This window comes from Cinclus cinclus, chromosome 6 (genome assembly GCF_963662255.1).
Source record: "Cinclus cinclus chromosome 6, bCinCin1.1, whole genome shotgun sequence".
In the NCBI taxonomy this organism is placed as follows: Eukaryota; Metazoa; Chordata; class Aves; order Passeriformes; family Cinclidae; genus Cinclus; species Cinclus cinclus.
This window is the reverse complement of record NC_085051.1, coordinates 33752332-33896510: the sequence shown is the minus strand read 5'-3', so window position 1 is coordinate 33896510 and position 144179 is coordinate 33752332. Positions and strand designations below refer to the sequence as shown.

Genomic DNA, 144179 nt, shown 5'->3' with positions numbered 1-144179 from the left:
TGATTAATTTTTTGGTGTTGTGTTCAATAATACTTTAATCACCATTCCTAATTATAGCCATGTTTGTTGAAATTTAAAAGTTAATTGATGTGACCTAAATTAAAAAGAAAACATTCTATTTGAGAAGCTCCTGAGTGAAAGTCAATAGATTATTAGTATCCTTTACAATTGCAGAATAGTCTAAAAGCTTCACTGCTGATAATAAATTGAGGATAATACACAGCAGTATGTGCATTATTAATAGTTACCTAGGTATGAATAGAAATTCAGCCAGACTTGTCTGTAAGTATACTTCAAGGGCTGGTCCTTAATGTTACATCTGAAGAATAGGTTTGTGAAAATGAACATGACATTTATTGTTAATTTAAGAATTGACAATAGGGAAAAATCTTATTCATTTGAAGTATATTTAACCTTGTGTAATGGTAGTATAGATCCTTCAAATTCTAAAAAACTGTCCTTGTGAACAAAATCACTCAGACAGAAAACTGCCCTAAAAATTTCAGTTATGTCAGCTGTGGAATTTACCTTTAAGTTCTTGTACTCTGAGGAATCACCTTGGGATTTCAAAGGAACGAGAACTTTTGCCTAGTTCAACATATTCACAATTATTTTGGGTAAAGTGGTAATTTTTGCTGCTGCCGTCAAATTATTCAGACTAACCCCTTTTAAGTTGAAAGTGAAAGGTTGCACTGATAACACTTAATGACTGACAAAATGACAGATGATATGGTGACAAGTACAAAGGAACACTGCTTCCCAGTGCTGCACTCATTCTGTGGTAGAATCGTTTGATCAAATGTACTTACCATTGAAGCTTCCACCTCTAATTTTATTTCCTATTTCCTGTCAAAGGTTCTGTCCATGTTATCCGAAAGCAGCTCTTGAAAAATCACATTTTCCTATGTTGAAAAAAACACAGAGCTTAGAATAAAACTCGGAACCCCAAGACTTGTTCAGAAAGCACCAAACTACATTGCTAAAATTTTATACTATCTTCTTGGGCCAGAGGTACTGGAGGTTACTGATGCTTATAGCTACACTGCAGTACAAACATATTACAATATAAACGCTTGTCCTTTCAATGTCTTTTCACCATCTAAAGCATTAAATAAGTTTACGTTGATTCAGGAATTGCTATAGATCAGTAAAGTGTTTATTTGGGAAACACACAACCAAAAAGTCTCAACATTCTTTTTGTGTTTTCCTTATGCTTCCAGAGTGCATTCAATACCTTTGTTAATGAAAACTGACTGTAGGTCTAACGGACCAATCATCATGGAAAGTTTTATGAATTCAGAGACTTTTCACAGGTCTTGAAACTCTGTAGGCACAGGTACCAGGCTGTTGTGTGTCTGTTTGTTCAAATTATGATCAAAATACAGGACAATACATTGCATTTGCTGACTCAATTGCCATTAACAGGACTCAGGACAAGTCTTTTGCCAGGTCTTACACAGCTGCCTGCCTATCAGCAAACCCCTATTCTCAAAAGCTGATAATATCTCTGATTGCAAAGAGGACATCTTTGCAGCTGTGACAAAAATCAGTAATGACTGGATGCGCAACAATTCTCCAGCGCCTACAGTTCTGACCCTTGTTATTTTGCTGGATTGATTTGATTTTTCCACTCTTCCAGATTAGAAGACGGATATTTAAACAATTATAAAGCACTATATATATGTTGATTATTGTTGATATTAAGCTGATAACAGCTAGCAGGGAAAAAAGGAGGTCTGGAGGAAAAAAGTAGTAAAAAATGTAAGCAGGTGTTACAGATGAGTGCTGAAAAGGACAAGGAAAAAATATATCTAAGTGTGACAAAGCAAGAATGAAAAGGAAAGAACAAATAAAGTCACTAACCTTACATACAAAAACAATGTAAGAACAGAAATGCACAAAAGTGTTAAAGAAGGTCAGAGATTAGAAAATTTTAATTTCTAATTCAGTTGTCACAAGCAATTGTAGATGCTAAAAGATTAAAAGAGTAAAAAAAAAACAAAGTTTGCATTCATGGAAGAAAAAATAATTTTAAAGACTACAAGATATAAAGGATTAAATCCTTTTGAATGTCTGAGCTGTAAAATGCTGGAGAAACTCAGAATTTTCTGGGGAGCTGCTAGTTGCAATTACTATATTCTTACCCTTTCTCCATGCTGTCCTGCCTTTGCACTAAGCAAGTAAGCAATGAATCCACTGAAATAATTCCAGACAATTAATTAATCCTAAAAATAACAGAAATGACTGAACATTGTTAATAGCACTGGAGTTCAGCTCCTAATCAGCAGCAAAAGTAGAAGATAATTTTAACACATTTTGGTCACTAAGATGCAGCAAATCTTATAGAGAATCAGCCTATAGATTTTGTTCTTTAAGGCAGCTGATTTAAATATTTCATATAAAGATTTTTCAATATTTCCCTTGAAACTGTTGATTTAACAATATCTAAATCTTTCAGGTAGAAATAGCTGATTTTGTGAACATTCCTACTACATTTATCCAAATTATTTGGTTTAGCAAGTTTGAAATCTATTTCAACTATATTGTTTGACTTTTACTGTGTAATTTTTACAAAAAATAGAAGCGTTTGGACTTCATAATAAGAAGTAGAATTAGTGTGAAGCAAAGGAGCTACAAGAACCCCCATATTAATAATTTGATCTGCATGCCTGTTCAATCTACAGTGAGGCTACATGCAAAAGAACAACTCTGGGTGAAAAAAAAAATGCAGAAAAAAACAGAGGGCTTATCAATACCCTAAATCAGGAAGCAACTGCAGCTCTGGAAATCTCAGAAGCTATTGCCTTATTCTGAAGTCAAGAACCAACCATGTATCCTTCTACAATTACCATGGACACAAGAAAATGTAAGTTTCAGTTCATATGCAAGCCTAAATTCATATCAGAGAGAGCTAAAGTCAGTATTATGCAGTATTTGAATATCCAATATGGAAATTTGAGCCTGTATTTTTTTATATTTATTGTTCAGCAACGCAGAGCTTCATAAATTGTCTTTTAAGAAGAAGACATCATTTTAGATCGTATTTAATTCCTTCATCTTGAAATTCATGTCCCACTGAAAAGGAACACTGTAATGCAACATATCTGCCTGAAATATGTTATGGACCATGTTTTATTAAATATTACCCCTGATGATAAGTAAGATGCTTACACAGCATTCTGCAAACAACTTGTACATTGGGAAAAAAAAAATCACTGGAAAATGGAAAAACAAATCCATTGAGATTCCCATAATTAAACAGAAGAGGGAAGTAGAGGGCCAGTGTCAGTGCAGTTCCAGCCATTGGACTACACTGGGGCTATTTTCAGATTACACTAATGAGACAAAATATCTGGAAATTAATGACAGTTTCTGTGTAGCAAAGGTTGCACCCAAATAATACTGAAATGAATTTGAATTAGCTAGGTGACAGAAAAGAATGGGATAAATGTTTTAAAATATCATAGCAGTTTCTGCTGCTTAGCCATCAGATCTGAGAGAACAATCAAGAATGATTTAATGTTTACAACTGGGTTGTGTTTGCCATCAAGAAGCTGAAGGCATTCAGCAAGTGTTAGTCTAGAACCTAGGAGAGATACTATCTAGAATATGATAAAAATCCTGAAACAGGAGCTCTAGGGGTTTTATAAAAACAAACATTTGAGAATTCATCACTTCATAAGGTGGAGGAGAAACAACTTAGTGTGAGCCATCTGTCACAAGTGTCCCAGTGTCCCACTGCATAACTACGTCATCAGTGCTGTTTCCTTTCTGATCATGTTTTCAATCTTGAGTATAAGTGGAAAATCAGAGCAGCAAGGGTGAGAAACACAATCACAATGTCAGCATGATGGACATTGCCTTAAACTGCCTAAGAGTTATCTGTTTTGAAAAATGTCTATGAACTATTTACAGACTACCAGTTCATGTGGTACTCTGTGTACTGTACACTTACTATGGAAACAACAATGAAAGAAAGTGCCTCTTTGAAAACAAGAATGGTAGTTGAAAGCTAATGGTAACACAGTTCTAAGGCTGATTCTTTCAGATATCACACTGCAGAAACTGCACAGACTAATGCACCTTTTTCTTTTGTTAGGGGTGTCCAAGTCACAGAATGTATTTTCAAAAAGGGAAGCAGACAACAGCTCATTAAAATGTTTTAAAGTATTTTTTTTAGTTCTTGCTAGAAGACTTGCTTTGTTATTAAAGCCTGCCAAATTGCAAATATTTTTTCCCAGATATTTTTAAACTTTGTAGTTGTTTTTCCACTTACTTGTCTTCAGTCATTTTTTTTTTTTTGGAGTGTGGAAATAAAGCTGGCATTCTATTTCATTCATGTTTTAGGATTAAATGATTATACATAATTTTTGACCCACAGCATGGGCAGCACAATTTTTTGCACCATTTTACTGAGCTTCACAGCATGAAAATATGTAGACTGTAGAAACAGAGCTGTCAGCCTAATTTGAGAAACAGCAACAGCAGCAGAAAAATAACAAAGGCAGCTAACCCTTTAGTTCAAGGAGTGAAACTACAGCAGCAGCATGAGCAATCCCTGCTGTGAGGGAACATCTCTTGTGTATTGCTCTCTTGGCTCTTCCCTGGAAGTGATTCTTTGTACAGGGGGCTTATTCCTTACTTGATTTACAAAGAAAATAAAGTCAATAGAACTGAATCACCACTCTGAAATACACTACTAAGTTTCCTTAAAAATTCTTATTTAATCACTTTTCCACATCCACACTGACTGTAATTCAACGTTTTGGAATTTCTGCCATGAGTTCTTCCTGCTTCTCATTAAGTTACCCTTCTGATTTTTGGATCACAGTTGCTCTTACTGAAGTTCCACTGCCAGTACAAAAGCAAGGAAGGGGATATTAAATGTCACTTTTCTGTGATTGCACAGACTAATTAATCTGCCATTCCTGAGCATGGAATGAAAGAGACTGACCATTTTGATCACTCACTGGGAATTTTGTGTAATACTGAATCAAATGTCTTGCTGCCCACTATTCTTTGTATATTGATATACTGTCTGTACAGCACCTATATGCATATACCTATATGCTTTTGAAACAGAAAGCATTTGAGCTGAAATGTAGGTTACCTGGGTCATAACTGTCATCTCCAGAGACTTCTTTGAGGCTCTTTATAGGATCCTCATATTACATCTTTGAAAATACTAATGTATTTTTCTAAATTTATTAAATGCATGATAACAGTACAGTTCTTGCTATTACTGGTGAAAATTATCCTTCTTTTCTTTCCCATACCTCTGTTTAAACTTTCTACAGCACCACAGAATTCTTTTTCCAGGAAGTGGCAAAAAAATCATCATGGTATCTCAATATTCTTAAATCTTTAAGACAAAAGGTGTGAGAGATCCCAACCAATCTTATCTCAGGGGAACCAAGTAAGCAGAAGTCCAGGTGCTCCAGTTCTTCTGCCACAGGACATCACAAAATCATGGAATAGCAGACTAGACTGGGTTAGCAGGAACCCTAAAGATCATCTAGTTCCAGTTCCACTACTGTGAGCAGGAACACCTCCCACTAAAATGGGTTGCTCAAAGCCTTACCCATCCTGTTCTTTAACACATCCAGGAATCATCCCCACAGTTTCTGTGGAGTGACTTGTGCCTGTGTCTCACTACCCTTGCAGTAAAGAATATCTCCTTACAGCATTTGTTTGATTTTAGTGTGTAACACAGGCCATCCCATCACAGCAGGCACAGTTCCTGCTCTGGAGAATGGAGCCCATCCACATTGGAACTCCTTCAAACTTTCTTTGCCATTTTGAGTTCAGTGACCTGCAGTGGATATAAGAAATATTATGTAACAAGTGTGATTTTTTTTTTCTTTTAACCTACTCTTAAATTCCTTGCAGGGTTGTTGTGCACCCATGCACCTGTGAAGTATGCCTCAGGGGAGAATTTTCTGGGTCTTTTAAAGTTGTAGGAAAGAACATGTGGTGTTGCTCAGGCTGAGCATGAAACAAGGTCTGCAGTAGACTGTTACAAGGTCCCTCACAAAAAGTAGTTGCATTTTTTGTTTTGTTTTCTGATGGGAGCTAAGTATTCTTATCTTTTATTTTTGTTAACCCATATTGCTCTTGTTTTGTATATTCTTCTCTTAAGCCTCTTGCATAATACACACAAATATGAATACATGTATCCACTACAAAATTTTTTAGTTGAGCTCCCCACCAACAAAAAAGCTGGGGCCAACAATGGTGAACTGTAATAATAATACTGCTGTCACAGTGAGTACAGAAGTCTGTATCATTTAAAGAGTCTGAACTTGTAAAGACAAGAATGTATATATATATGTATGTTATTAAACTAACTAAAAAACATGGAAAATAACAGACAGTTCTGAATGCATAAAACTTCTTTACAGAAGACCTGCTATTTTTCGTATTGTCCTTTCTCTCCTGTGGAGAATATTGATGCATTTTCTAGAAAAGCGTATTTTGCACCAAAGTTAGAGGTTTTTGTTGAGCCCCCTGAGGAAGACTTGGTCCCACATGCTCAGATCTTCTGTTCTGCAGCCAGCTTGACCTCTCTGATGCCAAACAGCTGGGTTATTTTCCCTTAAGGGAAAAAATGTCTTTTGTCTTTCAATACAAAAATGTCAGTTTTCCAAATGCTTCTGTGTCCTATATATTATCTCAGCAGAACTACAGTCAACATGATTAAACTCTGTAATGTCAGGCTACATTTTCCTCTTGTGGCCTGTGCTCTTCCTTTATCAGGAGAAAAAGTGTTGATGATAATTCTGTTTTCATTATCTTGGCTGTCTTGTATTAACCAGTTTCATGCTCTATTCTTTTATCAGCTGATAATACTGGTGCCTGTTCTGAGTGATACTCCAAATTTCAATCTTCTGAACGTTGGAGTAAATATAATTGATAAAAGCAAAAGTTTACAGGTGCTTTTAAACTTAATTGAAGATATTTAAGAAGAAAGAAAATGCAAAAGTAGGCGAGAATTTTCTTTTCTAAGCATATGTCATTCACTCTGTGAGCAGACCAGAGTATCCACAAAACACTTTTTATCAGGAGTTATTTTTTAGTAATTACTCCTGCCAGACAGAAAGAAATCAAAGTTTATTCATTAAAAGTATATGTTCTCTATAAGGAACATCACACATATTTGTCCACAGTTTGTAAGAGCGGGCTTCTAGAAATGGGTAGAATCTATTGTAGGACTGTAACCTTGCTTAGAATCAAATATCAAAAGATCCCTATCATTTACTTTTTAGGGTTCAACAGGTTGCAAGAATGAATTCAAAATAACAGTCCATCTCAACTTCATTTTTTTTTTTTTCACAAGCCAATAACTAATGGCACATAATGATTCTTAATTTTATTTTTTAGCTGAAATTCATGGAGGAAATAAAAATTGTGCTATTACTATCCACAGAGTATTGAATATATTCTATTTTTAAAGACTTAATTTTTCATATGTTTGTCTCTATGTGAAATGTCATGTTGATCTATGTGAAGCTTTTAGAACATCTATAGTAAAAACTGTAAGATCAAAATGGGAAAAAGAATTCATGGCCACACCCATACATCTTTAAATTCTCATAACTTCCTATTAGATGTTCTTGTTGTAACAAAACAAAACACAGGACAAAAGAGCAAGAACTGCTGCTTCTGGCTGTGATCTTTCCTCCTCAGTCTTAGGCTTGCCTGAACCTCAAGTAATAACAAGCTTCTAAACTTTGCCTCACTGTAAGGATTTTGAAGTAAATGTATTGCTGTGCTGTCTATGAACAGCACTGTTATTCAGCTACTGTGATTAAAAGAAGCCCTTCAAACTGGTGTGAAGATGCTGGAATCTGTTTATTCTTACCAGCTCTTAACTTGTTCTTACTTGTGGATTCCCAGTGCATTAAGGTAAGAAGAATAAGACAGGTCTCCTGAATTAGTCAGATGGCAGGAGGAAACTGTGGGAAGACACAGGGTGACTAACAAAAGTTAGGTTCTTGTATCTTCATTTGGAGAAGGATCTGTTGATGTGAGCGAACACAAACACTGAGGTCCAAAGCATCCACTTCCAGCCTTGACAGCTACTCTGGGCTCACAGTGCAGCCAGGCACAGGGAACCCTCCATGTGAACCTGAGTGAGGAGTGAGGCAATACTGGAACTAACAGCACCAAAAACAGACAGAACAAAATCCACAATCCCAACAGGACTAGTCCATCTCCAAGATAAAATGGTACTGTAGTAACGAGCTTTAAATTATTCTATTTTCTCAACTTTGTAAGAAAATTCCCATTAAATAGGTGACAGTGCTGGGACTGAAAACTGATGTGTTGATAGAAGGGTGCATCATAAAAAAAGACAAGGTCAAGAGAAGAATGTTTGAGTAAGCCTTTTTTCCATACCCTTCTATTTCTCCACATCTTCACATTTTCTTCTTACACTGTCTATTTTTTTACCCAGCAGCACAAAATAGCCATTGGCATTAAGAACCTATTCTCAGACTAAGTATTAGCTGATGTGCTAATAATTAGTTCTGTGAAGCAGTTCAGTGAAAATTAATTGTAATCTGTGGTGTGGGCTACCACAAAAGTATGCAAATTCTAATGATATTTTATTATTTTCTACTACTTTGTTTCCTTATGTTTTGGGGAACTTCAAACATCAAGCTGTATCTTAACTTGGTACTTGCTGGGAAAGTAATGCTGGGCTTTCACTTAATGGTGAGACTTGATCACTAATGACTGTACTGGCACTGTCTCCTTACATTTGCAAGTATTTAATTGCTTCTGAAAGTATTAATTCCTCTAACAGGTCAATAAATAATGCACAATGAAGTTGTCTCTCAACTTTAATTCTAATAATCAAAGAGAAGCAGTCTTGGACAAGATCTTTTTCTGACATCATACTTATCTTTTTATATGCAAAACCAGCATTCAAGCTACCGTTTTGTACCATTAGTAAGACTTTTCCACTCCAGTACAGTAGGTAATTTCCTTGAAAAATTGTCTATTGGGAAGAATTTGAATCATGAAGAATTTCAATCAGGAAAGTGATTGCCCAGGTATTAAGGCCTAATACTCAAACTGCTGTCTAAATACTAAATACGATTGCTTATTTTCACTGAAGTGAAAGAATCTGTTTTTTAACCTGTTAAAAAGAACAAAAGTTCAGGCTAAGAAAATATGAATTTGTCAAAAATATAATAATATTCTACTTCATTAGGTGCTTTATATTAATCAAAATATTTAGGGAAATCACTTGGGAAAAAGAAGCACAGAAATATAAACAACTTATGATAATTGCAGAGATATTCAATCCTAACTAGTTTATAAGTGCAATGCTTTTAATCTCCAATTGAGCAACTGTTTAAAGTGGCTAGTAGAAAGCTCTCTCAAAATTATTTCATTAATGTTCTTTCATCTCAATTAGTTCTCGTGGTTCATTTATATTAGACTAGACTAAGGCACTAAGGGTTTTTTTAAAGAGTATTCTTTTCTTGGCAAAGAGTCCCAGTGGTATAAGTAACATAATTCTTAAGTAAAAAAGTACCAGAAATATATAGAAGAAAAAAGTATAAAATAAGGAAAACAAATTACCACAAACTCCTTTATCTCTTTGTCTTTTTTCTTCTTTTATTTTCTAATTTAATTCGATGAATGTAACCAGTCAGCATCATTATTTTACAGGGGTGGTTTTTTTCTTTTTCTATTAAGGGCAATTTCTTTGTTCCTAAGAGCAATTCAAATTATATGTGGTGATCTTAGAAGAAATATGTGTTAATATGGTTGATGAATGTGTCCAAACCTCACTCTCCATAAAGCAAGTAAATCTAGTATCTTTTATAGCTGCCATTTGAAATGAAACTAGCACACATAACATACCCATTGTAATCCATCATTGAATAGATCAATTCTTTCCATCCTTGGAAAAATGCCAAAGCTGCTTGGACCTAGTCCTGGGCAGTCTGCAAGAGGTGAGAATGCTTGAGCAAGGTGGGATTAGGACCAAATGACACCCATACTTGACTTCCAGCCTCAGCCACTCTGTGACAGTATGAAATTAGGCTCAAATGCATTTACTTGTTTACTCAGTATGTAATCTAGTACCTCAAATCAATAATATGATCCATTTTCTGTGGAAGTTATGTGTTATATGTTTGGAGGGGGAGCATTTCTGACATTTATTTCAGGCTGAAAGTGGAGAAGACAGAAGTTTGTTACAAAGCCCAGACAGCTTGACTCCTGAAACAGAAAAGGGTCTGCACAAGCTTGAGTTTCTGAACTTTGGGGTAAAATGACAGGTTTAAGGGGGATATAAGAGGGGAATATGTGGTAGACGGTTCACGAAGGCTGTACCTTCCTAGTACAGCAATGTACTCAGCAATGGGGAAAAGAAGAGGGCAACATGTGGCCAGGAGTTTGGGATGAAAGGAAGCTGTGCCCTCTAAAATGTGGAGAGAGAAAACTCCGCAGGAGTGTGCTCCAGTGCACTCTCTCTCCTTATTCTAATGAAGTTGCAGGACTCCTCTGCCTCCTTTATGGACATTGGATTTTTATAGCGTGATTTTCATACAGGGGTATCTGGGTTTCCCCTTGTAAAGTCAGATTCTCAACTGCAGCCTCTCAGCTCCAGGTGATTTTACCAGTATCCCAGCAGCCCTTAAGTTTCCACATTTAAATCTCATCTAAAAGACTTGACAAGAGTCAAATTTCTCATCTATATTCCTTTAGGCAAAGGATGATCTATTACCATTAAGTATCAAAAGTATTTCAGCAGGATAGTGGCAATTCCAAGCTTTATGTTCCTAGGGATTTTTAAGACAAGAAAACAGCTTTAATAAACTTTTGGGGTTTGACAAAACTTTCTTGGTTGTGAATTTGTATAGGGGATTGTAGCTTGAATTATTTTTAGTAAAGTGGACTGAAATAAAGAAATGTAAAAACTTCTCAGAATTTCAGATAATAATTCAGAATATCACTTATGTCACATTTCATGCAAAAGACTGTCTCAGAAAATGTCAGAAACATGCCATATGGTTTCTGTTCCAATTAACAGAAAATACCTTACAATCCTGCAGTCACCAAAGTGAGATTTATTGTAATTCAAAAGCAGATATGATCCTTCATACCAGTTAATACTGTTGTGCTAATGTTATAGGGTAGAATATGGCTCTATCCTTCTAAATATAAAAGTATGTGAAAACACTTTTAAGACCTGAGGTGTACATTAATGCTCTTGTAGACCATTAATTTAATGTGGCACTCAGGGACACGGTTTAGTGGTGAACACAATCGTGCCAGGCTTATGGTTGGACTCAATGATCTTATAGGTCTTCTTCAACTTAAGTGATTATATTATTTTGTTACTATTTTTAAATGTGATTAAGAGAATGTATGTCCTTAAATAACTCGGAAACAAATTGTCCTGGTTCTGGACAGGGCAGGTTGATTTTTGCAGTACCTAGGAGATGGCATGGCCATGAGATGAAGGTTGTTTTGTACCACCTCACATCATTGACGGGGTGGGGGAAGAGAGTCTCTTCCAGGTAGAAGGGATTCCTTCTACTCAAGAAAACAGAGAGAGAGTTGTCGTGTTTATTGTAGGGGGATTTTTGTATTAATCGTTCCTTTCTGCACCCTCTCTCATTTGTACTGTTGCTGTTACTCTGTTGTCTTATCTCATTGTTGTTTTCAGCAAATTGTCCTTATGTCAACCTGTGATCTTTGCCTTTTGTGCCTCCAGCTCTCCTCTCCAGAGGAGGAAGGGGTGGGGGAGCAGGGAAGTGAGTGGTGCATGTGTTTTAGTGGGAGCATTAAGTTGGACAATACGATTCCTAAACCAACACACAAATCCTACTGAATTTTATCGGGCTTGGGCCGGCACTGCAGTATGCCTGTAAGTTGCAAACTCACTACATCTGACACTAAAAACACTTGTGATTTGAAAACAAGTTTTAACAAAATAGCAACATGTTTTCAAGCACACAGGAACGTGCAGAGAATCAAACATTATGAAAGCTTTTATCCTGCAAATGTTCTTAAACATCAGTTTCACTTTCAATTTTCAGACACGTGGACTCAGTGCCTGCTTCTTCTCCACAATTAATGTTTCTAGAAGTCAGGAATCCTACACTTTGTGAGACTTTCTGAATCTTACACTTTCCTCTCCTATGAGTACAAGACTAAAGGAAGATAAAAAGAACAGAAGAGGGTAACATTTATCAGCACCTGAATGTTTTCTTCAAGTGAGATGGCATATCATGTTTGTTCAAACACTTACATGATATCGGTACTTTCAAGAGAAATCTTGTCTGTGTTCCATTTTCAAAAGTCTCAGTCACTGAAATGTAAGGCAAGGTCAAAATCCAGTGATTCTTTGCTTCCAGAATGTCCGTATGGTGCAAATTCTATGTTCTGTGTTTCTATACTTGGGAAAGTATATTCTGACAATTATTAGCAGTTCTAAGGGTAAAAGAATAATTTGTGTTTCAAATACATTTGCAGTAGCAGGACCTGTAGCTTCACATAATTTTGTTATTTAAACATTTGTGAAGCATTTCTCCTTAAAGTCTACCTTGCATACTGCAAATGCTTAAACATCAAATTTATCTTCCTCGATGTGCCATTATTCCCCAGTAAAATTCCATAGTTAAAACTTTGAACTCATTAGACTTTTTGATAATTGCTTGATGTAATTTCAAATAATTAACAAAATAACTTTGTTAGCTTAAGTTTTACAGTTTAAATTGATTTTTTTTTGTTTTTGTTTTTTTGGTTTTTTTTTTCAAAGTTCAATACCACTCTCCCCAAACATCCTGTCAAGTAAAAAGTAAGGAAAAGCAAACCTACAGAGTGGGAGAGACAGAAAGGAAAATGTGAGGGACTTGGGATTTTGCTGGTGTCTGGAATTATATTTTGGAGTACGAAGAAGACAGAGGTTCTGGGAAACAGATGGATATAATAGGCATTAAGTTTTTTAACTTTCTCTCACTCTTTTTCAGCTCTGAGGTGAGGCAATATTCTCTTACACTCTGAAGTGTTTTGTAGTGAAAAACTAAAAAACTGGAAAATTAATCCTCAGGATCTGATGGCAGACTGAGTGTTTAAACAGCTGAACCTTTAAATGTCACTTTAGGCACCTTCTGAGCACTAGCTTTTTATTGTTTTTGCTGCCAGTGCATCAAAACCTGACAAAATGACAGGCTCTACAACAGAAAGCCACTGTCCTCAAAGTGGCCTGTGCTTCTCAAGTCTGCAGTCACACATTTTCCAGGACCAGATCCTTATCTGATCAAATCAACTTAATGCTTCCACAGTAAATGCATTTTTTTTTAAATTTATATCAGGAGAAAGCATTTCTGTGGTTAAAGAAAAGTAGAGAATAGGGTAAGAAAAGTATAGAATTTGAGGAATTGCAAATGTGGTTACAGATTTCCTTGAAGCAGAGTTTCTTAGGGATTTGCAAAGCAGCTTCGAATATCACATTTTGGAAAAATGAGAGAGGAAATCAGTTGGAGACACAAAACATAACTTAGGATTACTCTTGAAAAATACAGACCTGATGTCTTTCTGAAGATCTTACATTGAGAGCTGCGTTGTCAGCAGAAGCCCCAGGCTCAGCAGCAGTAGTTGTAAGTGGCAATTCGGACAATGGATTTTCTTTCCATTCTTTGTACATTTCCTTAAGTAGAGGTTTAGCTAAAAGCCAGTTTTGGACACTGTCCCAGAGCACAGGCTTCCTAATTTCTTTTTGAAAAACAGTATCAATAGCTTCACTACACATCTCATATATTAAATACATTCAGCATCCCCCAAATTTTAATGGCAATAAGTGAAACTAATGACCACAAATGGATTTGCTCGGCTTGATTGCAGAAGTTAATTTTAGAGGTTGGAAACATTAATGTCTTACTCCAATGAGCTTTTAAAAGCATGGAACATAATGACTTTCCTGTGCATTGCTTATAGTATGTTGCTGAATATTAAAAATAATTTTGCTGGATAACAATGTCTCTGCTATCAAGAAAAGTGACGCAGACTGGAAATGTTTCTATTTAACATAATAGATTTTCTACAATAATACTTTCCTCAAAAGTCATCACCAAAGGACTGGTACTTCTCACACTAGACTACTTCTAGTACATAACTGAGCCAAACTTGCAGGAAATAAAACATAATTTCTCTTATGAGTTAATAAACAGGATTAACTGGTGCAGATAAAATTGTTTCTTTTAGAGACCCACGGTGCAGAAAAAAATTAAATTACTTTTTAAATTACTCTTACTTCCTCAATCTGTTTCCTACTGACTTACCAGACCTACAGTCACACTTCACATCAGGGAACACCCAACTTGGCAGTAGCTGCTGATCTGCTTTTACAGACAAGAATGCACCATTCGATATTTTAGATATTAAAATTAAAGTGCTGCAGTTAGGCCACAAAGAAAGATGCTTTACTAACTGAAAGATGCTGTACTAACACAGTTCAAGCAGAATTCTGTATTCAGTGCCTCATTTTCATACTATGAACCAATAGTATCAGTTAAATCAGGATAGTTAGCTAAATTAGTTAAATGAACAGTGGAATTAATATTTTAGGAGAAATCACAGAATTCTCTTGAACTTTGATGAAACCTTTATCATCCTAATGCTTTCTATTATTCGAAGCTGCTACTGACCAGATGTCACACCAGGTTCTCACGCAGCAATTTCTTCATGCACATGAGAGTTTATGATTAGATTTTAGGTGTATTTATGTGTGTAAAAATGTGATCAACAGCTTCTAAGCCTCACATCCTGTCTGTGTCTGCTAATTCCCCCTGTCCATGTTCAGTGTGAAGCTGTGCCTGCAGAGGTGATGGGTGGAATGCATCTGTCCCTGGAGCCCCAGTCTGCCCTGCAGGACCCCACTGTAGCCTCTGTATTACACAGCCCAGTGCCTGGAGCTGCTCTTGCAAATTTCTAACTGTGGTTTTCCTTTGGTCTTTTACTCACAAGGTGTTTATTGGCTCACCACTAGACAGTTACTTCAGACAATTCAGTATTTCATTGCTAACTATGAGGCTTGGAGGAGAGTTGATCATGCAGCATACTTGCAACATGCTGCAGAAAAGGTTTCCTTGATTGCTTTTTGCAGGTATGTTCCTTGCCTTATTTAAACTATGCAAATAAACAGGAATGAACAACGTACATCTTGAATTTCATTATATGCTTTCAGATTTGTAGTCTATCTTTAGTTCAATTTTCACCCAAAAGAAGTTTTTAATAACAGCAATTAATTCATGTATGTTTTTTTGGAAATAAATGTCAAAATATTTTTTATCCCACTGTGTAGTAGAACACAGAAGTTACTTGGCCTGTGTCATACAGCAGGTAAGTCCACTACTATCTTTTGCAACATGCTTTCCTATGCCAAATATAAAAGAAAGAGAAATCTGCCTACTTTAATTTCTAAGCAAATGCATTTTCCCTAGAAATGGAAATATCATTTTTGTTCTTCACTTCTCATTCTGAAAAGCGAATCAATTCTTCCCTTATTGGTCACAGATATCTGTAGCTAATAAAATGATCTTTAAAATTGATGAACTCAGATTTTAATAATTCATTTCAAATATAATCTCATGCAAATTTGTTTGCATGCACCAACCACGGTTCCAAACTGTCTGATTAAGCAGCAAATAAACATTTTCCACTGATATCTCAGATCATAGGCTTTAGTATTCCATACCTACAGAAAACTTCTTTCTCAAGAATTGTCTATGTTCAGAAACCAAAACAGAATATGTTTTCTTTGACTCATCTTCCTCTTCAAGCAGTTTCAAACACTGAATTTAGTTCCCTAAACCAAAACATTTATTTATGGCTGGAGGACAAATGCATCAAAAGTATGTGCAATAGCACCATGAGTGAATTATCACCATAATATACATATGCATAAATCAAGCTTTCCATTGTACATGTCTACAAAATAAATTTTCCATGGAAATGTACAGTGATGCAAATTTCATTATAACAATCTTTGAATCTTTATTTTTAGTTCTAACTGAAGTTTATTAATCAACATATTGAATGTGTCAATAAATGCTCTAGGGAAATTTTAATGTAGTTTTGCAACAACCTGGAGCTTTATTTCTAATGCTCTGATGGATTTGTTCAAAGGTTTTGTAAGGAGCTGTGATGAGTCACATGGTCTCTACAAGAAGTGTTAGAAAAATTGAAAATTATGTTCAATTGGTTTTAACATGGTGAGTTAACTTTGGCTAAAGGCCAAACACCCACTTGGCTGCTCACTCCGTCCTCCTACTCAGCAGGTTGAAGGAGAAAATAGGATAAGAAAAACTGTGATAAATGAGATAAAGACAGAGGCATCACTTACCAGTGACTGACTTGGGGAAAATTAATTTAATTTATTTCCCATTAGAACAGGTACAAATAGTAAGAAACAAAGACAAGTATTAAAACATACTCTTTCTCCCCACTTTATGTCTATGTAACTTCACACCTCCATATATGAGTTCTGGAAAATTTAAAGCAACTCTGTTCAAAGAAATAATCCTTCTTCTGTAATGCCAATAATTTTTCTTGTTTCTTACACACGTCCTAGAAATTTAGTCTCTGTCACATGACCTTGATAGAATTACAGATTCATAGGATAAGATTATGTGGAAGGGACCTGCAAGGAACATCAAGTCCTACTCCTGGCCTTGCACAGAAGAAGCTGAAGAATTACACCATGTGCCTGAAAGCATTGTCCAAACACTTCTTGAACCTCATTTCTCTGTGGTAGGTTATGCTGTCAGATAATCAGCACTCTCATCTAAGGAATACATCCATTCTTTACTCCATTCCCAGGTGATGTTTTCCCAGATTTGATCAAACCTTCAAGAGTTTTGTAAATTAAAGTGAACTTAGAAATTCAAATGCATAACTGTAGCTGCAGTAAATGGACACCATTTGTAGCACTATAAACAGAGCTACCAAGAAAGCAGAACTATTGAGCCACAGGCAGATAGTATGTGAAATTCTGTACTCATTGTGCTGGTTACCATCAATTTTATAGTTTTTTATTCCTAGATATAATAACAGCTATATGTTAATAAAATGGCAGTTTTGTGATTTATGTTGAAATCCACATTACCTAGCAGATTTTGAATTTTTTAACTCTCTAGCAGTTAGCCTCTGTTATCTTGGAGCCTCAGGTTTCAAGGCATAAAAAATAAGGACTTCGTCCTCATTTAATTCAGGGAAAAACTTCAGAGTACAATCAATAAAAGGTAAATTTAAAAAAAAATAAACAAAGACAGTACCCCATCTGGAACCCAAACTGATTTGTAAGACAATTTAGCAGCTTTAGAAATCTTTGGGGACTGGCAATGCTAGATGCAAGCTTCCACAGTACAGCTGTTTTGTGTCTTTTTATTTTTTTTGGGGGGGGGGGGGGAGAAATTATGATTTATTCTGATTTAATACATATTACATAGAAAAGAGCACTTCTGAAACTTGGATAACTATTAAAGACTAAAGTAATAAATCGAAATAATGACTCTGACAGAGCAGAAATTGAGGAGGTTGAAGGCTTGAAAAGAGGAGTTACAAGATATATCTCTGGAACAGTTATTTTTTGAGGGGGGTTAGCAGGTAATGTCAGACAGAAAATATTTTTTTTTTTCCAAAGAAGACAGTAAAACCCCTAGAATGCCAAAGAATTTGGTTGTTATTGTAAAATAGGGCAAATTATGCATCACATATTTTCTCTGAGTCTTACTCTATATTAAAACACATGCTATATATGTAGTTGCAATATATTAATATTTTTTAATCAGTTTGGTCATTTTTATAATTCATAAGTTTTTTTACTAAAATATTACTGGATATGTATCTAAGAATAGAGTCAAAGCACTTGTTAAATTTTAGATCAAATTTACTGAAAAGTTGGCTAGGTTGTACATAAGCGCTTTCAGCAAACAGAAACTTGCACAGATACTGGAAAAAAGCAATCCTTACCACCACTAAAAACATGCTCCTATTCTCATTCTGCCCATCCTTATACCAGCACAAATGATTGGGTTTGCTTACACAGTGCACAGCAAAAGAGCTGCACAGATAAAAATGGAAAGAAGGTGAAGAGGCAAAGGAATCATTTTCTGTCAGATGTGATCCTGCATCCAATTCACAACTTTGACACACAAACAAATTTTGGACACAACTGAGCCTTGAGAGCAGGGAGCTTTCAGGTAAGGAGTGAGAAGGACTTCTCTGGTAGAAGTGGTGACCTGTAACTGCTGAAATGGCTGCTGAGAAATTCCCATGTGACAAGTGCCAGAATCAGATTATGGTATAAGATAACTGTGCTAGTTCAAATATTTTCTAAAATGACAGGTTACGATCTTTTTAGCAGCATTTATTTGTTGCAGGATTATATTGGCAAGTAAATCAAACAAATATGCAGTAAAGATCAGAACAAATAACCTACAATAATGTTACTTTTCCAGTTAGAGTTCTTTTCTGCTGTGTTACAGGTTTCCTTCTTATACTTTAGCCTGGATTCCATGATTTTCATCTATTCAAAGATGCTCCCATCTTAGGAGTCTACACCTGGTCATACAGAAAAAGGAGTAAGTGATTTACACTTATGAGATGTGGGTTAGACTCATTATAATTCATTCTGCTGTATGACGAATGCTCTTTGCTGTGGGGCTTCATGGAGGTGAAGTACTTCTTTAAGTCTATTTTTTACTCTTGGTAGAATGGCTGAGACTTTTTAGGAGAAATTAAAAGAGGATTTCAAATAAATAATTAGTTTCAGTTTCCCATTCTTAAGAGGTCACAGAGGACATACTATTCTGCTTTTTATAGAGGCTGTGTTTTAAGAGACATAAAGCCATTTCCAAAGTACTTGAAAATATACAACACTTCCACACTGTTGGAGCCTCCTTTCAATATATTTCAGGCTTAGGCTAAAAATAGAATTACCTTCTACCTGAAGCACAAGGCCTCCTCATAAAAAATAATGTCCATGCATATATTTAAAGTTGCACTGTAGCCCTTTAAGAAGAGTGGTGAACTTCTCCCTGTACAGCTTGTTCTCTGATAATGTATGAAGCTGGGAGAGACAATTCTATCTGCTCCTTTTGGCAGTAAAGCACCATGTTTAACACTGTCGTATTTCAAGTCTATCATGCTTACAGCTGTGTATGCACAGTATGCAAGTCTGCAAGTGAGTATGTGAGGAGTGGTTTTGGGTCCTTTGTAACATCCACACAAGGACAGCTGCAGCTTGGCCCCCCAGGAGTTCTGGAAATTAACAATCCACTGGTCTTAGAGACAGCTATATTAGCTGCAATATCCATTTTACTGGTTTGAAGCTAAAATATATCAAGAATAAAAGTGCTGGTACATAGATATGCTAAAGCAGAGTGGGAGTAGTTTTCAAGGTACTAAACAGAAAATTTGGTGCTTGCAATTTAAAAAAAAAAAAAAAAAGCAAGCAATGAAAAGGGTTTGCAAAGTAAATGTCCAAACTGTCACAGGAATTTTATTTCATATTGTGGAAAAATTAAAACCCTAATAATTTTTCATTAATCACATTTTAATAGAAAGAAATAATGATAGCTTCATGAAACTATGTCTGGTTCATGCATATTTTAGTTCTTCCAGGGTTGATAAATGCTTATATTTTTTATGAGCAATCGGTAGCTGCTGGAATGGGTGCTGACACTGATACCAGAACAACCAACCTGTTCATCCAAATGTTTGCTTTCCAGTGGAAGGAACCATCCACCTCATTCTTCTGACAACAGTCATTTGACCATTTCTCACCCCAAGTCAGCTGTTGGTTGAAAGGCACCTCCATTAGCATTTACCCCAACCCCCTTCTCAGAGCAGGTCTAATTTTACCAGGTTTCTCCAGGCTAGGTGCGGGCCTGAACGCCTTGCTGGCTGGGGAGTCTGCAACATCTGGGGCCAACCTGATCCTCTTGGTAAAAGATTTCTTTATAACTAAATGGAGTTTTTCATGGTCCAGCCTGTGCCTGTTGCCCGTCATCCCACTGCTGTGCTCCACCAAGAAGAGTCTGACTGATTCTTCTCTCTGTCATCCCATCGGGGATTTTCAGGCAGCAGTAGGGTCTTCCCAGAGGCTTTCTCTTCTCCAGGCTGGGTAAATCCAGGTGTTTCTGTTGCTCCCAGTAGTCCCTATTCTTCATCCACACAGCCACCATGCAGGAGCCAGCCCTGTGAGCACCAGCTTTGACAGCTGTGCCCATCCTGCCTGTGAGGATAAGATAAAAAAGCTGTTTGGCTGCATGGAGAGGAGAGGAGAGGAGAGGAGAGGAGAGGAGAGGAGAGGAGAGGAGAGGAGAGGAGAGGAGAGGAGAGGAGAGGAGAGGAGAGGAGAGGAGAGGAGAGGAGAGGAGAGGAGAGGAGAGGAGAGGAGAGGAGAGGAGAGGAGAGGAGAGGAGAGGAGAGGAGAGGAGAGGAGAGGAGAGGAGAGGAGAGGAGAGGAGAGGAGAGGAGAGGAGAGGAGAGGAGAGGAGAGGAGAGGAGATTGGATGTATGGCCCTTTGCTAGATCAGCCTTCTCTCACAAGAAAACTAAGTGCCTTGAAATTTTATATCAAGACCTGCATTTGTTTTTGTTGAGAATAATGGAAACTTGTTCCCCTGGCAATTAGACAACAGTAAGTGAAATTAGAGTATTCCTTGAACTGACAAATGTTTTCTGGTAAAAAAAGAAAAAGAAGAAAAAAAAAATAAGGAAAAAAAGTGAGGTCAAATGGAAGAATTGTGCATATTTGCAGAATTCTAGCCATTTGTCAAAGGCTTTTGCTAAACCCAGGTAACTTTGGCTGGTCTTGCAGTGATAGATAAGCTGTAACTTGAGAAAATAAGGCTTGACTTTTTTAATCAGCAAAAGTATGAGTTAAAAGAAAAATATTTCAAAATAAAGGTTTTTGAACGAGCTTTATATTACATTGGACGAAGGGCATTTTGTGTATATGAAAAAGGTAGATTAGTTATAAAACTATTTTTAAAATTGTGCTGACTACATTTAAATTTATAATATCTCTTGGAATTAAAGTATAAGTATTTAAGAATTATGTTATTAATTTCTGTAACAAGTCAGATTTTATTTGAATATTTCTGAAGTAAAACTACTTCCTTGGATAAAGGAATCCAAATTATTTTAAAAAATGATCATTTATAATAAATGTTAACATGAGACTTTGCAAATAGTTGTTTCCTTTGGTTTTTATCCTCTCTTAACACCTACCATAATAAGCTGTGAGCTGAAAAAGGTAATTTGTAGTATGACAAAGCTGTACAAGTGGTGAATTAGGCCCTTAAATTATATGGAAGATCAGAATAATTTTTTATCTGAACAAGTCAAGTTTAATCCCCCCAAGAGGGTTGACTTTCTAGACATTAAATAAAACCAAAGGAAGTATCTTTAGAACTTGAATGTCTTTTAATCTATTGTGCTGAAAGTAATGGCAAATAATTTCTTAAAATGTCCTTTTTATGAGCTATTTTTGTCTGTGTAATAGGCTAAATGCTGTGGAAGAAATCTGCAGAGAACTATTACCAAGCACTAGAAATTTACAATTGATTCATTACTAAATTACAACTTAATGGCTATTCGGAGTTAGGTAATACTATGTTAATCCTTATTCATAGAAGATATTGAATTACTTATAACTCAAAGCTGTTTATATCCACTGATACAGAGAGTTGATATGATACTAGAGGAAAAAATGCAACTAGTTCCAGAGTCTTTCTAGTTCACATACTTGTGATGCATACATTATATAATATTGACAAAGTTCAAAATACAAAGCAGCAGTTTTAGACAGTAGCCAAATTTTTCAAAATTTCTGTTTGAAGCCTCTTCTCTTCTGTATACAAAGTAGACCAAGAAAATAGGCTTTAAAATTACAATTTACAGACCACATTTTGAGGGCATGGGGGTGTTAAAAAGTAGCTAAATACACAAATGTACCTTTTACTCAGAACAAAAAAGAGGAAAATAAACAAAAATACATAATGAAAAATCATCTGGTGTTGGAAAACCAAAACATATTGGGGATTTTTTGATGTTTTATCTGGAGGGTTTTTTTGGTTTTTTTATGTATCCATTTTCCCATTTTCCTAGGAAAAAAACTTTTTTTCCCTATACGATGTAATTTTAATAGGAATATTTCTTAACTTGAAGTGAAAAAAGTTTCCATTTTATAGACAAATATTGGCAGATCATTAAAAATGCTACTTTTTTTTTTTTTTTTTTTACAGAACCATCCAATACATGTGGATCACCTCCTGGTGGTTCAGAAGGTGGCACCGTTCTCCCTGATGAGTTTAAATGCTCGCATGGAGTATTGGAACAGGGAACAGCTGTCATTTAATGAAGTTATATGAATTCCTTCCCCATCCATTAGCGCATATGTCAAGCAAATGGAAAAATAAAATGTATGTTAACACTTTTCTTATTACTCACTGATATGAGTCAAGTAATATCCTGTTACAATTCCTATTATGTCTTTTACCTGCCTCTCTGTGCTTATAGTATATAAATAATTCCTGTTCACACAATAGAATAACAGAATACAGAACTTCATTATGAATATCTTTTTTTAATTGTTTTGCTCATTGTCAGACATTTGTATATATTTGTTTTGGTTTATTATGTTCATTCTACACACAAATATATGCCAAACACAGTAAAGACAGTAAGCCCTGCGTATTTCTTAATTTACCCATGTAAATTATTTTGTTTTCTCTAATAAAGAAAAGAATATTTACAATTTTCAGAGAGGAAAAATAATCCACTTTCTAGCTGTAATGCATTAACTGAAAAACTGTAAAATAACAGATGTCAGTGCAGATTGGATTTATTTTTCCAATATGCTTCCAAATGAATGAATGTGAAACTGTTTAATACTTGTTGTATCTCAGAAAGTTGGTTATATTTACATTATTTTAATGTCTGGTTTTTTTAATGTTAGAACTGCAGTCACGAATGTGGGAGGCATCTGGAACTTTCCCAAAAAAGGCTAGCTGTTTGAGCTTGTCATTTAGGATTGTCTTTTCTTTCCTATTTACTTTGCAATTTCATCAATCAGATTTTTTGGTGGTTTTTTTTGTTTTGTTTTTTTTTTCACAGCTGGGTACTGAATTTGTATTTCTACTCACAGTAGAACTCAATAATCAGATTGAGTCTAACAATGCTTTATGGGCAATCAGGTTTAACAATGCTCTATGGACAATGAAAAAGGGTATCCTTTTCCAGGAAGAAAGACATTCTAGTCTCCTAAAGTGGTGTTTCTTGTATTGTTCTTGAAGCTGTACAGAGATGTTTTCTTCTTGATGCAAATAAAGAAATACATTCATTTATGGTTCATTACTTGTTGACATCTTGAGAATGTGATAAAATGGGATAAAAAAATAAACCAATCTGCAGATCTTATGGTTAGGAAAACCAACACTGTAATGTTATTTTCTGGTTAGTCTGATTCCACACCCCTGGATGCTGTGGAGTCACATGTACTTTCATTAATGACAAAGACTTTTTTTTTCACTTCTGTGTTATAGTATCAATATAGTTATGGAAGAATGAGCTGAGCTGGTCTACAGATTTCCTTCTACATCATCCATACTGGTAGCTTAGCTCTGTCTGCAGAATCCTCATTAAAAAGGGGAGTGGAAGGAATGAACAGATTGCTTTTTTCAGGTTCCAGATGGAGTTTGTAAATCTGACAGGTGAAGAAGAGAAATGAGTTGGAGAGAAAAATTTTCATACTTGTGAAATTAAAAAAAAATCTGTCTAGAAATTCTTGAGAAAATGAATATTAGACAAAATGGGGTTGTAAATTATACCCTTCCTGAGTATAACAGCATCTGAGGGGTTAATAATACAAAAATGCTTGAAACTGACACCCAGATAATCTGCAATTGGAAATATTGATGATGATGATGATGAATACCAGCTGATCCTTGTCCATGAACAGATTACCTTGCATAAAGGCTTGTGCTATTAGGTGTTCCTTAAAATTTTGCTCAATTTAATATGCTGGGCTCCTTTGTGACCTTGTCAGCACAAGGCTGTAATTTTCCAGACATATGTATTAAACTACACTGCACAGGTGTCTAACCAGGTAGCTCTCTACTCTCAGGTCACTACTTATTTGCTTGCTTGCTTCATATCTGACTGTGCTGCTTATTTGAAACGATCCAGACTTAAATAAATACAGCAGTTAGTTTATATGGAATCATACTTGCCATTTTGCACATTTGCAGATATTGCAGGCAATGGAAGAGAAGTCAGCTTGAAAGAATAAAATCTAAGGTTTGTATTACAGGCCACTAAATTTCTATATTTCCCCTATATACTTGAAAAGGTAAGTAAAAGGTAAGGAAAGAACATGGGGAAAAACAATTAATAAGTGATAAGGGAATATATAAGACTGAAATACTAATTTTCTTTATCAGTGTATATAAGTATGTGGATGTATCTCACTGGTCTCTGCAAACCCAAGATAAGCAGCTATGCAAAACTACTGCAGCAGCTCGAGATGAGATATAAACTATTAAATATAAATATATTATACACACAAATATACATACTTTCAGATCACAGTGCATGATGATAGAGCCTTTAGATGGCTTTTAAGCCCCTCCAGAGCACAGGGAGGTAAAATAATGCTAGGTAAAATAAATAGCTCTATGTCACTGTGTTTAAAGCATTCCAGTACTTTAGAGCATTTAAAGACTAACACTACAAGTAACTCACAGAAAGTCTTTCATATCAATTATGATCCAGACATGGATGATAATTTCATAGAAAGAAAATTAAATATGTTCAGAATATGATGATAACAGTTAAGCAATTTAATTCTGCACAATATATGCATTTATAGAATTACTTCAAGATATTAAGAAAGAAAACTTACTTTCTGTTAGCCTCTCACATTTGCATGACACCATAAATATTAATTTTTAAAAGAAATCTAATTTCCTTTTAAATTTTTTCATGATTTTTCCAGAGTTTGTATAGCATTATTCTTTAAATAATTTATTGGTTTGGCATTTTCTTATTGTGATTGTTCTTATTTTGTGTTTCATTTGACTTTTCATGCAAGAGCTGAAAACTGAAATAAAAGGAATATTCCATAGGGTCAGTGTACATGTTTATCTAATCCTTGCAGTAGCTGAGAGTCCGTTCAGAAGAGTACAATTACCAGGGTATTTATATGATCCTTTCTCTTTTTGATTCTGGACTTTGGAAGATCAGTAAAACTGGGGGTTTTAAAGAAAAAAATTATGTTTAATATTGGAACAGTTTATGAGTGGAACCACCTTCCAAAAGTTATCTCCTGCTATTGTAAAAGAATTGTGTTTATTTTTTACTTATAGTGCTTTACCCTCCCGCCTTTACAGTAGAAACTGAAACAAGATGACTGTACTTTCCCCTAAAAGAACAGCCCCAGAAGCTGTGAATCCATCAAATAATGCCAAAGCACCTAGAAAAAACTGATACGTAAAAAGCTATTTCTATAGTCTGACATGGGTTATTGTCAGGGCTTCAAAATCTGGATATAAATTTCTTCTGACCACAGAAGGCCTGCATCTGGGTCAGAGTAGAGCAAGTGCTCTCAAGGAATATGAGAGTCATGATTTTGCTCTCAGTGGAGTGTAAACTGCTCAAGGCTGCATGCCTGCAGCCTACATTCAGAAAGAACTCTGGCTCCTTTGTATTTGCTGAGGGGTATCAGACTCCTAGATATCTTCTGGGGAAAATATATATATATACACGCTGGGAAAATAAAGGCCTTGTCTCTGCCACAGGAAAGTATTACACTGATGCTTTTATAAACTGTGGAAGGATATTTGTGGCCTGCTATGCTGCCTTGCGCACCATAAATTCCTCAGGTTTTTGTTACAAGATGTTAATTTTGCTTTAGTTGGATTTAGAAAGAGAAACTACCTTTCAGGCTAGCATTTCACACCTCTCTGTCTGCAAAGTATGCAGGAAAAAGGATTTTTTACTCATTGAGTCAAAGAATTCTAATTTCTCTTCCCATTTTTTATCGTTATGCCTTAGTCTAAGCTCTTTAGGAAACAGCCATATTATCTATTCTCACAAAGGCTCTAAGGCAGAGATTTATTAGTAACATACTTCTGAATTCTTCAGATTAATATATGATCGAAATGCAAAGTGCCCTTACCAATTATAGAAAATGTAGCTTATATTGCCAGAATATGGTTTTTTTCATTGACTTAAGATAAAATCAAATTCTGCTGCATTTGTATCCAGAGTGTGTATTAGAGTTAGGTAAGAACTACCAGAGTTTCATTAATTTTGTTTCCAACCAAAAAAAACATGCATTCTAAAAATATACTTAAAATGTTACTTGGGCAGCATCTAACAGTGCTTGGCTTCAAATTAGTCACCAAGTATTGAGAGATAATTATAGCACTTAGAGTGAGTGTGAGGAATTGTGGTTCTTGTTGCTGAAGCAAAGATAATTGCTGTGAACAGACTCTCCACCCGTGCCATTCTATAAACACTCAGTTTGGGAGAGTGGTGAAGGGATTGCTTAGATTATTTCTGCAAAAGCATGTCCACGAGTTCACAGCCTGAAGCATTAAGAAAAAAATTGTTTCAGGGAAATCAGTGGTAATTTTTTTCTTCCATAGCTTTGGAAGAAAGCTCTCCCAAGCTATCCAAGGCTCAAATGTGCTTATCAGTCCATCTCCCCAGTGTTAGTAGCATGAATCTGAAAATATCTGCTTTCTGCAGAAGTATGCCCAAAAGTTCATGACCTCCTCATGACCCTCCCCTCTTTTTCCAGGTCAGTCCCAGATGTCCTTCCAAGCACCAGAAAGGCCACACAGGAGCTGAATTAAAAACAGTCCTCTCCTTTCTGAAGCAAACCCCGTGTTTCTGGTACCTAGAAACTCACTGGCATGCACAGACCTTTTCCCCCTCAGAATATAAATGCCTCCATCATATACCTACATGGGAATATTTGGCACGTAATAAGCTTTTAGGCAATCCCCACAGATGCCTTGATCACCACCATAGTTTTTTCTCCAACTTTCACCAAAACTGGAACTGTACACAGTAGCAATCTGCTCTATGTAGACTGTAGATAAAAATGCATCCAAGTATTCTAGTGTTTGACGAAGACATTGCCTAGGCTGGTGCCAGAACATATTCCAGAGAACTTGTTGTTGTTTCTCTGTCCCCTTGTCAAATCCACAAGCCTTTTGATGTTTTTCTCAAGATCTCTCTTTTCACTTTCTCACTTTCAGACTGGCCAAAGCACAACTCTGAATTTGGCAGCAATTCCCTAAGGAAATAATTCATCCATATTTTTCTCCAAATGCAGCACAGTGTGTGGGGATATTCTGAAAGGATATGGATTTCACATGGAAGGAAGTATGAAAAAATGTATAACAGCTGAAAAATTCCCAAGTAGTAAGTCACACATGTGATGACTCAGCTGGCCTAAGGAGCTGAAGCACTCAAAGCACCTGTTCAGGTACAGACACTCAGACACTGATGTCAGATGTCCATCCCAGTTTCCACGATGGCAAGAGAGCAAGGAGCTTGTGAAGAGTTCACTACCCATTGTCACTAGGACAAACGCAACAAGTTAGCAGATTTTCTTAGACCAAGAATAGAAAATGAAAGCTCTTTCCTCCTTCCCTATACTTACATTTCTCAGCCTTTCCTACCTACCTAATGGAATATCTAGCATAACTATGCCCTCTCCTTCAGAAACCTGAATCTCCAGAGTGGAGCTCAGCTACCTGAAAGACCAGCATCTAAACTTCCTTCTGGAAATAAATAATAATAAAAATCCCCATAGTCCCCTATCATCATCTAAGACAACATAAGAAACATTTTAAAAGTATGACCACAAGCTAAAATTACTTTTGTGTCAGACACAATAGCCTATGAAGATGTTTTAGAAAACATGCTTCTGATTCAAAGTGCTCTTCAATACCTGAGTATGGAATTTTAACTTTTTGTTTTGTGATTTTAGCATCACGTAAAAGATTCTATTGTTAGAGTGGTTTCACACTGAAAACTGAGTCTGAGTTCGTGTCCCGTCCTCCATTTGATCAGGAGAGTGTACAGTCTTTATTATAGACACAGTTTTCAAGCCAATTGCATCTTATTTGCATATTTCTACATTTCTGAAAAAAAAAAAAAAGCAAAACACAGGTTTAGTACTCTTGTATGCACATTAAGCAAACCATAGTTTATATGTCTGAGAAAGAGTTTTCATATATGATGTAATGTTAGGAAGTGTTTTTTTTCAGCCCAGTCAGCAAAATTAAGTTCTAATGGAATTAATTATCTCTCACATGAGAAGCAAATGCTGCCAATGTAGTATCTTCAGAAGCAGAAGCATAATTTTAAATATTATTATGATTTTTTTTAATTAAAATCACATTACATAATAGTATTCATTATCTATATACAATTTTTATTCTTAGACAAGTTGTTTTAACAGAAAATGTCAATTCCCAGCTGTTAAAAACATGAATTCTTCATTTGTATTTTAATTTGCTTCCCCTTGAAATGACATTGCTAAAAATGTATTTTTGGGAATAGTTTTCAGTGTCTTTCAATACTATGTGTTTCTTCTGCAGGGTTTTCACCTAAAAATAACTAGCTACCTTGATAGTTTCACACTCTTCAGTCTGTCTATTTTAAATATTTTGTGCACACTACAAAGTGACAGGATATTTTTAAGGAGATACACTTATGGTCCTTTGTTGCTATATCCTGTTACTGAATAGCTGTAAATAAAAATTACATAAAACTCAATAAGGTGGTTTGGGGATTTTCTTATTTCTTCTAGCGGTTATCCAAAAGCACTGACGGGAGTATCTGTACAATTTATGTAAAGTACTTCAATACTTTTAACTTAAGGGAACAAACTCATCCTAATATTTAATAGCTAAAAGGTCAATTCAAAACAGGCTCTTCGTTCAGCTTGCTTTGAATTTTCAACAATTAGTTGATCAGTTGTGGTTTTTGAAAAATCTAATTACGGTCTCAGAGCTGTAGGACATCTTGGATTTTTTAACCAATGCTTATGTATTGAAAATCTCTTTACTCATCCTGAAATCTGAATAAATATTAAATAAAAACTTTTATTTTATTATAGAGTCATAGAAAAAATTACTGAATCACCTTAACTAACATCTTGAAAATAAAAAGTGCAATAAATATTGACAGATTTTAATGTTGCTTTGCTTTGGACTGTCAGGATGACTAGCTCTTTAAAAGAATTCCTTCATGAGAGTTTTGGAGATCTATAAAAAACACCGGAACAACTGGGTTAGACCAGTTATAGTCTGAGTAAATTGTTAGGTTTTGAGTAAGTGGTTCCTCTTCTTCTGGGTGCTGATTGGTGAAGAATTGAGAACTAAAAAGAACAGACATGACAGGCAGCATCATGTACATAACCCAGATACAAGTGGGGTGAGAAAGCACAAAGACAATTGCTTCTATATCTGTCACTCACAAAGATGATGGGCAAGAGCTTTTGAACTGGTGAATGCCACCTCCTGAATTACTTTGTCAGATGATAGTCAACAGTAGGTTTTCTTCATGCCAGAAATGTCAGCTGTCTACCTCATCAGCTGAAGGGGGAGCTCAGCACAGATTTGCGTGCGTGGGCATGGACTCTCATCTGGAAGTGGCCCCTTCACTGATGGCCACTCTGCAGTGCTCAGTCAGTACTGTCCCCAGGCTCCAGACACTACTTGGTGTTGGTGTCTGGATGTTTATGACAGATACATCTGGCAGTCAGATGCATCAGCGGCACTGCCAGCTCTCTTCCCTGCCTACCACTCTGCAGATTTTGGAGAGTTGGAAACTGTTCCATGGCTGCACATCTCCATTCCCAAAGCCCAGCTGCTCTCAGGTTGCAGACCAGAAAGGCTTCTAAGGAGTACACTAAAAATTGCTGGGCCGAAAGGTAATGGTGTCCTGATAGAGTTGTGTTTCTTTATCAGGGGCTATTTTTGCAGGGCTGAGCTAAGAAACAGGAGAGCCTAGAAACCAGAAGCTAAAAGCCTCCTCAGTGTGCCATGTAGATAAGCTGAGGAAAAACACCAGGCAATCTGGAATGGCTCCTACATGCCCACAGAGCATGAAAGATGTAAGTGCCATATAGTATGAGCTTTTCTGCACTCTCACCTACTCCTATCCAAATCTGCACTGCTTAGTGATAGGAGGGATTCCTTTTAAATGACCATGAATGTATAGACCTAGGTACTAACAGCATCCTTTCTCTCCTAAAAGTTTTTCCCTAGTTTAATTTAGGGGTTTTTTGTGTCCTTAAAAACTCCTTCTAGCTAAAGTTCCCTGGCCCAGAGTTCTCAATATTAACACCTGAGAGCAAAATCACAGATCAGTATTTTGAAACCAAATGTGTTCTGAAAACTGTAAAGAGATCCATGACGTTTCCAATTTATTTAGTTTAAACTCTGTTAACCTCTTAAAGGATACAGTGTAGTTATCTGTATGCAGCATAGCATTCTAGGTATTACTGCAGTGTACTCTGTTACCTCGCGGAGAAGGCTTTACCATTTTAAGTATTTGTATCTGCACTGTTGCACAAAAGAATATTAAATACATGCAAATAAAAGATTGCAGATGGAAAGAAAAAAATGTCTTTTGTATTTGGTTTACTGACTGTAACAAGTAGAAGAGTGTTGGGGGTTTTAAAGTGATACATATATATATATATGCTAATGAAAAACAACAGCTGAAAAAAAATATTTTTCCAGTCATAGAAAGATGTTTTACAGGTACACAGGCAAAGTATTTGCTTTCATGAAAGGAAAATAGATAAAATAGTTTGAGAAGATTACAAGATGAAACAAGAAGTAATTCCATTGAAATTAGGCAGCTACAAGAACAAAGCAAAGCCTAAGTGCACATTTCAGAGTAGGGCCAGCACATCCTGATTATCAACATTGATATGCAATGGAAAAACACAATTTACCTGCAGTAACATTCTCATTCACAGAACACTAAAAAAACAGTGTTTGGATGTTAACAAGAGTGCATCATTTCATGGTTTTCTCTTCCTCAACTGCCTTTTATTCTAGGAATTTTTGGCCTGACTACTTTCTTCACTACCCTTTAAAAGGAATCAAGCCTCAAGAGGCAGAAGTTGCACAATGTGGATATTTCATTTCTCTTTCTTTCACCTTACAAAACAAAATTTTACCTTTAGACATAAAAGCAAAAAAGTACAACAAATATCCAACAGTTTTTTCACTTTTTTTCACTTAGATAGGATGGTGGCAATGAAAGCTTATTTTCGGGCTGCTGATTTAGACACTAAAGTGCCCATAAAAGAGAGAATTTATCCTAACTGTTCATCAGATATATGCAGGTTAAAAATAGTGTGGTAGTGAAGCAGAACACATGATGACACTGTGCCAGATGACAACAAAATGGCATGGCAATGGAAAATAAATTAATTCTATATACAGTAAATTTTTCTCAAGTGATTTTATTCTCTACACGGATTTTCTTTTCTCAGTTATCCTGTACTACAGTATGACTCAAAAGCAGAATAGGTAACAAAATGAAGCGTTAGCTACAAGTTAGAGATATGCTACTAGATCTTGGTGTTTGGGGAGGTGAGGGGGATTGTTTTGTAGAAAGCAAATTCTGGATTTTATCCATTAACTGTCTTCATCATTATTCCTGTTAAGTAACAACAGAATTGTTAACAAATTATCAAACAAAAGGCAATTTTTATATTTTGCATATCAGTAGTTTAAATAACTCACAGGAAATATTTCTAATAGCAGTACTCAATGTGCTTAGAGAACTGAATTTATTCAAGATTTTGTTTGGTTTTCATATTAAGTTATCTCTTTCTTTTATAGATAGAGAATGTTTTATTATTTTTTTCTTCTCTTAATTTGCAGAAAGTAAAAGTCAGGGGAGAAATACAATTTAGAATCTATTTTTTTAAAAATTAGGTCATTATTAGAAATGTTAAACTTAAAGCCTAATCAAGACAAAGTTGAAAGTGCAAAGAGGTTCTTCCTAACTTATGTTGAGAAATGTTTACAATGAACATCAATAATTAAATGAAATTAGTCTGACTATTGTTACTATTATACAGAGAATGAAAGCTTTTCAGAATAAATCACTTTGAAAAATTATCTGAATATCTAGAAGAGAAAATTTCAAGTATTTAGAGAATTTATGATCCTTCTTGGGAAGTTAACATTACTGGCCATATATAAGTGTGCACTGAAAATAATTTTCTAATACTAAGGAAAAGCATTATTTTTTAAATCCTCAAAACTATAATTTTTTTAGATACCTATCCATTACATATGGTCAATTCCCTCAAATGCAATATTGTCAATACTGTAACTTCTCCCTTCCCAAATTGATTATGTCTCTGTATATTGGCTACAAATATTAAATCAACATTTTTACTATTTAAAGAAACTTGATGGTGTTATCAATTGTATTATTTGTTAAGTGGTTTGGGGTCAAAACCACAGTATTGATCAGACTCCATCTTTGAAAAAAAAAAAAAAAACTAGACATCTATTTCTTTACCTTTCTGTACATGTATATGTGTGTCTGCACACACGCATAGCTGGGGTTTTTTTGACAAACATTTATCCCCAGAGGAAATGGTTCCATTAATCAGCTAATTATGAGTGCAAAACTATCCATTGGGCATTTAATTAATTGTCAGAGTCCATAAAGCCATTTCACCTAACTGATTTTTTTAATGGTTAAAGAGGCTGAGTGCTACGCTATGTATAGGCTGAAAATTGATTATCTTAAATTCAAAATGACCTGTGATTTGACTCTTTTTGCCTCTGAAGACTAGATATAATTTACTATCAATAATTGGGCAAGGTATCTTACAGCTTTCATATTCTAAGTGGGTTTCTACATAGTAATTCTTAATAATTCCACAAAACGTTCTTCAACATTCTCCTACTTTCATAAATCCCTATCCAAGTAAACTGTCCACACAAATTATGTCTAATGTAATTTCAGTCTAGCCTCTGTAATTAGTAAACAGTGAATGTATTCTACAGTTAAATGCCTTAACAGAACCTGTGGCTGATTTTACCACAGACAGACTCAAATCTAGCCCTGAATTTAACATTATTTTATCTATTAAGTCTGTGACAACTTTGAAATTATTTCGATTTGATATGTCCTCACAAAAGGCAGACAGAAGGTCAGTCATAGAAAACAAAGAGAAAACCCCACAGGAAATCTATTTCAATGTTATAAATCTGTATTAGAAAAAAATTGTCAGCACAATTCAAGAAACAACAATGCACAATTATTTCTGGAACAGGTTTTTGTCTCTGCCTTCTCGTGTCTTATTCAGACTGGTTGCAGTAAACAAACTCATTAGAACAACAAATGTGAGTTCCAGAGAATAAAGCCAGGCAAGATCTTGAAGCTCCTCAAAGATTTATGTTCTTCCACTTTTTGACCAATGCTGAATCAACTGCTCTGCAGATATGGATTTTCTGATTTTTTTATGGTTAAATTTGATGATTCTTAAAAAAAATTAAATATAAGGAGCAATATTGGTGAGTGAAAGCTTTTATAGCTCCATGTGTAATTCAAAAGCATGCCTTATCTTTGTGTTCTGCTTATGATGATATTTATAAGCAGAGGTTTCACTGGTTTTTTGCTATTAAGTGAACCCTTGCAATTTTTCTCATGCCTTACTCCTGCTTTTAAGATTCAGAAATACACAGTTTGGAAAGTTCCTTGAAGGATTTTATGTGGGATGCTGCAAGAAATATGAGAAACTTCCCTAGTGTCACCAGACATCAGACCACCATGATGACAGAGCACAGCTTTGTGGAATTTACCGCAGTCCAGGTTCATCTCCTCATGTCCCCCCAGTGCTGTGTCAGGAAAAATCCTCAGGCAGGTTTTGAATGTCCATGTTGCCCGCAGACAGATCCTACTCCCAGTTCTTCAGGTGGACACTTGAATCTAATTCAGCCATGAAAGGACAGGAAAATATTACTAGGTTGGGACCTTCAGAGGTAATTTTGCCCAAACTCAAAGCAGGGCTCACTTGAATGACAGACTTGCCCATTCTATTCATGACTATTCCACTGCTCCCTTGAGCAGCCTCTCCCTTGGTTATGAGAGTGTATCATCACTCTCGTGTCCAAGAATTTAGTTAGATGTGTCTATGTACAATACTGTAGTTGAGGCAAAATTATTATAGTTGCATCAGTAAATCTCATTAAGAAAACAAGCCCCACTTAACCCCAAAGTTGCAGAAAAAAATGTACTGTTTCAAACATACCAGCTGCCTTGAAATCATGGCCATACTTTAAACATATACTTATAACTTTGCATTTCTTATTCTTGTACATTATTTTCTGCATTTAAAATGGTTCTTCAAGTCTAAGATGCAGTCTTTTTGCATATCTGGCCTTTACTTCTTTACTTGAAAAGATAAAAGATACTTTATAGACCATTATGCATGTCATTTGTCAAAAATTGGAGTAACTTTGTTTATTGGTTTAGAATGGTGAATTTAACCTGTCATTACCTGTGGATTTCCACTAAAAGCACTCTTTTCACTACCAAAATATCTACAACTACTCTAGAGCATATGGTATCCACAGCTCTCATCCATAGCTCCACTTGTATCAGAAAGTCTGTTAATCTCACAACTGGGAAATCCAGGGTACTCTTCTGAGTTGTAATCAGACATGATTTATGAGATGCTTGGTTTTTAGCAAGGTTTTTAACAGTGTATTATTAAATACGGAATTCTTTGTATTGCCAATTTTCTGTAAATATTTGTGTTCATAGTTTTGACTGTCTCATGGAATTACATTTTAAACAGAATGTAAGACTCTGCCTAACACTTTTCTTTTAATTGGAATTCAGAGTGTTCGTGTATATATGTATGAATCCAGACAGTTGCACACACAAGCAAAAGCATTCAGACAGCTTTTAGAGCCAACTGAAAGGCAAGGTGGTTGACCTTAATTTTATCACTTGCATATGCAAAAATAAAAGTCAGACTGAGGAAGCTTTGAAAACTTTGCATCTTCATAAACAATTGGGAAACCAACAATATGATACTGATAAAAAGACTACAGTTACCCGAAATCTGTTTTCAATGCCTTCTCTAACACATATCTTCAGTTATCTACATATAAGGTCTTTAAAACTACCTGTCATTATCATCAAATTGATATGTTGATATATAAATTGATATATAATAAAAATATATTTTCAAATACAGTATTTAAAAAATAATACCTATTTGAGGAAAATATATTTCATGTCCATTTTATATTTCAAGTATAAAACCATGTGATGGTTTACACATTAAACAAAATTAGGGTTCATAATCACTGAAATAACAAAAAATAATGGTTTTTCCAAAGCAATCAGATTTTTCTCTTTTTTTTATTCACAGCTGCAAGTTGAATAGAAAAATAAACTTGTTTCTCTCATTTGTATTATCTAGTCTGGGACATAATTTAGGAAAGAATACTATGGAGCTGATAAAACATTACACAAGTGCTTTGTACAGGCATCACAGTAAATTATGCAGTGCTGTGTGCTTTTTCTCCCCTTTACTATGAAGAGCATTTTTTCAAATAATTGCTGTAAACTCTCTAAGAACTCAAAAGACATAGTAAAATGTAGAAAATTTTAAATTAACTGTCCTGAAAGCATATTTCTAACCTTTCTGAAGTCCTTGGATGTCATACTCAGACCCATGATATTTAACACCACTGTTCACATGACTATGACAGTAACCATTAAGTGATGATAAACACTAGGGCATTCTGTGCAAATGACAGATAATTTTATGTTGCATTCCCCATACCCTATTACAAATCACACTAGAATTTCTGGGGTCAGGTCATATACTGTGCTAGGCCAGGCAGCATGTGATGTCACTCCCATGATAATCATAAACATTATGCACAGATTTTATCTACTGGTCAAAAGAAACCTGTAATTAGTGACTAAGCCAACCAGATTTAATAAAATGACAGGGTCTTTCCAGTCCTATAAGCATGGACTAATCAAACTCTTTAAAAGCTCCCCCTGCTGCCTAACACACCATATGTGTTTTCAGAAAAGTGCACGTTCTAAAAAAAAATTGGAAAATATCACAAACATTTCCAAGATGTCTGAGGCTCACTTGTGCCCCTTTACTCCCCTGTGCCTTGCTGTGCCTGAAAATTTTCTGAGACATCACTGGTCACTGAAAGCAATTACTCATCTTATTTTCACATAGTTATTTTTAAACTGGTCCGTGGATGTTGATCAGCAAGATCCAGTACCTCCATTGCAGGAACCAGGACAATTTTAATGTAATTAGGGATTTGGATTTTCCACATACAGATACACGCGTATCTATCTATGTCTCTGCATACCTCGATGTTATCTTAATTAGATTTAAATTAAGGGCTATTTATTTTGGACAGCACTCCTACTTAATTAAACATTTTAATTTTCAATTGGCAGGCTTAGAGGGCATCTGAGTTAGCAGTTAGAGATATTGCTTTTAGCGTAAACAGGAAATGAATAAACATCAGAAGTTATCAGTGAATAAAAAGTGAACAGAAAAATGGTGAAATATTATTTTTTTCTTTCCTCATTTTGCCTGTCTTAAAGAAAGATAAAAAAAGTCTTTTGAATGTAGAACATCATTCTCCACATACTGTTCTTTTATAGACATACCGGAGTAGTGAAACTTCCTGCTCTTATTTTACGGTGCCATAAGATGAGGGGCCCACAATGAACCTCCTTTGCTTTACGTGTTCCATAGATCCTGCTGTGGAATATCCCATATCCTGACATGGTTTATTGCTCAGCCTGTCTTGCTTCCTATGCTCAATCCTTGCAGCTGTTCTTTCAGCTGCATAGAAGGAATACTTTCAGGAAGGCATTTGAAGGGAGATATAGTTTTATTATCTAGGAAAGGGGCAGTTCTGAAGATAAGAGAGAAGGAATGCCTCTTTTGCTACCTGCCAATGCATTCTGCTACTGAAAGAAGTGCAGAATTCCTGAATGCTCCCTCCATGAATGAGAAAGAACTAGAAGCAATCTGTTAAATGACCTTATTATCACCAAGAATTCTGTATCTATTAATATAAACATCAATTTTGCAGTGCATAGATAGATCACGCTTTTTTGTAAACAGTAGCAAATCATATTAATTCTATGGATTAGGTTGTACTAAATTTCTTCTTGGTAAGTAACACTTGCTTATACTAAGAACTTCTACAAGAAAATATGACTCAGCAAGGATCATGGGAGGTATACTTTTATGATAAAATTTTATTTGTACCTTTTACAAAAATACAAAAGCAAATCTGTCTACTTACTTTTGTACATATGAACACATTCTTTCACCATTTGAAGAAACAATACAACTTATTTCATTCTGAAGCAAAAAGTAAAACAGTGGTGGTCCTTCAGATGACACACTGGGGATATGCTGTAGTTCTGCAGTAGTATGCATTCGTCACAGATGAGTAGTTTCTACCTTTGTCTACGCTGGACAAGGTTTTCCCCCTCCTGCCATCAGCTCTTCAAAGAGCTCACCTCCTGACTCTTCACGACTGGCTGCTTTCCCACTAGGCAACAGGAACACTGGCTGCTCTAGAACTGCCCCTGCCACCACCCAGTCCCTGACTCTCTCTACTTTTAGCCACAGACTTGGTGGATTTGCCTTGAGGGTTTTTATTGTCTGAGGACTAGAACAATTAGCTATGGGGACAGTGTGTGCAGGTGACTCAGAGCCCAGTGCTGGCTCCCAGTTTCTGGCTCAGCACTGTAGCCTGAGAATCCGAAAGTCCACGACATAGCTCCCCTCTCTAGTTTATCAATGAATTGTATCACACATTTTCTTATGATTCATTTTCTGTCTTGCAACTGTATTGACTATATTGCAACTATCTTGAATTGCTTAATGACTTCAGCTATGCCCTAAGCATGAGGTCCAGCACTTGTCATTAGCAGCCTTGCACATTCAGTTTATGCTACAGATCTTTAAATAATATGTTTAAAAATTATTTCCTATATAAGACTTCAGGTGTCCTGCATTGTTAGTGCTGTGAGGAATTGTAGATATCCTGCTTGCTAATCCTTTATTAAGATGCTTATCAGTGACATTCTTGTGGTTCAACTGCATAACTATAAACGTCAGACTTCTGCTCTCCAGGCCAGCAAAACATTTCTTAGGTCTTAATTTTGAGGTCACATTTCTCAGAAAGTGCTTGTTATCTAAATGTAACTTTAAGTATCTTGCACACAAACTATTTCAATAGCCTCATCTGCTCCTGGAGCAAAGGCTAAGGTTTGCTTTTGAATACTCAGATGAGTCTTACACCCAGACAACCACCAATATCTCTATTTCATCTATATTCCAAAGCAACTGATGAAAAGTTAACCCTTCTGAATCTGGACCTCTCTCCTGATCCCACGGGATTACAGGACATACAGGCAAGCTCCGAGTTTGTTTCTCAGATCTCACTCCTGCAAACACTATGGTCCTCAGAGATGTGCTTTGGTACAATCATTTAAAATTATTTAAAACACTATCACTTCCTCAGTTTAAGCTCTGCCTCCTGCCCAGAGATTGCTGCAAGGAATGTTTAGGTTAGAGGTGAGGTTTGTTTGCACTGAGATAACAGACTATGAATTGGGTAGGAGAGACACAGACATGTCCTGTTCTATTATGAAGACGGTAAGCTCTGTGAAGAAGTTTGGCATACTGCAGTGGGCATTAATTTTTCAAATTTATTCACCTAACTGGACCCCTTGGGCACTCAAATAATTTTACATGGGTGATTGACACATTCTTTTTTTTTTGTGTTCTTTATGTGTACTTCCATGTGTAAACCCACTTGTTTTCAGAGATCTGTTTGGCATGAAGGCTGAAATCTGCTGGACAGTTTTTGTATGCTAAATCTGTCTAACTAATAAATTTATCCAGCCGTAGGAGGAGAACAATAGCTGAGCCCAAGCATGCCACTCAGCCTGACAAGCCCAAGGATACTGAAGAAGATGTTTTACAAGAACAGTACATGTCAGTGGAGATGACAAGCTATATGCTTAAATATAAACTCAAGACCACCAATACAATTTTGCATTTCTAGCAGCACCAATCCAGTAACCCAACTTAAATACTATCAGTTCAAAAGACGATGGAAGCAAAAATGAGAAAAATTTGAAAAGTCTGAGTGGCTGCAAAAATAAAAACTGGACTTCAATTTCTACTCTTACCTGAAACACATTGCGTGCAAGAACCTAGAGAAAAAATAATAATAATAATAATAATCAGAAAAAAAAGAAGAGGAAAAAACCAAAGACAAAACCAAAAAAACCCAAACAAAACAAAAAAATTCCCAAAACCCAAAGCTCGCCAAAATAAACTAAAAAGAGAAGGGAAAAGGGGTGAAAGGTTGAAGGGATGGAAAGTGCCATTATTAGTATTTGTGAATGCATATTCAGCTTTTATTGGTTTCTGTAATCAGGCAATTAAGTAACCATCACAACTTCAGCGTTACTAGTCTGTACGGCTGCAGAAAAATTAGAAAAGAACATTTTAAATGACTTGGTATTTAGATAGCAGATAAAAATGGATCATTTATCTGGATGTTCCCAATTTTATCTTTCTAAAAAAGGTCATGATGAACTCTTTGAAGGTTTCAATGCTTAGATTCTTCAGAAAAAGAAAAAAAATAACCTTGTTTCCAACCTTGCCTTTCCTAACTGTGGCCTGTTCTCCCTGTTTTCTGGTCATGGCTGTGCATCTGGCCAGAAGTCCATAGATGCTGAAGACACTGAATGCTGCTGGCAATCATACCCACAGAAAAAAATATTTTGAAAAATTTGTTTTAATATAGATGGATAGCTGAAGGCTACTGGGGGGTTGAACTTCTTACATATAAGATGGGAAGGCATTTGTAGGAGGCTGCTGCCTACAACAAAAGTAGATTGGCCCAAGTCCATGATATCCTTGCAAAATCTATTGGAATTAATATGAGTCACTGAATGGGTTTCACAGCTTTTCTGGGAGAGATCTAAAGGAACAGCAATACACCCGAGCGCAATGGTCTGAAAAACAGGCTGTAGCAAACTGCCACTATGTAACATCAACAACCATTAGATTAAACGACAGGATCAAAGGACACACCCCCTGAGCAAACAGTCAACTTACGTTTCTATTAACGGAAGTTGCACCAACTACAATTCATGCTGACAATCACACAAAAACTCAGTGTTATAAATTAAACATTGTAAAATAAAGTACAAAAATAATTTGCTATGTTGTGAATGTTTATTTTCTAACTAACCAACTTATTATTTTCAAGCATTACATTCCCAGCATTGCCACGGTGGACACACAGCAATGTGGCCCAGGATCTGGACACGTCACCGACACCCAATGTAGAAAACACAGTAAAAACAGAATTTGTTTCCAGCCTTATATTCTGAGTGTGGAGTAACAGCCTGTTATTCGTGTGACGCTTTAGCAGGGAACAATATCTTTCAGGAGCCCCGCTGGGGGCCGGAGCAGCCATCGCACACCTGACCGATCCCAGGCTCTCCGTGCTTTGGCTCGGCGCTACCGCGGGCCGCTGAGAAGAGCCAAACCCGACTCCCGCCCCGCGGGCTTTTCGTGACAAGGTGATAGCGTGTTTCTGTTCCCAGCGCGTTTGGCGCTGCAAAACTCGTCAGAGAGCTAAAAGGGCGCTTTATACATTAATTTTGGAGGTTTGCCTGTCTAAACTCCTAATCCCGGCGCCGGGCGCCTCCGCCCGCCCCGGCGGCTCCGGCGGGACTCCGGCCGCGGCGGAACCCGGCCCGGGGAGGCTCCCGGCCGCGGCGGGCGCACGACTCTCCCGCGGAGCTCTCTCGCGGAGCGGCGCTGCCGCCGGCGCGGCCCCACGGCGGCCCCGCAAGCGGCGCGCAGCCCCCGAGCGGCAGCGTTTGCGGTTCCCTCCCTTCAGAGATCCCAAACTCCGATCCAACGCGCCGATTTCCTCCTGCCTCCCAACCCAGCTTCCTGCCCGCGCCGCCGCCGCTTTCTCCCCAGCATCCATCCCGCCCGCCGCGCCGCGCCGCCGGTTCGCGGGCGGCCCGGGACGGTGGCGGCGGGGGCGGTGGGCGGCCCGCGGGCGGCCCCGATTGGCGCAGCCGGCGCACGTGGGGCCGCCCTCTCGCCTCGGCGCTGGCAGCGCGGCCGCCGCCGCGGGGCACGGCCGGGCAGGGCGGGGAGCGCACCGTGCTCCGCTCCGCGCGGGTCTCCGCGCACCGCGCGGCGCTGCGGCGAGCAGGGGAGAGAGCGGAGTCGAGCCGAGTCTGCGGAAAGGTGGGCGGGGGGGCGGCAGCCGCCGCGCTGCGGGTCGCGGTGGCCGCGGGGTGGGCAGGGGCGATGTGCCCATCGGCTCCCTCGGTGGCGCGACGCGCCCGCCCCGTTGAGGCTGCCGGCCGCGCGCCGCCCGCGGGCGGAGCTCTCGGAGGGAGCGGAGCGGCGAGTTAGTGATCAACTCCGCGGTGGCGTCCTCCGCCCCGGCACGGCGCCGGGACTTCCTGGGCGCCCCGGGGGCGCCGGGCAGAGGCAGCCGGGTCTGCAACCCGGGGGGAGGCGGCCGTTCCCGCGGGCGGCCAATGCCGGGGCCGCGGATCTCCGCCGGGCGCCGTCTGCGGCGCGGCTGGGGCGCGGCGGGCGGTGCGTCCGGCACCGCAGCCCTTCAGCCCTCGCCCTCGGAGGCTGTGCGAGCGGGGCGGCCCCGGCCCCGCGGCCACCCCCCCGGCGCAGGGGGCTTTGCTCTGACACCGGCCCCGAAGTCTGCGCTGGTGCAGCCCGGCGGTGGTCGGTCCCTGTCGACCACCGTCGGGAGGTTCTGCGGGTGGTGAAGAGCGGCACACAACCGGCTAGTGAGCGTTAAGCGGATGTATCGGTCCCCTTCCAACACGGTGTTTCAGGAGTAACCTTGAGCAGCGAAACGACCACCACCACCTTGCTCGCTTTCTGCTTGAGCCAGCTTTGCTAATGGAAAAGTAAAATCTACAGTAGCTGTTGTCATTATCCACTTATCTTGTGCTGATGCTGATGAAATCTGAAGTTAAGGAAATATTTACCATTTTTTAGAGAAGTGCATTACTGTTTTTTCATCGTATTTTACACCCTGTCAAACAGAGGAGCTTATGTTTTAGAAATTACATCACTTTGCAAGTCCCTCTATCTTTCTCTAAATATAAACTGTCTTTTAGGATGTCTTCAACTTGGCTGTTTTCCTTTTGTGAGTCAGAGCTGGTGTTACTGCTTTTCATTGCTTGAACAGGCTCCACAGACCCATGACACCTCTCTTAAAGAGTTTTAAGAGTTGTTGCTCATGTGATGGGGATCATCTGGCAACTCTGCTTAACGTTATTGAGACAGACAGGACATTTTCCAGCCTGAAATACTGGAAGATAACAATAATCTTGATTCTCTTTTGATTATGACATCTAATCAATGCTACTGTGACTAACTGTAGGGGAGGTCTATGAGCTGCTGTCTTTTGTATGGGAGGAGTAAGCAGAGAGCAGGGAAGTTGTATCTTGCTGGTGATGCATTAAGTTAGCAGCTCAGGAGTTTATTTTTCATATCTGTTGTCTGCAAGCACACTTTGCCCTTGATTTTTTTCTGTAATTCTAGCAAGTGATTTTAATGACCTCCTAAGTACTCAAAACGTAATGAACACAGAAGAATCCTTGTGGTAGTTTGAGTGCAAGGAATCATAATGGGGAGTTGGGCATTATTTTTTTCCCCCTGTACTCTGTGAATAGGACCTTACAACTTCTTGCCCCTAGGAAGAAGGTTCACTGTAGGTCTGACATTAATCTGCTTGGTAAATACTTGAAAAAGGTGCTTTCAGTGTAATGTTTAAGGCCTTTCTGCTTGAGGGAATGCAGTTGTAGTCATTCCACATTAATTTCCTTTCTATTACTCTTGATTTTTCTTCAGGACTATGCCTTAAAAGTTGCATGGCACTTTTAGCAATGAAAATAAAAAGTACTGTAACTTATTGAGTATAGAGTGAAAGCATCATTTGGAAGTTAGCCCAATCACCATTTTGTGGTAACTTCCTCAGGTGAAGGAATTTCCAGGTCGGAAAAAAAAGTCTATGAAGAACTGTGCAATGGAAAGTAAGGTATATATTACCCTCGAGTAAAAGTGTTTGCTGTGGTGACTGAGATTTCTGTTAAATTGCACATGTTCATTTCTCATGTCTGTTTCATTTATCTTCCAAGTTTCTGACATGGTCTGAATAGGAACGTGTAAAATCAGGGAAGTGTGATGATAACATGGTGTTGTGAGCTATAGAAGGGTCAAAGAGAAGTACTTTTTCTTCTTCCAGGTTTATGTTCAGATCATCCCAGTCCTGTGTGCATGTGGGATGTTTAAATAATGAAGATACTATAAGCCGTTTATAAAGTCCTCAGTATGAAGGGGGTTTTTTGCCTCCTAGTAGAATATTTTTTCATTGTACTACTTTAGGCTACTTATACTAGCAGTTCACTTCTTAAGTAAGATGAATTCTTCAATAGGTACTTCTTGTATTTGTAGTGGTGTTATTACATTAAAGCATACGTTTTAGAAAGCTTAAATATACCTTTTAAAAAATGAAGCTTATAAGACTATATGTGTTGTCTCCTGTTTAATTATGAATACAATTCTGTGAAATGCCAGCTCTGTAAAATAGTAGTTGTGAGTCTCCTTTGGGGAGAAGCATGCTGCCTAAATAACAGTGCATTTGTTCTTTCTTCTTTCCTTGTAACTTAATGTCTATTTCCAGTGTCCAGCTGGTAAGCTAACATTTCAAAGGTTTAACAAAAGTGTTTTAATCACAGTTGTTTGGATAATATGATGGTAAGACAAACTTGTCTTCTGTTTTTAACCAAGCAGAAATGCTATAGCTAACGTGTACAGAGAAAAATCAAGTCCTTCAAGGGAACGCTTAATTTGCCGAGCCCTGGATTGGTGGTCTCTAGTAATGTGGGGATTTGAAAAATGGATGAACTAAAAAGCCTTGACATTACTTTATATTGTATCCAGACATGCGAGTGAATTCATTAATATACTTTTTCATATGACTGCAGCAGTTAGTGCTGGTTTAACTGCTTAAAAGCATGTTTAAATTTAGGCTTTTTGTTTGCCTGTTTCTTGTTCTGAGTCAGGACATGCAACTAGCATGTATCTAGTATTTTATCAGGGCTAATAAACATTGTGTGATTGTTTACAGTTTCTTCTTGTGTAGCATTCCTTGGTTATACAGACCTTTAATTTTATCCCCAACAAATTTCTTATGCTTGGAGAAAAGGAGAAGAAAATAGTAATAATTCAAAACAAGAACTATGTTAATAAGAGATGGGACTATTGGTTTTCCTGCCTAAATGATGTCATAGAAGATTTAGGCTTTGCAGGGAGAAACTCTGGTAGAAAGAAGGACATTGACTATTTTACTACTTTTTTTTTTTTTCTCCTCTGGGTAATCTGCGATCACAGAAATGAATGATGATTTCTCAAAAGCAAATGCATTTCTATATATAGCAGAAATAAACTCACAAAATGTATTCAATGGGGCCAAAAAAACCCAGATCAAACAGAGGGCCAAAAAAGATCTGATCATTTTAAAAAATCATTGTATTCAAACTCTTTCAAAACTGCCAGTGTCCTCTTCCATACTGACACACCTTTTCCTCATAGTCAATTTTCTTTTTCCAGTATACATTTGTTGGAGGCTCAGTTGACTTTTGGTATGTGTTGTTCACTGTGATGCTCTAGAACTCATAGTTGAACATTAAGCTGCCTTTTTTCCATCTTAAGCTTAGGCAGACAACCTCTTCACCTGAGGTTTTTGTTCTGTGGGCTTCTTTGTCATTAGTATAAAAGCTGCCTTTGTAAATGGGATTGCATGACTGAGTTAGCTTGACATAATACATATTCCTACTTTCCCCTTCATAATTTTTCTTTGCAGATAGTTTTGGGAAGGGATTGCTGCTGTGCTGAAGGGCTACAAGTCTGTGAGCAGTTTGGACTGTAATGTTCCTGGAAGGATGGGCTGTGTTCTTTACAAGACAGCACTTGTTTTGGATTTCTGATGCTTGGAAGACCCAGGTTTCTATATCTCTATATCTGTGTGTTGTCAGTTTCAGACTTTTATATGTAGATAAGTGGTAATCTACAGTCAGCAGACTCAAGGGACAAAAATCCAGATATTTCTGTTCTGTAGCATTTTGATTTCCTTAATAAAACAGGAGCATTGTGGGAGTTCAAGATTGCACAGTGGTGCAGAATTCTTACCAGTGGCTAAAAATACAAGTTTTTAAAGGTTTTACTGTCATGAACTGCAGATGAAAGTCCAGCACTAAAAGCTGAACCTTTTTTTTCCCCCTTTAAACTTGGTTCTAGTCCTGCTGCAGGTATGAGAATGGTGCCAGCTCCAGGAATCTTTTTTTTTTTTGCCTTTACTATCTTGTGTAGTTTTAAGCTTCAGACTTCATTATCTCTTCCTGAGATGGCACATGTTTTTTTTATATATGTGAAGTTTCTAGGTAGTGTAAAACACATTGTGTAATTACAGACAGGTCCATTAATAGTAGCGGAAATCCCAAGATTATGTATATCTGTATGAAGCACTTAGGATGGGAGACACTTTGGAAAACAGGTTTCTGGGAGGTTGAGTTTTACTTGTCTGTGCATAAAACAGTACAATTAAACATATAAGTGTAATAAATAATAAACTTGGTTTGGATTAGCATTCAGTATAAGAAATTAAGCTACTCCTACTTGAGTTAAACTGAACCATGGTTAAATTATTAAGATTCTGCTGCTGTGGAAACAATTCCTTGTTCTTGATGCATCACCATGAGATAAAACTGGAAATACAACTTTTGTAAAATTTTGTGCTTGCCTGCAATTCAGCTGCAAAAAATCAATACTTAAAATTTCTTCTTGCTAGCTGTGCTGGCCAACAAGTTTGTTATTTATACATTTTGGTTTTGGGTCTCCTTTTCACAAGCCATTCTGTCCTATGCTTACAGGCTGGTTTAGAAAACACTCTTCTGTATCTTGCAAATACTTGCTTCGAGAACCAAAACAGTAATTCCTTTACTTTACTTACAGGTTTTTTTCAGAATTGTTGAGGTGCAAAATTTTGTTTCTATCTTTCCACTTGTTAGTGTATTTAGGAGGAGGGGAAGAACAAACAACTGGCCATATGCAGTATGCACTTTGGAAACTCCCTCTTGGTAATTAATAGAAATTCTAGGATGTTCCCAAGCTTCTTCTTGAACTGTGTGCTTTCATTGGGCCATTATCTGAACATATCAACTTTCTGTATTCATTTAGAGAGACACATCGGTCAGTTCAACATTGTTAATCATATATGTAAAGAAAGAATGAAAGAATAGCATCAGTTATTGACAGATTGGAATTACAGAGTGAGTTCCTGTTAGTTCATTTATTTCCTTGAGCTTGTATGGCAGGTTCCTGATAGTGTAATAAAATGTCCAAGTGCTCTCATGTGCCCAGTTAGCATTGTCTGTTAACACCTCTGTGACTTTATTATAAACGTGGCAAATAGTTTTTTGAAGTGGCAATTTGTTCAGTGTGGGTTAACAATCAACTCTACCCTCTAACAGCATTGTTATTCTGTAGGACTCCATGCTGGGACCTCAGGCTTTCAGGCAGCGTGGAGAAAGGATGGATGCTCAGAGATGTGCTCTGCTCATGCTCAATGCAGAGAGTTTCCTTCTGGCTTCCTGGTGGCCATCAGTTCCTTGCTGGTAGGCACCCAGTGCGGGTGGGCTCTGCACCTGGGCCCTTCCCACTTTTTTCCTTGAGTGAAAATTCCAATGTTCAGAGAGACACAAAAAAGTGTCTGGTGTCTTTCCACAGGAAAAGACTAACAAAAAACTTGTATTCATTTGCCCTTGGTGTCTTAAGGACAGATTTAAAGGTAGGTGTTAAAACTCTGAATTTGCAACTTAGTTTTTGTCATTTTAAAATCTAGATCTATGCTGAAGGGATTGCCTGAGGGAAGCAGCCTGCCTTTAAAATACAAAAGCCCCAGAAGAACACAGAACTGTAGAAGAGCTGAGCTGAGCTCTGGAAGTTCCTTTTTACAGTTCTGTTATATCATTCTCTTCAGGAGAAAAGCTGTGTTAAGCTTAGCTTTTTTTGGACTGTGCTCTCAGGACCATGGTGTGATTCTTAGGGTTGTCTGTGCAAGGCCAGTAGTTGCACTTTCATGATCTTTGAGGGTCCATTCCAACTCAGGATGTTCTGTGATTTGTTTTGGGGATGTGGAAAGAAAATTGCAACTTGTAAATATAGAGGCTCACTATAGTATGAGGGGATATCAAACAAAGAAGACTTTGTTTTGTAAGTAGACAGCTGGATGAAGGCACATTCACAGATGGAATGGAGTACTTGGTTACTGGAACTGAAATTTTCCTGGCTTATATTTTTTTAGCCTTAAATTGGAGCACTTTCAGAATCATTTCACATTGTGCCCAAGCTATTAATTTATCTCAATCAGTACAGAATTTCAGTTATAGTGTAAACACAGTTTCAGTGTGTTCCTTGAAGAAGCCTTATTCTTGACTGATTTTAGTAAAACTCACAACTTAAGAAAATTAATGTGCCAATTGTTTATTTAAAACATTAGTTTTACTGTAGCCTGTGTGCATTTGCAGTTGTTCAGAAGTGACTGTCAGAGGAGCAAAGAATGATTCAACAGCATATGAAGTGGTGGATGCTTCTTCCCACATTCTTGGTAACGTATGATCTGTATTTGAAAAATGTAACCAAGACTGAATATTTATGTTTTAAACTTTTTGTTTTTTTCTGGGTGACTGGCTAGTTTGACTATAATATCAGACTGAGTTTGCTTTAAGTTAGGGTATTTGGATCACTTTCAGTTTACCAGGGCCTGAAGTATACATCCAGAAATTCACAATGGAAGTGTTTGTTTTGAAGATTCTGATATACTTTAACTCCTGTGGAAACTAAAGGCTGTAGCTGACTTCACTGGGGCTTGAACAGAGCAGCTAGGCATGGTTTTGTCCCATGGAGTTGCTTTAATATTTCTGTCTCCTATGTATTTAGTAAGGCTTCAGATGTTCCTTTAGCATGTAACTATAGGACCAGGTAACGTGTTTCTTAGATGCTGAGACATAGTTACAGTATATAACCTATTGTTTAAATATCCAAATACAAGATTGAGGATTCACCATAGGTGATCAGTTGTACCTTGCAGAGTTATTAATTAACCCGCACTTAGACACAGATTGTGTTTGTGATTCAGTCTGAGCTTAAACCTTTATATGTCAGTTCTGCATTGACTCGTGAGTTAATGCTGTCTACTTAGGCACCTGATTATCTTCTGACCTGAGGTATCCACATTTCCTGTCTAGTCGGTGGAAGGAGCTGAAAGCCTTGGGGGCATGAATCACAGCATTGTAGTGTTTCACAAAATAGTAATGACATTACTTGAGTAAGCAGTGTTAAAAAGCATGAACAGAAATAGCTTTAATGAGTCGGGAATAAGGCAATACAATTTTGTGACTGGGTTAGCTGAAGGTAGTCCTGTCAGTTGCATTACACCTCATTTACACATCTTGACACACCACTGTCCCTGCATGCCCCACTTTGCCAAGGTCATACTGAGCTGTGGATGGTTCTTGTCCCCAGCCCAGGAAATCAGTTGTGGGGGTGTCTGTTGAGAAAGCTTTGGGAAGGTAAGCTAATCAATTATCTGTGTAATTTTTCAGGAGGAAGACGGGACCTAAGACCTCTAACTTACTTTAATGATTTGATGGGATCTGAAATATGACATTTAGTGTCTTAAAAGTAAACTAATGATGATATGGTATATTAACTCAGAGCCCTTATCTGGCCAAAGGCTAATGTGACAGCTTTTAAAGGATTAAGAAACAAGTGTGCCTATTCCTCAATTAAGGAATTTAGTAGATAGGAGCCATGTATAGGGCACCTTCAGATCCTCATAAGAATTACATTAAAAAATAGTTTCAGGTTCTGTTTGGTTGCTAGACAATGTTTCATTTTAGGGGACAAGAAGTATGCAATTAAAAATATTGGACTTCAGTAACTTTGAATTTTTTTTTTTTTTTTTTGGTAAGCATCATGCATTTTAACCTCCTAAAAAGAAAGGTTCAAAGATAAGCTCTGTCAGCCAGGACAGATTTTGTCCTCATGTAAAACAAGACTGCATTAAACTGCCCTTCTTTATCTTTTGGTAAAGATTGTGTTGTGAGAGATACAGCAGTGTTTTGGAATGGGAGTATAAAAGCTTATGATGGTTCCAGATGCCTTGTATGTCCAATTCTATTCCTAGTTACTTCTGTATAAAGCAGTCATTTCTACAAGAATAAATTAGGGGTTTAAACCTCTCATTTATTCTTGTAGAAATGACTGCTTTATTTGTGAAAGTGGGCAGGTCTGGGCTGAGGCAAGGCTTGATCCTGTTGTCCTTGGAGTTCAATGACAGTGCTTCTGCATTCCAGTTCAGTGGTGATAAGACCTTGTTTGCAACTCTGCTTTCTCTTCCTCTCCACTCGTTTCTTAGGGAACTGCTTTGGTTTTCTGGGTGTTTGGGTAAAGAAAACAGGGAATTCTCCAGTTGTATCAGACGCTTGTTTATTTCATGTTTGTCCCCTATGAAAACTTGTGAAGCAGGATACAGTGAAGAAGCTGATGTAGCTTGTGATTAGTTGCTTGTTTCTAACAGCAATAGCTGATGTCTTCAAAGCTCAACTTCAGAATACCAACTGGTTTTGTGTGTGAAAGTAGGCTTGTTATTAATTAAAAAGCTAAATTTGCAGTTTTGTTTTTTATATTCCATTTAGTTACAGTGGAAAGTGCAGGAATGGATTTTATCTGACAGTAACCCAGGTGCCACTCTGGGTGCTAAGTGAGGCTTCCTTACAGCCCTCTCTGAGCAGTGATCAAGCTGAAAAATGCATTTGTGCAGCCCTGTAACTCTGACTTGGTGGTCCCACAGGAGCTTAGCAGATGCTGAACTCTCCTTTACATTCATGAGCTGGGTGTAGTGACTCCTCATTTGCTGCAGAAGGAAATGATCTTAAGTGAGTTGTTCAGGGTGATATCTCTGGTGAAACTGTGATAATAATACATCTTTCTAGTTCTGTTTTTGTAGATTATCAGTGTATCAGACTTATCTTTTAAGCAATTCAGTAAGAAACTTGTAATCAACTCAGAATGCATTTGAAGTGCTCTTGGAATAAAAATTTGTGAATTTATCCCATGGAGAACCTTGCCCAGTGTATAACACAAACGTCTTTCCTTTCCAGTTTGCAACAAACCTGTTACTTTGGTTTCTAGAGTAAAAGAGACAGTGATGTATATGGACTGTTTTTCTGTGTCTTTCGTTGTGCATCTGTTGTGTCTTTCTCTGTGTCTGTCTAGTTTGTGCGTGTACCTTGCACATAGTCTGTGCATGTCTCTGCACAGAAGGAAATGAATTTTCACAGGTGGAGCAATAAAAGCTGCCCTTGTGAAGGTGCAGTGTCTGGGTGTTTTGTAGGGAGCTGGTTTGGTGGCCATGAGCATTTTCTCACTTCCTGCTGGTGACAAAGCAGTAAATCCGAGGTAATTTTTCTGTATGTTCCCCCCGCTGTGTGGATTTATTTCATGTTCTTACAGAACAGGCTTATCTGAACTTCAGGATGTTCCCAGCTTTGACATGAGTGCTCGTACTTATTTTTTATTTTTGCCTTTTCATTTAAACATTTCTCCTCCTTCCCTTTTCCAAAGGGTGGTATGAGGTGGGGTTGACAACTGATGTCTGTTATCACTACAGGGAACCTTGCTTGTCTGATAGAGGGGTAAATACATAATTTAGCTTGCAGTAAGAGGAAAATGCTTTTCATTTCATGTAGTGAGCTGTGCTGAGGAGGGCATAGTAGGGATCAGAAAAGTGGAATCCAGACTGTGATATAATGTATTTTAGTTTATTATGATGGATAAAATTTTCTGGAAATAGAGAAAAGATATTATAGGACTCCCAGGAAGTGCAGCAGTCCCCCTAGAAACATGTCAGATGGGAGGAAATGAGAGTTCAATACCACTGAAACACAGAGGGGTGCAATGAGTTGTCTTCTGAGGTGTGGAAGCTATGGGAGGTATTTATGTGGTTAATGAACCAGTAACACTGGTTCAGCTGTCTTCCCTGGACAAGGATTATTCCTGTAGCATGGTCTCATCTGTGTCTAATCTCACTCTTTGTTTTCTGCCTTCCTAATTTTGTCTGTTTCTTCCTCATTCCTCACTATTTCTTATCTTAGCAACCCTTGGATGTGATTTTAATTGTGAGACTATTCTCTTTGAAACCTCATTTAGCAGACCCCAGGGACTTCTTAAGGGACTTAATAAGTGTGTACTTCCCTGACATGCGTTTAAACATTAACTTTGGCATCTTTGGTCAAAAAATGTTGACTAGAGATTGATTTCCTGTATTGATAGGTGAGTTCTCACCTTCCTTCATGTTCTTATTTCCTCATTTAAATAATTATACTTTTCTAGCTTATCTTAGAAAAAAGGTAACTTTTAGGGAAAGTAAGATGTAACCCAGATGACTGGAAAAGGAGAAGCATTGTGCTCATCTTGAAGAAGGATAGAAAGCAGGATCCTGGAAGCCACCAACTTGTTAACCTCACCTCTGTGCCTGAGGAGGTCATGGAACAGATCCTCTTAGATGCCATGCTAGGTCACATGGAGGACAGGAAGGTGACTTGAGACAGCCTTGCCTGGTCCAAAGGCCTTCTGTGTTGGAGTGACTGCATCAGTGGAAAAGGGAAGCTACAGATGTCATTTATCTGGACCTTTGACGTGATCCTCCCCAACGTACTTCTCTTTAAATTGGAGAGAGAAGGATTTGCTGGGTGGACTGTTAAATGAATTAGAAATTGGTTGGGTCACATCCAGAGGGTAGTGGTCAATAACTCGGGGACATCCGTGACAAGTGGTATCCCTTAGGGATCTGTAAACCCTGTCATTTATTATCTTCATTATTGACATAGAGGGATTGAGTGCACCCTCAGCAAGTTTGCAGGTGACACCAAGCTGGGTGGTGAGGTTGACACACCTGAAGTACGGGATGCCATCCAGAGGGACCAGCACAAGCTCAAGAATTGTGCCCATGGGAATCTCATGGATTTTCAGAAGACCAAGTGCTGGTGCTGCACCTGGGTCGGGGCAATCCCCAGTATCATCAGCACAGGCTGGGGATGGACAGATGGAGAGCAGCCCTGCCCAGAAGGACCTGGGGGTGCTGCTGGCTGAGAGGCTGGACATGACCCAGCCATGTGTGCTGGAACCAGATAATCTTTAAGGTCCTTTCCAGCCCAAATCATTCAATAGTTCTGCATTTCTGTGACTTACTTTTTGTAGTTTCCATTTCCCTCTGCTTTCAATTCTCCCATTTCACAACGCTTCTTGTGAGTTGTATACTTTAAATGAAAAAACAATGATATTGATGATAAGGGATGAAAAGTAAGTGTTCTGTAAATGCCACTGTGGTATGTTCTGGATCTTTCCAGATATGTTGTTACACTCTGTTACAGGATGTGAAATATTCCACACACACAGAGTAAATAATAGCTGTTATGAATAAAAGCTTTTAAATTAGAAGAGCTGGATAACTTGTTTCTGAACATCTTAAAATAAAAAGCTGGAAGAAATGTAGATAGAATAAGGAAGGACCTGGAATTATGTTAGATATCTAATTAAATGGTTGCTTCTTATTCCGTAGTTGCACAAAAGAAGCCAATGCTTTGCCAGTACTAAGGGGTCGCTGAAAAGAATAAGAAATTTGAAGTGGTAAGTGGTTGTTTGCCTCAGTATGGTGCTGACAAGTCTAACATACTTGATTTTGTGTAGAGTATTCTGTATTTAATTGAGCTTAAAATTTGAGTAATGTACATTCAAAGGCAAGAGCAATGCATCTGTTCTCTATTAATCTTTAATTGAATGGAGCAGTTGATTTCAGTGTAGGATTATCTGTATTATAAGGTGCAGGACACTGCAGCGCTGCTTTCACTTCTGGCTGGCGTTTTTCATTGTTCTAAAATGTCTGAGCACTTTAAGTACGGGTCATATCTCTATTGTACTTTGAATTTTCGATTGTGTTTGTTGAATATTACTGGTTAAAAGTTATCTTTAGTATATGTAATTTGTAAATTAATTGCATATTTATGTATGCCTGAGATCTTTCCTTTTTAAGAGGTGAATTTGCATTTCTTTATAACCACAATGTTTTGGGGTTTTTTTTTGTTTTGGTCTTTGGCCTGAATTGACATCTGAGGTAAAAAGATTTTTGGAAGGTTTATTAGCAGTAGATTCTTGCTTGATTCCAGATGGAAATCTTTAAGTTCTCTTGGGAGTCCTATGAAATAGTTCTTTCCTACAGTAATAAAATAGTCTCTCAAGTATAAATGATGCTAGAATTGTCAAGCTGAGTGAGCAACTAAAACTAATGAGTTGCAAAGAATTCTAAGTCTGCATCTGGCTATTAGGGCTATACCACAGTTTTGTGATATCTTTATTTGGGAAAACATCTCCTGCTTTCTTTACTTGATGTGCAGATGGCCATACAAAAGATTGCTCTTGGAGGAAAGAAAGAAAGAAAGAAAGAAGCATCAGTAGGCATAGTAGCTAAAAGCACAGAATGCACTTAACTCTCTCTTTCTTAATTTCAGAGTTTTTCTCTCTCATGAGGATTTAGAAGCAGCTCTTAGAATGATGTAGCTTTTGAGAAATTAGTATCCTTGTAAAAGCTAGATGAAAGCCTTTTAAGAAGTTCTAAGAACGATATTTGAATATTCGTACCATGTGTTATGTGCCTGCACTCGTGGCTCCTTTATTATAGATGCTGGTTCTTACAGAGTTGCCTGTCCTTGCAAACCTTTCTGTATAAAATTTTCTTGGAGAGACAGACGGTTCTCAAGTACTAATAGATCTTGTAGTCCATAACACATGTGCTTTGCAAATGAAATGCTTCTTTCTTTTTTCAGCAAATGGAGTAATGCAAATCCTTTTCTGAAGAAAAAAACAAAACCCTAAGGTTCCCCTTTCATCCTTCTTCCCCTGCCCGAAGTATTTTGGGATATTAACTTTAAAAGTATAGTTTACTCCTCATTTCATCTTTGAAAATTTTCTAACATGTAGACAGGAATAGTAAAAATTTTTGATTACTGCAATCCTGGTAATATCCTACTTTTTAAAAAGTGATTAGTTCTGTTGGACTCTTGAAAGCATGTGAACTTGTGGAAGATCAAATTCAGCTACCTTAGCAATGAATGACCAGAAGAAAGCAGATGTAGATTGCGTTTAGGGTGCACTAAAACCCTAATAAGGATATTGTTTAGTGGGTTTCTTTTTTTTTTTTGAAACTTCCCTGCTTATCTGTACACACTGTGTTTCGTTGGTGGCCTTGCTGTACTTGGCAGCTGAATAAAGGCTGTTAGTTTATATTCTGATTCAGCATTACCCCTGAAATGCATACTGTACATCTGCATTGTATGTATGTAAACTCATTATTAAAAAAACCCAAACAACTTTTTCGTATTTCTTATATCTACCAGGGCTTGGATTCAGACCTTTGAGTTTCTGAGTGGGTTATTTTCTTTTCTTTAAAGACTGAAACTTACCATATTCAACCCTGAGAAGCTGTTGTGATGGTAACATGATGGCTGGTACTTACTGGGTGAGCATGAAAATGTTGTTTGCAAAGTGAATGTGTGCAAAATCAAATGGGTCTGTCTTAACTTTGTAGATTATGGGAAATTTTTTGTTTGGATTTTTTAACTTTTGTCTTTTATTTATACTGTGTTTCATGCATTTTATTAGTGGTAACATCTGTGATAAAATGTGTGGCTGATTCCTTGCATAATGGGAGAGCTGCTGAAAGAGCTGTTAAATATAAGTAATTATCTGTGAGGCTTTACCTGCCTGTCCTGAAGATCTCTCTGAGGGATTTCTCCAGTTGTTGAACATAATGAGCACAGACTATGATTAACTCTGAAGGTACTTGTGTACCTCACAGGATTCCAGGTCTCTGTTGAATGTGTGACACTTACTGATTTTCTTCCTCTTGGAGGAATACATTTCTCCTTTCTTTTAAGTCTGTCCTGTCACTGTTGCATATTTGTCTTCATATAAAAATTAGTGGGGATTCCCTTCCTTTTCTTGTTTTTTTCTTTCTTATGTTTCTTTCTCATTTTTCTGGTGTTACATATTTGGATTGTCTTTCTTTTATCTTCTGTTCTATCCCTTCACTAAATTTCACACAGGTATGAGTGGTTAAAAAGACTGTAGTTGCAGCAGGTTGCCTACTCAGGTTATAGCATGATTAGTATTAAAGCTTAATATTGAAAGGAGAAGATTTCAAAGAAAAGTGTTAAGCTACCAGCAAAAATGTACAACAACTTGATATTTAACAAGGTGTAGAATGCCATGCACATTGCAGTGAAGAGTACTTATCACAGAAGTGTATTAATAATCTGGATAGGAGTTTAACAATTCTAGAACAAAATCCTAGGTGATGCAAATTTGCTTTAAAATATTTTCCTTCTGACTTCAGTGTATGTTCTCACACTTCTCTAGCCTTGCCACTGTATTGTAATAGGGCTCACACCCCCTGAGTAAAGCCATTTTTTATTCCTTTCAGGAGTGAATAGAGGAGGGGGTTGTGTTCCTGGTGAAGACAGAACTGTGTACAAGGAAATACTAGATCTGAATTGTTCTTATTACAGTTGTGGAAAGGTATCAGAGCGGTAAATAGTTCTGTTGTATAACAGGAAAGACAAATAAAGGACAGTAAACATTTATATTTGATCTTGAATCTAATTTACATAGTTTATTTAGCAAGGCTGTTTGCTTTGATTGTAGAAGAGTAGGAACTTTTGGTGATAAGGTGAGCAGCAATTTGAGTTTCTGTTTATGCCTTCCTCTGGTGTTTTCACCTTGAGCTTTACTGAGTATCAGATGCCTTGAAGTAGTTAACATGTCTGCAAAAACTAGAAGGAGTACTGTGCACATTTGAATGCTCAGCAAACATTTGTACATTATTTTAGGAAACCTGACAGGTCTTAAAGTAAACTTAAAAGTCACCAAATGTACTAGTACATTGAAAACACATCTCCTCAGTGTGAATACAGCTGTACTAGACTCCTGACTGCTGGGAGATAAGATCCTGGGAAGGGTGAGTTCTCCTAACAGAAGGCAGAGAAAACCTGGTGAAGTTTGAAGGACCTAGTTCTTTCCGTGTGTGAACTCTAGTTAGCATCATCTTTGCAGCACAGGGGAGGAGAGAATGAGGTAACCTTCTTGTGAGAGCTCCAGAGAGCATTGTATGAAAAAGTCCTGTAGTTTTCTGTCCCAGCAATAGTATTAGCATGGGAATAAGGCTGAAGACCACCCTTCATATCTTTGGGGTGCTGACAAATTGCAAATGAAAAAAGATTGCATGGACTTGAAGGGAAGATTAAATTAATCTTCTTTCATTGTCAATTGCAGCAGAAATAGTCAGAATAACATGTTACTTTCAAGTCAACTGTTCAGTGTAGATGTAAAAGCCCTGAAATACATAGAACGACACTTGTTCATGAAACTTGGGTTATTTCAAACAAGTTGTGAATGTTCTCCCTTTCACCTACACCCCTCTATTCACATTTTGAAATTATATTGGGATTGTACCGCCAATTTCAATAATGTGTGATTGCAGTGTTGTAGGTTTCTGCCTCTGCTTAAATAAAGGTAAGAAAAATAAGATCATTTCTATTTTATTGAAAGTGTGTTGTTGAGTAATAACAATGAGGACATTTCATTAAAGTTGTAAAACTGTCCTAGATCTCTCTCTTTCATCAAAGCATTGTTCTTCAAAAACACCTGAAATACTCCCAGATGTAGTCTGCCAACATATGTGAACTAGAAGACACAGGCTCAAAGGTCGGGCACAATGCAGTATAAGCACTTACTGAAACCAAGTTTATATAAAAAAACTTGGTAGTAGGTAGTAGGTCATTTTGCATCTTCTTTGGGAAATAACACCCAAAAAGCCAATAAAAGCAGATCTGTGTGTGTCAGAACTGGTAATAATCTACAGTTATGGCATTCAGATCCAACACTTCGCTCGTAATTCCTTTTCTTCTGTATCGCCTGCATAGTACTGCTCACTCCTCCCCTCCCCCCTAAAAAAATACATACTGGAGAGCCATAAACTGGGAAATTATTTCATCTCCTGTAACCAGCTAAGTTCATTATCACTTCTGTTTATTCAGATTGTGGTATGAAATTTGCAGTTTTGAGTTGCTCAAGAGATTGCTCAAAACAGTAACCGCAGGACGGGAGTTACAGCTTGATGGAGTTGAAATAGAGGTGTTGAACAGAATGTAGCATTGTGGTGAAAAAGTATTTTGTGCCTGGATTATCATAATAATTTAAATGATATTTGAGCTGATTTAGCATAGAGTTGAACCTTTCTTTCTTAAACTGCATAATGAGAGGAAGCATTGCAGTAAGAGACGGACAGACGGTTCCTGCCAGACACTAGAATTATGAGTGTATTGATAAAGTTGGGATAATTTTTTTTCCTTTCTAAGATGGAGGTGGCAATGCCTCTCTTAGAATATGATTTCTGAGATCTTCTGTTAATGTGTGCAACAGTGAGACTGCCAGAAAATGCTTCTCTAAAAAATGTAATCTCTTAAGTCAACCAAATGCTTAATTGCAAGCATTTTCTTTTAATCCCCAAGTCAGTAGGCATCAATCCTGTTTAGTGGTTTGAGTTTTAAAAGAAGAACGTTGATGTCACACTGAAGCTTGCATGATGGCAGTGGTGGCTGCCTAATACATATTTTCTATGAGCTATTCTAAATTCTAGACTTCACTGGTAGTGCAGATACTGTACATAATTTTCTGGAAGGAGAAATGGATGCTCTTCTGGATACTCTTTTCTGCATAACTTTCCATGTTCAAGATTCAGAGTAACTGAAGTAACTGCCTACCATTTTCCACCAGTGGGCACAGCAATGTTCATAGATATTTCCAATTTAGCAAAACAAGTTTATGAAGATAATCAAAGAAAGGTAATTTTGAAATAGAACAAGAAGAGAAAGGGAATCTTCCCTATGGATACAGTCCCTGTACTCAGGTGAGAATGGTTTGGAAATCTGACCTTTGCATATGGGTTTGCTTCTTTCTTTTTTACTTTTTTTTTCCGTGTTAGTTTAATAGAGTGGGTATACTGGAGATAAACCCATGTTAACCCCTCTCTTATAGTATGTGGAGTGCTGTCTCAGAAGTAAAATGGGAAGAGGGAGCCTTATGTGTGACAGCATGATACAATTTATGAATGAGAGTTTTCAAATCTAGTGTTTTATTTCAGTATACTTCCAGTTTGCATTTGTTTATGTACTTGGTACAGAATTACCACTCATTACTTTAGGATTGACCATTCAGTTGTTTTTTTAAGTTTGTATTTGGGTGCATTTTGTATTATTAGACCACCTAAAATGTAACTGTTCATCAGTGAAGTTGATAGTATCTTCTGCTGCTTTGGCTTGAAGGAAGAGCTGTGCTCTCTGCTCATTGATAACATTTTTGTATGATTGTGCTAGAAGGTGGTAATAGGCACCTTGCTTTTTTGTGCTATTTAAGGATGCCTTGTAATTAATATAATTTGCTGTTTTTCAAGGTAACTAATTCACACATGCAGTAATTCAAAGGAAACAGAAAGGAAATTACATGGAATTTCTCTTTTGGCAGTGCCTAGTAAGCATGTTTCATCATCCCAGAAATTCTGTTCAGTCAAAGCCTAATTTTGGAAAAGAAGGAAGACTGTCTGTTTCTGTCTGCAACTTGCTTTATACAAAGCAAGCAATTAAACTTTCTGTCTAAAGATTTGTAATTTGTCTTTGAAAAAAAATTAATAACTGTAAGGGAAAATTCAATAGGAGTTGGAATCTTAGGTTTTTCATTGGATTTCAGCTGTCACTGGAGGCTTGACTGGTTTCATTTATAGCTTCACCTAACCTCTTTTTATGAATATGCTCTATGTTTCTGGTTTCCTTCTCCTTTGGGAATGCTTGATGGCTGTCATTGTAGATTTTTACTTGAGACACAACGACAACTTGAGTTTAAATAGATACAGTTTTTCCAAATTCCTTGTAGATTATGTCAATCCCCTTGCACTGCTTTTAATGGGTCTGTGGGATCTCTTTAGCAGCTGGCAAGGAGTCCATCTTAAAACATTATTCAGGATCACCATTTCTCCTTTACCCATTTTACTGTCTTTGGTTTGCTGCGAAAGTGCTGAGCAATCCCAGCATGGATATGTGTGCCTCATGAGTCTGTTGCATACCTCCATCCTGGGCATAAACCCTGCAGTTACCTCATGCTTATGTGTCACAAGCACAGGCATGAACCTGGTGTGTAATAAGGAATGCTCAAGTAAGAGAGGAATGCTTGGAGGAGCAATGTAATTAAGTATGGTGCAAACAGGACGTGTCTGTCACATATGAGCTGTATATTCTGCAACCAAAATGTACAGGTAAGTGCTTATCCTTTGGATGGACAGATAGTGTTTTTGGTCTGTCAGATTCTAAATGACAGTATTATCATGTGCTAAATAGAAAGCTCTTACTTTTTTCAGTTTTAAATTTTAATTTTTAATATTTGGATCTGTATTTCTTCTAGTGCTGTTTAAACTAATTTTATACATCAAGACAGAGACAGTAGTTTCTGATTTTGAAATGTCAGATTACTAGTTTCATTATTACTTTTTAAAGCATTTATGCCCTTCAGCAGCATTTGTGAGTTTGAAGTATTATGCAGACACAGCTGATGTATAAACTGTATAAATGACATTAGTAGCAAGTTAGACTAAAGGATATTAAAACAAGCCAAGCAATTGCTTGTTCCATTTATCTTTTATTTGTTTGTTTATTTATATATATCTTGTATGCTTAAAGTGGGTTTCCTTTGGTTGAGACAGATGTAGCAATGACATTTCCTGATTTCATGTCCTGGGGCAAAAAAATACCTTTAGAAGGAGGTTACCTTGAGTTGGTATTAACTGCTTAGAGAAATATCAGTTGTAAATAATGTATGTTTGAGCTCCCCCCCATAGGGACTGGATCTTTTGAAATGCTTTCAAAATCTATATTTGGAGTTTCAGTAGAGTCAAACTTCTTTCTGAACAAAAACTTCCTCATTCTCCTGTCACCAAAAATAAGTTGATCCATTGTTTTTGATGTTCTGCTATGAGTAAGTCTTAACTGAAATTTTGTCCATCGTTGGTACCAGTTTATTTAGGTTTTATTGGTATTTTCTGCTTTGAATTTCAAAATGTTGCCTCCTTATCCAACAGAGAAAGCTGAAAATAATGTTTTAGCTAAAAGTGGGTGTAAGAGTGCTTGTTTATAGTGGGCAGTTGTGCTTGTCATTTTATATATTCACTGACCAAATGGGGAGAAAACCTGTGGAAAATAATGAAACCTTTGAAGTTCAGCAAGGTTTATTTTGAAATATTGCCTCAAATTTTCTCATAATTGTTTAGCGAGAAGTTGCAGTCTTATTTTTGATATACCCAGCATTTTGAAAGATAGAATTAAAGTATTGAGGCTTGTAGCCTAGTGTCTTATTGATAGTTAACATGTTCTAGTATCTATGAAACTGCTTTAAAGTTTTCTGAACCACTGCACAAATTGCTCAAAAATCTGATTTCAAGTGTTAATTCCGCTATTACGCATGCACAATAGCAATGCTAACCATTTGAGCTTTTTTTTTCTTTCTGTTTAGATGTGCTTAGAACTTCAAGGATTTATTTTCTGTTTTAATTTCAAGTTTACAGACTACAGTCTTCCTGAAATTCAGATGACTGCTTACTGGTGGCCCATTTGGAATAGGAGCCATTCTTAACTGTGAGGAAGACCATTTTGAGCATAATTCTCCTTTCTGGCCTGCTCTATTTATCATCTTGCTAGAATGGGATTATGCTCCCAGGATATCGATAAATGTTGATGAGTTGTAGTCTGAGCACTTACTTCTATTATGCATGCACTGTTGTATTTGGATAACCAGGAATTTTTATGGACACATACATGATGTGTTTGGCTCTCTAATTATCATACTGTTGTGGAAATGGTTATCTTGTTATCTTGACTTAGTGTAGAAGAACTGGCAAGGCTTGGCAGCTCCTTTGCCTCCTATCAAATTTGAGGTTCTTGCCGGTGTTACTGAAGCAAATTTTTAATGTGCTTTTATTAGACTAGAACTGCTTGTATCATTTTTCTTTTCGACTAAGTCTCAGCTCAGAATTTGTCAGCAGGACTAAGTATGTTCTAGTGATGCTGGTGTTTCGAAGAATGCCATGAGTCACTTTGGCTCTGTGCATTGAGGCTTGCCTGCAGGAGGGGTGGTGACTGGGGGAGATGCTACAGCCTTTCTAGGTCATTGTCAAATCAGGCTGCTGCTGTCATTCTGCAGAAGTTTTGCAGCCCTCCCTCTGAAGATCTCCATCTGCAGTTTTGAAGTCCTTGCTGCCCTTGCTAACCACATATAAGCAGAAAGATTTTGATTCAATGGTATAGCTTTTCAGATGCATGTTGTCTTCTTTTCCACTGCTCTTGCATAATTATATTTTATTTGAAGAAGAAATAGCTCCAGCTGGCTACTGCTGCCGAGTTACTGTGTGGAAGCAATGATTAGGTGTTCTGACTTTCTTTCCTTGTGCTTCTCTACTCTCACCACTTTGCCGGTCCTTTGCTGGTACCTTCTGCAGCAGTTTCCTCTCATGATCTGCCATCCATTACTTAAAATTTTCTAAAAGCAAGTAAAAATCAGTTTTGTTTGCATGATTCCTTTGTTTTCCCTTTCCCTGTCCTTATGAAACTTGGAATAACTGCGAAAGGCTTGAGTAAGCACAGGCTCTGGATCCTGTTTGCTGCTTAGTGCGTTTACTCAAGCTGCTGCTGGTGTTCCTTATGCAAACAGCTGCTGCTGGTTTTAAGCTGATCTTTTGTTTCTCACGTTGGTTCAACCTGCCCAGGTGCCCTGTGAGCTGGAGGCTCCCTGTGGTTGTGGCACCAGGAGTGGTGAGGGCTCCCTGGGGTCTGGGCTCAGCCTGGGGCATGGGACAGCTCCCTGGGGATGAGGTCAAGGCCAGGCTGGGGTATCAGCCCACCAGCAGCTGGGGGCTGCATCAGTCCTGCTGGTGGAACTGTGGTCACACAGGGCGCTGGGGTGGCCTGTGGCCGTGCTGGCAGGGGGGACTGGCTTGGGGGGGGCCGTGGCCATCGGGGGGCAGCTGGAGACGAGCCCTTTAGAAAAGAGTAGTGCAGGAATGTGACTGTCGTGCTTTGTCTTCTGCATACAAAGTAAAGCCTGATTATTTTTTATTATGAGCAGGATGTACTGAAGGAATTAATTCATAAGCGAAACATCTGTCTCTCCAGCAGTTTTTTTTGCTGGGGTTGGAGTGAGTCATGGATTTGGTAACTGTTCTGGTCTCAGCACAGTGAGATCACCAGAAGACTTATGGGTTTTTGCTGTGCTTTCCAGAAAAAAAAATATTGTGAAGTTAGTAAAACTTACCCTCCTTTTATGCTTGCACATGGCCACCCACTTTTATGCCTTTATGATACTGGGAACTGTCTTCCAGGAGAGCAGCTTCCTTTTATTCTCCAATAAAAACATTGAAGGGACTTGGACAAAACTTTCTATTCTAGTAAAAGTTAACAATCTGAATGTGATCAGAATGAAGAATGTCAGGAGTGGTGAGGAGCAGTATGTTCTTGCCAATTCAGTTTTGGCCTAAATTTACGTATGGGTAAATAACATCATTGAGGGAAAAACAGATGAGTTGACTGACTCAAAATCGTCCAGAAGTGTTTCAAGAGAATCAAATTTTAACTGTAAATTACTTGAAAAGCAGTATTATGGCACTAGGACATGAAAAACAGTAACTGAAAATGAAGCTGTGTTCTGCATTTGCTTTTTCTTAGGTTTTATTTATGAAGTATTAGTTTATTTATTTAGCTGAGTTATGATTTAAGTACAAGAAGGAATTGAAGTGACTCAGTGCTTTTACTGCTGCTCAGTTGAATTGACTCAGTTGAGTTCTGACTTTTGTAGGAGCTGTAGCAGGTTTTTTAATACTGTCTAGCAAGGCTGTTGTATCTGTATTCTCCAAATTTGGTGCTGTAGTTCTTAAGGTGGGAACAGTCTGTAACTTTGTTGGCAGAATTGCATGCAGTCATGTTAGCACAGTCACTTTGCACTTGAGCTTTCTTTCCTGACACTTCATAAAATTCTCCAAATTTTATTTGAGTGCAAACAGGTCTAGTCTCGGTCTCTTAAAAGAAACTAATTCGTACCTTAGCTGCTGGATCCCATGTTTCTGAAATATTTTGTTACCGTGGTGGTCAGTGGCGTTGTCTCCGTGTCTCTTGCATATGTTTTCACTCTGAGATTCTCTATCTGACAATCTCATTAAGCAGTGGGCTCCTGTGCTGCATTTATTAGCAACAGGCTCTTGCATATTTTTATTTCCTGTTTAGGGTGTGATTTTCTATGGGAGTTTTAATTTTCAAAGTTTCTTTTATGTACATTAGTATGTTTTAGATGCATAGAAATTGAGGAAGAAGACTTATCCTAAGACTTTTGGAGCATGAGCAATTACTTTTGTCCTTAGCAAGGCTGTTGGGGCACAAGAGTGAGCTGCTTCCCAAGTCTTCCTGTCATTCCCTTACCTAGCCAGCCCGTGGCATAGCTGTAGTCCAGCATGGTAAAGCCCAGTCCTGGATTTCACCGCACGCACTCACATCCATGGTCCAGCCTGTGAGGAGCACCTTCAGTGCTACTGAGTGGGGGGGCTTGGCTTCCACTAGCACATGAGTTTCTGCTGTAAAACAAACAAGCAATTCAGGTTCTGAAGCAGAAGGTTTTTTTTTTGTTTTTTTGTTTTTTTGTTTTTTTTTTTTGTTTAGACGCTGCATGTCTAAAGAAAAATCAGTAAAAAAAAAATCTTTGGTGGTGCTGAAGGTCGAGGTTTGGCGTTCTGTAAGTTGAGTTCAGTGTTGGAGAGGGAACAACTTTTCTGCAGGTATCCTCTTGAATTTCTGAAACCTAGTCAGGGATTGTGCTGCCTTCTTCCACTACTTGATTTCTTACCCATTGCTAGAGAAGAATGAAGTGTCTCTCTTTCCTGACCGGGTTTGGATCTTTTGTGGCTGGTGTGTTTTGCTCATATCCTTAGGAGAAACTTTAATTTTCCTGGCTGCAAGCACCTATGGTTGCACTCAGATGGGAGAATTGAACCTTTTCTCAGGGTCTTAGCCTAGAGGTCAATTTGAAGGAGAACTAAAAATTACTTTTGTAGTCTTGTACCTGAATAAAAAGCATGGAATTGGGAATATGTATCATTTTTACTTGCCCAAAAGAGACATTTTGGAGTAGAATCCATTTTAAGTCAATAGCCTTGAACAATGGTTTTATGTTTTTTACTTGGAAGTCACTAAGTAGGGATAACATTCAGTTATAACATTCAAAGTGGGAATTCTCCACTATGCAATTCCTTTGCCTAGAAATGGCAAGTGAGTATTTATTAAACAAAATAGTATAATAACTGTATACAGACTTATTCACTGAACTGTCCACTACCACTGTTTCGCTTCTTGTTCACAGAATGAACTCTGAGAATAAATGCCAGTTACAGGAATTGCAACGTATTGTATGAGAGTGTGACAGAAGTAGAGTTCCTCAAGTGTTCTCTAGAAAGTGTTCTCATTTTGAAGTGCAGTTAAAAAGCATCAGACTAAAGCATGTAATGCGTACCCCCACATATCCTTGACCATATCTGCAGTGCTGCAGCAAGTAATTGTAATCTTTTTCATTGTTTGTCTTAATAAGTTCTTACATACCTTAAACGCGCAAGCATATTTCATATGTTGGAAGTTGTGTGTATTGTGAATTTAAAGCCACCTGTGTAAGCTCTGAACCTTTTTTATCTGTCCTGTTAGCTGTTATGAAATCAATATGTTTGGAATAAATTGTTGGAGTGATTAATTCTAATGAATGGCCAAGTATCAGGTTGTAAAGTCATGCTTATTTACCTACTATCAGTGTGAAATGAAAAGTAAAGAGTAAAGTGAAGCTTGATTGAATCATTCGTGTTAACCATTCTCTTTTAAAGTAGCTGGTTTCCAGACGGGTGATTTTGAGGAGTTACAAGTCTGGAGGTAATGATACTGATAACTTTTATGAATTTTATGCTTTTCGTTGTTAATATGTCTGCAAAATGTATGAAAGGAAAAAGCTGTAGCAAAAAGACCACTTGATTTAACGTAAGATGTACTTATAAAATTTTCTGGGTGCTGTATGTAAGCAGTTAATTACTGAATTACAAAATTGCTTTCAACTACTTATGTTGATTGTTGGATTACAAAGGCAAAGTAGTTTAATAGTTTTTAATAAAGGAAGGTGTTAGGATTAGTAGAGGTTATGTGTCCTGTTGAGTAAAGAAAGAAAAAGATAACTGCAGAGGAGTCTGTAAGTTCATTGTAACATTGTCTCTGAGATTAGGATTCAAAAATAATAAAGCTCAAGGATGTCATTTTAGGGCTTGGTTCTAAAGGAACATGCAGAGAGTAAGGTTTGAAGAATGATTTAACCCAGTGAACTGCAGATTACTGCCAAGAGTAGTGAATATTCCTCCGTAAGCCTCACTGTGTTGATACTAATATGCAGCTGCAAATTTTAGTATAGGTTGAGTGTTCTAATGAACCAGGAAAATACTGGGAGATGAAGGATGTTGACCCCTTCATTTGGTAACATCCCACACTTTATCTGGCATAAACTGCTACTGAAAAGCTTCTTTTGGTTGAGGACAGGACCAGATTTATTTCTCTGTGAAATGGTATTCCTATCTGTAACTGGAAATTTCTGTCCTTGAGCAATTGCACAAGTTGCTACTATTGTGTAGTGGCAGTAAGGTTTTGCACAGGTGGAGGATTTTCATAAGGCTGTGCATGCTAGAAAAAGGATGATGCATTTGATATAAACACATCTGTATCTACATGAATTTGTTTTCTAGGCTGCACACCACAACCAGGGCTGTGTGTCTGTCAGTTGTTTTCCCTTACCCTTGTATTCAGATGTCTTAGTTAAAGATGGAATATATTTCTTCCTGTTGTTGATGCAGAATGTATTTGTGGAATAAAAATCATAAATCTTTATGGAATATGTGTTTGTTCTTCTGGTTGGATGCCATTTTATCTAGGGGTGTGGCTATGTAAAATATGATGTGGGTTGTATGAAGTTGGTTTTAGCACAGAATTGTTGCAGAGGATTTGTTGCTGTGGACATTGTCAGTTGCTATACATATGAATATGATAGGGGAAAATTTAAAATGCCACTCAATTTAAAAATGTATATTTATCAATCAAGTGTGCATTTGGTGCTAGAATTACCTTTTCATAAGCCTGTGAAGATGTATTGAGAGATGTTATTTCGGGGTCCATAGCTGTACCTGCTCCTTAGAGACGGTGTGAATTATTCACTGTGAAGTTGCGGTTGGCATTAAAGTTGGAAGGGTGTCTGATACATTGATTGAGCTGGTGTCTTCTGGGATTTGTCTAAAGGAAGACATACATTGTATATTTTGTCATGCTTTTTTGTTTGTTGTTTGGTTTTTTTTTTTAAATAGCCTTCTTTGACATGTGAAATGGTAGGTGCCTAGTGGCTATAAATCTAAGTTTTGTCTGCAATAAGCATGGAATCACGCCTGAATATATGAAGTGAATGATACAGGGAGTTTGTTTTGTGTTGTCTTGCCGTGTCCCTGTTCCCTGGACAGGATGCTTCTTACACAAATGTAGGTGTTACTCTTTGGTCCATCTTCTCATGCCCTCGTGTTGTATTGTCTTAGTTTCAGGCATGCAAAATGTGATTCTCCTAATGTTTTCACTTCAAATAAAGGCATTCCAGTCTCTCTCTTTCATGGTAAAATGTAAAGACACAGAAATAGAGAAGGATGTTTTTTGTTTGCTTGGGCTGTCTAGGTTACCATAATTCTTTCATCCTTCACTGTGCTGTTATACTGTTGTTGTCAGCATGTAATGTAGATCTGCAAATGTCACTATGTGTGACATTTTTACAGGTATCCCATAGATTCATTGATTAATACCACACTGATCTGTAAGAAGTACTAATCTAAAACTTAATGGTTTTTCCAGATCCATAACCCTGATGAAATCTTCCCCCTCCTTAAGAAGTTACTACTTGTTCCCTGCAAGGAGTGGAGAGGGAAAAGTGGTATTTTATTTATTCTTTTATTTTTATTTTGAAAGAAGATTGTCTTATTCCCAACAGGCTATCACTTGACAAAACTTCTGCATTACCATCTCACTGTTTGATGGAAACTTTCTAGCTATTAAAATAGAGTAATTCTGCTACTGGTCACTGATTGAAAATTACTATGAAAGTAAATGATGACAACTTACTTGAGAGGAGAGGAGAAAAGCCAATAGTTTCCTTTCTAGGTTTTTCTCAGCTTTGTCTGAGAACAGGTCAGTCATTAAAAAAACCCAACCAATCAACCAAAACCAAACCCCCCCCAAAAAAATCAAAGCACACCCAAAAAACCCCCACAAAACCCCATAAATTTCAAATATCCAAGGTCTGTTTGCAGTTGTGATTTTCGTAATTGTATTCTGTCAATAGAGCAGATTTAAGCTATCATAGTTGGGACTAGAAGCTGTGGATGACATTTTTAATCATTTCTGAGAAGGTAGCATCCCTTGAAGAAAACACTGGATCAGACTTTTTTTTTTGTTTTGTTTTTAATTTCTTAGGTTTGCAGAACATTCTGCAATTTTGCAAGCTTTGTTGAACTCATGCATTTTGAAGTGAGTGATGCTTGTAACTGCTGGAAGATTCTTGGAAAGAAGTATGCAGCATGTCAGAAATGTGTTCAGGTTGTGTTATCTGCCAAAAAGAAAACGGTATTTATTTAACTGCTGCAAAGTATCAAAACACTGCCAACAGATGGTTTACTACTTGTACATAGTACTTGTTTTCCCTCAAGAAAAACATTCATATAGTAGTTCATAGAGGTGTATCTGCTCTTACAGAGATTTTAATATCCCCAGAACCACATATATTTCATTCTTAAAAGTGTTATGTATTTTGCTAGTAAATTATTCTTCTTGGGCATTTGGAGTGATTGAAAAAACACTCTTTATACTTACAGGGGAATGTTGATTCACCTTGGATGATGTGTAATGCTTTAATACCTTGCTGGTGTGTTTTATTGTCTTCTCCCAATGTATTACTATACTTTTCTGCTTTCCCCCAGCATTACAGTAATATAAAGGAACTTTTTTTTTTTTTTTATGTGGATGTTGCAGGTTGCAGTTTAGAAAATGGAAAATATTTAGCCTGAGAGACCTGACTTTGTTCCCTCCTTCTCTTTTGGGATATTTAATTTAATGGATGACTGTAAGGTGTAGAAATTTGCAACTTGCACCAATATCAGTTATGTGAGGAGGAACAGAAGTTGAACTGGGAGGACTTGTAAAACCTGGTTTCAGAGCATACTGAATTATGCTAGTTAGAGAAAGTTAGTGGCAGGAGTATTGCGTGCCAGCTGTTAGCTCAAACAGTTTTGTGGGTTTTTGTTTTTCTTTCTTTAAAACATCTTCAGCTGATACTGTAGGAATAACCTGTCTCTCTCTGGCAACCTGTACACTAAATTATGAATCCATTTAATGTGTTTTTTCAATTGTCAGTACTTAAGTCAGAATCTGCTTCCTGTGAGATGTCTTGACAGAGTAGGAGATGTGAGTTAGTGTGTTGTAGTTATGGGTGCTATACTGCAGCAATAGCATTGTATTATATGTTCTGTATATTCCTATAGGCAGCAGTTCTCATGGCAATGTAACAGAGCCAAACTTTTAACCTGACTTTTTGCTACACCTCTGTTTAACCCAACCAATAATGGAGTCAGTATACCAAGAAATTTTGTACTATCTTGAGCCCCATTTGTTCTTATCAAGAAGCTCCATATGAACCCTGTTTTAGCACTTTTTGATAGGTGTGGTTCTTTGTAGCAAGTTTTGATTTTGAAAAGTTTTGTCTAGATAGAGGCTCCATGCTTTCAGTCAGCGATTTCAACATTTGATGAAAGTAAATGATGTTGTGTTCTCTCTTTAAAGCACAATTTCATGATCCTTGTAAACTAGTTCTGCTGGGGACCCGTGGGGGCCCTAATCATATCACCTTCACATCATTCCCTTGTGCTGACACACAGCTGTGGAGAGCACTATATCAGGGAGCTTGATCTGAGTAAAACCAAAACTAATCACTATTTTTTTTAAAGTTATCTTAAAACTGGATTAATTCTTATCTAGTTCACTGCACTACCACAGAAGCGTTTATGCTGTCATAAGGAAGAGAAGCACAAAACAAAATCAGTAATTTCTGCCAGTACAAGTGCTTGAGGTGGTCATAAATTAAATGAGAAAAATTTAACAAAGAAGCTGTGCATGTTCTAAAGTACAGTCTTGTCAACTAGTTCCCCTTTCCTTGAGGAACATGGCTGCTCCTCCTCACCAGTGAACCTTTAAAACACTTTTAAAGTGAACCTTTAATTTCACTCCTTATAGGAGTCTGTACATCTTGACTTGGTAGGGGCCCATCAAGGTCACTAAGTTAAACTCCTTGCTCCTCACAGGACTCCCTAAAACTAAACCATGTGATAGGGGCATTGTCCAGATGCTCCTTGAACTCTGACACTTGGTGAAGTGACCACTTGGGGAGCCTGTTCTGAAGAACCAGACAAATAATTCTTTCAGTTGACTCTGGTGCCATCAATGAAGCTGAGTCCAGACTTGAGGACTGCATTTTAGAAAAGATGTAGGCTAATGGGAAAAAGTCTAGAGAGGGGGAGGCATTTGGAGGAAGAAATCTGTAAGGAATGGCAGAAGAAACTGTGACAGTCCCTCCTGCAAATGCACGTCTAAGGTTGGCTGTAATAAGTGGTCTTAAGATCTAAACATTTCTGTAAGGGCATAAGAGTTAAGCTAACCTCTTAAGACTATGATTTGCAATGCTTCTATGCAAAAGCAGTAGTTCTTACTGCTGTGAATGCCCTGGTGTCCTGAGGGCAAATTTCTACAAATGCTAATCTGGTCTCTCTCTGGCTCTGTTATAACATCTGGCAGTTCCTAATTTTTTTCGGTGAATCGGTGTGATTCAATATGTTCCTGTTTAGTAGGGATGACTCCAGCACCATCTTCCCTAGTTCTTGACTGACTTGGTAAACGATTTTGTGGATTGTGTGGTGCTGTTTAATGTGGCGTTGTCCATCTTAATTTTCAAATTCTTATATTCTCAAAATAATAAATGGACTTTTGGGTTGTGGGATTCTTACAGGGAGATGCTGAGTGGGTCTCCAGCTGTTGTTCTTCGCTCAGAAAGACCTGCAGAGGGCTGTACCACCTCTGTGGAGATGCTTTTGCCCCCCTGGGGTAACCCCCAGAAACACTTCCAGCTTTTCATACCAGTTCCAGGAGAGGGCACATTTGGGGAAAACTGCTGCTTCTGGCAGTTAAGAAAATGCTGAAAGAATCAGTGTTCACTGATTCTTGCATTACTATTTTATTAATTTCTTATGAATATAGTCTTGATCCAGAATGCTATGAAAACATAAGCAGAAATTAATTTTAATTTGCTGCAGTTCTTGAATATATATTTTTCTTGCACACCTATTTAAAATAATCTACTAACAGTCTGCAGCCATTCACACACAGAATCGCAGTACAGAAATGTTATGATTATATTTGAGTTGAGTTTTCCTAGACTGCAGTATTCTAGGCTCACTTCAGTATTACAACCTTTTTGTGAGCTAGGACATTAGCTTCTAGATCTGGAATTGCTGTTTTCTTTTCAGAACAAGAAAAAGCTTTATGACCTGCAATATACAGTAACCCATCCCTCAACCTGTCTCTGATGCCTTCTTACGCCACCTCCTACTTAATTTTCTGTACTGTTTGGAGACAGTTTAGGGGCACATTCTCAAAAGAACTAAGTGTTACTGCATCTTCTGCTTTTGCTGCATCTGCCTTGAGGGAAGTACAGGTATTACTAACCATGATTCTCAGTGTATGGATTTCACTCAGCAGAGCAGAGTGCAGAAATGAAAGCAGCTGCTCTGTCTTCCTCATGAAAGTGGGACTGGTTCTCATTTGCCCTTTTATGGGGTTTCTGTGATGTGCCTGATAATCTGTCTTTGTGAAGAGATGTTTTGGTGTACAAAGCTTCTAGGTGTATTTGTTTTTTTTTTTAAAGGATTGTGTTACAGGTGAAATAAACTCAAAGGTACCTTCCTTTTTTTTGCATCCCCTTTTTTTTACTGCCTCTTTAGGAATGCATTTTCCATTCAGAGCTCTTTATCTCTTTAAATCTGTAGGTCCATATAACTTGAACAGAATTAAAATTACCTTCCCTTGTAATGGAAGGTCATAGGAATTGCTCAGGGCCTCAGGTTGCCTGCCTCAGGTGAAGAAATGTGTCAAGCATTCAGGTATTTACAGCTTTTGTCTGAATGTAAGATCCTGTTACTGTGCACTTCTCTTCTATTTTCTTTTCCTTGACCAAAAATATCATGTGTTCTCAGGCCACACAGTGTGATAGCCACTATAGTCTTACCTGTTTCTTTTGCTTATTCTAGGAGCTTTTGAGAGATTCAATGATTCAAGCAAGGCTTCTTCAAGGTTTCAGTAAACAATGCTGCTAAATTCCCATAATCAAACAGGCTTATATTTCAAATTTAAGTAAATTTGCCATGTTGGTCTTGGATTAGGTGGGCTGCAATATAAAGCTTCACTTAAAAGACAAAAACCATGTAAGACTCAAGTTTTGCATTTAGGAGCTGCTCCTCTCTGAAGACTGCTTATGTCCTGTTCAGCTTGATTGGGTAGTTTATTTTGTAATTACATATGTGAGTGAAAACACGTTTCTTATTTCTAGTTTGAACTGCTACAGATACAGTTCCAATTTAGTAATTTTCATATTTTGGAAGTAATAATTTAATCAAATGTAGTACTCTTAGCTGAGAGATTATTTGGAAAAATAAATTGGAAATGTAACAGCCTACAAATAACTCTGGAGAATTAGTTATTTTCCAGCAAATACTTTTAAAAGTCATAAATCCATGTTAGTAGGAAGTAACAGAAACTTTCTGGCTGCTGCAGTGGCTGCTGCTATTGTCCTAATTTAAATAAATATCTTTCATGCAAAGTTAGATTTGAATATAGAAGGATGACAGAAGATCTGATTTTTTTTTTTTATGTTCTAGCCTTTTAATGATTTGACCTCAACTGTTTCAAAATAAGATTGATCTGTTGATTTGATCCTTGTTTGCAGAGCTTATTAAACTTGGTGTTATTCCTCTAGGATAAAGTTATGCTTAATAAATGTATTGCAAACCAACTTTTAGAACTTCAATGTTCTAATATTTGTTCTTTAACGATTTATAAATTAGTTGCCTTGGGTTTTAAATGATTTTTTGCTTTTTCCAGAGTTGTACTAGCTATTTGTTTGAGATGACATCAAATACAGGATTTTGATGACCTGTAATATTCAAAGTAGTTTAAATACTTCCAGTAAATAAATAACAGGCACCTATCACAATAGCGAAAGCTGTTCTTTTGGCAACTGTGTCTTGCAATGATTTCCTAAAGTAGACATCTTCTTTCAGAATAGTGGCTTTATTAAAAGCAGATTTGGATGCTTGCTGGAGTTACTATTCCAAGAATAGTTGGTTGCTCCTATGATTTCACACTGCAGGCAGCATTTCAGTGGTTAGCCTTTCCTGTGAGCCCATCCCTGTTTGTGATTAAACTTAAGATCCTTGAAAACAGCAAGGTTTAGCATACTGAACATTTTTTCCTTTTTTTGGAAAACGTTACATCCTTTTCCATCTCTTGCTATGTATTGTAATTTATTCCTATTTGAATTCTGCATGCCGAATTAGTTTCCCAGTTCTTTCTGCATACCTATACCCTCAACAAAGGTACTGGAAGTCTCCTTTTGCCACTTACTTGCAGAGTCCTGTGAAACATGTGGGTGTAAAGATAAACTAGCCATTTGCTGGCTGTGTGCCTGAAAACAGTCTGGGATTTTTACTGACCAGAATACTATCCGTACTTTATTTATTATTTTTTTTTTTTATTGAACATGTGGGATCCATTAAGGATTCAGCTTAATTATCTTGTTTTTATTTAATCTTGTTTTTAAGAAATTGCTGTCCTTTAATTGCTGTCCCCTCATATATTTCTAGAGGAATAGTCAGCTCTTCATAGAGGGAGTTTTTAGTGATAGAAATATAATGGAGAAGAACTGTAGCAGAGAAAGATGTGAGAAGATGCAAATGAGCAGCGCATTGCAGGCTCTTTTTCAAATCCACACAGGAATCTTCCCTGTGTTTCTTTTGTGTGCTGGGGGCACAGTGTAAATGCTGACATCCTGTTCCCTAATGCTGTAAGAGATGGGAGTGAAAAATGGCAGAAGAAAAATGGGGTCTTTGTTTAGCCAAAAGCACCATTAGAATAATTTGAGTGGAAGTAAACATGTGGAACAAAACATGTGAGGTAGGAAATGTGGTCTCTCATTCTGGACTCTTAGGTTTACTGAAACCTTTAAATCCCCCTTACCTCAGAGGGCTTAATGTTGCAAGGAGTAATGCACTACCTCAGAGTGCTCAAAGATCCTCCAATAAAGTTTCTTTAAGACATTTTATTTTGTATTTTAGTACAAATGGGAGGAAAAAGTTTGTGTTCCAGTGCATGAGTTCATATGGGCCTTGGGTGGAAACTGCTGATGGTTTGAATCTATCCGGGAATGTTCACCAAGAGAAAACATTATTGTGCAAAGAAATACACATATGCAACATGAAGTTGTGCATGTACAGGCAGTGGTTTGGGTTTGGTTGTTTTTTTTAATAAAAAGAGGGATTTTGTTGGAGAATAGGAAAAAATGAGACTTATTTATGTTCCTTGAGGAAGTCTTCCTTTTTCTTTTTTTAATAAAACTGCCAGATATTATATTATCTCTGCTTGTGAAAATAAGGAGCCTTGGAATGCTTTACTTATTTAAACAAAGGTCTTCTGCATACATCTACTAGTGCACAGGGAGAAGGTTGCTCATTTGAATTCAGCTGCTGATTTTTTTGACCTATGAAAAACAACTTCATCTAACCTGTATTGACATCTCAATCTCAGAAGTCTGTTTGTACAGTGGCACAGTTAGTTATTTTCTTCTTTAAATAGGCTTCTGTCGTTTGTGTTAGTGTCAGTTTTCACACCAGATTTGGCAGTTGTGTCAAGTACACACTGTGTTAGATTAATTGTTTGAACATGGCTTCTGAAGCTGTTGTCAACCCAAGTTCTGGGAGCAGAAGGATCACAGTCTCTGAAGCCAGGAGTCCATGCTTTAGTTGGAGGTTCCAGTCACGTTCCAGGTATCTACTGTGTCTGCATACAGCTTCTGGTAGATGTGTACAAAACCAGCTTTATATCAAAGCAAATAGCAGCATGCAGCAATAAACCACTAACATTTTATGATACTGTAGGTAAGAAAAACTTGCATCTTCTCTTAATCCAGGAAGCCTTTACATTCCTGAGTTATCTTTGAAGTCATCTTTTATTTTACAGTCTGTGACCATTAAGAAAATGTCTGAAAGCATCTATTAAACAACCCAGTTGAAGAATTAACAGCATCAGATAATTGCAATCTGGAAAGCACTTTTTCGGCTGAATGCCACTTGAATGTGTTTGTCATCTAACAGCACTTCTGTGTGTTTTCCCAAAAAGCTCTTAATTGAAAATTCTTTAGGCATGCGAAGGTCTGGGTTTTGCAAAGATTATCAGTCTCTATCTCAGTCAGGAGGATATCTGTGTGTTTAAATCTGTAGTCATCAACAGTGGCCTTGAATTAAAAAAAAAAAAAAAAAAAATTAACCCAAAGCTAATTGCAATATTCCAACAGTTTAAATGCTGATATGATGTACTATGCAAATATTTCTCTAACACAGAAGAAGAGAGAAGTATGTGATGAATGTGAAAATAACACATCTTCTTTCACAACTTTTCTCTAAGTAACTGCCATGTAAGTTTCTTCTTTTGATTCTGTTTTCATGTTGATCTATTCATTGTCAAAGGACAGGTAACTTAAGATGTCGGGAGATACGAGATCACACCTTGTCAGGTGCTATACATTTTTTGTTCCTTTGAAATTCGTCTTTATTTTTCTTTTGATGAGACAATTTTTAAATGCAATTCACTTTTGTAAAGGTTTATGTAAAATGACCCATTGCTGAAACATGTCAGAATTCAAATACCTCTGTGTTGGTTAACTGAGGTATACTGTTACAGATTATTTTGGTACAGGATTCTGTTTGCATCCCAGAATTAGCAGGTGGTGAATTTGGTTTTGACTAAGTTACGCTGTCTCACATGCACTTAAAAAAAACAAACAAAAAAACCAACATTTTTTAAAATACAAAGTAATGTCATAAACTGTGAGAAAAAAATGTTGAGACTGAAAGCATTAAGATAATTACTTTGCTGGTAGTATGCACACAAAAAATAATGGGTCAATGACTCTCTTGGTTTCATAATCTAATTTGACTGTAGTTTATTTACATTTATTTCAAAATTATATATCAAATGTTGCATGATCCTACAGGCAGTATTATCAGGTAGTTCAGGCCTGAGTATAACCATCCTTGTACTAAGAAACCTAAGGATGTCAAAAAATATGTCAGCATGAAAGTCTTAGTAACACAGAAATGTGTAAATTAATGTATGTGCATTGGAGTGCCATTATATTGGAACAATTAAAGGTGTCATTCAGCAGTTTCCATGAATGGGGACCTGTGTATGTATTACAAGACATCAGTGCAGAACTAATTGGAGTTACACAAAGAACCTGTTACTGTCCCCTCTGAGTTCTCCCTCCTTTAGTTAGGCTCTTCTGTAAGCTGCAGTGAGGTTTGTTTTTGGGGATGTACATGTCTGAGCAGCTTCCCTCCTCCCTCCCTGTTCGCTACAATAATTTTTTTTTCTCTAGGGATGTGTATGTCTCTCCTGAGACAAATGTCTCTCCTAGGTCAGCTGTGCTGTTTCATTATGAAACACGTTGAGGAACTGACCTGGGTTAAAATTGCACAGCACAAAAGTAGAGGTGTGGTTTTGTCTGCGTTGACCCTGATGGTATCTCTGACACTGTTTCCTGTGCAGTTGCCCAGTCAGTAATTCCAGAGTTGGGGAGATGAGGTGCTAAAGCTGCAAGAGGTGCGAGAGCTGTGCTGTCAAGCTCTGTCACCAGGAGCAGTGCTCCTGAAGGAGCAGTCTCACCAAGTCTGAAGCTTTCTCTGTCTTCTGTGAACGTGACTTCTTGTGTTCCACCACGGTGCTCCTTCCCTATGCCCTTGCAGTGCTTTCCCTGTGTACGTGAGACACAGGTCTGAGTTTCCCTCAGTTATCGGGGGGAATTAATGTAGCTTTTATTCTGCAGGAAGTTAAACAGGGTGTTTCTCTGAGAAGATTTTGCAACCTACTGAGGTGCTAGTGCTTCTGCCCAAAATAAGCTAAGCTAGTATAAGCAAATATAAAAAGTGTGGAGGACAGCTTCAGTGAAGACACTTAAATACTTTGAAAATACTACCTTAAGAATATGAAATTATTTTCTAAATTCTTTGAGGCATTAAAAACTTCTTTTGAAGGTCAGAGTTTTTAATGCCCATGTAAGTTAAGCGGACTTTGATATAACTTGAGTTTCTAATATTGTTTTATATTTATGGTTTTTTTTTTTTTTCAGAGAGCAGCAGTCTGCGATACCTGTATTCTACAATGAATGCCAAATCTGCAATCAGCAAAGAGATTTTTGCCCCACATGATGAAAGGATGCTGGGAGCTGTGCAAGTGAAAAGAAGAACAAAAAAAAAGATTCCTTTTCTAGCTACTGGGGGTCAGGGTGAATATTTAACGTACATCTGCCTGTCAGGTAAGTTTAGTGAATTTGACATCTAGTTACTTGTTTAGGTTTATCTTTGATCAACTGACTAGCTGTTGTCTGTAGCCATAAGGAGCTGGGTGATTCCAATCCTCATAATGTAATGAGAGAGTTATAACACTTATACCTTGTCTTGAGGAACCACATGCTGTAGGTTATTTATATTTATATGTTATAATAAATTGAACAAGAGGTTTCATTATTTAAAAACCCCTAGGTGTTCTCTCACAGCACAGCTGCAGAGTATGAACAAATAGAATAGTTGGTAACAGTCTTTCCTTAGTCAGATTAAGATATTTCTTAAAAAGATGAACTTTTCAGGACATTAAAGTGATACACAATGAAATTTTTTATGCCTTGTTTCAATGTCTGCCAACTGAGCGTGTGTGAAATACCTTTGGTGTTTTAGTGTGATTTAGTCACTTACATTTTTAGGATTATCAGTTGCTTCCTTTGAATGTGTGCATCTTGATGGAAGTACAACTAGTGGCCAGAAGAAATATTCTATGACTCTTGGAAAAGTATGATTATTTTTAGACTAAATGAGAGAGTTTCATGGACTCTTTCCAATTGTGGTGTTTGTTTTTGTTTTTTTTTTTAATAATGTTAAAACTTTCAAAGTATAGGAGGTAAAACTCAGTGACTCTACTACTGTTCGAGCACATCACACATCTGCCCCAAATGACATGTACATTTACTGTATGTTATTGGATGAAATGTTATTTAGATACATATGTACAAATACGTTAAAATACAAGCTGCAGAGGAAATAATGCACGTGCATACTGAGGTCAGTGAGGCAAAACAGAAGACCTTTCATTTACAGCTGAGTATTTTGCTTGTCATTATAGGATCACAGAATATCCCGAGCTGGAAGTGACCCACAGGGATCATCGAGGCCAGCTCCTGGCCTGGCATTTTGGTAAAGCCAAAAATGGCACCATGTGTCTGAAAGCATTCCCAAATGCTTTGTGAGCTCTGCCGGGCTTGGTGCTGTGGCAGGTTCCCTGGGGAGCCTGTTCAGGGGTTTGAACACCCTCTGAAAAAAGAACCTTTTTCTGATACCCAACCTAAGCCTTCCCTTAGAGAGTTTCATGCTGTTTCCTCAGGTCCTGTCAGAGGTCATGAGAGTGAAGAGATAAGTGTCTGACCCTCTGCTTCCCCTCCTGGAAGCTGTTGACCACAATGAGGTCTTCTCTCAGTCTCCTATTTGCTAGGCTGAGCAAGCCAAGTGGCCTCAGACATTCTCCCCACGTACAGAGCTTCAAGGAAGGATTTAAAAATTAATTTCCCTAGGCTGTTCCGTAGACTTGTGATTGGGATACTCTGGATGTAAGAATTGCATGCTTCAGTCTTCTCGATGTGTAGAGGAAACTAATCTAGGCCTCTCAACTCTTAAAGAAATGTTCAAGTCACTAAAGTTTTTAAGCAAAGCTGAACACTTCTTCTTTTGGCAGTCATATTTTTCAAATGTCAATCCAATATTTTCCAAGTCTTCTTGTAAAGACCAATCATGTTCTAAGTCCATGCAGTAAGTTTTGGGATACACAGGTGTTGGATACCCATATTCATGATTAAAGATTAGAGATGTGCTCTATGCTTACAATTTTCTGTAGGCTAATTCTTCAATGGGTGGTTGTTTTTTTGTTTGTTTTTTTTAATTTCTATTCTGTAATACTTAGGCCTCCTCCACCCCATATTCAGATGTATCAGTCAACAAGAAAGGAGTAGACAGATGGGAAACACAGAGGTGAGGTGGCTGTAGGCAGAACAGAGAAAATGAACACTGGGATTTTTTGTAATGTGTAAGAGGATTTATCACAGAGAAAAGACAAGAAATTCAGAGCTGAAAGTGGATATTTATCACCTCCTCCACACTAGCAGACCTAGTGAGAGTTATGGCATCAGGTCTAAGTTTGAATTTTGTTACCATTGTCTTATGTAATTGAAACATAATTGTTTTAAATAGTTCTCAGCCTGATTTAGAATTCTGAATTAAGTATAAAGTCCTTAAACAGTCGCTTCTGAAATACAGGTCATTGCCCTACTTGCTTGTGCAGAGTTCTGTGTGTGTTATTCCTTTGACACTGTCATTACATTTTAAAATAAACTTCTGTTATTTAAAAATATTTTTTATATCATAATGAATTGAAAATCTTCTAGTTTGTATGTACAGATATTTTGTTGACCTTTCAGGATGAAATATCTATTGCAGTTGTGGTGAACTGACTGAAATGGGTGGTTCCTTTTGGACCTGAGTTCTTGTGTGTCATAACACTCAGTTTAGTTGCACCAAATTTTCTGTTCCTTCTGCTGAAAACCTTGGGATTAGAGTGTAAATTTGAAGTTCTTTAAAACCAAAAGTGTAGCACTTTCTCCCTGTGGTTGTGACTTTTAATGGTGTTCTTCCTTTGCCATCTCCAAATTGAATTAACACTGTCAATTAAGGGCTCTTTTTGAATGGCCTTGATGCAGAGGTACAATATATCAAGAATGGTGCTAGAAAAGCCAAAAGGAAATGCGAAGAACTCATAAGAAATAATACACAAAAATAAGCTGCATGTGCAGAGGGAGAGCATGTTGGGTTTTCCCTGTTTTTTAAAGGTTAACCTTACCGACCAAACAGAAAGCTTTTTGCATTTACCACAAAAAGCTCTTGGCTTTTGGGTTTGTTTTTGTTTTTTTTTTTTTTTTTTTTTTTTGCTTCTGTATCTAAATATACGGAGAGACAGACACTTGGTTTATGTAGTTAAATAGTTCTGTGGATAGCCTCATTTGTACACTTACAGCTGATGCGTAACCACACCACTCAGTTACACCTGGAACATGAGCTTTTGTACTTTAGAATCTTGGCTGTAAGGCCGGGGTGTCATGAAATTGTTTTTCCAATTACAAATTTATTGTTCCTTCCATAGTGGCTGCTTGTGGAATAGAATGTTACCCAGGAATGACTTATATCTCTTGCTGCTTTTAAGGTCACTTGATGTGGCTGCCAGAAACTGGCCATAATTTTACAGAGGGTTCAAGGACAAGTTAAGTGCAATTGAGTTTTCAGCATGGTGGCTGTACTGAAATTGGGAAGTAGTGAGAATAACTTATTATCAAAATGATTCCGTTTTCTCCTATTGTTCTTATTTTCCATTTGAGTTTTACTGAAGTGAAAATCTCACAGGTTTTGTTTTTTTTTTTTTTTAAGAATTTTCTTATTGAAGAAAACATCCCATTTTCAGGAGCTTATAGTACAGAAGATTCTTCTTACTTTTCAGGATGTGAGAAACCAACTAAATGTCATTTTCCACTGCCTTTCCAGGAGAGTGCTGTATTTGTCTGCCCATAGGGTATATTGATTTATTAGCCAGTATTTTGTGGGGTGGAGGTAGAGGGTGGTGGTGGTATTTTCCCCTCTGTTTAAATGTTGTGAGAATGTTACTTCAGTGTTCATCATCATCACTTTCATTCCAACCCACTTAGATGTCAGACTCTATTGAATATTTGATTATTTATACAAAAAAAGGTCGTGACTGACATGAGAGATTGGTTCAGCCCAGAAGAGCACACCAGCCAAATGGTGGTCCACTCTTCTGCAAGCTCTGGCCTGGGCAGCTGTTTGCTGACAGCTGCAGGCCAGTTGTGGTGTTTTGCCCAGCCCCATGGACCCAGACTGAACCCAGACCTGGCTGAACATCTGGGCACAGACCGGATGTTCAGCAAGGGCTGAACAAAGTGCAAGTTTTGTATTGTGTTTAGTGAAAATTCAAATTTCTATTTTTCAGAACAGAGAAGAAAACAAACAAGCTTCTTTCTTCACTATATTATCTTGGTAATTGCTTCTTTAAGGTGAATGTTTAATCATTCAGGTATCTTGGTGGCTTTTTTCACAGAAGTATGTAAAAATTACTACACAAAGTAGTTATGTTGCAGACCCCCTCACTCCCCTCCGTGTTCAGAAGAGAATGGGGGCTCTGTAGAGGTTTTTTCATTTACTGTAATTACTTGTGGTGGGGAGGTTTGTATTCCTCAAGAGCTGGGCAGCACCTTACTTCAGTGGCAATGATGTGTCCCAGTGCCATGTTTTGCCCAGAACATGGCAGATGCTTGCATCAAATTTAATGCCGGGTTAAAATGTTTGAATGTCATGATGTCTTTGGAAACAGTTTTTTTCATTCTTTGTCCAAGTGAGGCTTTTGGCAGGGTTTGTTGCTCTCTTGTATGTGATAAAAATGCAGAGCTGTAAAGTAAAGCTCTGCTTAACAGATTTCTGTGGTAGCTCTCCCTTCAAGTTGGAGTACAGCAGCCGTACACAGAAGACCTGTGTGAGTATCCCCTAATTGCTAGCCTTGGCAGAAGCTATTCTTGTGTTACCATAACAGTTAAAACTGCTGTGTTTTGCTTTGCACTAGGATTCATTCTGAACAGTTTTTGTAGTGCTGGAGTGTAGTATGCATAATACCCTGACTCACTGCATTATGGATTGTTGAACTTGAATCATACTGAGCAGAAAACATCTGGAATGTTCCCTTGACATTGCATGTCAGAAAGCATTTTTGTTGATTGTTGTATAGTTCTGCTCTTAGAAGTAATATCATCTTGTGAACAAAACCAAAAGTTCTCTTTCTCCCTGACCAGTGCTTACTGTATTACAGAGTCTTTTAGCAGATAAACATCATATTAAAATCTTAGACTTTTATAGTGCTCCCAGCTGTATGAGTCAAATCCTGTAAGTTCTCACCTTACATCTGGCCTTTAAATACTATACTATCAAATAATTTTCAGTGCAGAGCAGCACATAAGTACTTAACAAAGGAGCTGCTAGGCTGATTAGAATACTACATCAAGCTTCTCTATCATCAGGTAGATTTTATTGTTGCCTTGACAAAGAAAAAGATGAATAATGCAGTTCTGATGTCTAAATATTTTCTGTTTGGGACTTTTAATTTGTAAATAATCCTTTTAAAGGAGGTTAGATTGAAAAAGAACAGATCAGAAATGATGCTTGATTTTCTGGTGTGTTTTGCCTTTATCCCCCAGTTTATGTGAACTGCTGCCACAGGAGCTCATATCCCAATCAAGTAGCAAGACACGCCTAAAAACACTGTAGGGAGGGAATTACTTAATGAACTAAGTCTGTCAGATCTTCCCTCACAGTTATGATACCTGAATGTTTCAGACTGTTGCAATAAAAACAAGCTCATATTCTCATGTATGCATGTATGTGTGCTGCTGTGAACAAGTGCTTTGCATTTATAGCAGGCATTGTTTTTCTTCCAGCCTACTTACATTTAGATTTTTAGTAATTTGTTTTTCTACTCTGATTATGCATATCCTAACAAGAAGGAAAAAACAACATATGAAGGGTGGGGAGGCTGAGAGAATATAAACTATGCAAAGTTTTGTTGGCCTTGTATCAGGGAGGAGCCTACCCATTAGTCCAAATTAAAACAATCTCTAGTAACTGTTTAGCTGGAACAGCTTCATAGAGAACGTCTGGCACACCCAGTCAGCTGCATTTCTGTTCATTAGAGCTCAGCAGCATACAGTAACTCTCAGTAGCCTCAGGGAATGACAAAGTTAAAACCCTACAAGTTCTCTAATGTTACTATTTTAAAGAAAACTTCATTTGGGTAAAATTTTTCGGGGCTAAGTCTGAGAAAACTTTATAACATTGTGGAATATACATGTCAGACAGTGAATTCCTTAGGCATTTTTAGCCCCTAATTACTGGAAAATTACTTTAAGGGTTTCATTCTCCTTTCATATTGTCTACTTAGACCCATCTTCAGAGGACAGGCTCAGCTGGAAGGGAAGCTGCAACATAAACATCTTGCTGGATGAAATAACTAGTAAATGCTTTTTGTGGATAATATGATATCAGCCCCTGCTGTGTTAGTTTTCTTAAATCAGTGCTTCATGTCACTCTGTGGAACATGTTAGTAATGGCAAGAGCAGTTTTCTGTGCCTGGATCAATGACTTGGAAGAAAACAGAACTGTTAAAAGAACATTCTCTTACTTCTAGCAGGAGAAGTGTTTACAACGTGTATTTAAAGCATTTAAACAAAGCATGCTTTTTCTGAATGAGGCAAAAAAATGCAAGTTGAAATAAACAAGAGCTTTCAATCTCCAGACATTATATTTATCCACTTGCATTAATGACAGATTGCTAAAGAAAACTTGGCTGTTTAGGTGTCTGGGCATATGTAAAGTTGTCAAAAATACTATCTGGGGAGATTTTAGGCAGTGGAAATCTGTTGAATTTGCTTCAAAAGAAAGCAGCTTTCTAGGTAGAGAACTCTTAAAGTTCTGTTTTGCTTTATTTTTGGACTCGCATATCATGATTTTTTTTTAATAGTTTTCTTAGGTTTAGCACACATAAGTGTGCCATACAAATAGCCAAACAATCCTTCAGCTGTGCCACTTGAGAGAATGCTCTTTCCCCAGTGTTCAATCTGTAATGAAAGGTAATTGGGAAACAAAAGAAAAAAAATTGTCTTTAACTATGGGGAACATAAAATGGATTGAGGAGATTCTTTGAAATTTGTTAGGAACTGGAAAAAAGAGAGGGTTTTTACAGTGGCATGAGGAAGAGTCGAAACTGATAAACTTCTGTATATATTGACTGATAAAACTATTTATGTTTTATTCATTTGGACTCTTAAATTTATTACTTTTTTAGATTTAAAAATACATTTTCCTGTCATCTCCTGTTTTCCCCTGACTGTCCAGAGATCAAAAAAAAAAAAAAAAAAAAAAGCAAGCAAGTTTGCCTTTGGATTTTGTGTTGTACTTTGGGAGTATTGAATCACATAATCATTTAGGTTGGGAAAGATCTCTAAGATCATTGAGTCCAACTTTGACCAGTCATCACCTTGTCAGCTAAACTGCAGCACTAAGTACCATGTCCAGTCATTTTTTCACACGTCCAGGGATGCGTTCTGTGATCTGTGTTCATATAATTTTCAACCAATAGTGAGGCTTGTTTGTGTTCTAGCTAGAACCTGATGTAGCCTAATAAAATATTTTTGTGCTTAGGTCAAATAGCTTTTGTTCTGGCCAGGGAGAAGGGTCAGGAGGGGAAGAGCAGAACAGAAAGAATCAACACGTACAACTACACAAGCTGGTTGAACCACATACTTCTCTTGCCTCTAATGATGTGTTGGAGCATGATGTTGCCATTTTGCAAGTTAGGCTTTCAGTCTGTACTGAGATAGTGTGAGGACTAAAGTATATAATGGTTGTGAGTGTTTGTGATCCATGTGATGAGAAACATATTTTCATTAAAGACTCTAATTGCCTTTTAAATATGATAAAAATGTTTCCTTGTTTAATCATTTTTCAGTCCTGATGTTACACTAATCAGAGAATGGCAGAACAGCCCTGGCCAAAAGGACCCTTAAAGTAATCATCTGGTCCAGCCTTTATTTGTTAAATAATATACTAAAAAAAATAAAAAAAATAGTATGTAGTGAGGCACTGGTGTTGTTCAGACAGTCTGCTGGAATTATCCAGAGCAGCAGCCTGAACATCTAGAAATGGTGTCAAGAATAGTTATAACTACTCATTTAGGTAGATAGCAGAGTCTCAAAGACTTGAATGACCAGAGGTGTACTGCTGCTTTGGACTCAAAATTTAATGATGTGTAGAAAATCTTGTAAAAATTACATGTATCTGTGACTGTCCACTACTCTGCTTTTCCATTTGTGTTTATCCATAACCTGTGGTTTATCACTGTTTCAGCTCAGTTAATGCAAAGGATTTCATATGGTTCTCATGTCTGCTTAACGTGGACCTGTTCAAACAGTATTTCTTTTTTTCCATTTGCTTTTTTCTCTCTTTAAAAAACACCTGCATAATTTAGGACAGTCTACTTGGTTTCATGATGTCCTTCCCATTTTTGCGTATCTGTAATGCCTTTGAAGACAGGAAAAATGTTTGAAATTCCACCTTTCTGTGAGTAGTCCTAAGACAAACCAGTTGTGGACAACTTACTCTAGTCTTCAGATTTGTGGAAGTTTTACTTTGGCAGGGTTTCTGTTTGTTACTTCTAAAATATTCAATTTTCTTTACGATTAATTAATTGTATCATTTAGCCATGGCTATTGCTTCTTGGAGAAGTTTCAGTCCCTAAACATAGTTGCTTCACTTCAAGTTAATTCTTGTTTTAATTTTGCGTACTTCCTTCCTGAATGTGAATATTCACTAGTAACAGCCATTGTCCACTTGTCGCTATTTCTGCTTAACTCAATCTCCAGCTGTCCAGCTCTGTGCAAGAATATATCTTTTTTTGAAACAGAACATAACACTAATCCTCCTTTGCTTATGCCAACTTCTTCTGTTCCTTACACACACTAGTGATGTTGCTGATAGTTAAATACATGTGATTATTCTATTTCCCTTTTATCTTCCTGCTCTTTTTAAAGAATCCACTTTCTGGCTTTTCCCTCTTGCAGTCAAGCTCTTAATTTTCAATATCTCATCTGCTCTTTTGCACCATATTTTTGTTTTTCTTTGTTTTTCCTTTTGTTTCTAGAATCTAGCTGCAGCTGTAAACCCAGGCTTCCGCTATGCCATATCCGTGAAAATTTGATATGTTATCACTTGGCTTCATTCCAGGAGGAATCACTTGGAGTGCATAATTCCTATTTCTTATTTTCCCTGAACACTTTGTCTGCACTTCAGTTGGATATTTGCTGGTTTTGGCAGGTTTTGTGAACTCCTTGCTTTATTAGTGATTGTCTAATAGGAGATCAAAAGGTATTCAGTTGATTTGTGTAGTATTTGATTAAAGCAGTCCTAGGAGCAGCTTGTCAGCTCTGTGCAGGAAGCTTCTGCACATAACAGAAGGGCAGAAAAACTGTTCCTAAAAAATGTTTGGATTTTTTTTGGTCACAGAGCTAGGTTTTAAAACTATTTGAACAAAGTAAGAAGCTCACAAAATAGTGAAGAAATAATGATTACTAGAGCAGCCTTGTAGAGCTGTATTTTTGTCTGTTAATGAGTCTTCATTAGAACACATTTGTAGGAATGGAGTGCAGGAAACATTGTGTTGCATTCTTTTAAATGTTTGGGATTCAGCTGTAAACTCCTGTGACAGCTAGTTGTGGTTCTGGCTTCCTTCCTACCTTTCAAGGGTATTACTCCTTCCCTCTAGGAATGCTTTTTGGCTTTACTGTTCATGCTTCATTCTCTTTTGCCTATTAATCTCAATGAAAAGACAATTTATGGCCTCTTCAGCTTTTTCTGTCCTCCACAAATACTGTCACATATAACAAATAGTCTATTACATTGTTCATGTGTTGAGACTTAACTAAACATGGAAGAGAGGAATACAAATTTATTTCAACACATACACCTTCATATGTTTTTAAATTACCTTTAGACCTAGTTTTTCTGTTTGTTAATGCAGTTTTCTCACAGCATTTTTTGCAAAAGAATATAGATAAAAATTCAGTAGTATGGTGACTTCAGTTTTTCTCAAATACTTTATCACCAATAGTGGGATATGTTAATAACGCAGTTTGTCAAACATCTGCATGTATATAGAAAATATAATGGAAGAAATTAAAGTTATTTGGGCTTTAAAGTGCTGCCTAAGCAGACGATTTAATTTGAATCATAACAGGAATACATCAGTTTGAAGGCTGATATTAAAATTGTTTTCCTAACTATATAAATAGTTCTTAAAGCATGAGATTTGTTTTATTTTGAGCATATTACAAACATCTCAAGAACTGGATGGAATTTTTATTCAGAAAATTCTGAAAACTTAATATAGGCACATGAAACTTTGTCAAGCTATTTCGTGACTGTGTGCTTTATCTGTCAAAGCAATCTGACTCAGAGTGCACATAGAATTTCCTAGAATAGGAGTAACTTGACTGACATGTCTTTTATTTTAAAATGTTATTTTAACTGAGTCAGTAGTTTCATAATGTAGTTATCAATATTCCTGAAACAGAGGCAGTTATCACAAAGTTGCTAAGTGACTATAAGCTTGAATAAGGGGTAGTTAGTACTGTAAAGAAGAGGAGTACACGGCCCACTTCTGATGTTTCCAGTATGTAAGAATTCTTGTCCAGCTTTTCAGGTTCATTCTTTTGACGCTGATGTGGATGTGAGTTGTACAGAATTTAGTTTTATCTTACCGGATAGTAAGTACCAAAAGATAGATTACAAGAACCCTCAAATCATAATGTAGTTGATTGTAGGATTGCCTTTCCACAAGGTGTAGCACTTCCTTATTACTGTAAATGTTGGCTAGTGCTTAGTTTCATTTTTTAAAGCAAGTGGAAGCAGAATCTTTGAGGTACAGATGTCTGGAAGTCAGATGTCAAGGACTACTGATGCCATACTGTGCAAGGTTTGCTCAGTACAATGTACAGCCTGCATCATAAGGGTGCAGCTGTGTAACTCCTCGGCTCACGCCTGCTCTCTGGCCACATCTTTTTAAGCTTAGAAACATCAGCCACAGGTGAGTGAGGGTCAGAACCTCTCAGGCACATGTTCATAGATTTGGTATTTTAGCTTTTTGTAGTCATTGTATTGAAATGGAATCTGGATTAAGGAACTAACCAGCATAAATGAATACGTGCCACAAAGAAAATCATTCATTGGAAGTGGTGATGGCTGCAGAACATGCAAAATGTCATTAAGCAAGGTGTCAAGGTACCAATTCTGGATATTTCAAATGTCATGATGATCTGAAGAATATATTTCTTCACCAGTATAATACAGTATGAAAAGAGTGAACAGTAGAAGTAGTAGCAGTAATAAATGAGCTTGCATTCTTTTCAGTGTTGACAGTAATGAATTGAAGAAGCAAACTGAGACATGTAAAAGGAGGTTGATGTACTAAACTGATGTTTATCAATAGATGCAAACCATGTGTTGGTAAGGCTTAGAATCTGGAAGGGGTCATAATATGTGAGTGGGAAAAGGTGTTTCTTATGGACATCTCTAAAGGATTGGGTGTACTGTGAAAGGAAATGCAGAGTGATGTCATGTGCTAGCCCTTTTCATATGTGCACCTTTGGGATTGTTTTGTTGCTCTGAAGCACAGAGGATGTTCCAAATTTACCTTGTTGTCTTCCTTCTCTTTTGGGTTGTACCCATAAATGCTTGATGTACAATTGATTACACTTAGGTAATCTGTAAAACCTCAGTCTACAGGTTAGCATTGTCATAACGTGGTAATAAAATGTAATGGTTTTCAGCTTATGCATTTCTGGGTTTTTTTAAATTCTGCAGGGTCATTCATATGATAATCAGTCTTGTTTGTATTACATATTCTATAGGATCTCTGTGGGTAGCATTTGTGTAACCTTTCAAGATGCAGCTGCTGCTTATGTTATTGAATCCTTTTCATTATGTATTCATTACAGAAGGATAAATAAAAACAGGTTTAATCACAGTGGCAGGAGAAATCTGCAGTCTGGGATATACAGATGCAATTTGTATGGTCTTGTGTTTCATTTTGTTTTCAGTTCTGAAAGTTTATAGTCATTAATACACAAAGAATTTGCTGTATAGTTTCTTAAATTAAGTCTAAGGCTGGCCTTCAAAGGATGAAAGAATGAGATGGTAGAGTCTGGGATTCCTATTAAAGCTAACTGGTAAGTGTAGTATATTCATAAAGGAAAGCCCTGAAAGAGATATTAATCTGAGAGTAATGGTAGTATGTACAGTATAAGATTCTGATTTGAAAATAATAATATTAAAAATACTTAGGGTATAAGGATTTCTTGCTTGTTCATGGAAAATCTTAAAAATAGAAGAGCTACCCCTCCTGTGAAACACTGCCTATGATACTGTGCATTTTGTAATTTCTCAAGACACAACCCTTCCTGAGACTTGTTCAAAGCAGAAGTTGGTCTGACCTGTGTATGTGGAAGGATAAGGAATTACAGGAACTTGAAGTAGATGTTGAGATGGCTGATTTTTCTCAAACAGCTGCAAGCAGGGATGGAGAATAACTCAGCCAAGTATCAGTGTGTTTCTACTCCAGGTACTTGAACTAGCTAATGTTACTCCAGTCCATGGGCTTTTGAGTCCATGTTTACTTCCTTCATTGAGAGAAGTACATGCAACTCTGGTAGCTCTTTATCTTTCTTAGTGAAGTAGTACTTGAGTGAGATTTTTGTCGTTTTGAGGAGGACTCCAGGCATTCTTAAGCAGAATTTGTGTGTTTATGCATGGAATTTCTAGACAAATACATATGGAAGAGCACACATTGGTATTTCTCGGGATCCTGTTATGTAGCTCAAACTCCTAGTCTCACCAGTGCAACAAATTGTCTGGGGAAACTTGTAAATGTTAAAGGTCTTGATCTTAGGTGTAGGAAAGACTTTGAGGTGGAAAAAGGGAAGGATGGATCTGAGGAAACCTGAACACAGGGCAGGTCTGTTGCTTAGATTTGTTTTATTTTCAGCTTTCTGGCAATTGACTTGGTTTATGAAGAAAATCCTGAAATAAGAGCTTTGTTTCATAATATTAAAGTAATTGATCTGCAATAGATCACAGATACATAAATAGATTTTTTTTTTTTTAAGTATAGTCATATATTGTGTGTTAGGATTTGGGTATCCTGAGGAGTTGTGGATGCCCCGTCCCTGGAACTGTTCAACACCACGTGGGATGGGACTTTGGGCAACCTGATCTAGCCTATCCATAGCAGAGGGAGATGGAACTAGATGATCTTTATGGTCTCTTACAATCCAAACCATTCTAAAATTCTGTTAACTAAGTTTCAAAATATTTGTGTTTTAATTTGATTTTCCATATTAGAGTGCTTTATCTTCTTACTCTGATTTGTAATTAAATGTTTGGCAGATCCCCTTTAGGCCTATGTGAAATACAGTATCTGAAGCAGCTTCATAAAGCCTTGTGTTCACATGTGTGTTCACATTCACATCTGAACAGCAGTACCCCTAGCAGTAATCCAGAGAATTTGCCTCTGCATTGATATAGGTACAATGGGTGAATTTAGTAATATCTCCAGTGATACTTATTGTACTGGTAGTTGAAAGGTTCTAATTATCTGTTTCATGCTGTCTTTTTTTTTGTAACCATTACAACCAAGTTGTAATTGGCAGTGCTGCCGGGGAAGAGGGTACTTAGTGCTCTATTGTCAGTAGTTTTGTTAAGGAGAGAAGTGTCTGGCTAATCTAGCAGTAAAAGATAGTTTAGTTGTAAAACACGAACAAGATGGCATCACATTGTGCTACATTGTTTGGTGAATTGGAAAGTGGATAGGTCCTAAGGAAGAAGAGTCATTCTGCAGTTGCATTTATAAAAATGAATTGAGTTGCTCAATGATAGCTTCATATTGAACTGTTTGCTGGAAGATATAGACCCCTTCTTTTAATCACGTGTATTAAGCTGTCATAATTTCAGATGAAGTCATTTGGTGAAATAATTAAATGTCAGAATGTAGAGTTCAAGTCATGTATAGTGTCTTGCAAAGTATTATAGGAAACAGGTCAAGAAACTCTTTTAAACTAGTATGGTCTGTTTTCTGTGTGAAAGTTACTGTGTTATAACTTTTGACAACTTCATAGCTTCTTGCTCCTAAGCAGCAGCTAGTGGTGTTACCTTACTGCTTACTTCAAATGTGCTTCCCCACTTATAGAAAAATAGTAATTTCCATAGGCTCCCATTGATGAATCAGTTCTATATACTAGGATATACAGTCAGAGGAAGCTGAGTGACATGGCAGCCCATTACAAGAAGGATATGTTCACAAGCAACCCAGTGTTCTCAGCAACAGATTTCACATCTTGCAACACAAATAAGGATTCTGGTTCAGTCACCTAAGCCTCAGTGATGGCTAGCCCATTGTAAAGAGGATGTCTGACTTAAGGCATTTATTTCTACCAGATTTATGTGAAGTATGTGATTTATTTTCTCAAACTATTGTACTTTATTTGCCAATGAACAAAAACTTACTAAGTATCAAGATTGTTGATAGTCTCAAAACTTCATTTTTATATGCATTGCAATAAATTAACATAATGTCATGTATTGCAAAAATAGATGTATAATATATCCTTATCTTTCTAAGGGGAAATTTTGATTCTGATTGACACCATCAGGTGATTTGGAGAGAACATATGGAATTATTTTTCTTGTCATATTCTAATCCTCGTGAGTATCTTACGGTGGGATATCAGTAAAGGACTGCTTCTTTCTAAAGCAGATTATTGTATCAGTTAACACCCTTTTAACATGGAAGTACAATATTAATGGGTATGTTCCCATGGCTGGAAAGATGCATGGGTGACCTTTCTGTAAGTTCTTTTTAAAATTAAATTAATAACTCTTATGTCTGGATAACTTGACCAACACAGAAGTGTGAAACATTTCTGCCCCTTTTTTTAGATCCCTTCTTAAATGCCTGGTATGTAGGAGTGTTGTAGCTGTAAAACATCACTTGGCTGCTGATGCATTTCAGCTCTCCTTAAGATAAATTTATGTGGTTTAATTATTTCCTTGAAAGTAATCTGATCCTGATTGTATTCTTATACCTTTGCTAGTCATATTCGATGCCTGTTAATCAGGAAATGTTCCAGCCTAACCTGGCACATAAAATACAAGTGAAGCAGACATCCCTTTAAAATAGAATTAAAACTTAAAGACCTTACTATTCCCATGGTATTGTCCAGTAATCCATGAGCTTTTGTATGCTATTGAGATGCTTCTTTTAAAAGTCAGTTCATCATTACTGTTTCTTGTGCATCATGCTGCTGAGTTTGACTAGGGAAAGCAAGACATTAAGACGAAGACCTTCGAATGGGATAAGGCTGCTCTGCTCCCTTTCCCTGTAATTTTAGTCCTTGTATCCTTTTAGTCCAAATGCTTTTGCTTTCTTTCCATGATGTAGTTTCTATAGCTATATTCTGGATCATATTCAACTTCTTGTGTTGGCAGTCTTTGCAATTATACCACATTCAGTAAATCTCTGAAAAGGCTAAATTGACTTCTAAAGAGCCTTTTGAAGGGCTCATTACCATCATTTTTTGTCCTGACATGCTAATAGGGACACACCGCTGCACTTATAGCAGTGCCAAATTATTAAGTACTTGAATACCTGTCCCTATAGCATCTAAATTTTCTAGGGTACTGCTCATTTCTTTTAGTATCAAATAGCATATTCTGTGTAGCTGTGATAAAGTCAGTCTGTAGAAACCAAGGGCTGGGATGCAGATGTGTTTGCTTAAGAACTCTTAAAACAGCTGATGCTGCAGTGTACTGCTTGTACATAGCTGTCTCTAACAGACAAAACCTTTTTTAGATTCATAGGTAATCTTGTGGATTTAAGATTTTTTTTCATGTAAGAGAAAACCATATCAGTTTTCTCAGGCTTAAGAGGACAGAAGGGTTCAGTGATCAGAGATTTGGCAAGCAAGCATTATGAACAGCTCTTGCAGTAGTTAGGCAAATCAAATGATAGGTACAAATTACTGTGTCCCAGTGGTTCTCAGGTGAGAATCATGAGAATTCATGTCTCATTTACTGTTTCATGAACAGAGACAAGTTTTGAAAGACAAGTTGTTGCTTCTTGAAAAGCCAGTGACAGAAAAAGTGCCAAGTAAGGAAGAACTCAAATAAGAATAGTGTAATGATTTCAATATGTAATTTTAATTCAATTTTTTGAGTAGTCAAAAGATTATGTGAAAAGATGGAATGGGGAATTAAAACCCTAAAACGAGGGCTCCTATTCTTGTTCTTTTATGTATTTTGGGGCGAAGCACAACAACTTTGGTTTTAGTAGAGAGCATCTTACCCAGCAGCAGAATGCTGTTCTGAGTGAGTATAAGCTGAAATGGCTGTATTTGCAACGGGTCACTAACTAGGAATAACTATCAGATGGAAAAGGCAGTGGAAATTGATATTTGTGAAACAAAGTAAAGTTTCTCATTAAGAAAACTAGCCTCTAGGGTGGGCTGTAGGGTTTTCTCTCCCTTCCTCCACCCCCCCCTGTTTTCAGGTGTCATGTCTAACTGCTACTATTAATGTGTACTTAGGTAAGTAAGCTATTAAATACTGATAATTTTTTAAAACTTGTGCTTTTAGGAAATTTCTCTTAAATTTCACTCCAGAGCAACTTACATGATGTGTTAGCTTTATTGCTACAGTCTTGGGATTTGGAAATATCCAACTGATTTTTCCAACCTTCACTGGGAGACAGGGTCAGATCTGCAGAAATTATGATAGCTGTTGACAATATGCTCGTATTGTAAATTCTTCAAAGCTGTGAAAACAAGTCTTCAGAGTGTGAAGCAAACCCTGTGTGTTTTTTAGTACACAGAAATTTGCATTTTTGTTTCAAGCATTTTTAAAGTTTCAATTCTGTCTCCAGCTTGTAACTCTAAACTGAAATTTATTTTTTTATTCTGTAAGGTTCTAGTATGTAAAAGAAAGCAAAATAAAGGTTTGTTGAATACGTTTGTCTTAGCAGGGACTAATTTGTGATTTTTATTGCTCCTATGGAAAAACAGTAAATGCTTTTCCCCCTCTCTAACTGAAATTCTTCAGCAACCATTCTGTTTAATTTCTTTAGTTTCTAAGGAATTCAATAAATACTATGAGTTTTCTAGAAGGAAAAGGTCTGGAAGTGCACTGTGGATAGAGGACAGAGAAACCAGCTTTAAAGGCAGAACATTTGAATTACGTCTGTCTCCTTAAGGTGTGTGCTTATCTGATAGAAACAAAACATTAAAGTAATTAATTGTTTAGAGTTTATTTGTATAAAAAGTTGATTCTTGGCATTGAGAGAGCCAACTACCAAATATAAATCTTAATAATAAAACAGGTCTTGATGCAGTGCGGTGAGTTCTTCCAGGCTGAGCAAATAAAAGCAGTTATTTATTACCGAAGCAGGACACAGTTTGGCACTGCATGGATGAAATTGTCCTCAGTTTATACAAACAAAAAATATTAACCTTAGACCATGTGCATAAAACAGTGGCCTGGAGCCGTTTTCTCCTGAAACATTGGGCAGAGACATGAAGCTCTGATCCAGTTCTCTCTTGATGTCTGTGCCTGGCTGGCTGGGAAATGGTGGGGAAGAGAACCATTAGGAGAAAATAGAGTGCTACAAAGCTCCTTGTCTGTTCTCTTTTTATCTTGACTTAAGAAGATTGTCATACTGTTGTCACAGCGCTCTGATAGGAAAGGGAAGTGTTTCAAGTCTGAACTGTGTGGACAGTGTGGTGTGTAATACAAATGTGCAGCTATAAGCCTCGAGAAACAGTGATAGATGGGCTGCAGTCCTGGATCTCCCAGTCCCACTTCCTTGAAACTGTGTGGAGCTGAGCCCAATAAATAACCTTTGATTTGAAATGAGGCTTTCACTTGCTCATACAAGTATGCTTTAGACTTTTACAGTGTTCTTTTCGCTGTTCAGCATTTTCCTCTAGCTACATTGAATCCATCTTTGTCAGATAACAATTATTTAATCTTTTATCCATTTTATATTTGTTTCCTCTCTAGTATTGGATAATAGATTTTGTTGAAATGGTCAATGATTCCTTTTAAAATTGATGATAGCACAGACTCTACAAACATTGTGATTCATTTATTAGGTTTAGTATTTCTGGTTTTGCTTCTAAGCTTGAACTTTAAGTGGAGTTATATGGATTTGTTGCTGTGGTACCAATAATGCCTTGTTCGTAAAAGATTCAGCAGTATAGCTAGCTTCCAGGCTAGAATAGTCACTCTTGAGTCTGTAAAACTGTGTCTGCATGAGAAAAAGGTGTTATGTAAGAATATTAGTTAAAGGTTTTCTTTTTTTCTTAACTAGGTAGGAGTGGTCTTGATAGAGTTGGACTGAGAAAAGCCACTGATGGTGGCTGTACAGTCCTAGTAAGTTCTTTAACTATGGCAGAGGGAAGAGAGGAGCAGGGGGCAAAGGAAGCACAGATAATTCAGTGTTAAATTCTCTATATTCGGAAGGAACGTAAAACAGTGTTATACTTAGAATATAGAAGATTGTGTTTCAAGATAAGATACTCATTTTTCCTAATTTTTGGCATAACTTCAAAAATACATATCCTGACTAAAAATGCAAAAAAAAAATCAAACTCGTCTAAATTGAGACGGTTGGGGTAAGGGGCAGAGGAGAGCAGTCTAAAACCTTATTACAGGAAATAGCCAATCTTTGGCTTTTATGTAAGTCACTATTCTCTGAAATAAGTCCTGGTTCAGCTTTTCAAGTGGCATTTAGGCATTAAAAATTAGAAACAGATTGCTTGCAATACCTGCATTTATTTACTAACTGTCTTGGTACACTGTACTTTAGGACTTACATTTTTATAAATTTGAGGATTCTTAATAAATCTTAAACAACATTCACTGGAACTGCTAATGACACTGAAGTTACTTCTCTTCTTGCTGTGGCTGGACTTTGTTGTTCTTTTGCTTCTTTAACTCATATCCAATCTTAAATCCTCAGTGTAGACAGCCATAAAAGGATTGGTAATGATTGCATCAGTTGATACATGAGTATAAAGGCCATGTGTGTAAATTAGGATTGGACTGGGACTTTGACCTCTTGACAGCCTGTTGACCAGCTGGACAGATCACATAACACATCATAATCTGTGGAGAAGGACTTCATGTCTTCTGTCTTCAGTAAATGGTAAAGTTCTCATAAAACAGGGTATCTTTAGTTGTCAGTTTTGCTTTTAATATATTGATACTGATACACCAGAAACTTACAATTTCACACTATTTAATTTTTTAATTCTGAGTCAACACTGCCATATTTTTTTTCTGTGCAATTATAAAAGTGTTATTCCCTAAAATGAATATTTTGAGGGATCTTCTTTTGAATGTAAATCACTAGACAAGGTTTTTGAACCTTAACTTGATTGACAAAACCTGCAACTCTAAAGGAAAGGTATTTTCTTCAGGAAGTTTTGACCCATTTTTTGTTGCTCAGCTCTCATCATACGATTTTTGAATGTTAAGTCAAAAAAGTAGCTCTGTGTGCCATTGATGAAAAAGTAGACCTTTTTCTTTCTTAACGCTTTTAATCTCAGAAGTCAGTACATGTAATTACATTCTGAGTGTTACATCTTTAGTTTTTAGTTCATTGTTTGATCACATGGCAAATGTAATTTCAAAGGCTGTTAGATGGTAAACTTTTTTTCTTACATTTTTCTTTTACATCTTCATGTTTTTCTTATATCTTAACATCTGTATCATTAATTGATTTACCAAGAAATGATTAATCTCCAATGAAAATACATAGCATTACTAATACAAGGTGAAGAAAGTAGGGTCAATTTACTTTGCGATCGTGTCATTGGAAAGGCTTTTTTTTTTTTAGAGTATTGGAAGAATATAAAAATCTGTGACAATAATTAACTTTTTACATTTGTTCACTTGAAAATATTGCTCTAATATAGGGAGTGACAATAAAGAGGCATACAATGTGGTAAAATATCCAAGTATTTTCTTAAGTACATCCTTAATTCATTTAGAATAAGCAGAAATAGTTCATTAAATATCTTGGAAGTGCTTTGATGTAACTTCTGATCAGTGTTCAGAATTTACTTTCTGAATTGCTGAATATGAGTGCATGTATGGCAGTGATACTGATTTGCTTTGCAAAGATATTACTCAGGACACAGTCACATTTTTTGTCTGCAGCTATTAATAATTCAAGTAATGCAACTGTATTTTCATTACAATTTTTATAATAAAATTTTATATTGAACTTTTTTTTTATTTTGAAAAGGCCAGGTATTGTGTTTTGAGAGAACATGGCTTGCTGCTGGTCTCGGTAGCTACCACTGTAAAGGTTTTATATGTTCAAGACTTTTGGCAAGCTTAGAAAGAATTTTATTTCACAAAGCGTAAAGGCTTAAGGAAACTGAAAAACCTCTGGAGGTGTTATGTCCACTACTGTAGCTCAAGTTAAAACCATTCTGTTCATGTCTTAAATAGCAAATCTGAATGTAGTTCCAAGCCTTTGAAAAACACATTGATACATTTAAACTAAGCAATTTACAGTCAAGATGACAGATTTTCTTCTTCGCTGCACCATTTGTGTGGATTTATCAATGAGTATTTATGGATGACTCTAATAGGTTAATCACAGGATAGCCTTCATGGACTGGGCAGCAGACAAGCCAACAGTCATGGTGATTCTTGGCTGTAACTGTGCAGTGGGAAGAAGCTATTAGTAGCAAATTTACAAGCTATGAGGCTTAGAATAATAGATTATATTAATACTGTGTGTTAGAGGACAGAAAAATCAAGCAAATGTTCTACTATACATAAAACATCAGAAGAAACCAAGGACCTTTTCTTTCAGGATGGGAATTTTCTGTATTAGGAGTATATAAAGCAGAGAATAAAAAAAATGTTCTCAGGAAGTCATAACCAACTGACAAAAATTCCGTGTTTACAAAGGCAACTACAAATACAGAAATGCATGTAAGTTGCATAGTAATCAATTTCATACAAGAAAAATAGTAATTGTTTTGTATATGATGAAAATCCAGTTGTTAGTCCTGGTGTTTGGAGATTCTTCTGTTTCTTTATATAAGTTTAATTTTGAATGGAGGGAAGAGAAAAAATATATAGTCTGGTAGAAATACTGTGAGTTTTTTCTTTTATTTTATTCCCCTACCTTAAAGTGCTTTCAGGGCTTTTTTGCAGTTCCAGAGTGGCCAGCACAGTCACATGGTCAGCACAGTAAAAATGACTGACATAAATGTTAAGAATATAGAATTTGATCAGAAGTAATGCTGACACCAAGTAAGAAGGAAGTTAAGTTGAATAACAGAATTATTTCTGAGTAATATGAAATTTCTATTTATTTTTAGAGTCCATTCAAGCTCTCACTATAAGCTTATGGAAAAAATCACTTAAATTGAAAATTGCAAATCAAATTTAATTTGCAAATCTTCTCAGCGCTAGGTCCTTAAACACTATGTTTGGCATTACAGAATTGGTCTGATTTGAAGTATGAGACACTGAGCTTTCAATAATTAAGTAACGCAAAAGTAAAATATTTGTGAAGGTATTATGTAAAACTGGCACTAAAAGGCAGAATGTCTATGTCTCACTGTTCTGCATTATAGCAGTAAATTGATGCTTGTAAAGGAATTTATGAATACCCAAGTAGATCTAATATTACTCACAATATTACACTGTCTTTGTGGGCAGATGGGGTAATTTGTATAGGAGAGGTGAACTACAAGGTCAGGGGAAGTGCTGAGAGAACTACCGTGCTCAAAGGTGTGATTCTGTGTCTACTCTGGTTCATAGTCTTAATGGGGTAGCTGCTGTGGCATGGTAGGTGTGGAAGCTGATCCTGGAGCCAGTCCTAGTTCATGTCCTTTTCCATTACTAAAACAATAGAATGTGCTGTGTCCCTCAGGTTTGCAGGTGATACCAAATTGGAGGGGACGGAGGTGACTTTTAATAAGGTGGCTTTAGATGTGGGAGTGGGGCAATAGGAAGGGACTTCCTGATGTTTGGCCAAGACAAGTGTGAAATCCTGCACCTGGGCTGGAATAATCCACTGCTTGGGGTGGAGGACAGCCTGTCAAGTCTGGAGAGGAGAGGAAAAAAATCACCATAGGAAAGTGAAGTTCTTAATTTGGTTTGCTATCCTTTGCAATTACGCAGCCTCACGGAATGATAATGTTTGCCCTGCTTTGAGCAGACGTTTGACTAGGTGACCTTGAGAGGTCAGATTCACTTCTGTGGTTCTGAATTGTATAAATGAGCAGGCAGTTATGGAGGCATGTTTTGATAAAGTAATTCCAGTCAGTCTTGAAATCAGGAATGTTTTGGTAATCTGAGTGCGGTGTACAGGCTTCTTTAAAGTTTCATGATGGAATTGATACAGGCAGCAAAAACTTTTCTGCAGAAAGAGCAGAATACTAGATTCAGATTAAATCTCTGTCAACAAGCTGTGTGCTTTCTAAGACTGTCACGTGTACCAGTGGACATTTTTCCCCTGAAGACTGGGTTTGGATATCTCTGTTAGTCCTGAATTGACTTTGCCATGAATGACAAGTACAATACATAAAAACTAGGGTGCTGGTAAATGCAAGACATCCAGTGAGAGATGAAAGGTTCTATTAAAAAAACCCACTAACTTGGTTTTATACTTGCTCCTGATAAGTATTGCTAAAAGTATCTCTGCTCAATCATAAATTAGTTGGTTATCTTTTCCAAAATTTAGCAGTGTTGTATGGAAAGATTGGAACAATGCTTGAGAGAAATTGCATTTGATTTTAAGTTTCCAGAGTAATTTCCCTTGTAAGGAAGTTGCACAGTCAAGTGTTTATTAACTTTACTTATTAAAATTGGTATTTGAATCTTACTTTGGTTTTCAGTGGTGGATGTTACATGTGAATTCTGGAGCTATTGGATGGACTAATTGTGGCTATCAGTCCAATAGTGGATAAACCACTAGTGGCGGCTTTATTTGGCTTGTTGCTGTATCCTGCTGTAGAATGGGTGGACCTGATGTGTTGAGCTTTAGGTTAAGTATGGCAACAGATGTGTGAAAGTGAACACATATTACCCATTTTCTCCAAATTTAGGCAGCAAGTATGCTGAGTCTTCTCAACAGATTACTGTAAATAAAAGAAGTAGCCTCATTTAGGGTGTTCCATTTTAAACCAATCAGAATAATTATTTTCATCTGGTCTTGCTTGAACCTACTAGTGTCTAGCTGGAAGAAATCAAATGCATTGTCCATACTTGTAAAACATGTAGCATGGATGTTTCATGTAAAGCATGTTATCTGTTCTGTTACCTCCAATGCACTGCAAAGCACTGGAAACAGTCAGTCACGAGATGATAAAATGTCATGAGACAAAAAAGCTGCAACGTCAGATTTCATTTTTCAAGTTGTGTATGTCTTTAGATCTCCTTGTGCTTAGAGTTCATAAATTCAAATACATAGTTTTAGAAAACCTGCTGATATTTTTGGTGGGTTTTCTCACAGTCTTGCCAGGTACCAAATTTGCCTTATGGTATGCTGGTCTGCACCTCAGTTTCTAATACAGGAAAGCTGAGAAAATCAGTTAGGAGGGTTAACTACAGGGAGATCTAGTGAGCAGTTCATCCACTGTAAAATACACCACTCTTGCTGCATTTTTCAATGAATACATAGTGACAATAGTCAGAACAAACCTTCAGGGTGTTATGGTGTTTCTTGTAGTATCAGTTCTCTCTGTGTTCAGATTGTTGGCAATTTTTCAGCGTTTCTTCATACTCATCTGTTCTTAGGGACCTTTTTTTTTTTTCTCCCCATCATGTCTTTAAAGTGATTCTACTGTATTTCTCCTAGTTTGGAAAAATATCTGTCCTCCGGATGCTAGTACAGTTTAGGGCTTTTTTTTGCACTGTTGTAACATTGTATTTTTCCTCTCCTGATAATTAGAAGAGCTGTTTTTAAATTTGACTGCAGTACTAGTAATGTTCTCTGTAGAACTGCCCACCAAGACAGCAGACAGCTCCATCCATTATAGATCTCATACCAACACTCTCTGCATGGCTGGAAGCTAAGGGGGCATCTCTGGTGTCTCACGTTCTAACTGCTGAGTGTCCTAGGTAGTGAAACTGCTTTCAGTATGTGAGATTATAGATCTTTCTGATCCAGACTTTCTCTATGTTTCCTGCCTGTTCTTTGGTCATTTTTTTTCTCCTTTCATTTGCATTTATCTGCTTCAGAATATCTTTAGTCTTAACCTTTCAAATGTAGGAGAAATCTGGATCTGAGGAACAACTCTTCTTTTTTTCCTTCCACCTGTTATTTATTTTGCTATAAATATAAATGTATTACTAATACACAAAATCTGCAAAAGAAAATATTTGGGTTTTCCTCTCTCAAGGGCTGTTATTAGTGTACTGTGTCTAGGACCACTATGGATATTGCTTTTAAAAAAATATTCTTCCCTCAGTGTAAGTTTCCTTTACCTTATCCTTTGTGTACTGTCAACTCATTTATACTTTCACTGCCTGTTTTCTGGTAGGAAATTGGTCCAATACCAGTTGGGGAAAACACACACTTTGAAATAATTCATACTTATCTACTTGGGCAGGTAAAACCCTATTGTTTAGGTACTTCAAAGCAACAAAAAAAGCCCAAGCAGTAATGCTTTTAACAGACATGGGTTTATGGGTTCATGGCACTTTTTGTTTCTGATTGGGTTTTTCTTTAATAATTGGTACATACAAGGGAATGTCCACTTGTAGTAGTAGCTTCTATTGTTGGCATTTACAGATGATAGACAAAATTAGTTCTGTCTAAACAGACTTGTTAAACTGCACTTCAGTGTTGACCTGGAACCCAAAATAAAATCTTAAAACATTTCCAAACTGAAATTTATTTTCTGTTTTGGTTTTTCATATCACATTTTCAGCTGTACCTTTAGGTACCTCCCCACTGATATATTTCTGGGGTGTTTATTGGTTTGGGGTGTGTTTCCATTTCTTCATAGCCTTAAGTGGTCGAAGTCTGGCAGGCTATTTTAGTTGCTTGTATTGAGATTTAGATGTTTTCATGCCATGTGTGTATGTGTAGGGTTCTCTGGAATTCTCTCTGACAGTCTGAGTTACAAGTGTAGGGAATAATTCGCCCACTGCTCTTCTGACTTAGGGCATTGTATATCAAAAGCTGGGGATTTTATCTTGAATGGCTGAAATAGTCCCCTCTTACATGTGCTCATGAAAACTATTTCTTTTAGTAGCAGTCTCATCTTCTGTATTTTAGGTCATTGATTCCATGCAAAATCAAGAAAAAACCACAATTTTCTAAGCAACTTTAAAAGCTCCAGTAAACTCTCTACCCTGTTACAACAGGATTTTCTTAGAATGTAGGATCTTAAAAGTCATTGGCCAGTTTATTTCAGGACCTGAAGCCTGTGAAGTTATCCCAGCAAGCTTAGAAATGGAGCGCTATTTGTTAAATACCAGGCTCTTTGTATGAGTTACTGAGTAACAAATTCAGGCTTTAATTTTCCAGAGCCTCTTCCTGCCTCTCAGGACACTTGCTGAGAAGTTCAAACATTGTTTTCAGGCTGGTGAGGTAATTCCTCGTGTACTCTCTCCTGCGGATGCACATCTGTTAACTTGTATGGGAATTGCGCCAAATTCCTCTTAAGTTCACAAGTACTTTTGTGGTATTGATTTTAATTGGTTCCTCACAGTTTCAGGTGCTGAGGTGACCGGAATGTGATAAAAGGACAACCCACACACGTATTCACTATGGTCTGTATCTTGAGCCTTGATTTCTGAGCTAAATTGAAGTGAGATTTTCTGCAGTGTGCATAAATGCTTACAAGGTGATTTCATAGTATCCTGTTCAGGGAAGTCTGTGTAGGATGCTGCCTTTCTTTTAAGGAAAAGAGTGCAAAGAAGATTAAAGGTATAAATGATCCAGACAAATAGAGTCAACTGGAATTCTCAATCACCAAACACTCTCCAATTAAGAGACTAGGCTCTATCATGCCAGGACAAGGTGAACTACTAATAGAAAATGCTCTAGGTCAGGATCAGCAGGAGCTCTATTCTAGTTGAGAGGTCCCTGATGAAGATTTTGGTGTATGGGTTGTGGGAAATTCATCATTTTTCCCTGGGACCTGGCTGGAATATCTATTATCTTTCCCTGCAGTAACCCTGCCTTGATAGATCTGCCTGAGCACCATCCTATCCTCTCAACTAGGTTTTAACTAAAAAAATACACACAATAAATCTCTTGGTTTTGACTAGATATATCTTGAGGCCTCAAATGCAGCTGACTGTGTGCAGGAAAAAGGAGGTGGGAAAAGTTTGAAAGTTGGCAGCTTTGCAATATAAAGTAGTAAAAGGCAATTCAAACAAAACCTGGAAGTTCAGTCATCATTCTGGAAGTGAAAATGTGTTTAATAAGATTCCTTTCCAGATATTTAGTTAAGCAGAAGCTTTCTCTCTGGTGACAAAATGTCACTGTTTTCCATTGTTACCTACGTTTGTCTATGTAACTGCCACTATGAAAAGCAGTTGCCTTGATATCAGTAACTTAAAATATATTGCTGTAGTATTTGAAGAATAATTTAAGCAATTTATTAATTTAAAACTGAAAAGCTTCTATATTTCTAGCTTTAAAATTTTGATAGAAATGAAAAATGAGTTTTCTGTAATGGATATGGATGATGGGGGCTTCAGATGTTTGAATAGTCATAAAATCTGTTTTTAAGGACAGGTATTTACATAGTTCTGTGAAAAATAAATATCACTAGAGGAAAAACCAAAAGGCAAGACATTATGCCTCCAAGCAGCAGTTTTTTTATTAATACAGTCATGTTGGAAAACATACAGGCTCTCACTTCATGGTATCACAGACATGAACAAAAAAAAAGTATTTTTTCATTGCAACTTAAAGCAATAATTTATTTTTTTAATTTAAAGTCACCAGAAAACATTATTTTGTCTTGTCCTTTATCTTGGGAAGATACAGCAGAGATCTTAACTTGAATTTCCAGGTTAACCAATTTTTTAATACTTGCATATAGAAAGAAAATGTATTACTTACATAAAACTACATTTTGAACAATATATGAATATATATTAATTAAGAGAGAGGCATTCCATACATTTTTATGCTGAAGCATGAGGCTGGCATCTTGGTACAGGCAGTGATGCAGTAGAGCTGATTTAAGCAGACAGATGATGCATATTGTTATCTGAACTATTGGGAAGGGGTGTGGGAAAACTGGTCAGTATGTATTTAGGCTTTAGAGGAGTAGTTTGCCTCTTTTGTATCTGAAAGCTTCTCTTTTTTCCAGTTTGATGTCAAAACAGTATTCTGTGCGTAGAGAAACAGAAGGAATTAATGTTTGGTTACACTGCTATGTGGTTAGGGCCATTTACATCCTCATGTCCTGTTTGGCAAGTGGAGAAGGTGGGACTGTGCTGCTTGTCCCTGCTTTCAGCTCCTTAGATCCCAGGTGGTGAGAAAGCAGCACTGTCAAATGAAGGAAAAAGGAAATAGGGGCCAAAGTAGGAGATGCCATTCTGAGAAGTCAAGCCTCAACTTACGAACGTTTTGACACCTGGCAAGACTTGATCAGCAAGCAGGAATTTAAACCTGCTCCAGTTTTAACTGGTTTTGTTGGGGTTTTTTTGTTTGTTGGTTTTGGGTTTGTTTTGTTTTTCTTTTTTTTTTTTTTTTTTTTTGTGAGGCTAGCTATCTTTTGCTGCAAACATAGCCTTTATTTTCTCTGTACTTAAAAAAAAATATTCCTTGATGTGGCAACATAAGTCTGAGTTCTTTTTACTATAGTCTTCTCAGAGCATCCCTTTCTATTATAGATAGTTGAAGTCTAAGTAGTGTGGCAAGTGTGCAAGGAATAATAGTTGGACGACAGCCGTGGGCAGGATCAAAGTTCTAGAATTAATTCAGACTGCAAATTAAATCAATATTAGTTATAACTTCTGAGAAGACATCAAAAACTACAAGTTTTGGTGCTAAATCTCAAAGCTGGAATTGATAGGTACCAGAGGTCACAACTGTCATGTAAAGCAGACTGGAAATAGCTTTCCTAAAATTCACATGGTATTCTAAGACAGTTTCATGTATCTGGATTTTATTCCTCACTACCTAGCTGAGTCAGAATGCACTTGTTTGCTCCATCTTAATTCTTAGCTTAATTTTTTGGATTGTCAGAAAGTTACTGGAAGAAAATCTGGAAGTTGCTTGCCAGGACCATACTTTGGGGACCATGTGACCTGAACAGTAGTAGCTTGAACTACCTTGTAGCCTTGCAGAGCAGAGAAATACAAACTTCTACTATCATAGGGGTTGAGGGGATGTGTTATTTAGTGTCCTTTCCCCTGCCTAGCCTTCATTTCATTGTTTTGGGAAGAAAACAGGGAGGGTAAGATTTTGAAATGGGGGAAAAACAATTGTAAGGTTGTCATAGTGACAGAAGGATGAGCCTCTTGTGTTAGAGGAATGGAAATATCTTTTCTTGCCTTTTGCTTTGGAATTACATAAGTGAGAACAGCAAATGGGGGCCAGTCTTCATAGATACCTTAATGTCTTTTCTTTGAGCCTTTGTACTTTGACATTTGAAAGAAAACCTAAGAACTATTTCTTTCTCAAACTTCTAGGACATTTTTACAAGTTATTTGTGCTTTGTCCTCTGAATCAAAAAGTTCAATATTGCAGAATTGATTAGCAACTGGACAAAGATACAAAATCATCACTAAACCTCACAATGTCTTCCATCATAAATTGCTGTTGCTGATTTCTCACACATTTTCTTACTTCATTGACAATGGTACGTTGCTTAAAAAGAAGAAATCTTATTTCCATCTATGATAGACAGAAATGCAGTATGAACCTACCACTTATTGATGGGTTCCGAATAAACTTATTTTGTCCACACTGCTATAGCTTCTTATTTTGTAGGCATGGTGTTACAGTTTTAAAATAAGGCAAAGCAAACAAAAAAAAAACCACTTAAAATTGAAGCATAACTTAAATATTGGCTTTTATTAAGATAGATAATGATTATGTAAGATCTTAGCAAAAATGCCTAAATGATTTGTCAGAGAGGGAATGTATGTAATTCATTCCACATTTTTTAATTTTTTTAGACAATACTTTTTACATGTTTGCAAGATAACTCCCACTCAGTGGCTGGTGAAGTGCTTTAGTTTTTTAAGCAAAATAATGAGCAGCTAGTGAGGATGGTTTTCCCAGCTGCCAAAGGGTTTCTCAGAGTTACAGTGACTGCCATATTACTGTCAAGCTGTCATGGACTAAGTGATGGTTTTAAAGCGTGTTTAGTGGCTTCATGAGTAGCTGTTTTTTTGAATGCTAAAGAAATGCTAGCTGTTTCCTGAAATACTAAGACAGAAAAGGTGAAATGCAGCTCGATCTGTTTAGCTGTGCACAGTAATCATGAGTGTGAGATTTAAAGGAGGAACTGCTGTTTTCCCAAGAGGATTGCATCATTTATCTTAAGACTGAATTTCTGCCTAAGGTGATAATCTAATCAAGATGCTTTTATAGTTCATTATTAGTATACATTTTTGGGAGGTGGTGAAGTTTGGAAATGTGATGTCAATCTTTCACTACAGTACAGAGCACTAATGGCTCCAAATGATGACAAAGCTACTGTTCATTGATAATTAAAAGTGCTATATAGAAAAGTTTGGAGAAGTAGATTTTGCATATGTCAAACAAACCAGTTTCTGGAGATGCTGAGATTAGACATTTAGTGTTTGATATCATGTGTAAAATTTGATATTCTCACCTTGAAAGATGTAATGCCCCGTTTTCAAGAGCACTTGAATGTATGGCATGTAAAAGCCTTCAGAACAATAAGAAGTTTGCTGTATTATAAATTTCATAATTGGTTATCTATGAGACTCTGGGTGGAGGGGGGGAACAAATGTTTGATTGCACAATCTGTTAGTGCTTCCTAGTGTCAAACCCTTTGTTTTGCAGAGCTGCTAGCATTAATTACATGTGTGACTTACCTATAGTATGCACAATTTTTTTTTTAATATGTAGCTCATTTAACAATAAGTAGATCATTGGCCATTTTGCATGCAAGGAGAATAATCCACAAGCCATAAAAGTTGAGCCATCGCTTAATAGCCTTCAATTAGTACTGCTTTGTAGAAGATATGTGAAACTTGGTCTAGTAGAATGCTGTAAAGTGTTTCAAAGTAATCACTGGAGTTGATAAAAAATACACGAATACCTGCAAAGAGAAATTTAGAGAAGATAGGCACATAAACTTGTACAGCTTTTGAGGTTTTTTTCCCCACTCAGTGTAGATTTGAAGTAGAAACAGAACATATATATACCTGCTAGGTTTCCTGACACCCCTGCTTTATTGGGATTGTTATGTTTGGATGCATGGGCCATGGAGCAAGCAATGAATCTTTAATACTAATCTCACTTCTTAGAAATAGCAGTTTTTGCATTTCAGTAGTCATTCTGGTCTAATTTTGCTGCTACCTTTGTGATATTACATTGATCTGTGTTCTGTACCATTGGATGTAAATCACATACTTCACCATGCACCAGTTTGGCTCTCAGTGCTTCCACTGTCAATGAGATGTCTGTTACTACACTCTTGTCGATAGGTTGATCAGTATACTGACTCCAGCTGTGCTTTCTATTCTTCCAAGATAGCTTCTTAAAATCAATTATCTACCTTGTGGAATGCTAGCATTCTTTCCCTTTTTTTTTTTTCCCCTCCTAAAATTTCCTTGGAATGAATTTTTTGTTTATCAAGTTTAGTTCTCATAAGGGTGTTTGGATTTTCACAAACACACACAGAAATGAAAACATCTAAATCCAAGATAATGAAAAGGCCTTTTTCTCTTTAATCTTCTTTTGCTAATCTATTCCAACATACATTTAATATCAAGACATTGATCTGTGTGTTTTAAAAATTTCATCCTAAGAACCAATATAAACTTTTTAACTTCATGAATGATAAGGTATCACATCAGTATTTACTTACTGTTTAACTGTGTCCTTGGATGCAGAGGTGCATGTGGCATGCATTTTCAGAGTGGGAAGCCTCTTACTTTTCCTGGTTATTTGGGCAAATGGGGTGCACAAAAATAAGCAATTTTGCTGTTTAAGTCTTGATTATTTTAGAAGCTTTCTTTAACTGTCAGCATCTAAAAGCAGAGAAGAGCAACTTTTCCAATAATACTCTTATTTGGCAAGCCATATGGATAAAAAATTATTTTTGGAAGGAGTTTAAGTAGAAAAAAAATAGATGACACACCAGCTTTAGTAGATTATGCACTACAATGATTATACAAATTATTTCTTCACAGAAAGTGGAAATGTGTTTGGGAATGACTATAACATACAGCAACAGATAAGTAACATGTAAATAAAATACACATTTGACTACAGAAAGTGTCTGAAGCTGCTTATAGAACTTCCATGGAGTTATACTAATTAAAAGAATATTTGTTTAGAGAAATCTAATGCAGGAAGTCAATTTTCCTGCTGTTGAAAAGTTAGGCTTATTAAGTACTCTTTAAAACCCAAATTCTGACTTAATGATACGCTAATTAGAGCATTATACTGCCTATTTTATTATTTTCAAAAATCAAAGCAGTCTTCTTTGTGGTTTTCAACATACATTTTGTTTATAATATAATTCTTACTCATGGTTGTTGATTGTGGTACCTAATATTTGGAAGGGGATGTGTCAAGCAACTTTAGTTCCTTAATTCTTATACCTGTGTATTTCACAAACTGTTGTCTGACTTGATGGATTTACAGTGTAGGAAGTGCATATATCTATGTCTCCTGTCTGGGAGTCAGATGTCACAAATGTTGGTGGTCCTATAGAGGCACAACCTACATGTGCCATGTTGTGAAAAGACTGGAAAAACGGTTTTGTTTTTTTCAACCATCATTATGAAATTCAGCCTAAAGTAACAGGTTTTTTTAATAAGGTGCATATACTTACATGGTCATATGGTTGGGCTTTTTTCCTTCTCTGTTTCCTAAATTGGGAAGATGAGAAAGAAATTATTAATGCTCAGTGCTGACTATGAGAAACTTAAGCAAATTAGCACGGGGAAAAGAGACCAGTAAGGTAATTGATGGTGCACCTCTCCTATGAGGACGGTCTGAAAGAATTGGGTTTGTTCAGCCTGAAGAAGAGAAGGCTTTGGAATGACCTAATCGCAGCCTTCCAGTACCTGAGAGCCTACAAGAAATCTGGAGAGGGACTTTTTGCAAGAGTATGTAGTGATAGGAAAAAGGGAAATGGCTTCACACTGAAAGAAAGTAGATTTTAGGTTAGATCAGGGAAAACAAGTCTTTACTGGGAGGGTGTTGAGTCACTGGAACAGATTGCCCAGATGTATGGTCAATGCCTTCTCACTGGAGGTGTTTAGGACAGACTGGATGGAGCTCTGGGCAGCCTGGTCTATTGACAGGGAGAGACAAACTGGATGCTCTTTAAGGTTCCTTCCAACCCAGGCCACTCTGCGATTCTGAGATTGTAAGAATGAAATAGAAAGACCTTTGTTGTAGTTCCGTTTTTTTATAGGATGTTGGTAACTTAAGTTGATAATGGCTAAAATATATCCAATTTTGAGTAGCAGACAACTTGTTTGGCCTCATACCACCATTCTGACAATAAGGAATATACTTTTCAGTATGTTATCCTGGAAAAAGAATGCATTCTACTGTCAGAATTGGTGACAAGTATTTGCTTTGTGGAACACTGTAGAAAATACACCAGCAAAACAGCTACTGATGAGTGAAGTAAACAGCATGTTCCTGAATCACAAAGCCCATTTAAGTTATATGTTTTTCTCTGTGTTCAGTGACGAACAAGAAACCAGCTCAAGCATCTATTACAAAGGTGAAGCAATTTGAAGGCTCCACATCATTTGTCAGGAGAACACAGTGGATGCTCGAGCAGCTTCGCCAGGTCAACGGTATAGACCCTAATCGGGTAAGTTTGAACAGCTTTCTAGAAAATTAAAATTGAGCTGTTATGTAACTGATTTGTGAACCAGGCATTCTTTCTATTCAAAAGGCATCTGGAAATATAAGATGCAGGCTTAAGTGCAAATTCTCAAAAAAGAGCTAAGTGGAATATGTGAAGTAAATTTTAATGGGAAACATGGAAGGAGGCTAAAATTCAGTCGTATTAGATATTTTCTTCTTGTCTTTCCATACTTTTCATACTACTTTCTTTTTTTCTTTATAAAGAGCAGAGTAAGAGCATTGTTTGCTTTAGCTTTAAGCCTCTTGGGGTCTACTTTGGCAGCTGTGGTGTGAGATAGAGCAATAGGTAGAAGTAAATGCAGAAGAGGTTGCTGAGATTCAAGTTTGTAAAATCTTGTGAATCCTGCATTTTTTCTAGAACAGTCCTCTCCTCAGATATTTCGGCATTCCTTATCTTATGCTAGAAAATGTGGTAGTGTCCTTTAGCTTCTAATGGCAAGTGAACAGATTTAAACAAAAAGCTACCAAAAATAAAATTTAAAAAATCAACTCTATATTAAATAGCTGTGGAATTATTCCTTTAATTTGAACTATACAGCCCACCTTGAGCTATCTCAAGACGAAGTTGTACTAATATGTGTTAGGCTTATGAGTACAATTCTCCAGTACTAAAACAACCTAACTGGAAGTTAAAAATGTGGTTCGTATTATGTGCTCACAAGGTGATTTAGTGTTCTTTTTATAGCAAAATATTTTTGTGACTAACTCCCTTGGTTTCTTCAAAGTTGTGCTCTGATCAGCCACCTAAGCATCTTAACTATGGTGCACTACATTCTGTCACTACCCAAGTGTTGGTTAGTACTTAAGTGCCAAGTACCAAGTCTATTTACTACCTAAAGACTTGCTATAAAAAAGAAGCCCTTGGCCACTGCCCTGTGACAGGTAAAGAGAGGAATTATATTTCCTGTGGGCAAAGAACTGTAGAATCAAGCAAAAGGACAAGAAACAAGCAAAATGACAGGTAAGGGATAAGAGTTTTAGGCCCTTTTACAGCATCTGCTATGCAGCTGTGTACGTAACAGATTGAAAGTCCTACCAAGCTCCTAAGCTTAGAAATGTTTCTTTCAAACTCATCTCCCTGTGAATTCCTAGTGTCATCAGCTGGAAAAGAACATGTACTAGATTAGATTGCAAAACAATGTTTCACAAACATTAAATATATAGCATGACTTCTTGCATAAAATCCTTTTATTTTGGCAGCTGAGTATGGTATACTCTGTATGGTATACAGAGCTGCACTGTGATTTGTTCTGGGAGTAGCCTTTTGCTCATGTTATGCTGGGTTCTTTGCAACACTTCATGAAAATGCATTAAATGCAACAACTAGGACTTATTATTTGCTTAGGACTTAGCTTATTCAGTTGAGCTTGGAGAGCAGAGGCACATCTTCTGTCACATAGTGTGACTATAGATTTTGCATTGAGAGGCATAAATGCTTGCATAATATAGAAGACAAATAACTATATATCTGAATATAGCAAGGGTTTCTTATGAGAATTTGACTTTTAAAGTTTTTGATCTAAATTATTTTTGTTTTCAGTTATTTTTGTCATCCCTGACTATCCCTCATTAAAAATAACAGTAAGAAAAAAACTTCCTGCCTGTTTGGTCTTCTTCATTCAGAAATACGCAGCAATACCAGGATGGTTATTAGTTTCATGACCTTTCTGCTTTTTGCAACACAGTACATTTAAAAAAATATGTTTCTCCAAATAATTTTTAAAGCTGAAATAATAACAGTACAGTTTTTTTTCTTCTAGGATTCCCCAGAATTTGATCTACTGTTTGAAAATGCATTTGACCAATGGGTAGCAAACACAGCTTCAGAAAAAAGCACATTCTTTCAGGTTCTACATCACACTTGTCAGCGATACCTTACAGACAAGAAGCCAGAATTTATCAACTGCCAATCTAAAATTATGGGAGGTAAGTGAATCAAAGCTTAATACTTTGCAGCTGGACATGAAATGATTTGCATATTCTGTGCTCAGATAAGCTTGCAGCCTAATGGCATCTTTAAATCACTGGTCTAAACATGTGAACTTAGCAGTAAATTAGGCTTCAGCATTTCTCCATCAAGCACCACTTCACTCTCTTCTGTTACCTTTTCTTTCCTTTCATTTTAGCGATGAAGCTGATAGCAGATACAGACAACTTTGTCAATCAATAGTTTTCTTTAAGTATGTCCCCAAACAAAGAAAACCTGTGCAAAATTTCTTGTGTCTTCTCTCATTCTTTCCTTTTCCCCAATAATGGGATTTCTTTTATTTTCTTTATGGAGTGGTGGTGAGGCAGGAGCTGCATTAATGGATGAAGATACATCCTACAGTTTTTCTAATTCTTATGTGAAGTCTCATGTTCGTTATCTGTTTGTTAATATTTCTCACTTCCATTCTTCCTGCAAATAAGTTGTTATTAATAAACCACAACACATTTTGCCTTCAAACTTGTATTATTCTCCTGAGTTTGACCTGTCCAAATTTGAGTTCCCAGTTCAACTGTTAATAACTTTATCCTAAACAAGTGCCATCACAGTGGAAAAAATTGCCACTGATGTTCATAAATATATGCTTAACTTCTACTTTTTCAACACACGCTAGACCCTACCATGTTCCATGAAGCACACCCACATTCTCCCTTTGACAACTTCCTAGATAAAGTGGGAGGATTCAGTAATCCTCTGATAGCAGATGGTGACCATTTCCATATTCCTTGCCTGTCATTCTGACTGGGCACAAGTCCAGTCTGCGTGTGTACACACACAGTGCTGCATATAGACATTGTATAGGAACTAATAAATCTCATGGGTACAGTGCTTCTGCTTTTCTTCACACTTAACAACTTTTTCCTCACACTGGGTGATACACTTCCTGTGGGTAGGTTTAAATTTGATAGAATCTCTAAGAACTGTAAACCAAGTAGTAGTTGACCCTAAATTTCAGTGACTTGCTGTGTGTCAGCCTCACTGAGCTAGTTGTTTGTACCAAAACCCCTTTCATCCAAAACCTTAAATACCAAGTGCTATTTTCTGGAAAATATGTTGGAATGTGTTGTCAAGCTCAAATTCATCCTGACTAGAGAAAGTGGGGTCCAAATGTAGCTAATCAAACCAAAGAAGATACACGAGAACATAGCTTGAAATTTATTATATCCAGCTGACAATTTACAACTTGGATTTTTTTGCTGTTATTATGTTGATGTATTTTGCTAACTAGTCAAAACACTATATTCAAATCATACTTAAATCTTAGTGCAGTCAGATTTCAAGATGAAGCTTGTCACTTCATCTCCTCAACCATGGTAGCATAACATTTTAAGTGATATTCTTGTGAACTTTCTGGGGATGTGAAAAGTAGTGCTTTTTTTGGGGTGGCTAGCCAGTTTAACTTCTAATACTCTACAATTTTTTTAAATTAATTACTAGACTATATATGAATGCACACACATGTTTTTTTAAGTCATTATATGGATATGCCATCTTATGTGTAATGTATATCTTGTAGCTAATGCGTATTTTCAAAAATTTAAAGAAAAATTGCCACCAAAGAGCACTTTTTCCTAAGTGGAACTGAAGATGAAAGAACTTGAAGGACTTGTTTACAAACCTACTTATCTTATTGAGCCATATTGCTTCCTAAAGGATAGGAGTGAAGAAAGTGAAATTCATGCTGCTCCTGTTTCTGCAGTAAGTGGTTAAGAGCTTAGCTTTAAGTAAATAAGGGTGTTCCTGGGGACTCCAGGCCCTCTTCATGGCCTTCCTCCTTTTACCTCCTTTCTCTCTCATACACACAGACACACACACACACACTAGACCAGAGCCCTGCCACTGACTCTCCTTCTGCAGAATCCTTTTTTGCCTTACTTTCATTTTAGTGTCATGTAAGTACAGAGTTAAATCGGCTAGACTGTTTTCTGTGACTTGATTAATGACATCAGTACTTGCAGCAATAATGAGAACTGACTGAAGGTGTGGGTGCTAATTCTGAGAATAAAGAGCAAATTCAAATTTAGGCAGACTGTAACAAGATTCCTCCTACTGGTGTCTTATACTAAATATTACGAGTTTGTCTTTCATTTAGAATTTAGGTGAGCCCTCTCCATAGCTTACATGCATACTGGGGATGTTATGGTGGAGAAGAATGGCAGGTTTTGAGGCTAGAGGGCTTTTTATGACTGAGGTGGGGAATACTTTCCCCCTATGTACCTGTATAACATACAGGTTCTGATACTTGAATGTGTCTAATTTGGAGTATCTTTGTGTTATGTTGTCATTTGGTGGCCATGTTAGTCAGGTTGTATTGCTTTTACATCAGTTAATATAAAAAAGCAAAGTTGGAGATGGCTGGTGTGCAGAAATTTCATCGCTTAGAGGTTGTGTTCATTGGAACAGTTTGATTCTTGACATAACATTAACATTGAGGATGTATTTGACTCTCATTTCTGGATAGAACCTTGAGATACAGCATTTGAAGCTCTTCAGAGATTAACTCTAGGTCTGTAATAAAGAACATATATTTGCTGCCACCTTTAGATGCCTATTAGAAATACATTTGGTTTTAAGCTTTGTCCTACCTATATGCATTGGTATTTAACAATTGTTCTGTTGAATTAGTCAAAATATTCTTGGAAACCCAAAATGATGATGTCTTTACCTCTGTAACCTTTTCTGTAGGACACTCTGCAGGAGTCACTAATGAATCACTATTTTTCCTCCAAGAATAAAATGCCAGTGTGGGAATGGTAATGAGTACTTTTCTCCATACAATATTACTCATCTTGGCTTACCACATTTGAGATCTGCTAAGCATATAGTGGTGTTTACCATGCTGAGCAAGATTAATGACTGACTAAAGGAGACAAATGAAAAACTGTGTTAGGAATTGCCCCAAGCATCCTGATCTAGTGGGTGACATCCCTGTCTGTGGTGGGGGTTTGGAAGTAAATCATCTTTAAGGTCCCTTCCTACTCAGACCATTTTATGATTCTATGAATTAGGAGGAGAAAAAAGACAATTTTTGCCCGTTCTCTTGTCAGATACCTGGTAGTTGGATGGTTGTTTCAGTTCTGACCTAACAGACCTGAAAAAAGTGTGTATTTGAACATACTAGTCTTGCAGATATTCACTTGTAAAGTAATTCTGATGAAAATTAATTTGATCCCCAAAATTAAAAAAGACAAACACAAAACAGCAACAAAGAATAATTATCTGCAATATCTGTTATTTTGCTTGTGTTTTGCTGGTTTGAAATGACCATTGAAATTAGCCATGTTCCTATAAAGAAGCAATTTTCTTCCTGTAATTTATTTAGGTATTTCTTGCCAACATATACCAAATACTCAGTTATTGTCATTCTAGAGATTAAAATACTAGAAACTAATTTTCTGCTGCCAAAGACCATTTCAGATGCTTGCTTTTATACTTTGCATATTCATGTCAAGATTTCTTTGTAGTTTTACTTATCTATATGTATTTTAGTGATCTTTAAACATAAAAGCCATCTATTGAAATCAGAATGGATAAGAGTAGTTGAGATCTCTTTCCATAGAAATTTGACATATAATCAGAGCTCTAAATTAACATCTAAAAGAAGAATCTTGTAAACAAAAAAAAGTACATTGTGTTCTTGCAAAATCTGTAGGGATACATAAATTGAGAAGGGACATTTATCATTATAAATGTTGGTTCCTTTGTCTGATCCATATAACTTTGAGACAAAGCAATGTAGAAAGCATTAAGCAACATACTTGCTTGACTTTCTGAAGATTGGAGGTCTAAGTGCAGTTTTACCTTCAAGATGCAGAATATTGCTGTTTGCCGTAGAAATGAAATTATTTTTCTTTTTTCATCTAGTTGTTAGGTTTTGATGTTTATAAAGCCAGACTGGAGTTCTGTGCTTTGTTTAAAGTTAATGATTCTGAAAGTGTCTGGTTGGTCAGACTGTCATTTCGTATGAATTTCTAGTATTTCCTTAATGTATAACTAATAAACATTATACAGTAACAGGCATTAATGCCAGTAATTAAGAACATTAATGGGAGAAGATAAGATTTTTTGAAAGGCATTTGTGACCTGTCCATTCAGCTCTTAATCCTTGTTCTGTATATTCTACAGAACTGCTAGAAATGTAAAACAGAATTGCTTTCTTTTTTCTTTTAGAGAAGGTGAAAAAAGTCTTGAGTGACAGACAAATGAAATCTGTAAAAGGGAAAATTAATTCCTAATTTCAGTAATCTGACTAAACTGTAAACTTGAATACTGTATTGATGTAGCAAGGTGGAGACATCAAATTCTATGGTGATGTTGAACCCTAGAAGAACCCCAAAGTGTGTGAATGTAGTTGGCTTGGAAAACTATAACTAACAGCCTTTTTTTTTTTATTTGCATTTTCTTAAATATGTGTTTAAATTTGCATAATGCTTAATGCATTAAAAACCAGATCATGACCAAAAAAATAAAGTATAAAGAAAATAAAAAGCCCTTATCTCTGAAAATCCTACCTATGACAAGTAAAGCTAGCCCGGCTCCCATGTTGTGTTACAGGGAATGAACACTAGAGATCACATCCTCCAGCTATACAGTTAAGGTGAATTACTAGTTCCTGGACTCATCAGCTAATGATGATACTGATAAAAAGTTTGCAACATGTTTCAAATGCTCTCTGCAGGTAGGTGGTATTTGCTGTGCTTTCCTATAGAAAGCTGGTGATATGTAAGCTGAAGGTTGATGTTTTTCTTCTTTACTCATCAACTGGTCTTAGCACACCTGAATTATGACACACTCGTTTTCAGTCCTGTCAGCCCACCTCAAGGACTTCTTGAGATGCTTCTTATCCATAGGTGGACATCACCCTAAATGTAATTTATGATGATAGTGGCAGAGCTATTCACTGCCAGTTTTACCCTGATTTCTTTTACTAAGACATCTTTCACTGTTTCAGCTCACCTTGCTTCATTAGTTTAGTGTTTTTGATAGATTTTGAAGGTACAAGTCTGATTTCCACGTACTCACTATATTTATCCTTACATAGATACATTTGTGTATGGATAAAACATAGGCTTGGGTTTGAATATATATTTTACAGCATTTTGGAATTCATCAGTTTTTGCTTAAAATGAGATGGATGCCAGTTCTGCTTTGTGCTGCTGAGCATTGCTTGATTGGTGAAAGCTATCTACTGGTCACCTTTGTGTGTAACCAAGCAAGACCAGACAATTTCTTCATCCTATATAAAACTTGCTTTAATCTAGCTGACCTCTGCTGTGGAATGGTGGTTGTCCATATTCATGATGACTTCAGAACTATTAGAAATGTAAAATAGAATTGCTTTTCTGTTTCTTTTGAAGAAGGGAAAAAGCAGCCTTGGTTGATAGGCACATTGGTAAAAGGAAAAAATCTACCACCTGAATGCCCAGCTGTTTCAAAAACAAAAATCTTAGCTTTTCTGTTCCTGCAACTCGGTATTTCATATGTTTACATGTTAGTTCACTGTTTTGTCATTTAATGCAGCATTTTTCCCAGTCTGGAAAGTGAATGTGGTACATCAATATAGTAATAACTATTCAAAATACCTCTATGCAAGATACTTTGTTGAATGAACCTTGATCTATTTCTTGATACTTTTGAGCTTCATAGACCCTTGAGAATAAATTTTGCATAAATTCTCAGGTTACTTGAGACCAGAAAACTCAAGTGAGGCATTAAATAACAGCTTTTTCTTAATGCTACTGCTCTGAATGTTTGACTTTGTCTTGTTTGTAAATCACACATCCACTAGCTCATTTGAAATAAGCAGAGCTGTTTGTTGCTTAATGAATTGCTGTATAGTTGTTGCAGAAGTTATCCTTTTGTTACCTTTTTGAATTTTAATTCTTTCCAGTGTCTGTCAGAAAGGACCTGTCTAAAGACTCACTTCTTGATCTTCTGTATGAAAATCCTGCTTTTCATTAATTTCATTCATTCATATAATGTTTTTCATTGTCAGTCCCTATGCAGGTCATAAGGCGATGGCATTAACCGTGTTTCCGAATAGGTAATGGGAAGTGTCACTTATCTTGTATAATGTATAGAAGTCTGTTTACCTCAACATAATATGCAATATTTGCCCACCTTTTTATATTTACATATGTTCCTCGCCGTTTTTTGGTATTGATGGATATTAACAGATCCAAATGTGTCAGAAGAAATTGCCTAGCCTACATAAGAACAGGGGAAAGTACTGTAACCAGTTTAAATTTGAGATCACTTCTTAATCTGAAACCTGTATTACTTTTCAGGGCATAATAAGATTTTTACAAAGGTGGAACCATTGATTGTGTCCCTTTGGAGTACAATGACTCTTAATGTTGCATAATTGGCAAAGGCTAAATTAAGTGCAGAATATGTACCACTTAAATCAAAATAGTTACCAGACTTGGTAACTGATGCATTTTGGAGGCCATAAACCTTCCAGATTCTGGTGCAAAGACTTAGAGAAATGTTCTGTTTGCTTTCAAAGAAGGTGAAAGTCCATGGAAATCCTCCTGTCCCGGCTGTGACGCTTCTAGATTTTATGGATCAAATATAAGCTGAGAAGGAAGTTACCTTTGAAAAAGAAATTGAGAAGTTGATCTTCAGATTTAAGTTCAATTTCAAGTGTTCAAAGCTGGAAAAGCAGTGAAGATTCTACTTTTTATGGATGTTCTGTCTTTTGGATCACCTAGTCATCCTTTCTGGATGATAATTTAAATATTGAAATTATCTATAGAACATTCAATTTGTGTGATACAGGAATTCATTAAATTGTAAGAGTGTATTATCTTATAGGATTACAATCACAGAAGTCCTTTGTTTCTATAATCTTCTACATCTTATCTCAAGATGTTTAATAAGGCTTTTGCATGGCTGTTTAAGAGGTCAGAATTCTTTTTTTCCTGTCTGGGTCTTTAAAGTATCTCTTCCATGTCTTATTCAAGAGAGCTCTTAACCAAGGCTGTCAGTACAGCACCAACATGAATGAAAGGATGTGTAACAGTTGGCAGGGAGGTGACAGGGATGAAGGAGGGGGAGAACCTGCTTGTCCTGTGGACCTTTATAATCAGCTATTGTGTTACAGGTGTGATGGATAGGCTTGGGTTAATGTTAGTCTAGGAAATGTAACTCTGGTAATGGTGATTTCAACAAAACAAATGTTCTCAGCAAGGAGAAACAGCTAATGGATGTGTCGAGTGCCACCATGAGTTGAAACTTCACCAGTCTAAACACCTCGATTTTTAAATACTGTAGCTTCCCGAGTTAGATGCCTAGGGTTCACTTAATCATTTATAATTATCGTGGTGTTTCTTGGGTATTGTTCCAGACCAAGTTGTTCCTTATTGTGAGCAGTTTCATGGCAGTCTTAGCAGTGGAAGAGATTTCCCTTCATGTCTTCAGTGCTGTGTCGTAATGCAGTAGTAGTAGTGCAGTAATGAGCAGCTCAACTTTTTTTTTTTTTATGGCATAATTGTTTCTTCCAAGAAAATGTATGATTTTGATTGGTGAATATAGCTAATATGTGGGAGTCACCTGAACCCTGACAGACTAGGAGAAACTTTCAGATTAGCAAAATTTGTAGTTTTCTCTTGAGCTCTCTGTAGTTACTTGCTTCATTCTGAAGTGCTGTTTTCAGTGATTCTATAAAGTTCGGAGGGTGGAACAAGAGAGAGGGTTTTTTTGTAAAATGCTGTCTATAAGAGCAACATTCAAACTGTTTTTTATTGACATTGGTTGATTGAAAGAGATGAGAGTAATGTGCATAATTAGCAGAAAAAACTATTCAGGTATCAACATATGTCTGTCATACCAATCTTAGGTGATTGAGATGGTGCTACAATATTACCCTTAAATATATAGCTTCTGGATTACCCTGAAGACAGGGCTGGTACAGCCAGCCACTCTCAGATCAGATGCTGCATTTTTCATTTGATGTTTTCCAACCATTGCTCTTGACTGATTTCATCCTGACCTTGACCAGTTCTTACTCAGTCTTCATTCTTACTTGTGAGCCATAAGTTTATTTTCAGTTTATATGGTAATAGAAGTTGGTGATTTTGAATTTGCTGTTTAAATAGCAAGCACAGAATTTACAAAGTAACTTACCTGATGAAGAAACAGGAATCTGTTGACAAATACATTGTGTTTCATGCCTCCATTGTAGCAGGTTAATGCGTTGTTTCTCAATAATAATTAACACCACTTAAGCAGAAGCTCAATAAATAGCATTGACACAATGTCTGCAAAGAAATATCTGTGTTCAGAAAAACCCTGTGGTTCATTTTTAGGGCATGTTGTTGTCTGAATCTCCCACCCACCCTAAAAGCAGTGTCAATACTTGGGTGAATTCAATTTGAGACAAAATAACAAAATTGCATCAGGAGACATGTTAACACTTCGGACTGCCTTGACCGGGAAATTTGTATTTGTTTTGGCTGGGATGGAGCTTTTTTTTTTTTCATAACAGCCAATGCAGTGTTGTTGATTTTTACAGAATTTTGACCAAAGCTATGCTGGTAATACACCAGTGTTTTAGGTGAGGTGTGCTTACACAGTGTCAAGACCTTCATGGTCCCTTCCTTCTGCCTGCCCCCCCCAGCAAATGGCCTGGGAAAGGATGCAAACAGGGAGGCTGACCAAAACTGACCAAAGAGATCTTCCATGCCATGTAACAATATGTTCAGGAACAAAACTGGAGGGGAAACTGCCTTTTCCCAAGGTACACATGGCTCAGGGACTAGCTGAGCATTAGGCCAGTGGTGAGTGTTGGGTGGTGACTGATTCTTTTTACATCATTTGTACCATAGGCTTTCATTAAAAATAGATTTTTTTTCCTTTTAAATATTAAATATAACTCTCCATAGTAGTCACTGGTTGGGGGCTTTTCTTATCCGATGTGAAATCTGTTTCATCATTCTGAATATTCCCTATAGAAAAATATTGTTTGAATATTTTAGCTTGTGGTCATGAAGAAATATAGTAAGTACAGCATTTCACTAATGGCAGAAATGACTGGAAGGATTTAACCAAAAAAAACCTTCATACTTTTTCTTTATAGGATGACATCAATGTCAATAAAAATTAACACAGAAGTTATCCCATCTCCAGTTATTTTACCTGTCATATGATTAAAATCAGCGATGCTTGCAAGTTTTTTCAGTGCTCACAATTCCCACAGCTCTCACTTGTAACCCCAGGGGAGCAGCATTTAAGATTAATATTTAAATTTGTCAGTTCATTCTCAAACAGAAGCTTGCCATGGTGCATAACTGCTGTTCTTTGTTTTAATTACGTATTCTGCTTCTTGTCAGGTTGGCTGTAATAGTGGTATTGCTTGAGATCCTGCTGAATTCCAGAACTTTTCCAGAGTAACCCTCTTTAGCTCAGAATTGTCATAATGTTTAAATGTCAGTGCACAGTAAAATTTTTTTGACATTATTGGTTTTATACTCCCCAAGAAAATTACCCTCCCTAGAAAATGACTCAGGCTTCCTGAAGGGTTTTCTAAGTTATTACATACAAAGTTTTTTCCCATTTGGATCTTCAGAGATGAAGTTTTTCCAAAAGGTGCAAATTTATGTGAACTTAATAATCTTGACTGTAATGGTTTGTCATTAATATAAGCACTAATCACAGAATTGTTAGGGTTGGAAGGGACCTCTGGGGATCATCTAGCCCAATCCCCCCATTTAATATTAATCATCATGATTCAATGTAGTTAATTTTGATATTAATTTGTTGGGATTTATCTACAAGAAGATACTATCTTAAAAAGAATAAATTTGCTGAAAATGCAGTAAAAGTAACAGCATAAACCATAGCCTTCACCCCAGCCCAAGATTAACAACATTTTGACCAGAGTAATGGTCAGAGACAAATTCCTATAATAGAATGGCGCAAAGATATGCTAAAGTAATTTTTCTGATTCTTCTGCTTGAAAATTGACTCTGAAATTAATTAAGCTGTTCAAAAGTATGAATAATTCAGGTGATATTATTGCTGTGGAGTACTGGATAAAAGAAAACTTCAGTAGAGCAGAAGGTATTTTCTTGATCAAGATACCCCATCAATGAAAAAAATCCTTTTTGTTTTATTCTAATGGCCCCTATGTTATTTAATATCACTATTTAAAATGAAAGGGCACTAGCATCAGAGATAAAACTTCCTTTTTCTTACTACTGTAGTGAGAAAACTTGTCCTACTTAACTGTCCATAGAAGATATTTTATAGTACCTTGCAGAACTGTAACAAGGGGTTTTTTTTTCATCATACAGCTGTTTCTAGATCTAAGATTTTACAAGCCACACTGAGAAATGTGAATACGCTGTGTTTGCTAAGCAATAAAATAGTGAACTGTTGAACCCTTAAGGTTGTTAACATCGTTTATTTTGTTGTGTTTTCAGGGTTGGTTTGGGTTTTTTTAAGACCTCATCTTTGTGACTTAAATTTTATTTCCTATGGTCTGTGGAAGTCATTCTGTTCATATGCTGCTTTTAGCTTTTTGCAGCTAATTGTCTGCTTTTTTTCAGGCTATGTTAATTTTCTTTCTGTGTTTCTGGTTTGTGTATATTGAAATATAGGAGTTAAAAAACAGAAGTCTTCCAGATGTATTTGATATGTTGTAGATGATACTGATTGAGCTAAAAGTAGGGGTGGTTCTTTCTTTTGAGAAATTTGTGGAAATAATTTGGTCAAGATACATGCAAAGATACTTTTTGACTCAACCCCAAAGCCACAAGTAGTTATAAACTTGGAAAATATACTAGATACGTATCACTATATATTTATTTTGCTCTAAATCTTTATTGAAAATGTTATTTTCTCAATTTTCGTAATTGTCCATTGGTTTTTGTTAACATCTTCAGAGGTTTTCTTGAAGCATAAAGAACATTAAAATCAAATCAGTGTAAAATGTACTTAGTCTTGTATTTTGTCTTTTATTGCAACATTATAGTTTAGGGATGGTACTCCCCTCTCTAGTGCTCCAACCAAAACTGAAACAGTTTCCCCTCCCCTTCTAGCAGAAAGCACAGGAGGCAAACATTATGGGTTGAGATAAGAAAAATTTACTGAAAACAACAATAAAATAAGAAAATTAAAGTAACAGCAAGAATACTAATAATAAATAATCAAAGCTAAATACATTTCCTTCTTAGAAGTAGGTAGCTGCTGTTTTATTAAAGCATGTGCAATTAAAATTGAATGTGTGTGTTAGCAAATCAGTCACTGTAGAGTCTTACCACTAATGTAAAGATAAATCTCTACATTGAGCTGAAATATATTTGATACAGCTAATAGAGAATGCGCTAAACCGTTTATGAATGTGTGATAAAACAAATGATGCAATCTAAATAATGCTATCTCTAGAGACCAATTAGTTTCTTCACATACTTGATTATGACAGTATTCCTGTATCTTTCAGGTATTGGGTATGGTTGTAAAGGATGTACTTTTCATTGTGCATGATAAAAGTCCTAAAGCTGGCTTCATGGGTGTAAGAGCCTCTGATACAGCTTGAATTGTAGAATAGCCTGAGTTGGAAGGGACCTACAAGGATCACCAAAGAACTCCTGGCCCTGCACAGACACCCCAAGAGTCACACCATGTGCCTGAGAGTATTGTCAGAACACTTCTTGAACTCTGCCAGGCTGGTGCTGTGATCACTTCTCTGGGGAGCCTGTTCCAGTGCCCAAACACCCTCTGGGTAAAAGACCTTTTCTAATATCCAAAATAAACTGAAGAGATCAGTGCCTGCCCTCCTCTTCCCCTCATGAGGAAGTTGTAACTGCTGTGAGGTCTGTCCTCAGTCTCCTTCAGGTTGAACAAGCCAGGTTACCTCAACCACTCCTCATATGGCTTCCTCTCTAGATCCTTCACCATCTTTGTAGTCCTTCTTTGGACACTCTCCAATAACCTTATATCCTTTGAGTGTTGTGGTGCCCAAAACTGCACACAGGACTCAAGGTGAGCAGAACAAAACAGGACAATCCCCTCCCTTGCCCAGCTGTGATGCTGTGCCTTGTGACCCCCAGGACAGGGTTGGCTTTCCTGGTTGCCAGGGCACTGCTGATTCAGATTCAACTTGCCATTAACCTGGATCTTTCCATGGCACTGCTTTCCAGCATCTTGTTCCTCAGTCTATACATATATCCAGGGTTGTCCCATCCCAGCTGCAGAATCCAGCACTTTCCTTTTTTGGACTTCATGTAGCTGGTGTTTGCGTGGCCCTCTTAATTTGTCAAGGTCTTTCTGCAGGGCCTCTCTGCCTTCAAGGGAGTCAACAGCTCCTCAATATACTTACTCAGTATACATTTGTGTCCTGCATCCGAGTCCTTTTTGAAGATGTTGAAAATGGGGCCCTGCAGAGCCCCAGTACTGACAGGTCACCAGTCTGATGTCACCCCATTCACAGTCACCCTTTGCACCTTAGCCATGAGCCAGTTGCTCACCCATCACAAGATTATGTTTATCCAGCTGTTTGTTGGAGTCTTGTCCAGAAGGATCCTGTGAAAGACAGTATTAACAGCTTTACTGAAATCCTAAAGGACTCCATCAACATGGAAAACATTTCTCAGGATATTTTGAATCAGAGTAGTTACCTCCTGAAGAGCAGCTGAAATTTTTGCAGGTTGTAGATGATTTATTCATAGGAATGATTTTCCAGTAAGTCCTGTGCAAGTGTTGCTATTCCTGCAGTGATAGTAATACAGGGATGAGGCATAGCCAGTCATACCAGCAACCACCTACACATGCTCTAGAAATACACTGATGAAATTCCATAGACTGCTGACACGTGGGTTTCCGAGTTGCTCATATATGAGAGCAATGAGGTTTTTTTTTTATTGTTTTACTGACATTACGTTGGTAAAGATACTCCAAAAGTAGTTCTTCAGAACAGTCTCAGAACAGCAGTTTCTTTGCAAGTCACTGCCCATGCGAAAATATAGCAGATCTTACCTGGAGAGAACACAATATTGTGTTAGCTAGAGGGAAAAACAGTTACTGTCATTGTGCCAGACTTTCAAGTTCATTCTTCTTTGCTGAAAATAATGTGGAGAAACAGATACCAATCTTGGCCAAAAATCTACAAATAGTTTTAGGAGTATAGAAAATAAGGAATATTTTTAGAAGTATAGAAAATGAAAAAAAAATTTTGTTCTGTAGTTTCCTATTGACATGACAGAAGATCAGCAATATTTTAAATTCTGCTCCCAAACACATTTTAAGAGTTCAGAAGATTCTTAGTTTTATAAAGTTATCCATGTAGCCTGCTTTCCTTGAATTCAGCAGAGGCTTTGTGATCTTGTAAAAAACATTTAATTCAGTGTTGGGAGCTTTTTTAAAGCTGTTATCCTAGAAAACTAACACTATACAAGAGGCCAAAGCCATTAGATCACACCCACCAAAAAAGGAAAACTATTTCCAGTGCAGTGTTGCTCAGTACATGTGTTTATTGGAAAAGCTGCCTGAACAGAAGCCAAAATAATAATCTCCTTAAAAAATGATGGACAGAATAGGTGTTGATGGAAAAATTTTAAAGAAAGTGTGCAGTATGTAAAGTTGTTTGGCTTTACAATCAAACTCAGTGCCTGAATGCAGCCACTTGAAAAGATTAATTTCTGTCTCTGCAAAGTTCCAGCTCACAGTATTATTAGATATTAATCTCTTCAACAAGAATGCCAGCTGTTATATTTCTTTCCTAAATGCAACAATAGAAGAAAACCCCAAAACTATAGCAGTTCCATGTCTTTTTTTTTTTTTTTTTTTTAACTCCCGATGTGCAAAATGTAACAATATTGGCATATAGGAGGTCAGGATGTTCTTTTATTGCTATTTCTCATATTGACTCATCATCTGTGAGTCACTGTGTGTAGGTTCTTAAGTCTCTCCCTCACCTCCATAGTTCTAATACTAGTGAGTTTTAGTTTAATAAAATTGTGAGGCAGTTTTCTTTATCGCAGGAATTCCTGCATATGCAGCTTGTACCATGCACCACAGGCTGCTCAGGGCAGCCTTTAGTTTCACTATTCATTGTTTGTTTGGCCTTTCTAAGGAAAGGATTATAATTTGAAAACTGGATCTGAAAGGGTTGGTTGTTCTTATTTTTTTTCTAATGAAACTGGGCGCTAGTTTCAGCTGTGTTAATTTTTTTCATTGTGGCTGGTACAGGGGAATGTGATAGATTTGTGCTGAACATGGGGTTGATAATATGGCGATGTTTTTGTTATTGCTGAGCTGGGCTTGCACAGAACCAAGGCTTTTTTGGCTTTTTGTACTGACCGTGCTGGCGAGGAAGTTGGGCCTGCATGGTAGGAGGAAACACAGCTTGGACAGCTGACCAAAGGGATATTCCAGTACATAAAGTGAGAGGAAGGGGAGGAAGGTCTGAGTGATGACATGTGTTTTCATGAGGAACTGTTACTTTGGTGCCTGCTCTCCTGGGGCTGGCTGAACCCCTGCCTGCCCATGGGAAGCAGTGAATTAATTCCTTGTTTTATTTTACTTTAGTGCATAGCTTTTGCTTTCCCTATTAAACTGTCTGTATCTCATCCCATCAGTTTTCTAATGTTTGCCTTTCTAGTTCTCTCCCCAGTCCTGCTGGTGGGAGAGTGAGCAAGGGGCTGTGTGGTGCTTCACCTGGTTGGGGCTGACCTACAACAAGCTACTAGCAAAATAGCCCTTTAAATTAATGTTTGGGTTTGATTTTTTTAACCCAAGAATATTTTTGAAGCGCATACTCTTCTCAGATTCATGACAAAAGCGGTGTGTTTGTGTCTGTTTTCACTTGTTTTTGTATGTCAGTAGGAACAATAGGCTTTAACAGCAGATTTGCTTAGTGCTCTCTTCAACTATGTTGAATGTTTCATGCCTTTACCAGAATAATTCATTTAAGAGCATTATATGTTTGATTTTAATACTGTAAGAAAAAATGAAGACTGCCAGGACAACCAGGTGATCAAGCCTAGCCAACATGAATTTATGAGAGGAAGGTGCTGCTTGACTCCCCTAATGTCCTTCTATGACAGAGTGACTTGCTCAGTAGATGAGGGGAAAGTGTGGATGTTGTTTATCTAACCTTTGGTAAAGTGCTTGACACCATCTCCCACAGCATCCTCGTAGATCAGCTGGCTGCTTGCAGCTTGGATGGGTAGACTCTTCCATGGATAAAAGTCTGGCTGCATGCCCAGGCCCAGACTTGTGGTCAATGGAACTAAATCCAGTTGGCAACCTGTTGCTAGCAGTGTTCTCCAGGGTTCAGTTTTGGGCCAGTCCTGTTTAATATCTTTATTGATGATCTGGATACATCCAGGGATTGAGGACACCCTCAGTAGATTTACAGATGGTACTAAGATGGGTGGGAGTGTTGATCACTCCAGGGAAGAAGGCTCTACAGAGGGATCTGGACAGACTCAACCAGTGGGCTAAGGACCACAGCATGAGGTTCACTAAGGCAAAGAGCCAGGTCCTGCAGTTGGGTCACAGCAATCCCAGGCAGTGCTGCAGGCTGGGACAAGAGTGGCTGTCCATCAGAAAGGGGCTTGGGGTGCTGGTCAACAGCAGGCTCAGCGTGAGCCAGCAGTGAGCCCAGTGGCATCTTGGCCTGTATCAGCAATTGCATGGCCAGCAGGACTAGGGCAGTGAGCATCCCTCTGTACTCAGCACTGGTGAGGACACACCTTGAGCACCACGTTCAGTTTTGGGCCCCTCACTTTTAGAAGGCCACTGAAGTACTGGAGTGTGTCCAGTGAAGGGCAGCAAGGCTCATGAGAGGTCTAGGGAACTTGTCTTTTGAGGAGCAGCTGAGGGAGCTGGGTTTGTTTAGTCTCAGGGGAGGTTTTATCATTCTCTACAACCACCTCAAAAGAGGCTGTAGTGAAGTGAGGCCAGTCCAGGTAGCACACCAGCCCTAGAACATTATAAATTAAATTAATTGTATTTAATACAAAGCATAGATATACTTGAGTGCTGTAATGGGTTCTTTTGGTGTTGCAGGGAACAGCATACTCCATTCAGCAGCTGACAGCGTGACTAGTGCGGTACAGAAGGCAAGTCAGGCCTTGAATGAGCGTGGTGAAAGGCTAGGTCGTGCAGAAGAAAAGACAGAGGAGCTGAAAAACAGTGCTCAGCAGTTTGCAGAAACTGCGCATAAGGTAAGATTTTAGCAGGATAAGACTTTAGGTAAAATTCACATATTTGGCTGTAAGAGTTTGTTGAATGAAAGCATGTATCCATACTTAGTTGTATAAAGGCTTGAACTTAGCTCAAGGTATGTATCAAATCCTCCTTATGACATCTTCTTCACCTTCTTTGCCTGTAAAAAATCCTTTCCGTTTGTTGGTGGCTGCACAGGATCTCAAAGTTATAAATGATGTGTGATAAAAACTTCTCAGAGTTGCCTGCCAAAGACACAATAAAAAAAAAAAATTCTGCTTGAGGAAAAAAAGGAAAGTGCTAGTTTAAGTTTTTCCACGCTGAAATGCATTTCTAGTATATCCCTACAAATATTAATTTCTTTAAAAAACGTATTTGTAACCATATCCTTGAGTATCAGAGGTTTGTGTCAGTTTAGTTTGAGTCATTTATTGGTCATCATTTCACCAGTAGCAAATGAGTGAATTTTAACTGCCCCTACCAGTTCTGTTTTCTAGGTAGCTTCCAAGAGGGTTCACTCATCTCAACTTTGTTAGCATGGTATTATCTACAGATAGCAATATTTTATTATATGGAGCCTAACCCTAAGGTCTCTGCTTGGTTTGCAAAGTCAGTTTGTCTACGTATTTTATACAGGTTTTAACTCGCTTCATCTCTTTCTTCTCCCTCTCATTCTCAGTTAAGTCCATTTTTGAATTATTTGAAATGGAAATAATTGGTAATCAGATAGGTGGAAATGCAATCAGACCTTTATTTTTCATCATTATGTAGTGGCAGAGCTCCTGAATAGGCATTTTAAATTACATGTCTAGAATTTCTGATTGTAGTTAACAATCAGAATCATTGGGTCAAAATTACTATTCTTCTAAGCATGTCTTTGTTTCTGGTGTCTTGCTCTAGCCTTCCTCACAGACAGCAAAATAATGGAACATTGGGAAACAGAGCTGGGAAAGCAGATAAATCCTGCCTCCTCTGTGTGGCAAAGAGAGGCTTTGCCTGTGTGTCCCAGGAAAGGGAGTGTCTGCATGCAAAGAAGTTAATGGATTTCAGGCATCTTTTGGAGAATTTGTCTTACAAACTCTTCTTATTCAGACTGGCCACATTATGTTGATGCAGCTGTCGTTCTTTGTGATATCTCTAATTAGTTTTTCCTTTTTTTTTTTTTCAGCTTGCCATGAAGCACAAATGCTGAGATACTGCCCAAAGTTGAAATCTTCTCAAGAGAAGCTGAAGAGGCTACAATCAGCAACTTTTACAGGAGATTCAGTCTTCTGTGTGCTTTTTCCTTCCCGTTCAGTGGAGATGAATTCTTTCAGTTTCTGTGCAGGAAAGAGTGTTGCATTTCTACTTTTCTGACTAACTTTTGTTCCTCTTTTTTAATATTGCTACACAGTCCTGCGGTACTTTCTACTTGTATTTCAGTTGTTACAGCAGTGAAAGCAAACACTGAAAAAGGACCAAATGACAAGCTGATCAGGATCAAAATTGTAATATTCTTCTGTGGTTGTAAAAAAAAACCAAAAAAAAAAAAAAAAGATTGAACTGATTGTGGACATGTGTGTGGAAATAAAATCCAAAGGAGGGGTATAATTTTCTTCATTTAATGTAGCATCAGCAGAATGTGAATGAATGCTAGAATTAAACATCTGGGGTTGTAGCTATAGTGGAGGACAAACTGCTTTGTCCTGGGAAACAAAAAAAAATTGTTTCTTCTAACTAATGTAGGAAGCGTTGCATGTGCGCCAGCATTCAGAAGCACATATCTGAATTTCATTCATATCAGCATTTTACATGTTCCTGTTTTCATGTACAGACTGATTATTTGAATAGTATGCTGAAACCTAGAGCATGTATGCTTGAGGTTTCAGAATTGAGGAAAAAAGTGATTTTTACATCTATACGCACATAGCTGTGCCTCAAACACAGTCAAACACAATTTAGCAATCTTGATATAAAATAGCATTTCTTTTTACCTGTGATTGTGTGGCTAAAGCCCATGAAAATGAGGATGCAAAGGCCTGGGAGGATGACAGTGTACTATTTTCAAGACATCTGTTTTTCATAAATTCTACAGTAAGAGTTTTTTTGAACATTTCAGAATTTGTCTGATTCTAATGACTTTTGTGTTAGCAAGTTGTCTGATTTTTAATATAGAGGCTTTCACAAAGGCATGTCTTGGTACACTAGGATCAACTTCTAGTTTGAGGCTCAGCTTTCAATATGTTATCACTGGAAGGGTGACTCTACTTCATCTGAATTCCCTATATGCAATATATGCACTGTGTTTGTCTTACAAAAATAAGTAGGTTACCTTTTTCCTTCACAGCTGTTTTCTTAAAATTGTAAGATGGTCTAATATGCTTCAAGAATGAAAAGGGGGGGAAAAAAGTTGCTTTTTTCTTTTTTTAATACCAGTAAGCTAGAAAAGAAATCCTTGCAGAAGGTACAGCCTTCATCTTCTGAAAATGCCTGCTCTTCATTTTTGTCCTCATCTTACCAGAGAAAAGCTGGCATGATGTGAATGTACTGTATTCATTGTAGAATATGATTTTTGCATTATTAATGACACAACAGTCTAAAATCCTCAGAGCAGTGCTTGTAAGAGAGATAAAAGCTACTGTAGTAATTGAGAATATTTTACTTACTGCAAGCTGAAATAACTGAAAATCTCATGGAAATGCCCATTTAGTAAAAAAAATGCTTGCCTTTTGGAAAGTATTCTCATTTGAACTAAGGACACTATCTAGTTAGCTGATTGCATTCAAACTTTACATCTGTTTTGGTTTTGTTTTTATTTTCCTGTAATTTAAACAGTTTTGTATGAAGCTTTTTATTTAATTTCACATTGGGAGTTGAGAGAATGGGTCATTTAGCTCTATTTAGCACCAGCTCCAATAGTTACCAAATCTAGCACCTACTGAAATGGAATTTGAACAGGTTCATTAACAGGTTCATTAGCAACACAAGTTCTGAACACTCTGTTGAGCTATGTGTAAGTAATGCTTGCCCTAGAAGTGTCTGAATGCTGTTGTAATGAATGAGTATTTCTGCAATGAACCGGGAAGAAAGTGTCTGTTTTTTTTAAAAGAAATTAAACTTCTGCTAGATACAAAATGTTAGGCTATTTTTTTTTTAAGATGGATTATAAATCAGTCAGGGAGTACATTTCTGACCACATAGCTATCTTCTTGTCATGTTTTCCATTCTTTTAAAACTATATTCTGCTGCTAACCTCACAAGTCTCTCCCAAGAGAAAGAAGTAGATTCTGAACTGCTGCCATCTGGCCTTGCAAATAATTAGAAGAAATGTCTAAATCCCAAGCCAGATAAACCCGAAAATAATTAGTTGTCTAAATTTAGATTAAAAAGGCATATATTTTCAAGTGTTTACATAAATATCAGCTGGACAGAACAAGATCACAATTGCACTGCTAAGTTCCAGACCTCTTGTGAGTTGAAGTATTCTAAAACATTGCTTTAGTCCCACCTGAGTTTTTCAGCATTTTGGGTTGTTTTATATCTTCCAGTTAAGTGTAATTTTTTCATCATAAATTAGGACTTTAATCCAACCATCAAAAGCCATTTAGTATGGGAACTTTAAGTAACCTAAGGCTTCTGAATGAAGGAAAAGTGGTCTGTCTGTTTACTGTGTTCTTGCTGTCCATTAAACTGCGAGGTTTGGTAGTTTTTAGGAAAAAAAAATCAAGGTGTATACATAAATCTTAGAGCTTTGCAGTTTCCTTCTGGAACTTAGCTTCTAGTGTATACAACCTAGCATTATTAGATAGTCATGTACATAACATATACTATGATTCAGGTTAATGTTTCATATTAAAGAATGTATTTGTAAATTGTAACAATAGTTTCTTTATCTTTTTAAAGTTCTGAACTGAATAAAAATAATGTATTGTTAGACTTGACTGCTGTACTGCAAACTCTGTCTTAAAAGGCTACTTTTGTGTCTAGCAAAAGTTGTGTATTATGTGAAATATTAACAAAAATGTGTGCTCTTAAACTGATCTTAATGATAGGTAGGCTTTGCTATGATTTGTCAGAATTGTAATACTTGCTGATATCTATTGTAACCAATTCCTTGGAAGTTCTCAAAGATGTAGAAATTATTTTGTGCCATTCTGGGGAAAAAAAAAAGTGGGACCTGCTCTCTTGACTCACTACTGGAAACCCTGATTTTTGTCATTAAATACTATACTGTGATGAAAACTGTCTCTGGATTACTTGAGTTCTCTATTCAAAATATCAATTATTTTTGAGTTAGCTTTTTATATTTCACTCTAGGAAAATTATATTGAATTCTAGCAAAACTGAATAAAAATTATTTTCTGCTGTATGATAAAAATTTTATCTAGAATACTGTAATTAAAAGGGAATTAGTCGAAACTGGGTTAAAAAGTTTCCTGTCTAAGCAGATTCCAGAAAATAATTGCCATAGGTTGAAGTTAACATCCTACCTAAAGGCTTTGTAGGTTAAAAAGAATTCTGATAATTTACTTTCCATTCCTATGAAATGCTTATTCTCAAGATACTGTTAATATCTTCTTTTGACTACCTAATTTTATTGATCATTTTTTTCAAAGCACAAGCAATTTAAATTACCCTGTAAGAATAAAACTATAAGGATAGAATTCTATACACAGAGAAGCAGTTTCTTAAATTCAAATGAGGTCTACTTAAACACAAACCATATTCAATACAAACTGACTTTGTCACCATCTCTCTGTTCAGGCTTAAATGTGATCCCTGCAATCATAATGTCAGAAACGTCTTGTTGGCAAATACTGTCAATTGTTCAATTTCTCTAGTTACTAGGCAAGTTTTGCTAAAATTCATGTTATCAGTAGATGTTGAATACCATACATCCCCAATGCCCAGCCTATGTGAACCTCTTAGTAAAAGAAAATCTATGGTGGATCAGAAACTAATTCGATCCGAACAGTGTTTTGTTGTAGATTGAACATAACTATTTGTCATTTCTTTTCTGTTGTTACTGTATATTTATCCTATAAGATAGAAAGACAGAATGTTTGAACATTCTTTTAGATCAATGTCATTTTTTAATATTGATAATTTTACTTCCAACCTTTTCTGTTGCTGTGTATACGTTTAGGAAAAGATGATAGGGTTTTGTTTGTCATCTTTGAGTCATGGAAGACCCTCAAGCATGGATGTTTGCTGATTCAGTATGTTAGGTTGGCTAAGTAAAAGATACATTAGTATGTTCCTGAAGGGAAAATATTTGACTGAGAACATTGTTCTTCAGCTACAAGTTGTGGCATCTGTGAAGATACAGATGCAAACTACTTCAGGTAGCGAGCAGGAGTGCTGTCCAGTACTCACAAAGGATTGCAATGTCTCAGATTAAAAATGGCTTTCTCTTATTTCAAAGTTAGTCCCCCATGGAAGTGGTCACTTACCAGTGGAGTAATGACATGAATTTATATAATCAGTAACTTCCCTAATAATTCCAAAGCACCAACTTCTGCTTTGCAGCACATCATTACAGCCTGTTCTGTACATCATCTGGAAGCGCTGAATGGTATTTAATGCCTGCTTCATTTATAGTTTTTCTATTTGAGCTGTTACTGTCTTTTTGTCTGCTGTCACCTTGTGCAGTCTGAATTGTGACAACTTTTTAGTGATGGCTGCTAGTCGATGTGGGATTACAGGCCCAAAAAATATTTATTTTTTCAATGACTGAACAAAAGTAAACTGAGTGAAAAGGTCTGTTACATGGAGGCATAGTATGTTAGATCTTCAGTGTTCAGGCCAAGTATCCAGGGTAGAAAAGGAACTTTGTTAACTAAAGTCAGGTGGCTTTAGATGTAAAAAAAAAAATAGATAGAAAATAGATATCTAACAAAATATAATAGATATTTTAAAAAGTTTAAGGTTTCTGGTAACTAAAAGGGTAACTTGTGCAGAGGACTTGAAGCCTGTATTGTGTTGAAATTCTGTTATTGCTAAAGAGGAGGGGAACAGTTTTCATCTGTGTTATGTATTTTTTCCTGGAGAGAAGAGAAAGAAAATGTGGTAAAAAACAAATGAAAAGGTATTGATAGTGTTTCATACTATATTGAAAATGATTTCTGCAACATGTGCAACTAACAATAATAATCATGCTGGTTTGCAGTCAAACTAGTTGGGGTTTTTTTCCTGTTTCAGAAAGAATAGATATAGGAATGCTTTCTTTGCTTTGGCATGATCCTGGAACTAGGACTTCTGCAGAAAATGCCTTTACTTGTCAGAAGTATTAAGATTTTAATGAGAATACTTTCCAAAACTTCCACTGGTTTTATGAAAAATAGCATTTAGAAACATTTATTTGTTTCTGTGATAAAACAAGAAATAAGGGGACATAAGAGAGAAGGCTGTTAGATTTAACAGTAGATTGCTGCATTTGTGGATTGTAAGAGACTAGTCAAAAGCATCACACTATTACTTTTTAGGAATAAGGAGGTATAAGCACTGTTCATGCTGCCAACCAACAGTGCCTGAACCTAAGGAGAGGGTGTGCAAGATGAGGGACAGATTGGAGGATTCTGCATCACCAGGTAAGCAAGTCAGAGGAGGTGATGAGGTAACTTCTGAGAGAGTCCCAGGGAAGAAGAGAAGCATAACTGTTAGCTGGGAAGACACTGTCATCACTCCCATTGTGTGTCTTTTCCCCACTTCCTTCTTCCCCCAGCTTTATATGCTGAGCACAGAGCTGCATGGTATAGAATTGTCTCTCTGGTCTGCTGGGATCAATTGTCCTGCTTGTGTCCCTTTCCCAGTTCATTGCTTAACCTCAGCCCCTTTGAGGGTGGTACAAAGAGCAGAAAAGCCCTTGACAGTGCGCAAGGCCTGCTCAGCACTAACTAAAATATCCCTCAATTATCAGCACTGTTTCCAGCACAGATTTAAAACACAGCCCCTTACTTGCTACTATGGAGAAAATTATACCAGCCAAAAGCAGCAGACTGCTTAGTGTTTTCTTACAAGTAGGTAGAGAACCATTTGCAATTTTAGCAGCATGTTACAGCAAAATTTCTTCAGGACAGTTCTGAGAGAGAAATGTTAGTGCCCTTGGTATTTTATCTTGCCTGTTCTTTTCTGGTGCTTCCCCGTGTGCAGTTGTGCAGCATTTGAGACAAGCTGAAAACAGGTCTGTTAAAAGTCAGGGCAATGAAACTGCGTGACAGGTATTATTCTTCACTGAGACCATGAACAATTGCAGACCTGCCAGTGTCTGAGTGAAATAATAGCTGTATATATAGGATCATTTGTAAGACAGATGGCTGAGAAAGGTACCATTTATCTACCAGGCAAGGTTTCATAACTTTTGGCATCCATTCTTGTCAAAAGCATCATTAATGGTTAGCTATCTGCTAATCACCTCAACTTAGAAGATGTTAGATTAAAATATTTTTTTTTTCTTCAAGTCTGTTCTAGATGGCAATCTCTCCTATGGTGCTGAATGAGGAAAGGGAGGTGGGAAGAAAGAGGCTATGTGTTTATATTCATTGACTGGGTAGGCTTCATATAATCTGTTCCTCTGTCTAGCACGGTACATGTGCAGGGCTATTTATGGCTTCCTTTAATACCCCAGCCATCCTTTCTAGTTCCCACTTTTGCATACTCTTCAATATTCAGTGTTGTGTTTTGGTCATATAGCTCACTTGAAAGTATCTCAGTGTAAGGGGTGGCTCCACAGCTGAGCTGTCAGGATTTTTAAGGCCAACATGAAGTACAATCTTTAGTGTTTGCACTTTGGGGATTGAATAACTCCTCTTGCATTATTTATTAACTGCAGATTGCTGCTGTTTGTAGATGAAGATGTAGGCATGTACTGTACATGGAATAAGGTTCCTTCACATCACAAGGGCAAATTTGTAGTGGAGGTGTTTCAGCGTGTCTGAAAAGGTATAGGATAAGATTCTGCAGGCAGAAGTAAAAGTTCAGAGTGCTAGATCACCGAGGTGTTTCTTCTTTATTCTTGCTAAAGGCTTTTTCTCCAAAGCCTGTGATGAAGTTGTAATAAATAATACAAGGTATTTTTCTTAAACATAAGGTGTTTCACTCTACAAGACTTCAAAGAGAAATATCAAATTTCTTTCATATAAGTATTAAATATGCCCTGGAAGTAAGTAGTTTACAGTAAATTAATGGACCAGAGTAGAATTGAGATCTGAGAATATAAACCCAAATTTCTTCTGTCCTAATACTTCTAGATTCTTGATTTGTTAAAAAAATCAGATACAAAGGTATGCTTCTCTCTGTCTTGCTTTAACCCCTCTCAGCAACCTAGCATTATGCAGCCACTCAGTCCTCCTCCAGTGAGATTGGGAGAGACTCTGAAGAATAAAACTTAGAAAACTGTGGGTTGAGATAGAGACAGTTCAATAGATGAAGCAAAAACCATGCACACAAGCAAAACAAGACAAGGAATTACTACACTATCACTCTGAGTGTCCCCACCTCCTTCTTCCCCTGGCTTTATAGGCTGAGTGTGACACCATGTGGTCTGGAATGTCCCTGTGGTCAGTTGGGGTCACCTGTCCCAGCTGTGTCTCCTCCCAGCCTCCCATGCACTCAGTCTTCTCACCAGCCTGGCAGTACAAGAAGCAGAAAAGGCCTTGGCTCTGTCTAAGCCCTGCTCAGCAATAAAACAAAAAAAATCTCTTTATTATCCACCCTGTGTTTAGCACAAATACAAAACAGTTGTGTACTAACCATTGTCAAAGAAATCAGCTCTACCCCAGCCAAAATCAACACATTCACAGACCTTTTTCTCTTCCTGCTCTAGCAATATTGTATCTTTCATGGCATGCAGTATATGCTGTTTGCAAAAATCAATCTGTTGTTGCAAAACATATCTGGAGAAAGAGAGACACCAAAGGAAAGCTGAGAAAAAGCAGCAATAAAATCTCATTGCTGCTCTTCTTGAATTTTGCACTGCAAGAGCAAAGAGCTTTCAGGCTGAATGCCTTTGTATCAACGAAAGAACCCAGTTTAAGGTATTTTGGGGAATGCTGTGTATGTACGTCTCTTGTCACAGGCTTCAGCAGCTGTGAGGGAAAATGTCTGTTGCTTTGTGCTCAAACAGTTCTCTGACATTCTCTGATTTAGTCTAAGGACAAATGTATCTCTGTGTCAGAGACAGTGCTTAGTCAGTGTCAACTTCCATTAAACTGCCCTTTTGAAACACATAAACCCTCCCTCCTAAAAGTATGGGAAAAGCAATTCAAGGAAAAGAAGATACATCCTAATAAAGCATCAGAAACACTTATATTCTACAATGATATTTGCTGTAGGAATTCATACATCAAAAGGTATTTCAGGTACCAAACTTGAACAGTTTTCTCATATCAGCAGACTGAAATTAAAATATACTTCACAGTATTTTCTGTCCCTTCATTTGGAATCCAGAAATTGAGCATTGTGATTCTCAGTTGAAGGGTATATTATGAAAGAACAACGTGGTATAAATAGGATGAGAGTACCCATAAAAACAAGACTTACCACAATGGATAGGTGTGACCCATAGGGAGTCATGTGGTGAGCACTGGAGGCAATAGAAACACCAGTCATGCTAAAGAAATGAAGATAGTCTGGGCCACCTTGAACCTAAATGGGCAACAGAACTCAGCATTTCAAGAGGTGAAAAGTATGTCATTTGTGGCTGTCATGGAGAGAATGATCAAGGCATTAATGTAGAATGCATGGTCTTATAGAATTTAAGAGAAGTTATGAACAGAAAAGTAGGGAAACTTTGGGTTTTAATACCAGTTTAGCTGTCTCTAATTACCAGCATAGGTAACTTCATTTTAAGATACGCTCATAATGGCTTTAACTCAAAACCATTTTCAAGTGTAGTACTGGAAGTGGTAAGCAACTGCTCCATTCCTAATCAAATGCTAATGTAATGGAGTTTAGTTTAACCCAAATGAAAAGCAAACACATGTCCTAATTTTCCTTCTAAATGGTCAGAAAGTTCAAGGAGCTGTCACTTGGTCATCTTTTTCACATGGAAGATCTTTGCAGTGTTGGCAGTTTAATATTTCACCAGCTCTGCTAAGATTCCTTGTCCTGTAGTGGGGTTAAACGAAAGCTTCTAGTGTCTGCTGTCTTCACATCTAGAATTCTTTCAGTTCTGAGATTTTTAATTTTTTAATATTGCTACTAAAATGACACAAAGTCTATGTCTAAATTTAGTTATTATACAGCATAGTTTCTATCTGAATTACATTATCATGGATTTAGTGACTGACTGCTTATGCTATGACCTGTCAAACCAATTTAATGTTATCAAGGTCTAATCGAAATCTTTATATTGGTAAATATTAATTCCTCTCTTACTAGAACTTGTATTAAAATCTGCCATACCTTTGACATTCTAAGGATTGTAAATCAACAGAGTAGCATTTTCCCAGACAGTCAGTAATTCCCCAAGTCAGACTGCAAATGCAGCTACTTTTGTCAGGGGAACTTAGAAATCTCTCCAAATAAAATAGCCTCAGGATTTTTCTTACTAAATCAATGTAAAACAATGATGAAAATGCTTTGGGAATGGTAGTAATAAGGTCTTTTATTTTTTTAAATTGAAGAGAAGGGTTGGCTGGAATCCCTAGAGGGCACAGGGCAGGGGCCTTCTAGGAGGAGATGATAGGTAAGAGTTATTTGTATAGTCGTGAACTCCCTTGACAATTTCTGTGCCCCAGCTTCAGCTCTGAGATTTTTACAAGTTGCAGCACAATATATTAAGGCATTTCTCAATAGGATGTACAGTAAACAGCATGCTGGAAAGGAAAACTTTCAAAGATTTCATATGATACATATAAAACAAAGAAGACATGCAAATACATGGTGTCTTTGTATGCAGTCACACTCATTTAGAGAGAAATTCTTGGAATTTTTAAATTTATTGCAGTGTGGGTTTAATTGGTTTTGTTGCTGCTCTTCTCTGTATGTCAATCTCTGTATGCCAGTAATTAAGACAAATGTGCTGCATTTAACACTATGTGTGCCTTGTAGGACTGTGGAAGTACATGGAATTTTGTGATGGTTGTTTACATAGTGTTGCAAATTCATTCAATGATATAGAAAGTAACTTTCAATTCATTAAACTATCCTCTTAAATGTTATAAACTATAAATACAGTACAGATTCCATAGTAAAAATTATTATTGCTGTAGGTGTTCTTAGCCTGATATTAAAAATTGACTTGTGGTCAAGGATGCCCTTGGACACCTCTGGATTTGAGATTTCAGTTTTTGGAGTGGAACTTCAGCCTGGATATAATCCTTGAGTTAGGTAAAAAATGGTGCTTCTCTTCTTTTGCTTTTGCCTTTGTTTCCCTTTGAAAGAACAGAACCTGGCCACACAAGATGGCAGAGCCATGTATTTTGAAGCCCTTTTGAGACCCCCAAGGAAAAGAGCAAACGGGATAAGTGGCTCAGCACATTTTCCTTCAGTATTGACAAAGCAGAGAGATTGAGACTCCCCTGCCCAATATGATAAACTGTGTCATATAGAACTTCTTTGAAAAGGTAGAAAAATTAATATTGCTTATGTCTCAAAAGTGTAAGTTACAGGAAGTAGAACCCAAAAAATAGATTACTTCTGAGATCACCACAGAATAGTTTTTGAAGCATAGGCAAGGAATGCAAGAAATAATAATAATAATAATAATAATAATAATAATAATAATAATAATAACAACAAAGAAGGTCTTTCTGGTCTAAGATTAAGAGTTGAAAAGTGAGGAGTTTCCAATTTGTAATTGTAATAAAAGATAAAAAGGGGCTTGCCAGGCTTTCTGGAGCGTCTGAGGAAAAGACACAATGAAATCTACTTTCTCAGTAGCAATGATTGTTAAAGTTAGAATTCCAATGTCAACTAAAAATCAGAGGAATTAAAAATTAAATGTCTTGGTCAACATCACAGCACAGCAAAGTTAGAAATGGCAGTGCATGCACTGGATCAACTTGTCATGATCGTTAGTCTCTGCAGGCACAGCAGTTAATTTCAATTTCCAATAAATTACATCTTTATTGGTTTGCAAACAGAACAGTTCTGCAACAACACTAGCATGAGGGAGCCTCTCTTTGGATGTTTAGTGCCTTTTTTCTGTTTAGATAACCCCATCTCCCTGGTTGTTGAATCACTTTTTTCAATCAAAATTACATCAGTTTTTAATATAAATATTTATCTTTCAAGCACTGTTCCTAGAGTTTGGAATTGACTGCAAACTTGTACAAGTCTCATTTACAGCTAGCTAGTACTTCTTCATGGCTTTTTATGGAAAGGAAAACAATTCACAAATGCACAGAATGAGTCTGTAGAATTTCCATTACTTATGCACATGCAACATCAAAACCCTGCTCCAATACATTATATCTCTGATTTGTCTAATATGAGTACAGTGTGACTCATTTTGCCCATAAAAATTTATTTTCCTGCAGAGTTTTTAACCTGTATCCCAGTTTTTTATTTGTATCTCAGTAAGATAGATAATGAGATCACTTGAACCAGGAAACTCAAAAATTTGAATATTGTGTAAGAAAATTGTTTCTGAAAAGGTAGGTATTTGTCTATGTGACAATAAGTCTTTAGCAGTGGTTGTGTTGTTAATGCACTCAACTATTAAGTCATTTTTGTTTGCTCATTATAACGATAGTAATTTTAATTGAAAAAGCTCTAAAATCCTTAAATACTTAAGGATAAATTGTCTTCATCTTTACATATAATAGAGGAAGTATTAGTATGCTGTTAATTCATTACCAATAAAAAAATAAAGTAGAAAAAAAAATGAAGGAATTTTCCCATGAGAATTTAATTTCATATTTCAGATGTGTTTCTGAAATACAATGTTTTATTAATTGCTCTTTAAAACGAGATAGCTGGTTAGGCTATATTGGAGATAATTTACTCTTCTTCCTTAAACATCCTTCACAAATAATGTGCCTTCTCACCTTGCTACAGTACATTACTGCTATTGATTACCTGCTCTCTGTTAAACTCAACTTCTGTTCAGCACTGAAGGGCACATGCAGGAGTTCTTACAGATTGATCAGGACATGCAGAATGAAGTTTAAGATGATGATAGCTCTGACCTTCAAACAAGAAGCCAATCCAAACTGCTGTGTGAAGTGTGTTCTTTAATTACCCAAGTCTTTTCACTGATATTGTCTCTTTAGAAATATATATTTATGGTAATTATGAATGTTTCTATAGAAACACACTAAAAAAACCCAAACAAACAAGCAAACAAAAAACAAACAACAACAACTACAACAAGAAATCTAACAAAAGCAACAACCAAAAAAAACCCCAAACAAGCCCCCTTCCTCCCCAAAAAACTAACCTTAATTTTGAAACTTCGAATTATAGATTCTTTTTAATAATTCAGTTCCTAGAAATAATATAGAAATACAATGCTATTATGGTTTAACCCCAGCTGGCAGCTAAATATTGTGCAGCCACTTGCCTATTTCTCCTTCCCTGACACACTTGGGATGAGGGAGGAGAATGCAAGGCTGAGCAGCAAGAAACCTCTGTGATTTGGTCAATGCCAATTACTGGCTGGTGCTCTATGGTTGGGAAAGATTATTCCAACAAATTGGAAACACAGCAGCTTGGTAAATGTCTTTATCCAAAGAAGCCTTCATGTGCACTCAACTTCAGGTTGTTTGGTTAGCCCAAAAATCAAAAGACTGGGGAAGCTGTTCAGTTTTTGACTTTTTATTGTAGTCATGTGGAAGGACCTGGGACACTGTACAGGGAATTTTGCTCAAGATCTGGTAAGCACATCAGTTCTTCAAAATGACATACTTCTAACACTCATCCAAACAACCATTTTGTCTGCATCAAATATTTTTAAGGAGCTTTCAGTGAAAGTTCTTTTTTTAACCAAGCAGATGTGAGATTTATTTTAAAAAGCTGCCTCATGTATTTGACCAGCAGAAGAATATATGGCTAGAAAACACCATAGCTAAAGCCTCACCATGCCAAGAAATATGAAATTAAAGCCATCTGGAGTTTTATTAACATGTAAACAAAGGGCAAGAAAAATTATCTCTAAAATGTAAGCAGTAGGGAAAGTCTGAATGTATTCAAGTCATTTATTGTAGCAAAGAAAATCAGAGACTACATGATGACTTTCATAGATATGAAAAGACAACATAAAGAACAAAAGCAATAAAGTGTTTCATAATAGATAGCTTTAGAAGCAATGGTATTACAATTCAGGGAAGCAGATTTAAGTTAGACAATAGAAAATATTTCTCAATGGTGCAAAAACAGTTGAATGGGCATTCATTTTTGAAAACCAGAAATGGTGGAGCTATGATTTATTTTCTCTCGGGGCAGATAACCTCAATATCCTTTTCATCCATATCATTAATGGTTCCATGACTTCTGATCTCTCTTCTATTAACTGTTCACTTAAATAGACTCAATCAAACTGGATTTCACATCATCATTATCCTTATACTGGCTCCTCAAATGTACTCATTACATCATGAATTAAATTAGATTGTAAGTGACCTTTCCTTGAGGACTGCTATAAAGCATCAGTTCAGTACATGGCACAGTAGAAAAAAACCTATTGAAGTTACTCTGAAATACTGTCTCTCTCTCTAATGTTCCTTGGAAATTAGGAGGATGAAAAGTATGAAGATCAAGGATGAAAAGTATGATGATCAAGGATGAAAAAGTAAAATTGATTGGCTTGTAACACTTCTGAATAGTCTTGGACTATGTCACTGGACATTGTAAGCAGGGTCTTAAGTCCACAGTTGCCTTTAATCAAAATTTACTAGTTAGGATCTTTGTGACTGTAACTGAACAGCTAAGTTTTAACAGTACAAAATATGGATGTGACTCCACGCTTAGCAGCATTAGTATGTTACCTTTCAATACTTTCCTTATCTTGTTCACACGTAATAGTGAGCATGAATGTAAAAACATCTGTAAAGTTCTTTTGGAATGTAAAAACTGTAAAAATTCTCAGAAAGGAATTGCTAGGCTGCTTTTATGTTCACTACATATAGAATATTTAGTATTTTTTATTGTATCTCCAAACATTAAGAGCAGAAGAAAGATATAAGAGTAAAGCTTATACATTTCTATTAAATATACCTACCTTACCCTATATGCATTTGAATATGAGACAGTTTTAGAACTCATGTTTGAATTAGATGTTTCACATGCAATCTGTGCATGTCAGTGTCTGATATTACCTAGTGGCTCAAAAGTAGTCAGCTAGAGATTTTGATCTATAAGCTTTTCTGATGTAAATTTTTTCAGAAGCCAGTGATGGTAAGGAATATCTCAGGTTGTCCCACTCCTGGCCATGTTTTATCCTCTAAATAAATCTCAGTTAACAGATAAGGTGAAGATCCTGGTAACATTGACAGGCTTTCAGGAGCTAAGGTACATGGCAGGTAGGAAAAACTTCCATTGCTGTTTCTTCTTATGTATCTGCTCCTTAGCCAAAGAAACTAACTTCCTTCTGAACCTCTGATACTGTATAATGAGCCTTAGTAATTTTTAAAGTAAATAGACAAAAATTTAAAGTTTTTAATTAAAAAATTAAAGAAAATAGACAAGATTCCAAACAATACTAGCAATATTTCTTCATATTTAATATTTTTCAGATGGCTTAAATAAGAAATATAATGTTTAACGAGTAATTGTTGATTATTTTCACTAAGTCCTACAGGCATCAGCGTACATCTTGAGCATTTATTTCCTACATTGTTTAATATCAAGTTTTAACACTAGTTGATCTCTAGTTATATATCTGTTTAAAACAGATTAACCCTGCAATGACACATGTGGTTCTTGCCTGTTACCCAATGCATCACATTTTTAACTCATGTGAACAGAAATAAGGGGAGATAGTGAATGCCAAAATTGCAATTTACTTTATTTTACAAAAACAACAGTGTTCAGAAATGAGTAAATTGGTGGCTGTGATTGGTTTCATTTTCTGAGTGAAACAAGATAAATTGCCTGATAAGATAGTACATTAAAGAATTATTCTTAGGTTTAAATTTTTGAACTCCAGGCTCTTATTTTCTACATTTTTCTTAGTTATATTTTAACATAAGAATTACATCATTATATTTTTCAGTTTTAAATAGAAGGTCATGCTTAGTAAAGGTCTACTTCAAATCACTTCCATTAAAATGACTCCTACCGTTTTGCAAGTGATTGGAACAGTGGGTACTTTTACTGAAATCTATTTTTCCTCTTTCTGTTAGAATGTGTCAAAGAATCAAGAGTAAAAAAAAAA

General features: G+C 36.9%; 1 protein-coding gene across 4 annotated transcripts; it reads left to right on the top strand.

The window, feature by feature from the left end:
• The first annotated feature begins 52908 nt into the window (after window positions 1-52908).
• STXBP6 (syntaxin binding protein 6) lies at window positions 52909-129430 on the top strand. 4 transcript variants are annotated; one of them, XM_062495081.1, is made up of 7 exons: window positions 52909-52945; window positions 54763-54830; window positions 77006-77191; window positions 109536-109666; window positions 111483-111648; window positions 127724-127881; window positions 129051-129430. In XM_062495081.1, the coding sequence occupies exons 3-7, from the start codon at window positions 77038-77040 to the stop codon at window positions 129072-129074; spliced, it is 633 nt and encodes a 210-aa protein (XP_062351065.1). In that variant the 5' UTR covers window positions 52909-52945; window positions 54763-54830; window positions 77006-77037; the 3' UTR covers window positions 129075-129430. The 4 variants fall into 4 exon arrangements, with proteins under 4 accessions (XP_062351065.1, XP_062351066.1, XP_062351064.1 ...); XM_062495082.1 differs by lacking the exons at window positions 52909-52945; window positions 54763-54830 and having other exon boundaries at window positions 76691-77191; window positions 127745-127881; XM_062495080.1 differs by lacking the exons at window positions 52909-52945; window positions 54763-54830 and having other exon boundaries at window positions 76691-77191.
• The last annotated feature ends 14749 nt before the right edge of the window (window positions 129431-144179 follow it).

Coding starts and splice junctions, on each gene's coding strand:
- STXBP6 (XM_062495081.1), top strand. CDS start 77,038: ATGAATGCCAAATCTGCAATCAGCAAAGAGATTTTTGCCCCACATGAT. Junction 77,192..109,535: donor AACGTACATCTGCCTGTCAG/GTAAGTTTAGTG, acceptor CTCTGTGTTCAG/TGACGAACAAGAAACCAGCT. Junction 127,882..129,050: donor TTGCAGAAACTGCGCATAAG/GTAAGATTTTAG, acceptor TTTTTTTTTCAG/CTTGCCATGAAGCACAAATG.